General features: G+C 46.8%; 3 protein-coding genes across 6 annotated transcripts; 1 reads left to right on the forward strand and 2 right to left on the reverse strand.

Annotated features, from left to right (window-relative positions):
* Positions 1-454: 454 nt before the first annotated feature.
* On the reverse strand, positions 455-11,754 carry MYMK (myomaker, myoblast fusion factor). Its single transcript, XM_061603986.1, has 5 exons — positions 11,481-11,754; positions 7,715-7,829; positions 5,300-5,448; positions 4,708-4,824; positions 455-2,318 (listed from the first exon to the last, which is right to left on the reverse strand). The coding sequence occupies exons 1-5, from the start codon at positions 11,613-11,615 to the stop codon at positions 2,172-2,174; spliced, it is 663 nt and encodes a 220-aa protein (XP_061459970.1). The 5' UTR covers positions 11,616-11,754; the 3' UTR covers positions 455-2,171.
* A 14,008-nt stretch (positions 11,755-25,762) lies between these two features.
* Positions 25,763-67,275, forward strand: ADAMTSL2 (ADAMTS like 2). 4 transcript variants are annotated; one of them, XM_061604105.1, is made up of 21 exons: positions 25,763-25,978; positions 26,494-26,559; positions 31,312-31,404; positions 32,595-32,706; positions 34,528-34,670; positions 36,079-36,154; positions 38,061-38,163; positions 39,298-39,443; positions 40,318-40,441; positions 41,585-41,665; positions 42,530-42,705; positions 44,046-44,388; positions 45,650-46,031; positions 47,451-47,554; positions 48,320-48,446; positions 50,057-50,270; positions 55,112-55,267; positions 58,778-58,948; positions 59,336-59,512; positions 61,911-62,055; positions 64,266-67,275. In XM_061604105.1, the coding sequence occupies exons 2-21, from the start codon at positions 26,540-26,542 to the stop codon at positions 64,382-64,384; spliced, it is 3,012 nt and encodes a 1,003-aa protein (XP_061460089.1). In that variant the 5' UTR covers positions 25,763-25,978; positions 26,494-26,539; the 3' UTR covers positions 64,385-67,275. The 4 variants fall into 4 exon arrangements, with proteins under 4 accessions (XP_061460089.1, XP_061460090.1, XP_061460086.1 ...); XM_061604106.1 differs by lacking the exon at positions 31,312-31,404; XM_061604102.1 differs by lacking the exons at positions 25,763-25,978; positions 26,494-26,559 and having other exon boundaries at positions 29,925-31,404.
* Positions 67,276-68,793: 1,518 nt separating this feature from the next.
* Positions 68,794-102,722, reverse strand: FAM163B (family with sequence similarity 163 member B). Its single transcript, XM_061603988.1, has 3 exons — positions 102,225-102,722; positions 72,050-72,165; positions 68,794-71,045 (listed from the first exon to the last, which is right to left on the reverse strand). The coding sequence occupies exons 2-3, from the start codon at positions 72,140-72,142 to the stop codon at positions 70,641-70,643; spliced, it is 498 nt and encodes a 165-aa protein (XP_061459972.1). The 5' UTR covers positions 72,143-72,165; positions 102,225-102,722; the 3' UTR covers positions 68,794-70,640.
* Between the last annotated feature and the right edge of the window lie 4,482 nt (positions 102,723-107,204).

Consider the following 107,204-nt stretch of genomic DNA (forward strand, 5'->3'; position numbering starts at 1 on the left):
TCTTAATAAAGGGATGATTTAAATAAGTACCTGCTTTCTACTGAGTTAGACTACTGGTCCATCTAGCTCAGTATTGTCTACACTGACTGGCAGTGGATGTCCAGGGTTTCAGGCAGGGACTCTTTCACAGCTGTACCTGCTGGTGGTGATAGTGGGGAGTGAGGGGGACTTGTTTTTGCAATATCAAGTTGTTATCTGGAAAGGCCCAAATGGAAGCCTGTTGCCCCTTAAACCATTTTAAATGTGTTAAATACAGTTTCTGTTTTGGGAAGGTCGGTGGCAGGATACCTGCCTTGCATGCAGAAGGTCTGAGGTTCAATCCTTGGCATATGTTGATGTCGCATGAAAATGCTTGTTTGTTTGTTTATTTAAAATGTTAACGTTTTTAAATGTAAGTGGCTCAGAAACCTGTTGGGAAACAAGCAACCAAGACATCCAATAAATCATCGTCATCTCTAGTTAGGGCAGGAAAACTCCTAACTTAAAACCTTGGAGAGCTGCTGCCAGTCAGTGTTGTCAATACTGAACTAGATGCAGTGATGGTCTCACTCAGAATAAGGCAGCTTCCAGGTCCTGGCCATTTAAAAATAATAATAAAGGCCTTTTTCCCCATCAACATTTCCACCCTGCCCTTCATTCCGAAATCTGTCCTTTCCTCGACAGCTCTCTTATCTTGCGTTAGCTTTGCCTTATTTAGTCAGCAGAACTCTCTCTGTGCTTCCCTTTGCTGTATAAACACCTGAATGGTGATGTCACCAATGACTGCGGGACTCCGGGAACCAGGATGTGCATCGAACCGCATGCACCGAAGACGTTCACAGCAAAAATGTATGCATCAAATCAGCACATTTATTTGGGGCAAGGAGGCATAAATAGAGGAGGGAAGAAGCAAAAATCCAAAGTCGTCTCTCTCACACGCTCCCTCTCTGGCCCCATCTACACTATTAAGCAGCAGCATCATACCACTTTAAACAGCCATGGCTTCCCCTGACAAATCCTGGGAACTGTAGTTTGTTCAGGGTGCTGAGAGTTCTCCCTCACAGAGCTATAACTCCTAATGCGGTTTAACAGTCATGAGAAGAGCCTGCTGGATCAGGCCAAAGAGAGCCCGTCCAGTCCAGCCTCCTGTTCTAACAGTGGCCAACTAGATGCCTGTTTTGGGAAGGCCGCAAGCGGGACCTGAGCGCAACAGCAACTCTCCCCTCCTGCGGTTTCCAGCAACTGGCATTCAGAAGCATACTGCCTCTGACTATGGAGACAGAACACAGCCATAGAATAATAGAATAGTAGAGTTGGAAGGGGCCTAGGAGGCCATCAAGTCCAACCCAACCTAGCCATCATGGCAGCCCTTTTCTAAGGGAACTCTAGGAATTGTAGCTCTGGGAGAGGAACTTGGGGTCTCCTAACACCTCTCAGCACCCTGAACAAATGATGTCTCCCAGGATTCGTTGATTGAACCTGGGACGTATGCATACAAAGCAGGTGTTCTGCCACTGAGCTATGGCCCTTCTTCCAAAATAAAGTAAGATTCCGGTCCTCATGATTCTAAACAGATAAGCACCTGTCCTATACTAAATAAGCACCTGCCCTATACTGAGTGAGACCATTGGTCAATCTAGTTCACTATTGACTGCACTAGCTGGAAGTGGCTCTCCAGGGCTTCATTCAGGAGACATTCCCAGCCCTACCTGGCGATGCCATTGGGGATCGAACCTGGGACCTTCTGCATGCAAAGCAGATGCTCTACCATTGAGCTGTATAAGAATATAGCATGATTCTGGTTCTCAATGTTCTGAATAAAGGGATAAATTAAATAGGAACATTGTATCAAATCAGAGCATTGGTCCATCTAGTTCAGTATTGTCAACACTGACTGGTAGCGGCTCTCCAGGTTTTGAGGCACTGGTCATTCTTTAGGAGAAGCCACGACTGCTTGAAGTGGTATGCTGCAGACGGGGCCTTTCTCTTTTGCACTACCAACAGACAGGTTAAAAAAAAACTTTGCCCCTTTGGACCACCGGACGTGGCTGGCTGCAAAGAGCTGCATTCAGCTGGGCCAGCCACAAGCCGCGTGGGGCTGCATCAAGCCTGCAGCGGGGAGTGTTGACAGGCACTGGCGCAGACGCCTCTCCCGTTCCGTTGGCAGACACACAGGCTCCCCTCTCCTGTCCTCAAACACAGCAGCAGAGGGTCGAACAGTCCAGTTTAGCCGGTGCTCCACCGTTGCCGGCTTTCTTGTTCACCTTGGGGAGCAGGAGGACAAAGGACATGGCCAATGCACAGTGGTAGAAGCTGTGGACGTAGGTGTAGTCCCAATCCTGCAATGAGAGAGAGAGAGAGAGAGAGCAGCTGACATTCCTCATCCAAAGGTTTGGACAGTGCAGCTTTCTTTTTGTGCTCGTTACAGGAACGGAGACGAACCCAGCAGTGGCCCCTAGTGGAGAGGAGGGGGAACTCGTTTTCAGCCTGAGGGCCACATTCCCTCTGGGGGCCGCATCCCAGAGGCAAAGGTTGGCAGAGCAATGGGTGTGAATCTTACACACAAGTCAGAGGGTTTTACACATGCATGCACGCACGCACCCTCTCCATCTAGACAAGTGAGAGGCTATATCAGAATTCAAGGGCACATTCCAGTTTAAGCAAAAGCGCCAGAGGCTAGTGGCTCCGATGTCAGTGAGGGCAGTGAACCCGCTCTGGGTTTTAGTCCAAACTTTCAAGGAGCTGTCCAAGGTGCTGAAGCACCTTAAAACCATCTAGCCAGGTGACCAAAAGCTGGTCTCTCACAACTCATTTTCCCTCTGCGTATGCTCAGAAAACCCCAGGTTCTACCCAAACAGGCAAAACGTGACTAGCTAAGTTAGATTGGCTTTTTGACTTCAGTTGCAAGTTTCTCTGTGTCTGATTTGCGCTGCTTTCCCTTCTGCCTCCCCACCTCTCACCCCAAATAATTTCTCCTTGGGTTTAAAAGGAAACTCTTGCAAAAATCTTCCCCAGGTGCTAGGCGCAGCGTGGTTGTTTGCCGACGCCTCTGTGTCCTAAGGCCACAAAGTTCTGTCTCATTTGGTGTCTTTTGGGTTTTCAGAATGCAATTCCAGAGCTCCTCGTTGTTCAATATTTCTGGAGTTGAAGGGGAGGGATCCTTAGACAGGCCTAGAGGTTTTTATCAAGGCCGTTGGTCAAGCAGAGAGGAATATGTCCTCCCGCCAGGCCCCACCCCAAGGTCTGTGTCTTTGCCATATGTTCATGGAACAAACTTGGCTAGTTTGTTGACACCCAGAGAAACGGCACTTAGGGAATAAATGTGGGGAGGTGTGGCTCTCCGAGCTGCGGGCCATGCCTGGAAGCCCACATCTGAGTGATAAACAGGCTCTCCCTTGGACCTTTCGTGAGTCAGTCACAAAGCACTCTTGAGGCAGGCATCCACGCCACAAAATGCAGGACCTCTTCCCTAAAATGGTATCGTTGCTTCCAAGGCTGCTGTGCGTGGCAGAGGGCTCATCCAGGAATTTGAAGATTGCCAGGGATGTGGGACAGAATTTGACTTTGATTAATCTCCTGCCAGTGATGTGAGTCCATTTTTTTCCACACAGGGGTTGGCCTGAGTAACCCTCTTATTCACGGCGCTGGTTCTGATCACCATGACCATTCCCTGCCCCGCCCCTGGCACGTGCACTGGAAAAGTTGGCTTGCTGCTCATGCACTCACTTATTTTTAGAATAGGGTGGTTGTTGCCTTTTCGTCTGCAAAACACCTCTTGCTACCAAAGCGAGTGTCTTTTCCCTCGTGGGAGAAAGACCTTTTTTTGGACAGATGGCAACCCAACAGCAAAAGGCCTCATTTGAGTCAAGGATGTGGCGCAGGGGAAAGGGGTGCTTAATTGTGCCATAGGGGCCGTAGCTCAGAGCACCTGCTTTGCATGCAGAAGGTCCCAGGTTCAATCGTCAGCATCTCTGGGAAGGGCTGGGAATGTCCCATCTGAAACTCTGTAGAGACACTGCCAGCCAGTGTGGACAATACTAAGTTAGATGGACCAATCGTCTGTCTCCTTATAAGGCACCTTCCTATGTTGCCATTTAATTCAGAACTAGAAACTGAGGACTAGAATCTTACTTTATTTTGGTGGGAAGGGCCAAAGTTCCGCGGTAGAGCACCTGCTTTGCATGTAAAGGGCCCCCCTGAATTAAATCCCTGGCATTTCTAGGTAGGGCTGGGAATGTCCCCTGCCTTAAACCGTGGAGAGCCACTGCCAGTCAGTGTCAGCTATATTAAGCTAACCTGTGCCAACCAGAGCCTAAGATCTTCATTTCAGGCTGTCCTCAGAGGGGCATCTGAGGAGATGCAATGCAAATGGGGGGTGGGATGGACACCTAATCCATTACGTAACATTTGTGGACTCAAAGCAACAACAGCGAATGCGGGTCATATTGGCTGGACTAATTTCTGTTCTAGACGTGGGATGAAGAAGCGAACATTGGCAATTTCTGTTTCCATTTTCACTGGAATTCCCCAACAGCCCTAGCTGGGACCGACAGGAACTCACCTCCACTGAGCGATGATGGGTTGGGCTGTGGCCTTGACGCCCTCCTTGCGGGGCTTCCCAGAGGCATCTGGCTGGCCACTTGCCAGGACACTGGACCCAGGCACGCATCTGCTCTCTGATCAGGCAGAGCGGTTCTAACGTTTGATGTTTTTGACGGACAAGCTTACCTCGAAAAAGAACCTCAGCATCAAGGCGAGGGCCCCGAAGCAGAAGCCAGGACCAATCTGCTGGGTGTAGACGCTTTTGTCTGGATAGAGTCCTTTTTTCTCTTTCATCTTTTGCAGCTGGGAAGAAAGGAGGCAACAGAGTGGCAGACGCCCAGCGGGCTTCCATTTGCCACGACCCAGCATTAAACCTAACTTGCAGGGAGAGGGGAACTCTTCCACCGTTGTGACCCTTGCATCTGACACAGAGTCGGAGGCTACAAGGACACCAGAGAGGCAGCCCAGGGAGGGCTCGGAGCTGACTGCTGAAGGTAGGGAGACCATTTCCACTTGCGGGTGTTGGACAGGAACCCTCAGAGGAAACTCCACAACCACCGGAGCCTGTACAACCCCCCATTTTGGCTGCTGGTGGTTTTGCCATGGTGTCTCAGTGCCCAGTGGGTGCCCTGCACCATAGACACCATCCCACCATGAATTTGTGGAATGGGAGAGGTCATTTCCTCTTTGACCATACAATACTCCTTAGATTTCACTGGGGGTCTCCTGGTTGTGGCTAGCAATACTTGTTCAACGTGACTCACAAGTGGGGTCTTACCCATTTTACGGTGATCATGAGAACAGCTGTCCCGATGGGCCCGGAGTAGACGCCGTATCCCCATCGATCGTGGTAGATCCTGACAGCTATGGTGAGCACTCCAAACATCACAAAGGTGGATCGTTTTGGTTCATCAAACTCTGCCAGCGCTGAGCAACGAAAACCGCAAGGGTGAAATATGACATGTTAGGAGTCGGGATGGACGTATCTATCCATTTTCTTCCTCTTTGTTTCTTGTTTTTTTCCACTGTTAAGTTCAGTTTCCCACATTTCTGCAGTAACTTGCTGTTATCATCATCATCATCATCATCATCATCATTATTATGCCCATTTCCCCTTAATAGAATGCATTTGTGCACACTTTTGGTTGGAGAACTCCATTGCACAGCTGTCTCTCAAAATTCAGACTTTCATCTGTCCGGAATCTTACAACATTCTACTTCACTGGATGTCCCTGAGCTCTCATTATGAGGGAGAAAAACCTTTCTCTATCCACTTTCTCTGCCATGTCCCCCTTTGTGTGCCTCGTCTCTAAACGAAACTAAAATGTTACAACCTTTCCTCACAGGTAAGTTGCTCTAACCCCTTGATCATTTTCACGGCCCTTTTCTCAAACTTTTCCACCTCTACAATATCCTTTCTGAGGTGGGGTGACCAGAACTCTACACAGTATTCCAAATGCGGATGGGGTCACACCATAGATTTGTGTAATGGCATTATGAAATTTATGAGAATGGCATTAATGAGTTTTATTTTCAATTCTTCCCCTACAGTACAGTAAGAGGGGTTCACAATGGCAATGTTTGGGAATCTCTAGTTTAGTTGCAAAGGGAAATGTTGATTAAATGTTGAGTGGAATACATTTTGGGGAGAATGTCTCCTCTCATTCCTTCTGTCTTGAATTCTTTTAGTCAGCCTGGGATGTTTTCAGACTGGGCCAAGTTTTGCTCTTCAGAATCACGCACCTGCCTGCCGTCTGCAAGCTCACACTTCGTCAATGCGGCTGTGAATTATCGAAGGCTGTCATTGCGTGGGGAACGTGGTAATCTCTCGTAAAAGTTATGTCTCCCGGCGGACTGCCTGCATTTCCAACTTGCGCAGCTGTGGGGTGGCTGTTTCGGATTTGCAGTCCCGGGAAATGTGCCTGCTGTGAGCTGCATGGACGTTCATGTGTGCGGTCAACTCTTTGCAAGCAACAGGGGCAGAGAGTTTCTTCACATCCCAGACAACATACGTTCATGTGTCCTTGGGTTACATTTTTTTTATTTGAGCTTGTGGTGTTTTCTTTTTTTGGTAAATTTTGGCTAAGGAATAACATCCAGTTTTTAATCTGTACTGCATGCCTGCTGAGTTGAATTTATTTACATATTTATAAGCCTCACTTTCATAAAAGTCCATCAAAGCAGCTTACGGCATACAAAAACATTATAAAATTAAAAACCAATAAAAACGTAGTTAAAAACCATAATGAAAGCATCAACATTGGTTTAAAGTTTTTTTTTAATAAAAAAAATCATGTTAAAAGGCCTGTCTAAAAAGTTCAGTTTTCAAGAGATGCCTGAAAGAAGGGAGAGTTGGTTCTTGCCAAACCTCCATTGGCAGAGAGTTCCACAGGGCAGGGCCTGCCACGCTAAAGGCTCGGTCCCTGATGGAGGACAACCCAACCTCAAGGGATGTGGGGAACCACCAAAAGTGCCCTATCAGAAGATCTCAGGGATTGAACTGGAACATAGGGAGTCAGAAGGTCCTTAAGGTACTTTGGGGCGAAGTTGTTTAGGGCTTTGTGAACTAACACAAGTACCTTGGACCTGACCCAGTAGCAAACTGGCAACCAATGCAGCTCTTCCAGCAGCAGGGTAACATGTTGCCAGTGATATGCTCCTGTAATGATGCTGATGCTGATATAATTTGAGTGCCTGGTGGTTCCTTTGCTGCAGCAAGGAACTGCCCATCAGGTGATAGGTGTAGGAGCCTGCCTTGGTCACAGCTCTGCTCTTTGGAGCTGCCCCACACAACTCCTTTCCACCTCCAACTTTGTGGATGGAAAGGAGAAGGGTGAAGAGATTCACAAAGAGTAAGGGATTCTGACAGGTGGCCAGGACAACCCCCCTGCCAGTCATGTGATGCCATAATGGTGTCATGTGATTGACAGGTGCGTTGCCTCCACCCACCTGTCAAAGTTGGCCCGCGGGGTGGGCCCTGAAGCCAAAAAGTTTCCCCACTCCTGAAGTCACATGCTCAAGGAAGATGTCTCCCTGGCTGGAGAAGTCTGTCAATATTCTTCTGAAACGTTAAAAATAAAATAAAATTCTGCAGTTAGATTTTTGCTAGCTTTCCTCTCCTTCAAACATCTTCCTTAACTCCCCCAAAGTATCTTGGCATTAGGAACCCTCTCAAAGAAAGGCTCATTCTTACCCATCAGGGACACCCACATGGATAAAGCTGTCCCAAAGATGCTGAAGTATTCTAAGATATCGTACTGCATGAAACAGAGGATGGATAAACCCGGGCCGTCACAGGCGTGGTAAATCTGTTGGGGAAACATTTGCATGGTTTAATTTCGATTTTTGCCCACGATCTCTACTCTCCTGCTGTCCTACACAAATATATTCAAGGGCGCAAGGTAATATGCAGGACCTGGGAAGTTCATTTTGAAAAGGCGCACGCTGTGGTTCAAGTCCATGACCTCCAAAAAGGAACTCATCCCAGTTCACGTCTGTCCCATTCAAAAACAAACTAGATCTGTTCATGTTCAGTTCATAGGTCAACTCACGCTCATCCAAATGATCCTCAGAGTTTTATTTCATTCTTTTAACCTTCAGAATGTTGCAAGCGGCTGTGCTGAAGCATAAAAAATGCTTAAGAAGACCAAGAAAATCATCAAAACAACACGCAGTGGAATGTGCGTGGTTTCATTTGTTTTTGCCAACAATAATGATCTTTAACGCTTAAAGGCCCAACATGTCTAAAAAGTAACAATCCCAAGATGAACTAGAAACAATTCAAAGTTCTGCCCTGACACAAATTTAATTCACGGTCAGTTCACGAAGTAATTATGGGAACTAATTTCAGGGGTACTTCAGAGATTTTTGAACCAATTCAGTGAACTTGATTGTTGTTGTTATGTGCCTTCGATTACGACTTCTGGCGACCCCATGGATCAGCGACCTCCAAGAGCATCTGTCATGAACCACCCTGTTCAGATCTTGTAAGTTCAGGTCTGTGGCTTCCTTGATGGAATCAATCCATCTCTTGTTTGGCCTTCCTCTTTTTCTACTCCCTTCTGATTTTCCCAGCATTATTGTCTCATTTCAAGCCCTGGTAATATATCAACTACTGTACTAACACAGCTTTTACTACTCCTGCTATTTGCTCAGTGGAGGCTGGTGCTCATCAGGACTGGAAGGGCGGAAGGCAGGAAGGCCAACGGCAGGCAGAGCCAAGTCATTTGCTTTGGTCCCCAATCTCTCCCAAAGATTTTCTGCAAAGGTAACATGGAGAGTGAGGAGGAGGGGGAGACTGTCAGCCAGTGCCACCCCCTGGACTTGTTGGACTACTGGGCTAAGATCAAGGTTCTGGTTTTTGGTGTTCAAAGCCTTATGCAGCTTGGGACCAGGGTGCCCGAAAGACCGTCTTACCGCTTATAGACTCAGCAGATACCATCTCATCAGGAGGTCTGTTCCGCACAATGCAGGAACGGGACCTTTAGCGTGGTGGCACCGACCCATTGGAATTCCCTCCCCTTCAATATTAGATAGACGCCATCTCTGTTGTCTTACTGAAGACCTTCCTTTCCCAGGCAGAGACCTTATCCCAGTCTGCATCTGTATTGGAATGGTTTTTAAGACGTTTTCATTGTTATAATTCTTTGTTGTGTTTGCTGTTCCAGACTCCTTTGGGAGGAAGGGTGGGATATGCATTAAATAAGTAAGTCAGTAAGTAAAAGTCAGGAGTGAGGCAGGTGGGGGCTGGCTGAGGGCAAACAGAACTTGGGAGCAGCACCCCACTCCCCCTGATGTGCAAGCCTCCACTTGCGGTTTATCACCAGCAAACCTTCGTTCGATGTTGCACCCCTCTGGCAACAAACACCGTTGTGTGAACCTGAGCCCCAGAAGGGATTTGCTCTCTCCCACAGCCCCCGGTGGCAGGTAATTTGCCCGTGTTGTGTTGCCTTTGCCATATAGCCCTGAGTTGTACAGAGTGGGCCATCAGGCGATCTGGGAATGCAAAGACGAGGGTGTGCAGATGTTTCTGGCTGTTGCAGGAGCCCTTGTCTGGGGTGGCCAGATGTGTTTGCTGGTCTGAAGAATTTCCTGTTGGGGAGACGGAGAAGGAGGAGGAGGAGGGCGCTCAATTGCCAAGGCAGCGATGGCGGCGTTTCCCCCAGGCAGCTGCCGAAGGTCTTGGCTGAAGCTCTCGCAGCAGCTGCGTGTCTGTCTCTTCCTCCCCATCCTCCAATTCCGTTCTTAAATCCACTCAAGGCCCCGCTCAAAATTGATAAGCAGATTCCCTAGCGGACCCACACAGGGTGGAATATTTTGTTTTGTGCCTTATGGCCTTTGCGTCCCACCTCTCCTCCAGGGCACTCAAGGCAGTGTGGAAGGGTCTTCCCCTCCCCGTTTCCTCCTCACAACAAACCTGTGATGTAGGTTAGGTGAGAGAGAGTGACCGGCCCAAGGTCACCCAGTGAGCTTCGGGTCTGAGTCTGGGAGAGGGCATTCTCCGTGGCACCCCTACGCGGTGGGGCTCCCTCCCTTGTACACTGAAGGTGCACCTCTTTACCCTGGCCCAGTCACTGTCAGGGAGTCACTGTCGCCTCTCTTTTTCTGCCCACAGCAACCGGTTTGTGCTGGCACCCACAAGACTTTTATTAAGTTATGAGTACTAGTGGCAACCACCCTATTACTCTGATTGCTCTCTCAGTGGCCAACCAGAGGCCCCAATGAAAGGCCCACAGGCAAGACCTGTGACACTCTCTCCACTTGTGGTCCCCAGCAGCTGGATTTGGAGATAGCCTGTCTCTGGATATGGAGGGTCCATCTCTTTCTTGTGGCTGATCACTACTACCCACAGACCTACCTATGAACATAAGAAGAGCCCTGCTGGGCTGGCTCAGGCCAACAATTCATCTAGTCCAGCATCCTGTTCTCACAGTGGCCAACCAGATGCCCCAATGGGAAGTCCCCAAGCAGGACGTGAACACAACAGGAACTTCCCCCTGTTGCAGTTTCCAGGAATTGGTATTCAGAGGCATACTGCACCTGACAGTAAAGATAGAACATAGCCATCATGGCTAGTAGCCACGGATAGCCTTATCCTCCACAAATTCATTGAATCCTATTCCCCGCCCTTCATACTAAGGTCCCAGGGCAGATTACAACAGTTTAATATGCAACATTAAAAACAGTTAAAACCAACTTACAATCACAACATCACAAAAAAATAAGGTGGATCCCAATATCTTGTGGAACGCCTCTCCCGCTATGAACCTACCCGGTCACTTCGCTCAGCATCTAAGGCCCTCCTCCGGGTACCAACCCATCGAGAAGCCCGGAGGACAGTTACTCGATCTAGGGCCTTTTCTGTAGTGGCCACCAAACTGTGGAACAGCCTCCCCGAAGAAGTACGCCTGGCGCCTACGCTTCTATCTTTTCGGTGCCAGGTTAAGACCTGGCTATGCTCCCAGGCATTTTAAGCGTTTAATGTTATAACTTTAATTTTTTTCTTTTTTCTTTTTTTCTTTTGTTGCTGCTTGTGTTTATTGTTTGTTGTCTGATTTTATTGTTGATATTTTGTATTTTAACCTTTTTGTACACCGCCCAGAGAGCCACTCGCTATGGGCGGTCTATAAATGAAACAAATAAATAAATAAATAAAATAAAGGCCAGGGTAAAGAGGTGCACCGTCTTCAGCATTTGCCAAAAACTGTACAGTGAAATTGCCAGACTCACCCCTCTTTGGGGAGGGAGTTCCACAGCTATGTGGAATTCCAGTCTAAGCACAGCCACCTTCTTTCCTTCTTCCTTCTCTCTCTAAGTAAAGTAAGTTTCTAGTCCTTGTCGTTCTGAAAAGAGGGCTGGATTAAATAGGGACCTAGGAAGGTGCCTAACCCCCACTGTCCCCACCACCGCTCTCTCTCACGCACGCAGACAGTGAAGGGAAATGGAAACGAGTATCTTACCGACATGAAGAACATGGTGAAGAAGTAGACCATGGCCTCCATGTGGAATTGCCTCTTGGCAGCGATGCTGATGGTTGGGAGGAAGGCAAGACTGCTGAGAGTTGGCAGGAGGAGCTTGGCAACCAAGGAGCCCATTGGAAAAAGGAAATATTGCCGGTGTGTGAGAGGAAAAGCAGAGTGGTTGGAAGGAGACAAGACCCGACCAAATTTCAGAGCTGGTTGGCGAAGACTGAGAAGCAGAGCCGCCAAGCTGAGCTGTCCTTGTGCCCCCCCTCCGATCTTAGCTTTGGAAGAGACAGCTGAGCCAAATGGCCCAGCATGCCCCCCCCAATTGCTGGCTTCACTCTTGATTGTGTTGTCAGCTGACGACAGGTGCCGGGGTGTGGGGTGCACAGCCGGCATCTGCCGCTCAACACAGGCTGTGCTTGTGCTGCGTCGAGCCGAGAGCCCTCTGCAAGGCCTGCCCAACAGATGGGCCAGCAAAGCTCCCCAGTGTTGTCAATAGATCGGCACAGGTGGGCTCGAGTTTCGTTTTGGCCACGGGGATGGGGAGGTGAGAGAGGGCAATGCCTTCTTGCTTATTCCTCTCTCCATCTTCCCCCTCTAGCAAAATAATGGGGATTATGGCAGGCGACAGGTGTGTGGAGGAAGGGTGTGGGTTTTTTTGCATCTTTCACAAGGAGGTGCCTTCTGCTGATTGAGACCGTAGGTCCATCTAGCTTAGTGTTGTCGACACAGACGGGCAGCGGCTCTTCAGACTTTTGGGTCCCATCTGCACATTTGAAGCAGTGTCATACCGCTTTAAACAGACCATATTACTGTTACGTAGTTTTGTTATTTATTCAGTTGATATCCTCCTCTTCCTCCCGTAGGAGCCCAGGGCAGCAAATAGGTCTGCAACAAAACATGTTGACAATGGCAAAAAGCATTCTTAGAAAAACCATTTAAAACATTCTAATAACAGTTGCAGATTTATTTTTTTTAAAAAGCACAAAAATGGGAATCCTGAGAACTGTAGTTTGTTAAAGGTGCTGAGAGCGTGTATGCCACCTTGAGCTCCTGGGGGGAAAGGTGGGATATCAATGTAATAAATAAATCCCAGGTTTAAGAGAACCCAAGAAGCACCTGCTGGATCAGGCCAAAGGGGGGCCATCTAGTCCAGCCTCCTGTTCTCAGAGTAGCCAACCAGATGCCCATTATGGGAATCCCAGAAGCAGGACTTGAGTGCAAGAGCACTCTCCCCTCCTGCGGCTTCCAGCAGCTGGTATTCAGAGGAATACTACCTCTGACTTATGCTGGCAGAGCATACCCATCATGGCTATAGTAGCCTTATTCTCCATGAATTTGTCTAATCCCCCTTTAAAGCCCTCCAAGTTGGTGGCTGTCACTGCCTCTTCCTGTGTGAGCCAATTCCAAGGTTTAGCTATGCTCTGCATGAAGAAATCCTTCGTTTTGTCTGTCCTGAATCTTCCAACGTTCAGATTTGGGAGGTGCCCTCTAAGTTCTGCCCTGCAGCACAGAGTCCCCCTGTTCTTTAACCCAGCACCATGTACAGAGATGTTGTGGGGTCAGGACAGAAACCATAGCCCATTGCACAGTGGGTGGATGGCAAGTCTATCGGCCAGCTTGCCCCTTAATTTTATTACGATTGTTAAAAAAGAAAGAGAAATGACCTTATTGCAAGCCTCCTGTTTTTATCCTTCCTAGGGAATAATATCTTTTCCTTGGAACCGCCTGCAAATTCTTCGCATCCTTCTCAAAGCAGCTGTTCAGATGAACGAGGGAACAGGAATGCATGACAACTGTCCCTGTGGTTTTGAGCTCGCAGCCAGGTCAAAAAGACATGAGCTACTGTCTGCGTCAGCCTGGATTGACAGGCAAGTCCCACCCTCTCCCTTGAATAGATCCAGAATCTAGGGCTTCTCTCCATCCACGTTAGGCCATCTAAGGCTGCAGTCCTAACCATGCCAGTTCAGCAGTGAGTCCCAGTGAATTCAGTGAAGCTTATCCCTAGGTAGCGATGGGCGAATCTATCCATTTCGTTGTTCCTCAGTTTCCCAATTTTACCATCTGAAGTTTGGTTCTCCATATATGTTTGCTTTTTAAAAAAATAAATAAATTGAAAAGTCCTCATGAAAATTCATCAGCATGTTAGTGAGAATTTGTCCTAATTTTTTGTTGTTGCAATTTTTCCAAATAGACACATTGTTTGCCAAACATTTTTCGCAAGAACATAAGGAGAGTCTGCTGGATCAGGCCAAGGGGGTCCATCTAGTCCAGCATCCTGTTCTCAGAGGGGCCAACCAGATGCCCCACTGGGAAGCCCGCATGCAGGACCGGAGTGCAAACAGCGCTGTCTCCTCCTGCGTTTCCAGTGACTGGTATTTGGAAGCAAAATGCCTCCTCTTATGGAGGCAGAGCGTAGCCATCATAGCTAGTAGCTGTTGATAGCCTTATCATCCATGTATTTGGGTAATTGTCTTTTAAAGCCATGCAACTTGGTGGCTGTTGCTGCCTCCTGTGGGAGTGAGTTCCATAGTTCAACTCTGTGTGAAGAAGTCCTTCCCTTTGTCTGTCCTGAATCTTCCAACATTCAGCTTCATGGGATGTCCACGAGTTCTAGCGTTATGACAGAGGGAGGAAAACTTCTCTCTATCCGCTCTTTCCATGCCATGGATAATTTTATACATCTCTATCTTATCTCCTCTGACTTGCCTTTTCTCTAAACTAAAAATCCCTGAAAGCTGCAACCTCTCCTCATAAGGGAGTCAGTTGAACATCCTGGTTGCCCTTTTCTAAACCTTTTCCAACTCTATAATATCGTTTTTGAGATGAGGCGACCAGAACTGTACACAGTATTTCAAATGCAGCCACACCATAGATTTATACAATGGCATTATGATATCGGCAGTTTTATTTTCAGTACCTTTCCTAATGATCCCTAGCATGGGATTTGCCTTTTTCACAGCTGCCGGACACTGGCTCAATGCATAATATTTCCCTAATATAATGTGTTTTTATATGTTATTTCCACTAATATATGCATTTTTATGCACGCTTTACCTTTGTATTTGCATTTTGGCGCACAGTAATGGGCTGGAGAACTGCACTGAAAAATTCGGAGGAATGCAAATTTTGAAGGATGGGTGTGTTGAGGTTTATGCATTGTTTCAGAAAACGCAGATTCAGTAAGTTTGCCTTTAAATGAATCAGTGCCTTTCTCCCTCCACCACTGACTGCCAGGTATGTCGAGTTAGGATTACAGGCTATGGTCTTCAGAGCAACAGATCTGGACTGACAAAGCTAGTTTGCTCTTACTGTTGAGATATCAAGAGCATATCAAGATCCCTTGATAATAAATTCACAGCTGAGGGGAGGGCTGAATTAGGAGGCTTCCTCTTTGACAGTTTTTGTTGTCTGTAGCATGGACGCATCCACACTGAACATTTAACAGCACAATGACAAGCACTTTCAATGGTCATGGCTTCCCCCCAAAGAATCCTGGGAGCTATAGTTTGTTAAGTGTGCTGAAAGTTGTTAGGAGAGCCCCTGTTCCTCTCCCAAAGCTACAACTCCCAGAGTTCCTTGGGAAGAGGGATTGATTGTTAAACCACTCTAGAAATTGTAGCTCTGTGAGGGGAACTGGTATCTCCACAGCTCTCAGCATCCGTAACAAACTACATTTCCCAGGAATCTTTAGGGGAAACCATGACTATTTAAAGTGGTATGATACTGCTTTAAATGGTGCAGATGTGGCCATTAATTCAATAATATAGATGCATTGTGCAATTCTTTCTCATTTTATAGCGATGGCCAAGTTGACTTTTTTTTTTAAGACACTAAGAAGGGAGACAAAGACAAGACAACTTTTTGGTAAAGTGGCAGAATTGTATTGATTATACTAAAAGATATGGTTTAGTCACCAAATATGAGTTATGAGTTTACAATGTTTTAATGAACAATATCTGGAACTGTTTTCTTTGAAAGTGTGTTGTTTATGTTGTGGTTATTATGGGATGGGGTTGATTTAAGAATTCCCTGACCTTCTTTCTCTGAGGCCAGCCTTTCCCAACTAGTGGGCCACCAGTTGTTGTTGGACCACAATCCCCATCTTTCCTGACCATTGGCAATGCTGGCTGAGGCTGATGGGAGTTGTGGTCCAGCAACATCTGGTGGCCCACTAGTTGGGAAAGGCTGGCCTAGGCTGAGAGGTCAGAGGCTTAGGGCATCATCGCTTTCTCTTGTTACAATCAGCAGTTTTCTTTGCATTTGAATTTTGCAGGTTATGACAATAAATAATATTTTTTTTAAACCAACCAACCAACAACTCATTCTCTACCAATAAAAACATTTCTATGCTATCCTTCAGCATGTTAAGATTTCACTATTAACCCCCCCCCCCGACAAAGATAAGAAAACAGCAGATGCAACTTGGAAATGCTTAACGATAGCAGTATCATCAGGAATGATCAAATTTTCACCTCTACACAACCATTACTCTGTGATATATTGAACAGGATCTTATCCTCTAAAAGCTGGTCCAGAGAGACTGTGTGTGGTCTGAGACTGGACACTGCCCCCTGCTGTTGTTTGCAAAGGTGCTTCGGTGTGTTGCAGCTCCGGGAGCAGAACTGGTCATGCGTGCAAAGGGGGGCTTGTTTTGAAATGAGCCTCCCTTTGTGGAGGGTTCTTTGTTCTGCCGCTGTTGCCTTGACCTGGCCTCATCATCACAGAGGTGTTAAAGGTGGCTCTGGCTTGTGGACCACTGCTGGGGGGGGGGACTCATGCTGAAAGCTCCTCCAAGAAGAAAATAAAGAGACCCTTCCCATGGGATTGTGTTTTTCCCCCTAGTATGTATCTTTTTAAGAACATCAGAAGAGCCTGGCTGCTGGATCAGGACAGTAACCGCTCTAGTCCAGCCTCCTGTCCTCAAAGTGGCCAACCAAATGCCCCAAAGGGAAGCCCGCAAGCAGGACCTGGGCGCAAGGAGCACTCTCCCTTCCTGCAGTTTCCAGCATATTCAGAGACATACTGCCACCGGCAGTGGAGTTGAAACATAAGAAGTGCCCTGCAGCTGGATCCAGTCAAAGGGGGCCCATCTAGTCCAGCCTCCTGTTCCAACAGTGGCCAATCAAATGCCCCTATAGGAGCAGAGTACGACAGCAGTGCTGTACCTGCTTGTGATACCTGGCACCTTGTATTCAGAGGCACACTGACTCCGACAGTGGAGGGAGAAGACCGTAAGAGCCTGGCTGCTGAATCAGTGAGATGCAACCCAGCCATCATGGCTAGTAGTCATTATTTATTTATTTGGAAAGACATTTATAGGCTGCTCAATCGTACATCTCTCTAAAGCGGTATGCATCATGAAATTATTGAACAGAACACAGCTCACATCCACAAAGGTTTTTTGTTTTTTAAAACCCAAGTCTGTCTAAGATAATTATCAATAAATCACTGTTTAAAAACAGTAAGACTTTTAAAAGCAAACACAGATTGCTAAATGGCATGTCTGGGTAGGCTTTCTGTTTTTTTTTTTAAAAAAACTAATGCTGTTATTGCTTTAATTTTTATTTATTTATTTATTGCTTTGGGTCGCTTTTCTTTCTAAAAAGGTACGCCCAAGTGAATCAATCAGTCAGTCAATAACAGGAGTATAGAAGCTTCCTATACGTTTGTATTTACTATTACATTACTATACATTCATATCTAGAACTTATAGCATGCCCAGTAAAGCGTGTGGTTGTGCAGTGTCTTGTACACCAGTATGTGACAAATGGCCTCCATCTATCAATGTTTTTATCAACAATGAACAGATGGAAACAAATGGTGTTGTGCAACGTGTCAGTCGGCTTTCAAAGCGTCAGCAAAGGAGCGCCTGAAGGCAGTCACATCTGCACAGAAAGGAAAGTGGAATGCTGGCATGATTCAAAGTTTGGGGCAAAGAACATAGAAATGGTGACGAGGAAGGAACATTAATGAGAGACTCACTCGAGACAAGGCGGGGGGCGGCGGAACAGGTGTTTCACTAAAGCCTCACTCAGGGTGGCCAGGCCACACGTTGGAAAGCAGGTATTTATTCTGCTAATGAACGAGCAAGAAGGATGCAGGTGCAGGCAGGACGCAAACAGATGTGGGCGAGGCAGAAGCTAAAGCCAAGCCTGGAAACAGACGTCATAGTTACTGCATATGTGTATATGTGTGTATATATTGGGGTGTGGGACCTCAGGTGTGGGGCCATCTAGCTCAGTGTTGTCTATCCTGACAGGGAGTCTCTCCCAGCCCTATCTGGAGATGTAGAAGACTGAACCTGGGACCTTGTGATACAAAAAAAGGGTCCTTGTTGCATGCATTTTCATGCAGACATACAGTTTACTGGGGGCCCAGTCATCAAGGCTCCTGTTCCAGCCTTGCTATCAGGGATCACTGGAATTATTATTATTGTCGTTGTTGTTGTTATTTCATTTGTTGGTCACCTCATATCCAGCGGTCTCTAGGCGACTTACAACAACGGATATTAAAACATGCAATATAAAACAGATTTTAAAATATCCAATAAAAAACCTTAGAACCCAAACGAAAGAAACTAAGTAAAGGTGGAAAGTCCCTTGCACATGCAAGATGCAGAACATGTGTTATGTCTCTGCCTCCCCTTCAAATTCGGGGCTATCATTGTGCATGGTCTGGAGACTCCTGCTGGTACAACATGCTGTGGCCAGATTATTAAAATCTTGCACTGGCTGCACATATGACACCAGGCCAGGTACAAAGCCCTTAACAACCTGGGTCCAGGATACTTTAAAGACCAGCTGATCCCTTATACCTGGGCCCAACCTTGAAGATCTCAGGGAGAATCTCTATTGGTGGTGCCCCACTGTTCGGATGCACGGCTTGGAAAGACTAGAATCTATACATTCAATGTTCTGGATCCCAATATTATGGATCTCTCTCCTGGCTGAGATTAGAGACACCCCCCCTTTGCTCAATTTCAAGCACTTGACAAAAGACAGCAGGTATTTGAAGGTAGCGTTCGGTTTAATGACTTTTTAAATTGTTCTTATTCTTTGTTTCTTTTGGGTCATATCCAATCCTGATCCTACTCAGAGGAGACCCATGGAAATGAATAAACATGACTAACTTAGGTGACTAACATAGGTCCAATAATTTCAGTGGCTCTACCCTGAGTAAAACTCAGTTGGCTCCAGTTCTTTGTTTCATTTGTTTTGTTTGCAAATTTATGCACACTGCTTAGAATAAATGCCTCAAATCAGGCATGGGGAACCTTTGGCCCTCCAAATGTTGCTGAACGACAACTCCCATCAGCCCAGTCAGCAAGCATGCCAAATGGTCAGAGATGATGGAAGTTGTCATTCAGCAATGTCGGGAGGGCCAAAGGCTCCACGAAGTTGCCTTAATATGAAGACAATAAATAAAAAAGACAAAGATTTCAGGGCCTGTGAGTCTCCGAAGCCCTGGAACTTCATAGGGACAGAGATTGGGAAGTGGGGTTAAGTGAGTGTGTCCTCCACAGAACACCTTCAGTTCACTCTTAAAAGTGGTACCCAATCCTGCCCAAAGGCTTTTATTTATTTTATTTTATTTTTATTTATTTATTTATTATTTGATTTATATCCCGCCCTTCCTCCCAGCGGGAGCTTTGCAAGCCCAGATCTTATATCCAAGCCACCTGCCTTCCCCAGAGCTAGCAACTTTGCAAGCCACCCGTTTGCAGTCATTGTGAGAATGCGCGCACAAACCTGGTCAGCTTTCTCTCTCCACCCACCTCCTATCTCTTCACTCCTTTCCTTCATGCCTCGCCGGCTCTGGTCCAACCCTAACCCTCTGTCCAGGTCCGCAGCTGTGAATTTTATTTTTTTTAAAAAAGCACCCTTTGGAATGTTGCCTAGTTTCTGAGAACTGCAGCATTTTTTATTGCTCTGGAGGAGAAAGCAGGGGAAGATCTCCAGAAGGACCTGGCTCTTAATAACACCCATTGACTGATGGGGTTCCTTTGCCAACAAGATTGTTGGAGGTGCAGGTTGACCAATCTGTCCATTTTACTCTCTGTCCCACATTATTTCCCCCAGATTGCCCTCCGTGTGCATCAGTTTACTGTTGTTTTTAAAGCCTTGCATGAAAACTGGTACGCATTTTCGTTCTGATTTCTCAGAATATACCCAGTTTTGAATGTAATTTTTACATAATATATGCATTTTACAAGCAATGTTCCCCAAATGAATTGCATCTTTGTATGTTATGTTCACTAATATATGAATTTTAGGGGCACATTCCCCCCCCCCGTATGCTTTCAAAAAAATCTGTTGGAGAATGATACCTCAAAATTTGGGGAAGTGCAAATTGCAAATAGCGTTTCACCCGGTTCAGGAAGTGGGAATTCAGTAGGCTGACATTCAAACGCAAACTGTGCCAAATTTCTCTCTGTATGCACCTTACTGTGCAAAGATCTGTTGCTCCGCCCACCTTTGGCCACACCCACGTTTGCCCCTGGCCTTGCCCCTGGCCTTGCCCACCATTGCTGCCACCTAAGGCCCCTACAAGTGTTGCCCATGTGAGAATGTGGCCCTTGGATGAAAAAACTGTTCTTGGCTAAATAGCCACTTGGCCTGACCCTGTAAGGATGTGTGTGTGTGTGTGAGAGAGAGAGAGTGAGTGTGTGTGTGTGTGAGAGAGAGAGGTTCTAACTGTTAGAGCCATACGACAATGGCACCAATGACCTAGGGAGGTAGTGTGCTCTCCGACACTGGAGGCATTCAAGAGGCAGCTGGACAGTCATCTGTCAGGAATGCTTTGATTTGGATTCCTGCATTGAGCAGGGGGTTGGACTGGATGGCCTTATAGGCCCCTTCCAACTCTACTATTCTATGGGAAGAGCCTTTTTTCTCTGTGTGTTTCTTCTTCCTTATCTGATGTGAGATAGCAGGCCCAGGAGGTGCCTGCATTCCTGATGTTTGACTGACATCGCTCGAGGCTCCCTCTTACATTTGGAGTTGGAAATATATATCTATATATATATTCATGGCCCACAGAGACAAACATCACCCCAGGGCTACAATTTCCTGTCTGCTTATTTTTTAGCTCCTTTGAGTTAATTTCAAGGCTGTAATTACCGTTTTGGGCTCTCTCTGGTGCCGAACTCACAGACTCTGGGACGTTGGCAAGGCTGATCCCTCCCTTTAGTCGGGCTATCTAAGGATAATTTTCTCATCACAGCCTCTCCTTTGCTTATCTGTTCCCGGAGCCCTTGTCTCTTTTCAGCTCTTGGCTCAGCCTTCCAGACCATTGTGTTGTTTTGTGAAATAAAAAAAGAAGTGATTGTTGACCTAGCAAAGAAAGGGTTGCCTCTTCAGCATTCTGCTTGTGAGTTAGTTAAATAGTTTGCAAAGCTCTGTCAGATGCCAGGTGTTTTCTCTGTTTGTTCAGCAGGGTTTCCTGTCAGGTATTGCACTGAATAAGGCCAGAATCCTATAAAACATAAAAAACATAAAATCCTATAAAACACAAAAAGAGCCCTGTTGGATCAGGCCAAAGGGGGCCCATCTAGTCTAGCATCCTGATCTCACAGTGGCCAAACAGACGACCTAACGGGAAGCTTGCAAGCAGGACCTTTCAGCTTCAGCAACTTTCATCATCACGATCATTTTATTTGTATGATGCCTTTACACACACACACACACACACACGCAAATTGTGCTCAAAGCGGCTTTCAGAACAGAAATGCATCTCCACGTCAACAATTGCAAAAAACAATTTCATAACAAAAACAATAAAACAGTAACATAGCAATTATAACAGCAAACAAAAAGAGCTTTTCAATACTATGATCATAGCTCTGTCTATTTCCCATTTTCCCAAATCAGTTCCCCACATTACTGCAGCAATCTGCGATTTTAAAAATTTTTAAATTTAATTTTGTAAAAAAAATTCTTCTCCTGCTGGGAGGAAGGACGGGATATAAATCAAATAATAAATAAATAATAAAATGAATTTTAAAATCCTGATGAAAATTCTCCAGCATTTTGCTGCAAAGTTCTCCTAATAAGCATGTTTTTGTAGGCAGTTTTGAGTAACATACACATTTTTCCAAGCCGCTCCTCATCAGAGAATGCATTTTTTCTATGCTGTTTTCACTCATGTATTCATTGTTATGCGCAGGTCCCCTAATGTATGCATTGTTTGTAAACATTGGTTGGCAAATTGCATTGCAAAATTCAGATAAGTGCGCATTTTGAAGGATGGCCGGGTTTCAGTTCTCCTGTTGTTTTGGAAATGGCAAATCTGACAGATTTGGCTTGAAATGTGAAATGCAGTTTCACTTTGTTCCCAAAAACACCCCTCCTCTGATGTTATTCAGTCCTGCAGGAGTTTCTTCTAAGGCTTCCAAAGGCTGGGGCCACTTGTGATTCCCAGCAACTGGTGTTCAGTACCATGCTGCCTCCATCAGTGGACACCATCATGTCTGGTGCCCAATGATAGTCATATCCACCATGAATTTGCCTAATCCTCTTTTAAAGCCATCCAAGCTGTTGGCCACCACAACTTGTGGAGCGAGTTCTATAGCCAAGCTACGTGCTCTCCCACTGAACTCGAGGGGACCATGAAAACTCTTCAGTATTTCAGTGCCGATTTCTGCAGTTTTGACTAAGGTACATATTTGTTCCAGCAGTTTCTCCAAACACAAAGCATTTTTAATGTTATTCTCACCAATATGTTCATTTTTGTGGACACTTTCTCCTAACAGATGCAATTTTGTAAACTTTGTTTGCTTGGAGAACTGCGTAGCAAAATTTGGACAAGTGCAAATTTCAAAGGATGGCTGTGTTTTGGTTCTCATGTACTTTTGGAAAGTGTGAATTGGGTAGGTTCAGCTTTAAATGTGAACCAAATTAGATTTCTCCCACAGTTGCAAAATATTAAATATTTTAAATATATTAAATATTGAATATATATATTCAAAAGATCTTGGCTCCTCCCACTGGTCCTCCTCTGGCCCCACCCCTTACCCAGAGATGTTTGATGGTGCAAGTTGGCATCTCTGTTGTTAAGCTACGTCAAAGCTTAAGCTGATGTATGTGCTGCTTTGTGGCCCGGCCTGCACTCTTTTTGTCGTCAGAAATGTGTAGGAGTAGCCCTTGGTTTACACAATGAATTCTGCCAACTGTCCCAGCTGAGAGTTATCAGACTGAAACCTGGCAAAGTATGCAGGACATAATTCTATGTTTCGAGTTACATGTTACCCGGTTTCATTTCTAATTCTTTTCGTTCAGATGCCGCTTTCCCGCAAAATGCCATGCTCAAAGTGACTCACAGAATGCACACTGAAATGAGCAATACAGGCATCAGAAGACACTGACTGGCAGCAGCACTAGGGTGTCAGGGAGGGGCTTTCCTAGCACTACCTGGAGATGCTGGAGATTAAACCTGGGACCTTCAACATGCAAAGCAGGTACTTGATCACTGGGTTATGATCTCCAGCAGCAGTCCAGAGCACGGCAAAGAGGGAGTGGGCCTTTTCAATAGTGCCCTGGTCTATGGAATTCCCTCCCCAGGAAGGCACACCCAGTGCCATCCACATTGGCCCAGAGGTCCAAGAGTCTACGTGTAGGCTGCCTGGCAAATCATGACCATTTTCTAACCAGCTTCACCCAGCACTCAGGATGGAAAAAACTGTCAGTTTCCGTTCTCTCGATTTCTCATTTTTCCAGTCTTAAATTCGGTTCTCCACATTTCTGCAGCAATTTGCGAGTCTATTTTTAAATCCTCATAAAAATTCATCAGCATTTTTGTGCAAGTTTCTCCTAATAAATACATTTTTGCAGGCAGTTCTGACTCACGTCAGCATTTTTGCAAGCCCTTTCTCCTAACATAGATGCACTGTTGCATATTAGTTTCGTCTATGCATTTTGTGCACATTTCCCCCTAATGTGTGCAGTTTTGACCAAAACTGCTTGGGTAGAGAACTACATTGCAAAATTTGGATAAGGGCAAATTCCAAAGGATGGCTGGGCTTCAGCTCCCATATTGTTTTGGAAAGTGCTGATAATTTGAATTGGAGAGATTCGGCTTGAAATGCGAAATGCCATTTCACTTTGCTCCTAAAAACACCTCTCCCATGATGTTATTCGGAGTCCCAGCCTTGCAGGATGGCTGAGTTTTAGTCTGAATTTTGAAGCGTGGCTGTGTTTGAGTTCTCATATTGTTTTAGGAAAGCGCGGATTTGATAAACTGGCCTTTAAATGCAAACTGAACTGACTTTCTCCCCCACTCTCATCCAGCACACGTGCAGCATAAACCAGCCTCCAAAGTGAGCTGGCACAGCACATTCACTTTAACGCTGCTGAACCTCTCAAGCGCAAAATATATATAAGTAAATGGCAAGGTTGGCTTCGCATGTTCCACACAGGTGTATCCTATCTGTGCTCGATGCTGTTTTTTGCTCCACGCTGCAAAAGCACCCGGGTAGTAAATAACATCTGCTTGTAATTTCTTGCTCCAAAAAAGGAGAGCAGCTCCCCCCCCCCAGTTGCGTGCGATTCTCTGCCTGTGATTAATGACACACCTGTCCAAAGGCCCAGCCGGCTCAGCACATCCATCCCGGGCAGGTAGGTCATTAATCACTTCATGTGGATTGGGCTGGGTTGATTTACTGGAAGCAAAGAAATTGGCAGCCCGTCTGTGTTCTTTTTGCCTTGGCTCGTAGAATGTGCCTCTGTAACAATGTGGAATCTGGAACCACTTTTTGTAGGGGTTAGGGATGGAATGATCTGTCAGTTTCACTTCTCTCCCTTGCCAGTTTTTCTCATCTTAAAGTCGGTTTTCCACATTTCTGTAGCAATCTGCAATTTTTTTACTTAAAAAAAATCCTCATGGAAGTTCTTCAGCATTTTTGTGAGAATTTCTCTAAACAAATACATTTTTGTATGCGGTTTTGATGAATGCACACATTTTTTGCAAGCAACTTATTCTAATATAATGTATTTTTGTATGTTAGTTTCCTCAGTATATTCATCTTGTGCACACTTTCCCTTAATAGATTCATTTTTGGAACCACTGCTTGGTTAGAGAACTGCATTGCAAAATTTGGATAAGTGTGCATTTCAAGGGATGACTGCGTTTCTGTTCCCATATTGTTTCGGAAAGTCCAGATGTGATAAATTCAGCTTGAAATGCAGACTGAATCAAATTTCTCCCACATCCCTATTAGGGATGCTCTGAGTAAGTTCCATGGTTTTCTGCTTCCAGACAAACATCTATTTGTCGTGGATATGTGTCCCAAACAGGCTGTGGGTTTAAGAATATCACTGTGTTATTCAATCTATGAAATAACGATAATGACAATGCAACTGGGTGGCCAGGCTGATGTGCATTTAAGCCAAGTGGTGACAACATTGCTGTTGGCACACAGCAAAGATCCTGATCTTCATAGAACTGCTTAGAGCAGGATCCAACCCTTAATTCCACCCCCCATGGGCCAAATTTGATAGGTGGGTGTGGCCTAGGGTCCAAATGACTTTTGGTCATAATGGCACATCAGATTGAAGGGGGTCACTAGTACACTTCAGACTCGGTGGTTTATCAGATTCATTATAGCCTGTGTTTGATCACACTTCTATGTGCAAAGGCTGCATTTTGGTTCCCGAGCATGGTTCTGCAGCAATGTGGATCCCCCCCTCCCACATCTCTCCCTGGAATTCCACTTTGGCAGGCCTTTTTCCCTTTAATTATCCATTTGCTAAGTAAACAGAGTCAACCTGGCAGCCTTGGAGGGCATCCTTGGCATGGCATTTGATTGATTCCTGCCCGTGACGCAAAGGTGATATCAATTTGGCAGAATGTTTATTTATTTATTTATTATTTGATTTATATCCCGCCCTTCCTCCCAGCAGGAGCTGGTGAAGGTAATGTTGCTGGCAGGCTTCACATTACTTTGGTATTTTTTTTCTGTTTTTTGCATCACAGACACATCTTCAGGCCGAAATCTTGATAACCCTCTGCACCCCCAGCTCTTCCAAGCCTTTTTTTAAAAAATAACTCATCCACCAAATCTGTCTGCAGAAAACTGACTAGCTGTGTGTGTGTGTGTGTGGGAAAGCACAATGCCTGAAATCCGTGGTGGTGGTTGAAGGGTGGGGGCATGCTGAACTTTGGAGAGACATCTCTGGAAGGCTGGAGTGTTCCTCACCGCCAGTCTGCCTGACAGCTATAAAACTGACTCAAGTTGACTCAGGATAACCACTAAACACCTCCTCCTTGTTGGAAGCTGAGGTCCCTTGGCTGCCCTTTGAAGTCTGAGGAGAGAGGAGAGAGGGAGGGAGGGAGTGTGCCTGCAACTCCCGCACCACCACCTCCTGCTCAACTGCCTCTCATTTTCTCCCCAGCCGTCCACCGAGGAGCCTGTTGCACCTGGACCCCTGAGCCATCTTTTCCCAGCCATTTGAAGCAAACATCTGGCTGGAAGGGTGTGCCTCACGTTCTCCAAGGTAGGACTTTTCATCTTCACATCATCGATTTTTCTTTTTGCTGATGCAAAGAGAACACAATGTCTCTCTCTGTGTGTATGTATGGATCTATGGAGGGGGAGGGTGGTTTAAAGGTTTAATTGCACGCTGGCTTCAATGACTCCAAACATACACACAGAGAGACATCCCCTAAATTGCTTAGTGGGGAAGCGACAATGCGTTTGGTTCTTCAGAGACAGAACAATTCTCAGAAGCTAGGTGCTGTTGTGAGGCTGCAGACGGTTATATAATACGAGTCTAGTGAGAGCAAATGGGCAGCAGTTTCAACTTTTTCCTCTGCATACTACTTAAGTGCATTTTCTTGGAATGTTTTACCTGCCCCCAAATAACCAAAACCAGAGAGGCATTTTGAAACCATTGTTGGACTGATGGAGATTTTCTTCTTCAGTATATATAATAGTACTCTCTCTCTCTCTCTCTCTCTCTCTCTCTCTCTCTCTCCAACCCCCATTCCCTGTCGTTTGGACTGAATGAAGAATAATTATTTTACTGGCTGTGGACCAGAGGTGGCTTGAAGCTCTAATGAAAACCAACTGTTTTGGGTGAGTTTCAACCACCTGTCTCCAAGACAAGCAGCCAAGAACTCTAGGGCTTTAAATTAATCAGTATAGATTCTGAGCATTGGGAATCCAACTCGAGGAAGACCAGAGACAACAGTGACATGGCGAAGTGGGAGGGAGTGGGTGAAAAGATGAGACTCTTTTCTTGGGACCCCATTGGCAAACCCTTAGCAAGGCTCCGCAGCCAAAAATTGAGGCAGGCTTTGTGGACTACTGCAGAGGGGCCCTCCAGAGGTCATTGCACTGCGGCTCCCGTTGTTCCTGACCATTGACCAGGCTGGCCGGGGGCGGGGGCGCTGATGGGAGTCCCACAGCCTCTGGAGAGCACCGCATTAGCAACCCCTGGGGTTTCAATGACAGGATGCTTCCTTATGGGGTAAGATTTTGGGGTTGAATCCTGGCCATGTTCTTCACTGGATATTTTTTGGGGGGAAGGGGGGAGATCTATAGGGGAGACTGGCCCATGAGGGTGAATGGGGCACTGTCCCATCCAGCTGTGCCAGCCGGGACCTGCCTGCCTTCTTCAGAACATAAGAAGAGCTCTTCACCAGCTGGATCAGGCCAAAGGGGCCCCATCTACTCCGGCCTCCTGGCCTCACAGTGGCCAACCAGATGCCCATTTTGGGAAGCTCCCAAGCAGGCCCTGAGCACAACAGCAACTCTCTCCACTTGCAATTCCAGCCACTGGTCTCTAGAGGCATCCTGCCTCCCACAGCGAAGGTAGAACATGTTGATTCTTACTTACGACCAGTCCATGGGCAGCCCAGCTTCCCCCCACTTAATCTCAGTGTTGACCTTGCAGAACAGGCATGGGGAACCGTTGACCCTCCAGATATTCCTGAGCTTCAACTCGCATCAGTCCTACCAAGCATGGCCGATGGCCAGGGTTGACGGGAGTTTTTTTTGTTTTTATTTATTATTTGATTTATATCCCGCCCTTCCTCCCAGCAGGAGCCCAGGGTGGCAATAGTTCAGCAACATCTGGAGGGCCAAAGGTTCCCCACACCTGCTGTAGAATTCAGCAGGGAAGAGTAGCATGAGGAGAAAGCTAGAATTAGTTGTCTCTGCCTCTCATTGCCTCTGGCTGCACCTGTTGTGGGCTCCCTGACCTTCTGCCCCACCAGCCCCAAAGGACACCAGCTGCCACTCCCTCTAACTTAATTTTGACCTAAATGATGTGATCCAGGAGTTCAGGCCTGGCGCTACTGATAGGATAGTGCAGGGCAGATTCTGGGGTCAGAACCCGGGGTCCTCTTAGCCAAGGAATTGTGGGAGTCTCTACTGCAGAATGTTTCTGTGGCCCAGTGGGAGGAACAGCCATGCTTTGCATGCACAAAGTCATAGGTTCAACTGCCGGCATCGCCAGGTAAAACGATTTGTTCTTTGCTTAGGGACTATTGTAATGAAGCGGTATATAAATTTCTGAAATAATAATAAATAATAAATTACACCACTGGCCCGTCTGGTCCAGGGGTAGCCAAGACGGTGCCCTCCAGATGTTGGTGGACTACAGCTCCCATCAGCTTTGACTATTGGCCATGCTGGCTGCAGGGGCTGATGGGAGATGCAGTCCCAATAACACCTGGAGGTCCTTCCAGGGGCTGATGGAGCCCCAACTGGAGATGAGCCCTTCACCTGATCCAGGAGGTGTCTGCCAACTGTTGTTGGACTACAGCTCTCATCATCCTAGGCAGCTTCAAAAAGGACAGAGCAAATCCATGAAGGGAAGGCCTGTTGTTGGCTTTTGACAGACATGCCCAAAGTGGAGCCTCCATGGTGAGGGGCATCTGTAGAGAAGCTGGCGAGGCAAAGCTGTCACCTTTGTGCCCTGTGACTTCCCTCCATTGAGACCCCGAAGGAAGTGCTATGGCAGACGTCAACAAGGGCACAGGGGAGGGCTGTAGCTCAGCACTGGATGGGAAAGGGGGTGAAGCTCAGTGAGCTTCACCCCCAGGTTTGATCCCCAGTGGCTCCTGAAGGTAGGGCTGGGAGAGTTTCCTCTCTGTGTAATGGGCAATCGAGCTGCAATTGCCACACGTTCTGAGGTCTTTCAGGGTGAGGGGGCACAGGGAGACGCTCCAGGGTGGCATCCTACTCAAAGTAGACCCCTTGAAAGGAATGGACTCAAGTCAGCCACTACTCATTCTTTTCAGTGGGTCTCCTCTGCATAGGGCTTAGGATGGAGACTGCCCCTTTCAATGCACGGCAACTTGCCTGGTGGGGCCTGGCTCTGCAGCCAGCCGGCCCTGCTTGCGAATATAAGGGCTCAGCCGAGTTCTGTGCTTTGGATATAGGAAGAGCCCAAGGGGAGCCCATCTAATCGAGCATCTTGTTCTCACAGTGAATAACCAGATGCCTCTTCTGGGAAACCAGCAAGAAGGATCTCAGGCAACAGCAACTCCTCACCACACTTGTGATCCCCAGCAGCTGGTATTCTGACAGTGAAGGTTGAGCCTAGCCATCAGGGTTTGTAGCCACTGAGAACCTTTTCCTCCTCCACAAATTGGTTTAATCATTAGGGATGGAAGGATCTGTCAATTTCACATCTCTCAGAAGCAATTTGCGATTTATAAAAAAAAAATCCCCTTGAGAATTCTTCAGCATTTTAAGTGCAAATTTCTCCTAATAAACACATTTTCGTCTGCAGTCATGACTACTGTACACATTTCTGCAAGCAACTTCTCCAAATATAATGCATTTTGATATGTGATTTTCACTCATATGTTCATTTTGGTGGGCATTTTCCCCCAACATATGGATTTTTGTAAACACTGTTGGATTGGAGAACTAGATCGCAATATTCAGATACGTCCGATTTTTTTTTTGAAGGATGGCTGTGTTCCTGTTCTCATATTGTTTCAGAAAGTGCGGATTTGATTGATTCGGTTTAAAATGCAAACTGATTCAAATGTTTCACCGATCTCCAGGCTACAGTTGCCTTCTTTGAAGGCTCACTGAACCAGAAGAGTCTGTGTAGCTGCCAATAATTCTCCCCCCGTTACTAGTCCTTGGGCTACTTCTCCCCACAATCTTGTTTCGGTCCTCCAAAAGCTCTCTGCCTCACTGGAATGGGACACTGAGTGGCTCAGACACAGTTTGAACATCCGTGCAGCCTTAATATAATGATCCACTTCAGCTTGGAAAATCCAGCCTCTCCACTCCTGGCAGGCGAAGAGGCAGAGATGAGCAGGAAATTCTTGCTTTTCAGGCAGCCAAGAAAGCAGACAGCAGAGGAAAGAAGCCCAACCCTATTCATAAGAGGCTGGAGTTTCTTAGAAAAGGGAATCCTTGGGGCTGCTCTGCAAAGTGGAGGAGGTTGGGCTGAAAGTAGTGATGGGCTCCGTTTCTGCAGTAATCGGATTTGCCATTGGTTTAATTATTTCTGATATTCTCTATCTTTGTGGAGAGAAGTGGCAACTCTCCGCACCTGTTATCAGATTCAGTCTTCCTCTTTCTCTCCAATTTGTTTTTTCAAAATTCACTTTGAAATCATCGATAGTGTGAGTGATACTTGGATCTATTTTCTATGTGAGCTCTTCAAATGTGAATTCCCCTTCACTGATGTCAACGATGTGTTGATTGCAACTGACAGACAGAAAGCAGCAGGGGGAAAGAAACTGACTTGATTATCTGTCTTAATCTGCTCTGCAGTGCACTTGAAAAAGAATGTAAACAGGCAATCATTACAGAGTTCAGAATAAAGATCGACACCAGTGGAGATTCATGAATAAATAGCAATTACAATATTGACAATTCTCTGCAAAGCAAATATCTATATCAATATCAGAGGAGATTGGTAAGAAAAGATATTGAAAGGGAAAAGAATCAGATAGTTAATGACTACCAGATGACTACCAGAGGGCCACACTTAAAAACAAAATGTAAAAAAGGAGAGTATTCCATCCCTAGCTGAAAGATAGAATGGTGATCCCACTGAAACCCCATGCATGCACACAGGGGATGGTAGTGGTCTTGGTGGGCTGTCCCCTGGAATGTGGGAGAACGGAGAGGAGTTATGAGGGGGCAGCTCACAAAGGAGTCAGCCACGCCACTCCTTGGTGTCACATGCAACTTGGAGGAGTGGGGGGAGGTTGAAAAGGCAGAAGAATATGCCCAAGAAATTACATTTCTTAAAGGGCTGTTTTAACCATTCAAGCACACTAGACAGCCATCGTGGCTAGGAGTCATTGAAGTGCCCATAGTGGCTATGTTCTCCTTCCACTGTTGGAGGCAGTCTGTCTCTGAATACCAGTTGCTAGGAATCACAAGTGGGGAGAGTGCTGCTGTTGTGTTCAGGTTCTGCTTGTGGGCTCCCCATTGGCGTATCTGTTTGGCCACTGTGAGATCAGGATGTTGGACTGGGTGCGCTTTGGCCTGATCCAGCAGCCAGGCTCTCTTAGCCATGGTAGCTGAGAATTGGACATCCATTCTCCATCTGTTAATAAGACAAGAAACAGCACTTGGAAACTTCAATTTCGATATTCCAAATCTTCCATTTGGAAATTGTTAAAGGTGAGAGAAAATGTTGCTGACATTCTCACGGGTGGGGTGCAGGGTTTTTGTCGTGCTTTGCTTACTTTCAAGGTCAACAAGGGGCATTTGTGTGTGCTCTTTCATGCTAGAAATCATCTCACCAGCGGTCGACACTCTGCAGACTCCCCCATCTTTCCGCACTTCAATCCAAGCCCAGGGGAAGGCATCACTGAGGTCATTCCTCCCATTGGCCTTTTTCAGACCAGGAAGTGCGGACAGCTGGGGAGGCTGCAGGGTGCTAGAGACTGGAAAGAAAAACACACGCACCTCCCTTGGCCACGTCACAGCTATAAGGTAAGCTCAAACCCCCATTCCCACCAAAATGCCAAAGAAATCCTCAAAGGCCCTGAGAATGAAGCAGAAGGATGGGTCGAAGGCTGTTTGGCATAAGAAGAAAGCTTTCTGAGGAATCAGATACATTTTTGGGAAAACAACCTTGTTTGAGAGAGCACACCTGAGGCTGGCCCGTTTGGCTCTGCCCCACCGAGCTCAGTCTGCCCTCAACCAGCCGCCACCAGCTTTCCTCCTTACTTACAACCAGTCCAGGTTAGGAGGTCACTGCATGCCAGACCCCTTCTCCTTACACTCAGTGTTGCCATTGTAGAACTCAGCAGGGAGGAGAATGGAAACAAAACTAGAATTTGGCCCCGTCTTCAAGCCATCCCCTGCCACTTAAAAAAGCCAAAGAATCCTGGGAACTGTAGTTTATGAAAGGTTGTTAGGAGACCCCTTTTTCCCTCCCAGAGCTACAGTTACCCTCTTCCCAGGGAACTCTGGGGATTGTAGCTCTGTTCTCCAAACAACTCTTGGCCACTGGGCCACTGGGTTGGGCTGATGGGAGTTGTAGTTCAAACAAGTAACTTTTCCAAGCTCTGCTCTTGGCATCTGTAACAAACTATAGCTCTTTGGGGAAAGCCAGGACTATTTAAAGTGGTATGATACTGCTTTAAATGCATAGTACAGATGGGGCCTTAGTTGGCTTTGCCTCTCATTGCCTCCGGCTCCCCCAGCTCTTGGTGTCCTTGTCTTCGGCCAAGTATTTAGTCGTTTTCATTTATTTAAGATATTTCTACGCTGCTTAACTACGTGCACCTTTCAGCGGTGTACATAAGAACGCTCCGTACATAAAGCCAAACAATCATAAAGTGAAGCACTACCTTAAAATGCCTGCTGGAACAAGAAAGTCTTGGTCATATGCCTGAAGGTCAGCATGGAAGGTGCCTGTCTAATCTCAACTGGGAGGGAGTTCCACAGGCATGGCCCTACCACGCTAAAAGCACGGCTTCTAGTTGTTGCAAGCCGTGCATCTGAGCCACGTGGGACCAGCAGCAGAGACTCTCCCAAAGATCTCCGTGATGGGGCTGCGATCCAAGGGATCAATCCCTTGGGCTGGAGTTGTTAAAGGCTTTGAACTTGGCCTGGTCACATGCGGGTAGTTACACAGTTGTTCTAAGACCTTCAGCCTTTGCCTCTCAATTTCGTAGGATGAAGAAAATGAAGGGGACCGACCAGCTCTTGATCAGCAACTGTGCTCACCTGAAAGGGGCTCTCAAGCTTGCACTCTTAGTGGGGAACATTGCTCTGGCAATATCGCAGGTGACTCACTTCTTTATTCGCTTGCTTGTTCCAACATTCATATACAGCCTGGTATGCAAGCATCTCCAGGTGGTATATAGGGGCAACCTCTGAAAGGCAGCACAAGTGCATATTATATACAATGTGCTCCAATTCATCAAAATGTACTTGAAAATCTACAACAGCAGGCAGGAAGACCTTTAGCAGAAGCTTAGGGGAACAAAATGTTTCATCAGCAAGTAACAGAGTGAGAGGAAGGGCCATAGCTCAGCTGGTAGATCACCTGCTTTGCATGCAGAAGATCCCTGGCCTCTCCAGGTAGGGCTGGGAAAGATTCTTTGGACAGATGCTGCCAGTCACTGTAGACGATATTGATCTAGATTCTAGATGGACCAATGGTCTGACTCAGTATAAGGCAGCTTCAAATGTTCCTATTTAATTTAGCCCTTTATTCAGAACTTTGAGGACTAGAATCTTTGTCATCAAAAAGCAAAAACAAAGCTCGGCGGCAGAGCACCTGCTTTGCATGCAGAAGGCCCCAGGTTCAATCCCTGGGAGCACCTCTGAGGAGAGCTGGGAAAGACTTCTTGCCTGAAACCATGGAGGGCTGCTGCCGGTTAGTGTAGACAATCCTCAAGGAGCTGGACCAGTTTTTTGAATTGGTGTAAGTTTCCTATGTTCTGTAGCAATGTTGGTCCGTGCCTTATGTTGGGGATGTGTGCATGTGGCATCCCAGAGCATGGACACTGCTGCAGAAAAGGCCCTCTTCTTAGCTGTTGATTTGACAGGTATATTCTTCAATGGAGTGCTTCTTTCACACTAAATTGGTTCATTTTGGCTCCTGTCTCTGTCAGCTGCACCGCTTTCCCCAACCTTAACAAAGTGAGCGTGAAGGGGAACTGGAGGAGGGATCTTGGGTTGAGCAGGTCCAGCAGTGCCCAGGGACCGTGGGAAGCACAGGAAATGTAGTTCCCATGAGCCTTCCTGTGCCTTCATGCATCTGCGGTGCTCTCAGCAACGACTCATTTCACCTAGGCAAAAGGGCTTGAGAAAGGCACAGAGCAGGGCCTCCTGTGGGGCTAGTCCATTAGGACAAACGGGACATTGCCCTGCCAGCCTCAGTCTGCCCACAGCCAGCCCCCCCTCCTGCCTGCCAACCAGCCAAAAGGATGCCCTGGCTGTCAAATTCTTCCCACTTAGCCTCAGGGTTGCCCTTGTTAAACTCAGCAGGGAGGAGGATCAGGACAAAACGCCAATTGGTTGCTTCCACCTGTTATTGGCTCTGGCTCCACCTATTGTTTGGACTCCCTGTCTTCCGCCCTACCAGTCCCAATGGGCACCAGCCACCAGTGAGTGAGGGGTGTGGCCTGGGGAGAGAGGTCTGATGGCTGGCCAGAGAGGCTGGGAGGGGCGCATTTGGCCCGGGGGCCTGAGGTTCCCCACTCTGCTCTGCACACTTCTGTGCTCCTTGTGAATGAGTAATGTGTGAATGAGATCTCTTGGCTTCAGGGCTCTGGCCTCTTCAATGGGTAGGCTGGCACCAAACCCCGAACCTGAACCAGAACTGAACTCAGAAGCTAAGAAGACCCCTGCAGGCCAAAGGGGGCTCATCTAGTCCAGCCTCCTGTTCTCACAGTGGCCAACCAGATGCCCCAATGGGAAGCCCCCAAGCAGGACCTGAGTTCAACTATGGAACAACAGCTGAACCATAGCCTGAAATGTCACAGTTTGACTCCCTGCAGGGTTGTTTCTCCTGTGTTTGTCAGATTATACCATCAATTGATCGATCCATCCCTCTCATTTTTCTTTCCTTTTTTTTCCTGCTCCCCAAATGACCCACAGGAGAACCTCCCAGCTTCCAACAGCCTTGAGGAAGGGAGCGATGTCACCGCTCACTGGTGGGGGGAGTGGACCCAGTGGACAGCTTGCACCCGGACTTGTGGGGGAGGAGTCAAGTCCCAAGAAAGGCATTGCCTGCGGCAGAGGTAACCCCTCCAGTCTGATTCGTTGACCTCAGCGATGGGCAAGGAAGCTTTGCATTTCTGGCCAAAGCTACCCAATTCTTTCTGAAGCAGCAGGAGAAGCTGAATCGCAGCTCATCCTTTGAAATTTGCACTTAACTGAATTTTGCGGCGCAGTCCGCCAACCGAGCAATGTTTGCAAAAATGCACATGCTAGGGGGAAAGTGTGCAAAAAATGAATACATGAGTGAACATCACATGCACAAATGCATTCTATGGTGAGAAATGGCTTGCAAAGATTTGTACATGAGTTGAAACTGCCTACAAAATTGTGTTTATTAGGAGAAATTCACACTGGAGAATTTTCATGAGTTGTTTTTTTTTAATTGCAAATTGCTGCAGAAATGTAGTGAACTGAATGTAAGATTGGAGAAATGAAAGAACCGAACTTGACAGATCTTTCCATCCCAGGTTGACGCCCCTTAAGCAAAGGGAAATGTGCTCATTGGTTCAGAGCTGAGCATCTTGAGCTACCTCCCCCAATCACGTGCCTTCTAGATGTTTTGGACTGCAACTCCCACCAGCCTCAGCTGGCACGCTCCATTATCTGGGGTTGTTGGGAGCTGTAGTCCTTATCCCTCTGGAGGGCGTTGCATTGATTACCCCTGGTGGTTTCTTACTGCAAGGGTGTGGGAGTTTTCTTCAGCCCAAGGTTACATTTCCTTCAAGGGAAAATGTCCCGAGGGCCGTGTGCAAATGGTGGACAGAGGGTATTATTTAACAAAATTTATATGCAGCTTGCTTGTAAACAAAACAAACAAATCGCTACGTGGTTTACAAAAAACATCACAGTGGTCAATGAAACATTTAAAAACAAGTAATTAAAAACATTTTGAAAACAATTAAAACAGCAACAGTTTTAAAAGATTAAGACATCATCAGGACCTATGTGTCTGGATAGGCATGCCTCCTCAAAAAAAGTTTTAAGCAGGTGCTGAAAGGAATATAGCGAAGGCACCTGCCTGCTGTCAAGAGGCAGGGAGTTCCAAAGTTGTAAGTGCTGCCACACTAAAAGAAGCATTTCTTAAAAGTGCAGAACAGGTGTTATGTGGCATCTGTAATAGAGTCAGTTCTGTGCTCAAGTGGACACATATGGGGTATGCTGGTCGCACAAGTAAACTGGTTCCAGGATATTAAGGGCTTTATATACCAGTCGTAACTAATCAGCAACCAGTACAGATCTCTGAGCAGAGGTGCTATATGCTGACAGGGTCTCACTCCCTGTTCTGGGAGCCTTTTTTTGGTGGCAGCGGCAGCGGCAGCGGCGGCTGCTGCTGCTGCTGCTGCTGCTGCTAATTAATAATAATAATAATAATAATAATAATAATAATAATGCATTTCTCCCTTTTCCCTTTCCTCTTTCTGCTTTTAGACGGAAGTCTGTGATGGGGCTTGCTAATAAAACATGTACCGGAACATCCAAAAGATACCAGCTGTGCAAAGTTCAAGTAAGAGAACATTTTCGTGTTTTTATTGAGAGGCGAGGGGAACCATGATGCAATTTTACTGGGAGGAGCTCAGTAGGAATCCTTAAGGTGGTCCAGCAGTTGCTTCAGTCAAACAAGGAGTCTGAGGGTTCCTTTCAACACCCAAGAAGATGAATTAGCTAGCCATGGGCTTTTTCAACTTAGTTCATCTTTTTAATAAAACAAAAACAAAACACAGTCACTAGAAATGGGAAGCATCCATGCTCTTTCATATTATTAGGAACATTCAATTGCAACAATTGCTGCAATTGTTTTATCTGTTTTTTTATGTGCAGTTGTTACACACGTGTTTTTCTTGTACTGTGAAATTGCTTTGATACGCTTCCAATGAAGTTCAGAAAAAAGGGCAGGCGAAATGATCAGGGGGATGGAGCAACTCCTATATGAGGAAAGGGTGCAGCATCTGAGGCTTTTTCGTTTAGAGAAAAGGCGAGTCAGAAGGGACACGATAGAAGATAAAATCATGCATGGCAAGGAAAAGTGGATAGAGAAAAGTTTCTCCCGCTCTCATAACACTAGGACTTGTGGACATGCAATGAAGCTCAATGTTGGAAGATTGAGGACAGACAAAAGAAAGGACTGCTTCATGCACCGCAGAGTCAAACTGTGGAATTCGCTCCCACAAGAGGCAGTGATGGTCACAAGCTTGGATGGCTTTAGAAGGAGATTAGACAAATTCATGGAGGAAAAGGCTATCAATGGCTACCGGCCACGATGGCTGTGCTCTGCCACCATAGTCAGATGCTTCTGAAAACCAGTTGCTGGAAGCCGCAGGAGGGGAGAGTGCTCTTGCACTCAGGTCCTGCTTGCGGGCTTCCCATTAGATGGACCACTGGTCTGATCCAGCAAGCTCTTCTTACGTTCTTATGTTTTTGTTAGGAGACCCCCTAAGGTTCAGAATAGACAAAAGAAAGGATTTCCTCACACAGCAGAAACTGTGGAATTTGACCCCCAAGAAGCAGTGATGGCCACCAACTTGGGGGGCTTTAAAAGAGGATTAGACACGTTCATGGAGGATCAACCTGTCAATGGCCATTAGCCATGATGGCTATGCTCTGCCATCATAGTCAGAGGCAGTATGCTTCTGGAAACCACAGAAGGCGAGAGTGCTGTTGCTTCCCATTGGAGCATCTGGTTGTCTACTGTAGGATGCTGGGCTAGATGGTCCATTGGCCTGACCCAATAGGGCTCTTTTTATGGTCCTATGTGTAAAAATAAATTAGGGATGGGTGGAGAAATTCAATTTAGTTTGCATTTAAAGCCAAATCTATCAAATTAGCTTTCCAAAACCATGTGATGACCAAAACACAGCTGTCCTTCAAAACGTTCAGGGAATGTTACAGTGCAAGTTCTTCACGCAAGCAATGTTTTCCAAAATGCATATATTGGGGGAAAGTATGCATAAAAATGAATGTATTTGTACAAATAACATGCAGAAAAGGCATTATGCTTGGAGAAGTTGCTTGCGAAAGTATGTACCTTAGCCAAAACTGCAGGCGACAAAAATGTATTTATTGGAAGAAATGCATGCTAAGATGCTGAAGAGTTTTCCTGAGGACTTTTTTTTAAAGTGGGGAACTGAATTTAAGAAGGGGGAGATGAGAAACCGGGAGAACCAAAATGGAGAGATCCTTCCATCCCTACTCGAGATCTGCCTCATTGGCTGGTTCGGAGCCTCAGGATGATATTGTGCGTCATCCTTGCGGTCTGAGACCTTCTGGTAGCCCTGCTTGGTTGGGGTTTGAAAGCCAGCCCTCGCCAGAGCCACATGGCTGGTCCTGATAGCAAGGAAAGTCTCTGGAATGTGGCAGCAGATTTTCTCCCTCCTCCTTCTCCTCATCTGGATCCTCGTCTCTTCCTTTTCCAGCAGTGCCCGCCGAATGGCCGGAGTTTCCGAGAGGAGCAATGCACATCCTTCAATTCCCATGTGTATAGCGGTCGGACGTATCAATGGAAACCTTTGTATCCTGGTAAACAAGAAGATCTTTGTTTGGGTAGTTTTGATAAAGCAAAGTCAATCCCCCCTCCAAAATAAAAAATAAAAAAGGAGGGGGCAGGATTTGAAATGGCTAGAGCTCTCTTCTGGGAAGGAAGTTCTGAGGAGGTTTTATCTGAGGCATAAAGGTGCTCACTCACTTCTTCCTTTGGCTCAAAGCAAAGTCCTTCTGCAGTTACAACAGCGGCTTTTCAAAAGAGAAAGAGAGAGAAAACATTATGATGAACTAGGGACTGTGTGAAATTTCTATTAGTTTCCACTTTCACGTCGAAACTAGTGATAGAGGAAGAATTAGTCTGGTCTGATTTTTGCAGTGGACAAATCCAATTTGACAGTCGGTGAACTTCCTTCGGATCAGAACGCAACTCCAGATCAGATTCTTCGCGTCTCTGGATGTTGCGTTGCCATCTTGGGGTGCAAAAAAGCTCAGATGAAAATTCATATTTTTACAATTAAACTGTGTGTGAAATGTGCATTTTAGAGGAAAGCACACTGAAGAATACCTATTTGGGGGGATTGTGTACAAAATTGTGTTCAGTAAGGCATATAATAAAAATTTGAGCTGTGCACTGGGTCTGGCAAAGCCTGGATCCCAAACCGAATCAACTCAATTTGTGCTTTCGTTGGCTCAGGTTGAGACAGCCCTGGATTGCTCTAGGTTGGGTTGGCCCACCTTGAGCAGAGCGATCCAGGGCTGTCTAAAGGCTGAACATTCAGGTGGGGGGTGGAAAAAGAGAGGCAGGCAGACTCTACAGGGCATGTGCTGGTGAAGGACTGAAACCTCTGCTCACCAGCTGATGAGTGGAAGGTTCAATCCTGATATCTTCAGGGGTCGGCTTTGCCAGTGCATTCCCTGCAGGATTGAACACGGTCTCTACTTCCTCTGCCTAAAATCCTGGTTTAGCCAGGACTGGTTAAAATTCTAATTAAACATTAGGGCTGCCCCCTAAATTGATTGAGAGTCTGGTTGCGGGTTGGATTAGGCCAGCTCCAGATTGTCCCAACTCATATTGGGGCCAATCCAAAGTGCTGGATCAGGCCCTGAATCAGATTGGGGGTGACTGTGTGTGTGTCATGGGCTCAACGTTGCCCGCTCATCTCCCTCCAGATGACTACGTCCACATCTCCAGCAAGCCCTGCGATCTCCACTGCACAACCACCGATGGTCAACGGCAGTTGATGGTCCTGGCCCGGGACGGGACGTCTTGCAAATACTCTGATTTCCGAGGGGTTTGCGTTTCTGGAAAATGTGAGGTTGTTAAACATTATAGCAACCCTATTGTTGGCAGGGGATGGGGGACAAAAGGCTGGGGATGCAAGTGACCCTGTTGGGGGGGAGCCTGGAAGCCGGAAAGGGGGTGGTGATCACCTGTGTGGTTGGAGAGGGGGCGTTGCACTAGAGGCTGCTGGGTTTTGTAGTTTTGGAGAGTATTCCTCCCCTGTTACCGCATCCATAAGGATCACAGAGGGAAAGAACTCCCAAGGAGGGCTTCCCCCAATAGCACCAGTAACGAAACAGTGGCTGGCCAAGGACTCTGCGAAATAACAGCCAGCAATCCCTCCGTCTCACTTCCACCCCCTCGGCCAGCATTGGGGGACAGAAAGAGTAACTGGGGTCAAGTGTATGGGAACCCTCGAAGCCAGGAGGAAAGCAAGCACAGCAAGTGGTGCTGTTGTTGTCTGGCTGGCGAGGGGCGACTGGGCCCATGCGAGAGAGAATGCGTGCAAGAGTGCAAGCAGGTGTGAGAGTGTGCTTTAGGGATGGGCAAGAAATTCGATTCCATTTGCAATTAAAGCTGAATCTATCCAATTCATACTTTCCGAAGCAATTTGAGAATCAAACCACAGCCAATGAGGGGTTGTTGTTTTTTTAAAGCATTAATTAAAAGAACCTATTTGCTGCCCGTCAGGGAGGGGACTAATCTCACCTTCGATGGGGGCTGTCACAGTAAAGGTCCTGTCTCGTCTTCCTACCACACCGGCTCGGGGTAGAAGGTCCAGTCCACAAACAGTGTACTGGGCCCAGAAAATCCTGTCAATACCTCCCCAACCCATGTCAGCATTCTTGAAATTGCAGTGATCGCTCCCTTTGCCTGGCCCTCAACAATCTGTCTTGCGTATTTTCCAGCCCATTGGATGTGACGGGGTTCTGTTCTCAACCCACACGTTGGATAAATGTGGCGTTTGTCAAGGAAACGGAAGCAGCTGTACCCACGTCTCTGGGAGTTACAGAAAGGGACATTCACATCTCGGTAAGACTGGGGGAGGCATTTGTGCTTACAAAATTGGGTTTTGTTTGCGTTTTCATGAAAAAACTACCTGATTTGCACCTCTCAAATCGACTGAAACACAGTTGTCCTTCAAAATGCGCCTTTCGAATTTTATGATGGAGTTTTCCATCCAAACAAGGTGCACAAAATTAGGGGGAAACATACATGCATAAAAATGCATGTATTGTTTACGAAATATAACATACCAAAATGTGTTGCATTAGGGGAAATTGATTGGAAAAATGTGTGTATTGGGGAAAACTGCATCCCCAAAAGATGTGTGTGTCAGGAGAAATTGGGTGGTATTCAGTGATGGTCCTACTCAGAGCAGACTCATTGAAGTTAATGGCCATGACAATTAACTTAGTCAGGCCCATTGGTCTGTCTGATTCAATATTGCCTACACAGACTGGCAGCAGCTCTCTCGGGTTTCAGGCAGGAGTCTCCCAGCCCTGCCTGGAGATGCCATTGGGGACTGAACCTGGGAACTTCTGCATGCAAAGCAGGTGCTCTACTGCTGAGCTGCGGCCCTTCCATTAAAAATAAAGTAAGGTTCTAGTTCTCATCGTTCCAAATAATGGGCTAAATTAAGCCGCAACATAAGAAACTGGCTTATACTGAGTCAGACCATTGGTCTCAAGGGTTTCAGACTGGAGTCTCTCCTCATCCTAGCTGGTGATGCCAGGGACTGAACCTTCCACATGCATGGCAGATGCTGCACCAGTGAGCTACTATGGCCCTTCTCTTTGAATCCCAGATGACAGGCAATCAGTGGTGGCAAAGGCCAACCCTCTGGGTGGCGGCTGCAGCCTGCTTCCCCTCCCCCCGAGAACAAAAGGGCTCCTTTCTGAAGATGCACACAAATTCATGTACACGCAACCTAGATCTGGATGCTTGAAGCTCCTTGGCTGGGAAGAAGAGAAGTGCCTTACATCTGGACTGCCACAGATCTGACACACCCAAATCTCTCCCTCCTTCAAAGGACAGATGTGGAATCAATTTTTTTAAAAATCAATCAGTTGCCAGCTTTGGGGGGCTGAGCCTATGATTCGAAGAGGGATGCCCCATCCACATTTGTTTCTGTCGCAAAGTTTGCTTTTCATTCATGAATGCAGTTTTCTGCAGGCTATTCTCTGGTGACACACGTTCCTGCCGGGGCAAGGGACATCCAAATAGTCGAAAGGAAGAAATCTGCTGACGTTCTGGGTGTGTATGGTGCCTGAGACAGGGGCTGAGTAGAATGCTTTTAATTTCATTTTTCTATGGGAAAAAAGTGTTTGCTGAGTAGCTTATTAGCATAAATCAGTATGTGAAATTCAGTCTCACTCTCACACTTTTGGTTCCAAGCACTCCCCCCCCCCAACACACTCTTTATTGCCTGGTTCACTATCCTCAAACCTCCCAAACATCGCCTGCACACTTTTTTTCCTGCCAACAATTTAATACCCCTCTTCTTCCTAGGCCCAATGTATGACAATTTCCTTCCTCAGCTCTTCCCTCGCAGAACTTGTGCTGTTTGCTGGCTCTCTGGTATTCACATTGAGCAGTTGGAATGTTGATGAACATCCCGTGAACATCACACTTATGTTTACTGCATTAAAAACACACACACACACCCCTGCTCTTCAGCCAGAAAAGTCTCCCAGGGTGGCTTGCAAACGTTAATGATAAGAAAGTTCCCTACCCTTGGGCTTACCATCTAAAAGACATGACATAAAAGGAAGAGGGATTTGGGAAGGAGGAGGGAAAAAAGCAAACTCATGCACTGTTTATTGGTTGCAGAGTTCTTGTAACGGCCAGCTGGAATGGAAAGAGTTCAGGGTGAGGATGAGCCAACGGTTCAGGTCTCTCCGCTGGAGGACCCTGACGTCCTATCTCTCTCCGTCTCCTGCAGCCTGATGGAATGTCTATTGTAAATGATTGTTCAGGGAGTGGGTCTTTCAGCAGAGCCAATAGAGAGGCTTGCAGTGGCAGTCTAGGGCAGGGCTCATGCAATATTTAGCATTTGGCAGTGACTGATGTGTCTCTTGGGTGGAGAGAGCCATTCTTTGTCTTTGCTTCCTTTTGTAGCGGTTACAGATGAAGCCGGCTACTACTTCTTCAACGGGAACTACAGAGTCGATAGCCCCAAAAACTTCAACATTGCAGGGACTGTCTTCAAATACAGGAGGCCAATGGACATTTATGAAACCGGCATTGAATACATTGTGGCACAAGGGCCAACCAACCAAGATCTGAACATCATGGTAGGTGTGGATTTTGGGGGGGGGGCTAGAGATCAGTGGCCAACGCAGGAACGAGTAAACGCCTTAGCACAAGTGAACATGAGGTGTCTTGCAAGTAGGGCTGGAAGAATATCAGGGTTACAACCTAGGGAAGGGCCATAGTTCCATACAGAGCATCTGCCTTGCATTCAGAAGGTCCCAGGTTCAATCCCCAATGGCATCTCCAGGTAGTTCTGGGAGGGACCTTCGACTGAAACCTTGGAGAGCTGCTGCCAGTCATTGTAGACAATATTGAGCTAGATGGACCAAGGGTCTGTCTCAGTATAAGGGAGCTTCCCACTAAGAACAGAACCCATTGAAATTAATAGACATGTAAAACAAAAGGGTTTGCTACTTTGAATAGAACTTAATTGGATGCATCTCTAGGTTCCTCACTTTTCCAGTCTTAAGTGCAGGTCATCTCATTTCTGCATTGGTTTGCGAGTCTGTACAAAAAAATCACATACATTTCTGTGCACATTTTATGCACATTTTGCGTGATATTTTCCAACACACAATTTCCTCTACCATGATGCATTTTTGTTTCCTATTCTTTTTACTACCGTGTGCATTTTTTTTGGTTCATACATTCCCATAAAATATGCATTTTTTGTATGCATTTGTGGGTTGGCAAGCTATACTGCAAAATTCAGAGACTTGCGACTTTTGGAGGATAGCTGTGTTTCAGTTCACGGATCCATTTGGGAAGTACAAAATTTGGTAGGTTCACATTAAACCATAAACTGAACAAATCCTCTCCCTGCTCCGCTCCTATCCCTATTTCCCCATGTGGTTTGCGACCATGGGGGATGCCTCATTTAAATAATAAGAGGAAAATAATTCACATGTAACTGTTAGGTTGTGACATCCTGCACCCTCTACGCTGTAAGAATTGCTGAATCCATCTCTTTCCAGTCTGTATAAATTTTTAATATGTTTACCTCTAAGTTTCAGGACAGACAAAAGGAAAAAACTTCTTCACAGAGTGAGGCGAACTATGGAATTTGCTCCCACCGGAGGCGGTGACGGCCACCAACTTGGATGGCTTTAAAAGAGGATTAGATAAATCCATGGGGGATATTGAGGCTACCAATGGCAACTAGCCACAAGGGCTATGTACCGCCTGCAGTGTCCGAGGCAGTGTGCAGCTGAATACCACTTGCCGGGCATCACAAGTGGTTGCGCTCAGGTCCACTGGGGCATCTGGTTGGCCACTGTGAGAGCCGGAGGCTGGATTAGAAGGGGCCCCGCTTGGCCTGATCCAAGATTACAGGGCTCTCCTGAGGTTCGTTTATTTGACATTTCCTGCCTCCCACTTCCAGGTTTGGAATCAAAATGGAAAGAACCCTTCCATCACATACGAATACACCCTTCTAAGGAGGCCACATTCAAAAAACCTCCAGCCCATTTATTATACATTCTCTGAGTCAGACAGCGGAGAAAGTAGAGACCTTGATGGCGAAGAGCCTTTGGGGTTTGTTCAGCACAATGCAAGCATCTTTGGGACATTCTCCAAAGAGAAGATCCACCTGGGGAATCGGGTGTTTGGAAGGCAAGACGTAGCCGAAGACCTAGACTTGAGCAAAATCCAGGAGACGAATGAAGTCTACGAAAGGACGGAAACCAATGACTGCGATCCAACCCTGAAGGACAAGCAGTCCAAAGGTGAGGCTGCCTGGGGCTTAAAGCTGGTCGTGGTTTCCTTGTTGCTAAGGTGATGACAGTTGGTAATGCAAACTCTTGGACTACTGATCAAATCTTTTAGCTGGACTTTGAAACAGCATTTTTTTTCATCTCAGCGAGTGTTGCGTGTTAGTGACATTTAGCTGTCTGTAGCTAAGGCCTACTCAGAATAGTCCCATTGAAATTAATGAAGCAAAGTTCATTCATTCATACATTAGATTTATACCCTCCCTTCCCAGTAAGAGTCCAGGGTGGCAAGTGGAAGCCATTAATGGAGTCCATTAATTTCAGTGGGTCAGCTCTGAGTAAAACTAACATGGGATACAACTCAGGGTTTACATTTTGATGCCAATGACTTTTTTACATTTTTGGAGTGCAATTTCTTGAACATCACTTTCTAATTCTATTATTTCAAACATGGGAAAGTGCATTGCAGTTTGAAGATCTGCTGATCTGCTTGGCGATCTTGAGTTTTGGTTGGGGTTGAGGCCTGGCCCAAGACATTTTAGTGCTTCTGGAGGGCACCATGATGGCTACCTTGCATTAGGAAGTCATTGGTTTCAGTCTTGCCTCCGTCATGAGCTGGCTAGGTAGTAACCTCAACAAACTATTGTTTCTCAGCTTTGGCCTTCCTTCTGCAGCATGGGGGCAATAATTCTGACCTACCTTGCAGGGTTGTAAAACTATATCAATGTATTATCTATCTGTGAAGCATATTGAACACTCTAGTGAGCGATATAATTTCTACCACAACCACAGTCATATCAGAGAATATTGATCAGATCTCTTCCGACAGTTGACCTTTGTTTTTATTGTATTTTAAATGTTTTCATTCCATGACTGCCAGGTTTTTTTTAACGTGTTGTAAACCACGTTGATGTTTTTAACAAAATAGTAGTATGCAAATATTTTTATAAATAAATATAAAGAAACTAAGTTCTACTCGGAGCAGACACATGGAAATTGATGCACCCAAGTTAAAGCACATCTGCACTATACATTTAAAGCAGGATTATACCACTTTCATAGCCATGGCTTTCCCCAAAAGAATCCTGGGAGCTGTTGTTTATTGAGAGTGCTGAGACTATTCAGGAGACCCGCTATTCCCACACAGAGCGACAATTCCCAGAATGGTTTAACAATCTTCCCAGGGAACTTTGCATACTAAATTTGGCCATATTTCAGAAAAATGCAATTTTTCATTGACCCTTATTTCCTGTCCCCTCCCCCCTCTCCATTCCAGATTCAAATGCAACCAAATCCAATCACATGGCAGAAGCTAATGGAAGGGAATTTGACTCCTGGCTTGCTTCCAAAGAATTCCTTTCAGAAAATGCCATCACCCATAATCTTTTGGACAAGTCGTCAGACTCAAAAGAGTTGGTCCAGAACAAGACCGCAAACAGCATCTTTTCTCCAAGGCACCCCGTCAACTCTGTGGGGTCTCATGTGGACAAACTTTATGTTGATTACGATGAAAATGACGAGCTGATTGCTTATGCTGTCAACGGCAGCTTCCTGGAGCTGAGCAGCGACAAAACCATCAATGGTTCTTCAGAGACTCAGTTTCCAAATGCCACCATTTGGTCTGCTAGTCCTCAGGGAAACAGAACCCACAAAACAAGGTAAGAGGCTTGGGGGTGTGCCTTTGCAGCTGAGATCTCACCTTGGTTTGTTGAGGACACCGCCTGGTGAGCTCATGATGGTGGCGGTGGGGTGGGGATGGACAGACAGATAACTTGTGCTTTTTATGATGCTTTAGAGTGTTTTTAGTGTTTCTGTTTGCCGCCCTAGGCTCCTGCTGGAAGGAAGGGCGGGGTATAAATAAAATAATAAATAAATAAATAAATAAATGATGTTGCAGACAAATTCAGGAATATCTCAGGGTTAACAAAGGCCTATAAACAGATGGGGGAGAAATTCAATTCAGTTTGCATTAAAGGCAGACTTACTGAATTCACACTTTTCAAAACTGTTTCGAAAGGGTCAGAATACACGAACCAAAAACGCAGCCATCCTTCAAAATTCACGCTTCTCCGAATTCTGTAATTCTACTCTGCAGCCCACGTTGCACACAAATGCATAGACTAAAGTATGAATGCATGTATTTGTGAAAGTAACATACAAAAACTCATTGCATGTGGGAAAATCACTTTGCAAAAAGTGTCTCTTTGGAAAACTGCATACACAAATGTGTCCATTAGGAGAAATTTGTGCTAAAATGCTGAGGAATTCTCATGGGGACTTTGGTAAAACAAAACTGCAAACTGGTCTGGAAATGCAGAGAACCAAACTTAAGATTAGGAAAAGGAGACACCAAAATTGGCATCCCTACTCCCAAAAGCCCTGTGGCATGAACACCCAGCGCATAGATGATTCTAACAATCATTCAAAGTGTCGAACCAGTGAGGTGGTCAGAGGGAGAGAGAGATGCTGTTGAGGAATAACTACGTATGGTCTCAAACAAAGAGGAAGGGTTGATGAAATCTGGCTCCTAGGCCCTCCCAAAATGCTTGCCCCGGGTGCCAAGACTTCCTCGTTCTCTTATAGTCCAGCATACCCTGTTCTGTCCCATTCCAAGGAGTTCCTGCACCTTTGAGACCCTCTGTTTCTCACGATCAGGGGCATTTGATTGAGTGCAAACGATATATTCATTTCTATTCTATATTTGTCTTTTAAAAACTGAACTGTTATCTCTTTGTGGGTATTTTTATCCCAATTCTCTCTATTTCTAGACAGTTGAAGTTCTGCCTCTAACCAGGCTGGGGAATTCTGCTTGGGGATCAGGACAGGTATGTTGAACTATAACCAAACAATCCCAAACCTTAAATTTAAAGAATTGCAACCCCCTCCGCCCCCCAAAAAACCATTTCCCCTTGTTTTGGTAAAGCACAAGAAGCAACATAAAGCAACCTCGCCATTCCCAGTCAGATCGAAGCTACTAATTCCCCCGCACTCCCTGTCGATAACTTTAATGCGATGGTGTATTGGGGGGGAAACCCAACAGCCAGTCTTTGTTGAATTTGTCCTCTCCTGTTCTATAGGAACTGGCTGAAGCTGTTTCGAAAGGGTCAGAACATGAGTCCGGCTGACATGTACAGGTGGAAACTGTCCTCACATGAACCCTGCAGTTCTACCTGTACCTCAGGTAAGCTGTTGGGAGCTCAGCAAAATCCCCCTTTCTCCAGGGTGGAAAGCAAATTGCTATGACTCTTGCATGCAAAATGGAACACAGGTGCCCTGTGAGATTCCCCAAATTTTGTGACGCAGTTCTCTGACCAAAGAGGGCCCATAAAAATGCATGCGCTTAAAATTCCAAATTGCTGCTGAAATGATGAGAACTGAATTTAAGATTGGAAAAGTGACAGAGAGAACCAAAATAGACACCACACTAAAGGTCCCATATTGTGCTGAACAGACTTCCTGGTGAGATAGTATCTGCAGGAGGCCTTCATCACCTGCCGAGCACAGTGATCGACTGAGTATATAAGTAATAAGATGGTCTTTCAGGTATCCTGGTCCCAAGCTGTATGGGGCTTTATATTCCCAAACCAGCACCTTGAACTTAGCCCTTAACAACGGATCGTTGATGTTATTAAGAAATTTGAACACTGTAGGTCTTGGCAAGGTCTTGTGATGGTTTCATTTTTGTGTGTGAAAACCAATGGTAAAGATAATAAATGATCAATCAGTGTATATCTATATCAGGGGGGAGGAACATCCCTATCAGCACCAGCAGCCAGAGTGGCCAGTGGTCAGGGATGATGGGAGATGGAGTTCAGCAACATCTGGAGGACCAGAGATCATGGAATCGTAGAGTTGGAAGGGGCCTATAAGGCCGTTGAGTCCAACCGCCTGCTCAGTGCAGGAGATGTTCCCCAACCCTGATCTATATGTAATTCTCTCAACGCAGGTGTGATGTCAACTTACGCCATGTGCATCCGCTATGATGGGATCGAAGTGGACGACATGTACTGTGATGCTATGACCCGCCCTGAGCCGGTCCACGAATTCTGCGCAGGAAGAGAATGCCAACCAAGGTATGATCTCGGGGGGGGCACCTTTGTGTTTTGAGGGGGCTGGAAGAAAGAAACTGTTTGGCAGATCACCCCCCCCTGCAATTTCTGAAGCTGGAGGTGTCCATGGCTAGCACCTAATAAGGGTTAGCGATGCTCTGGACCAGCACCTGAACAAGTGAGCTTGACATTCCAGGAGCTGTTAATCCAACAAGGGTCCACAGAGGTTGATATCATCGCTGCCAGTGCCTTGTTCTGGTACTTAGGAACCTAGCAAGCTGCCTTATACTGAGTCAGACCATTGGTCCATCTAGCTCAGTACTGTTTACACTGACTGGCAGCAGCTGCCCATGGTTTCAGGCTGGGTTCTCTCCCAGCCTTACCTGGAGATGCCGGGTGTTGAATCTGGGACCTTCTACATGCAAGGCAGATGTTCTAATGCTGAGCCACACCCCTTTCCTGGTTATCTGCTGGGCAATTGTTTGCAGTTGGACCTTCTTGGTCCTGAGGGGGTGGGAAGAGCATTGGTCTTCAGCTGGTGGGTTGGGACCCACAGGCTGATCTAAGATGGGTCTCAACTGCAGTACAACCACCATGCAAATATATGCTAAAAAATTCAACCTTTAAGACTTGTGTTTTGAGTTAAAAGTGGGGTCCCACCTGGAGAACACTGTCCCAGTTGACAGCCCTGGCCTCCTCACTCTGTTGCTAAAATCACGTGTTGGAGAATTTTGTACTTCTCCTGTGGGTTCTTTGCTGGGGGTCCCTTAAATAATAATCCTGAGACAGGCTTAAAGCAAAAAGGTAGGCCTTTACTAAAAACAAGCAACTGCTTGGAGGAGTTACACAGAGAACAAGTCTCTGTGCAAGGCCCCTTACATGATCCACACATATTTCTTATATACTCTTTTCAAGGTAACATTGATTACACAATTGTCACATGATTATACATAAGCATATGCCAATCAATACAATAACCTACATCAATATACTTTATTTGGCATAAGCATAAGCATTATTATATCTTCAAAAATATGCAGGTCAAGATAACTTTTCCCTTCCTTTTCCATGAAACAACTACTCCAACCCCTTCCCTACATTTTCTTCATATCTCCTTTGCTAAGTATTTGACCTCTAAAGCAAGCATATATTTATAACCTTTACTCTACTTCTTCCCCTAGCTTTATAAGTGCAATTTCAGCAGTTCCACTAATACATTTTACTAATACATTTTGGGCCTAGCCACTCTGGAGAGCTCACGCAAACCTGAACCAAAAGAATTCCGCAACACACGCAGGGGCTGACCTTGCTTGTTGCCTTGACATTTGCCCAATGGGTCCCCCTTTGAGTAAACGCCCTTGCTAGTTGAGCCTTAAATGTTTAGCCCTGACTAGCTTTTCCTACCTTCTGCTCCAGCCAATTAGATCAGGAGGGTCTCATTTTTAATCAATCAATCAATCAATCAATCAATCAATCAATCAATCCAGGGGGTGTCACTCAGCTACCAGGAGGCACCAAAACCCAATGAGTCGAAACAGAAAAGGGGGAACAAGGCCAGTTTAGCCAGGAGGCCATTAGTTTGCGCCCCTCACATCGCCTCTTTCCTTCCTGATATGCCCGATTCCCTCCAACAGGTGGGAGACCAGCAGCTGGAGTGGGTGCTCCCGAACGTGCGGCGAAGGGTACCAGTTCCGTATCGTCCGCTGCTGGAAGATGATCTCCCCGGGCTTCGACAGCTCCGTCTACAGTGACCTGTGCGAGTCAGCCGATATCACCCGTCCAGAAGAGAGGAAGGTCTGCAAAAATCCGGCCTGCGGACCACAGTGGGAAATGTCAGAGTGGTCCGAGGTAAATCCCCAATAGGTGTCCATTTTTGACCCGGGAGCCTCCGGGGATAGGATCAGGGATTGGAGTCTATTGACTCTACGGATGGATGAATCTGTCCAGTTCAGTCTCTTATTCCCACCTCCCCACCCCAGTCTTAAGTTTATTTATTTATTTTTTATTTGTTTCATTTATAAACCGCCCATAGCGAGTGGCTCTCTGGGCGGTGTACAAAAAGGTTAAAATACAGAATATCACAATAAAATCAACTACCAACAGTAAACATAAGCAGCAAACAAAAAAATAAAAGATTTAAAGTTATAACATTAAATGCTTAAAATGCCTGGGAGCATAGCCAGGTTTTAACCTGGCGCCGAAAAGATAGAAGCGTCGGCGCCAGGCGTACTTCTTCGGGGAGGCTGTTCCACAGTTCGGGGGCCACTACAGAAAAGGCCCTAGATCGAGTAACTGTCCTCCGGGCTTCCCGATGGGTTGGTACCCGGAGGAGGGCCTTAGATGCTGAGCGAAGTGACCGGGTCGGTTCATAGCGGGAGAGGCGTTCCACAAGATATTGCGGTCCCACGCCGTGTAAGGCTTTATAGGTCAAAACCAGCACCTTGACTCTGGCTCGGAAACAAATGGGTAGCCAGTGCAAACGGGCCAGAACAGGTGTTATATGCGCTCACCGGCTGGTCCTCGTCAGCAGTCTGGCTGCTGCGTTTTGCACTAGCTGAAGCTTCCGAACTGTCTTCAAGGGCAGCCCTACGTAGAGCGCATTACAGTAATCCAACCTAGAAGTTACCAGAGCATGAACAACTGAGGCGAGTTTGTCCCCTTCCTGCACCACTTTTCCATTTCTTTTAATATCTTCCAATTTTGTGGGAGCAAAACCTATCCTGGTATACTTTTGATTATGTAATTTACACATAAGTAGACCAACAGGGTACTCTTTCTGGGACCTTGCCATAAATTGTCACATGCACGATGTCTCCAAATTTCAGCCAGCTACCATTTACTGTTTTCCTTCTGGAAACAAAAAACCACTTTGGAGCATAAAATGTCCCAGAAATGCATTGAGGTATATTGACTACCCCAGCCAATGCTAGAAGATTGAGGTAGCAACAACAGGCCATCGTTTTTTTCACAGAAAAATGGTCAGGGGCAGATTGACAAAGAGCACTGGCGTCAAAGGCACAAAAACACAGGCATTCTCCAACGTTGGCACTTATCCGAATTTTGAGATGCAGTTCTCCAAGCAACGAGTGTTTACAAAAATGAATCTGTTAGGGGAAAGTGTGCACAAAATGAATATATTGGTAAAAAATAGCACACAAAAATGCATTGCATGAGTATCCCTTGCCAAAATGTGCACATTCGCCAAAACTGCATGCAACAGTGTATTTGTTAGGAGAAATTTGCGCTAAAATGCTGAAGATGTTTTCATGAGGATTTTGTTTTTAAATGCAAATTGTGGCAGAAATGTGGAGCACTGAATTTCAAACGGAAAAAATGAAAAACGGAGGGAAGCTAAATGGACAGATCTCTCCATCCCTATTTTTAGGACAGATGAAAGGATGTACTACTTTACACATTCCACAGTTAAACTATGGGATTCACTTCCTGCAGAGGCAGTGATTAGGCAAATCCATGAAGGGGATAAGACTATTCAGGGCCCCTAGCCATGTTCTCCCTCCACCGTCAGAGGCAGCATGCTTCTGAATACCAGCTGCTGGAGGAGTTGCTGTTGCCCTCAGATCCTGCGTGTGGGCTTCTTCCCATAATGGGCATGTGGTTGGCTGGACTAGATGGGTCCTCTTTGGCCTGATCCAGCAGCTGGGCTCTTTGGATGTTCTTAAGCCCATGCTAGGAGAGGTTTCAGTTGTTTAATGTGTGCGTCTCAGGCTGCACAGGAACAGAGCCTGTAAAAACAGCAGCAACAACAAAAATGTGGCAACTGTAGTTGTAGGTTGGAAAGGGTGCTTAGATGGGTGCACAGCATGTAGACAGAAAAATTCTCCAAAAAAGACTAGCTGCCAGGGTCTTCTGATGTTCTTAGCTCTGGCTGAATGCCTCAGAAGTCTACCAGATGAGACGTCGGCCTCATTCACACCATACATTTATTCCATTTAAAACAGGCATGGCTGCTTCCCTCAAAGTATCTGGGAAGTGTAGTTTGTGAAGGGAGTTGTTAGGAGTCCCCCTATCCCCCTCGCAGAGCTCCGGTTCTCAGGGTGTTTTAACAGTCAGCCCTTCTTCCCAGAAAACTCTGAGAACTGTAGCTCTGTGAGGGGAACAGGGTGTCTCCTAACAACTCCCAGCACCCTTCACAAACTACACTTCCCAGGATTATTATTATTATTATTATTATTATTATTATTATTATTATTATTATTTATTAAACTTTTATACCACCCGACTAGCAGAAGCTCTCTGGGTGGTGAACAACAAAAATACTGATACACAATATAATACAATAAAAACATATAACAATAAAACAGTCTAAAATCAATTACAACAAATGAAAAATCAATAGCTTAAGTTAAAATGTATTGGGAAAGAGTAAGGTTTTAACTTGGCGCCAAAAGGATAGCAGTGTCGGCGCCAAGCGTACCTCCTCAGGGAGACTGTTCCACAGTTCGGGGGCCACCACTGAGAAGGCCCTAGATCTTGTCACCACCCTCCGGGCCTCTCTATGAGTCGGAACCCAGAGGAGGGCCTTTGAAGCAGAACGCAGCGAGCGGGCGGGTTCATATCGGGAGAGGCGTTCCAACAGATATCGTGGTCCCATGCCGTATAAGGCTTTATAGGTTAATACCAACACTTTGAATCTGGCCCGGAAGCATATTGGCAGCCAGTGCAAGCGTGCCAGAACAGGTGTTATGTGATCGGACCGCTTGGTCCTTGTCAACAATCTGGCAGCTGCATTTTGTACTAGCTGCAGCTTCCGAACTGTCTTCAAGGGCAGCCCAACATAGAGCGCATTGCAGTAGTCCAAACGCGAGGTTACCAGAGCATGTACCACCGATGTAAGGTCCTCCTTACTCAGATAGGGACGTAGCTGGGCTACCAACCAAAGTTGGTAGAACGCATTCTGTGCCACCGAGGCTACTTGAGCCTCAAGTGAAAGGGAAGAGTCTAGAACAACTCCCAAGCTCTGAACCCGGTCCTTTAGGGGGAGTGTAACCCCATCCAGGATAGGGTATGTATGCACCATCCGATCAGAGAAACCGTCCACCAGCAGCATCTCAGTGTTGTCAGGATTGAGCCTCAGTTTGTTAGCTCTCATCCAGTCCATTGTCGCGGCCAGGCAACGGTTCAGCACATCGACAGCCTCACCTGAGGAGGATGAAAAGGAGAAGTAGAGCTGCGTGTCATCAGCGTACTGATGACAACGCACTCCAAAACTCCTGATGACAGCACCCAATGGCTTCATGTAGATGTTAAAAAGCATGGGAGACAGAACCGACCCCTGCGGAACCCCACATTCGAGAGCCCACGGAGTCGAGCAATGTTCCCCAAGCACTACCTTCTGGAGACGACCCGCCAAGTAGGAGCGGAACCACAGCCAAGCAGTACCTCCAACTCCCAACTCCGCGAGCCTCCCCAGGAGGATACCATGGTCGATGGAATCAAAAGCCGATGAGAGATCAAGGAGAATCAACAGAGGATGCCTTGGGGGAAGAAGCCATGACTGTTTCAAGGAGAATAATAGTGGGATAAATAAATGGTGTGAACGCGGCCTTCCTTGCCCTCTCCTCGGGACACTTTCGAAGGCAGATTCGTAGCATCTGGAGCCAAATGCTCTGCGAGGCACAAAGTGATGGGGCATGCCAAAAATTGCCCAGCCCTCATTCTTCCCTGAGGGAGAGAGGGAGGTTGGAAACGGGTCTGGTTCATACTTGGAATTCCTCTTCCATGCTGAGTGCCAGTGGCAATGCTTGGCCATTTCCCCTTCCCACTGAAATCCTGGTGTGTTATTTGCTTTTATGGGATGTTTTTTATTCCTTCTTCCTTCTCCCAAAAGAAAATCCACCCACCCACACTTTGGTATAAAAGACAGATTGCCTAGAATTTAGTAGGTGTCGGGGACAAATTGCCAAAGTGCAGGGGGCCTCCTTCTGGCCCCCAAAACCAAAACCTAATCTAATTTGGATCCAGTGAGCAAAGGTCAATGCCAAGTTGGCTTCGAGTCCTGGCTTCCCTTTCCTCGTCCAAAAAGAGAGTGGCATTCTTAACCTTCCACACACACACACCCCGTCCTCCCTGTCCCAGAAAGATCAGCAGATTACTCTATCTGAATAGGTGAGCACTAAGTAACCACCAGGCTGCTGACGCATTGTTGCAGTCGTTGCCTCTGTTCCACTATAAATATCTGTCAGACAGAGCACTATTCACCCACCCTAAGGAGGGACCCTTCAAGGGCCCTCGGCCAGGGCCCGACCTGGCCACCCTCTGGCGCCAGCCCTGGTTGGAAGATTCAGGACAGATGAAAGAAAGGACTTCTTCACACAGCGCATAGTTAAACTATGGGATTAGCTCCCACAGGAGGCAGTGATGTCTGCCATCTTGGAGGGCTTTAAAAGAGGATTCGACATATTGCAGAAGGAAAAGGCTATCAATGACTACTAGCCATGATGGCTATGCTCTACCTCCACTTTTGGAGGCAATATGGCTGGAAAAGGCAGGCGCAGAGAGTGCTCTTGCGCTCAGGTCCTGCTTATGTGCTTCCCATCATGGGCATCTGGTTGGCCACTGTGAGGACAGGAGGCTGGACTGGATGGGCCTCCTTTGGCCTGATCCCGCAGCAGGGCTCTTGTTACGTTCTTCTGCAGCCCCATTCTCCCACCCGCCTTTTCTCTCTGCAGTGTACAGCCAAGTGCGGAGAGAGGAGCGTTGTGAGCAGAGACATCCGGTGCTCCGAGGAGGAGAGGCTGTGCGACGTCGGCACCAGGCCCCCGGCTGAGAAGAACTGCACTGGAGCCCCCTGCGACCGGCAATGGACTGTCTCCGACTGGGGACCGGTGAGTCCCCCCCCGAGTCTGTGGGGAGGAAACTTTCCAAGCAGAGAAGGGAGAATGGGGGCAGGAGATATTTGTGAACAACGTGGAAAGGATGTGTTGTGTATGTTTGCGGCTGGCTGGTCATCTCTAGCCAAGCATTCTGTTTCCACTGGTATCTCCAGGAAGCTCATAAGTAGGGCAGCTGCCCTCCCCAGCCATTTAATCCCAACACCTGCTATCTACAGATAGACTGCATTTGTATATGGCAGTTCTGCTCATTTAGCATGCTTAATAGGCACTGATCTGCTGGTCTTCTATGAGTTTATCTCATCTATTTTCAAGGTGATCTCATCTCATAGCCATCACTACACACACACACACACACACAGAGTGTCAAGCAAGATGTAATAATGGCTAACGAGATCATTTTGAAAGTAGAGGGGAGTTTTAATAAAATAGGTGAGAAACAGATGAATGTATTCCTCTTTCCTAAAGCAGAAGGAGAAGAAATGTGATTCGGTTTGCATGTGGCATAGTAGTTAGAGTGCTGGGCTATGACGTGGGAGACCCAAGTTCGAATCCCCACTCAGCCAAGAAGCTCACTGGGTGACCTTGGGCCTGTCTCTGCCTCTCAGCCTAACCTACCTCACAGGGTTGTTGTGAGGATAAAATAGGGAGGAGGGGAGAGCCCTGTTTGTGTGTGACCTTCAGCTCCTTGGAGGAAACGTGGCATAGAAATTCAATAATAATAATTAACGACAGGCTAGGGTTGCCCTTTCAGTCATGTCCCTCAGTTTCAATGGGTCTACTCTCTGAGTAAGACTAAGATTAGATATAACTCAATATTGGACATTGCCTGGTAGCGAATTTATGAGAGCATGTCGCAAACTGCCCAGGAAACAGCACCAACCAACCAACATTTGAATGCCCATGCCAATTTTCAATTCCAAAACACAAGATCGGATTCCAAAAACCAGTTTCCAAGTTGCTGGATTTCAGTGCCAAAAACCCAAGTTGCCAAATTTGAAAAGGCCACCAAATTTGAATTTGTCTAAATTTCAGTCCAGCTCTTGCCTGAATTTGAGAAGTGGGGGGGGGGGGGGGGAGAGAGAGAGAAGGAGAGAGAGAGAGGAGAATCAGCTCTTGCTATTTACATTTGCTGGGAGGCAGGTGGCTATTCAAAGCACCCTGCAGAGGAATCGTTGCAGATCTGGGTGGCAGGGAGCTCTGTGCAATTACGGAACAGGGCAGACATGAGCCAGAGGAAGCCTTTGGGAGGGGTGGGGGTTAGCGTTGGAATTACCCATGTCTGTATTTGCCATCTGAAAGCTCTCGGTTAAGCCAAGCTGGCACAGTTTCTCACAGCGTGGGGATTAAATTGCATTTGTTAGCGAGAGCCCTGGGCTTGGCAGATGCTCGTTGGCTTCCAGTAAGAACCCCCTTCTCCAACTATCAGCAGGGGTCCAGCTGCAGACGGCCCCTTGCCCTGCCTCCCGCGCAGCAACCTTTGCCAACCTGGCGCCCTCCAGATATTTTGGACCGCATCCCCTGCCAGCACGGCTGTAAAATGCTGCAGCTGATGAGAGCACAGCGGCACTGGCTGGGGCTGATGCAAGATGCAGTCCAAACATCTGGAGGGCACCAGGTCGGGGGAGGCTGTCCTACTTCCTCAAGGGAGCAGAAAACTAGGCAGAGAAGGCAGAGGGGGAAATAGTTCACAATTATTGTTATGGGATTGTGTGTGGGGTGTGTGTGTGTTGCTTTTGAAGACAAGACTGCGGGTGGGTGAGGGAAATATTGTGTAAACGTTTGGCTGACAATCACATTTTTGCAAGGAATTTTCCACAACATAATGCATCTTTGCATGCTGTTTTCATTAACAATACGCATTTCAATGCACTTTCTTCCAATATACACATTTTTTGCAAGGAAGGTTCTGCAATATCATATGCATCTTTGTATGCTCTTTTCACTACAATATGCATTTTGACACACACTTTTCCCTAGAAGACACACTCCTTTGCCAGGCCTCTCCCCTAATATCATACATTTTTGTTATATACTTTCACGAATAGAGGCATTTGTGTGCACTCTTTTCCCTAATATACACATTTTTGCCCAAACGTATCGGTAGAGAGACCTGCACTGCAAAATTCAGAGAAGCGCATAGTTTAGCTGTTTCCGTTTGCGCTGAGGAGGTCTGCATTTAGTAGGTTCTCACTGAAATGCAAATGGAACCAAAGATCCCCAGAATCCATGCTGTGAAGTGATTCTGAATCTCTGTTCTGAGATGTTCTGAGGTTCTGGCCAAGTCCTTTCCGATCCCCCTGCAGCCAGTCCAGCTGGCCCTCGGTGGTCTTCCAGAAACAGGCTTCTCACGGTAGAAGCTTGCTGAACTGAATTTAGTGCCCAGAACAAGTAAACCTATTGCACCACCTGCATTTGGAAACCAGGCAGGATTGTGACCTTAAGGAAGCATCCAGTCCTTCTCTCAAAGATGAGAAGCGTTTTAAAAATCCAAGCTGGTCTAGAAGGCCATTAACTTGGAGCTATTTTTTTTAAAAAAAGTGAAATGTTCTATGTTTGTGTGCATGCCATGTGGACCGCCTTCTAGGGTTATGTCCCCCCCCCGATTTTCAATTTGGTGGCATTAGCTAAAAATAAGCAGTCTCCATGGCAACGGCTTGCAACTGTGAAGAGCTTGCCTCCCAAAAGGAGACCCGCAAAGGAACTCTGGGGTTTGAAAATACCAGCTGAGACAATGCCCCTCTCCCCTCCCTCTTCCTTTCCAGTGAGCACAGGGAATAGGGTTGCAGCCACTGGCATTTGAGATAGGGCTGGGAAGACCTTTCGGCCCCAGGCCCCAGACTGGCTTGAACTAAGAGACGGGCCCAATGAATGAAAAAGGTCAGAATCCAGCAGGATTGCTCTCCCAAAACGGAGGGGGCAGAGGAGGGGTCGTAGCTCAGTGGCAGAGCACCTGCCTGATGGCATCTCCAGGGAGGGTTGGGAATGTCCCCTGCCACTGCCAGTCAGTGTAGACAGTATATGGAGTTATATGGACCTGTAGTCTGACTCTGCTGAAGGCCGATTTGTATGCTCTCATTTAGTTCAGACCTGGCTGTTCCATAATATCATTGTTCATTCTCATTTTTATAAGTGTTTTGGAGTACAGTGCAAGGATATTTTCATATTTGTGGGGCTTTTTGCTGGCTGTGATACCTTATTGCATACAGTACTGAACCCTTTTTTAATTCAGCCCTTTATAAACTATTCTGAGGACTAGAATCTTACTTTATTTTTAGGGGTGGGCGTCGTAGCTCAGTGGTAGAGCATGGCCTGTGGCCAGGGATGTTGGGAGTTGTAGTTCTGCAACATCTGGAGGGCCAAAGTTTCCCCACACTTAACGGAGACCCATGAGTGAAGCCTTGCAGGCGTCACACCCTGTTCAAGTGGGATGCGGACAGTGCAGTCACCTTTATTTTGTAAATACTTTCCCCCCTCCATGTGTCTTCCTTGTCTGTCTTTCAGTGTAGTGGAGGCTGCGGACAGGGCCGAACGATCAGGCACGTGTATTGCAAAACCAGCAATGGCCGCGTGGTCCCGGAATCCCAGTGCAACCTGGAAACCAAGCCGCTTGCAATCCACCCCTGCGGAGACAAGAATTGCCCTGCCCACTGGCTGGCCCAAGACTGGGAAAGGGTAAGGGACGGTTGCTTGTAGAGTGCCGAGGACCCCTCCTGCCTCTAGGCCAGGGGAGGGACCCTTGTTTCTACCCAAGGGCCAGATTCCCTTCTGATAGGCATGACCAGAGGCAAAAGCAGGCAGTGCAATGAGTGCAAATTTCACCTTTGTACACTGGGCTAGTTTCTGCCCACTCTCTGTCCTCCGTCAAGGCAAGCATTGGAATTCAAGGACACGTTCCAGCTGCTCAAAGAACATGTGAAGCAGGGAAGAGGATGTGACCTGGGCAGAATCCCGAGGGCCAAACAGAGAGGCTTGGAGGGCTGCATTCAGCTCCTAGACCTGAGGTCCCCTCCCCCAACACTTTATTTTGTCCCTTTTCTGACTGGCCCTTACTCTTGGCAGTGCAACACCACGTGTGGCCGGGGGGTCAAGAAGCGGATCGTCCTTTGCCTGGAGATTGTCAATGGGAAGCTCAAAACTCGCAGCCCGACGGAGTGTGATGCCTCTAAGAAGCCAACTGAGGACACGACCTGCTTTGAGCGGCCTTGCTTCAAGTGGTACACGACCCCTTGGTCAGAGGTGAGAGCCAGGAGGAGGACAGGCGGGCAGCACTGGGAAAACGAAACGGTCCTAAAATGGAACGGGGTGCGGTGGGACTGAGTGTCTTCCAGATCGGCGCAGGGAGTAGCTTTGGAGAATGTCTGTTTTCCCACTGTAAGAAATGGGAAATAGACTGCCCCACCTCACAGGATTGTTGCACCTGCAAAAAAAATATGAAAAGTACTTTACCCTTTCTGACGAGCACAATATGAACATTCTGGTCTGAGGCCCAATCCCACAGAGACACTGGCAAGGCTGGTCAAAGGCTGCTCGACCACATACAGCTACGAGGGAGCAACTTGCTCCAACAAAAGGTTGGGATCAGACGGAGGCCTTTTCAGCCTCCCTCCTCTAGGCTCTACCTCCTTGTGGAGAACTCCAGAGAGTAAAAGAGCCACCCCTCTGGCCTGACAGCAGGCACTCCCTCTCCGTTCCATAGCTTCTCTCCAGGGGCACTCCCTGTGCCACCGGACTGGCAATGTGCAATGCCATCTGTTTCTTCAGGGGAAGGTGCCTGGGAGGGTCTGGGCTCTGGCCTTACAGGCCCTGCTGCACTGGGAGGTTCCTGGGGGCTCCTGGAACAATGGTCTCCCTCCCTTCAGCAGTCAGCTCTGAGCCCTGATCCTCACCCAGCTCCACATCTGGCACCCCTGCAGCCTCCATCTCCGTGTCCAGATCACGGCTAGATTTAGAGGTAGTGACAATAGATGTGAGATTTCATACCGGTTGATAGGCCTGGCAATTCAAGGGCCATCAGTAAGAATCACCTGCCTATGAGGTTTACGGCTAAAGAGTGAGGTGCTCTAACATCAGCCGCCCCCATGAATTACCCCGCTTGCATTCTGAGGTCCAGACATGGCGCTCTGTAATTTCCGCCATCCTTCCCAGGCTCGGCAACGGAAAAGGAAGTCTCCCGTTCCCTTGCACTCTGCTTTTCCTTCCCGCTCTCCAAAAAAACACAGCCAGTTCTGATTACATCTTGGCAGGCTGCACTCCGCCCGAAGCCGCCACAACAGTGAAAGGTTCACCTTGGCCACGTTGGTGGGCAGCAGCCAAGGTATAATCAGGCCCTGGCAATCACTCCCGGTGAAGTCTCGGCTGCAGGCCTGCGCAGGGCGAGAGCCAGAGGGGAAGAATTCATTTTGCACTCCACTCCTTGGAGGTGAATTTGGGTTCCTGCAGAGCTATTGGGCATTCTTGGATGTGTTCAGGGATCTGCAGGACAATGTCTGGCATGCAGAAGACCTTTTGGATTCCTGCAGGTGAAGCTAATTTGGCTCCCCAAATCTTCACACCCTCTCTGACACACACACACTGAATATAGGTTGTATCCAGCTATGTTTTAGGCCACATCTGCACCATACATTTAAAACAACATTACACCATTTTGACAGTGCTGGCTTCCCCCAAAGAGCCCCGGGAAGTGTAGTTTGTTAAGAGTGCTGAGAGTTAGGCGACCCCTTTCCCTATCACAGAGCTACAAGTTCCAGAGTGGTTTAACAAACCGTTCTTCCCAGGGAACTCTGGGAACTGTAGCTCCATGAGGGAAATAGAGGGGGCTTAGAATCATAGAATAGTAGAGTTGGAAGGGGCCTACAAGGCCATCCAGTCCAACCCCCTGCTCAATGCAGGAATCCAAATCAAAACATTCCAGACAGATGGCTGTCCAGCTTCTAACAACTCTCAGCACCCTTCACAAACTACAGTTCCCAGGATCCTTTAGGGGATGCCATGACTACTTAAAGTTGTATCGTAGTGCTTTAAATGTATGCTGCGGATGGGACTTTAGTCACATTAAAATTAACGGATCGATATTGGTCATGTCCATAAATTTCAATGGGTCTACTATGAGTAGAAGCAGTGTTGGGTCCAGCCCCATGCATTGTATGCAATGTTATGGCAGATCTACATGATGCATTTAAAGCATATGACTTCCCCAAAGAATCCTGGGAACTATCGTTTCCCCCTCACAGAGCTACAATCCCCAGCACCCTTAGCAGGATTTTTTTGGGGGGAAGCCATGATGTAGGCCCATTCAGTTCAATGGGTCTACTCTGAGCAACGCTGAGTTGGCTACAACCCTATGTGTGGCATTCAGTGCTAACTCTACTTGAAGAAGACCCATTGAAGTGAAAGGACACAACTAGTTTAGGTTTCATTAATTTCAGTGGGTCTCCCCTGAGCAGGACTTGGCTGAATATAACCCATCATCTCGATGTGTGCAGCTATGTCAATTTTGCATTCAAAACTTGCAGTTCCACCTGTGGGATCTGGGGCAGTTGTGAATGTTGTGCAACTCTTTCATTCCCCCGCCTGCCCTTCAACTGTTTCTTGCGACCCACGAGCCAATAAACCTCCCCTCTTTGTTGTGTCATAGTGTACAAAGACGTGTGGCACTGGTGTGAGGATGCGCGACGTCAAGTGTTACCAGGGGAAGGATCTCGTCCGGGGCTGCGACCCTCTTGTGAAACCTGTCGGGAAACAGACATGCGACCTTCAGCCCTGTCCGACTGAACCACCAGGTGTGGGGGGAGATGGGGGGGTATTTTCAGGTTGGGAACAATCCCTGCTCTAGTTTTCACAAAGCACATCAAAAGAGCAACAGCCATGATAACCGTGGAAGTTGGCGGGGCAGGCACACCCACCCACCCCTGAGACATTTCATCTGCCTCGCTGTAAACTTTTAAAAAGTTTAAAGGCTGATGCCCACACCATTTGGTGCTGCTCTCTTCTTCTGCTCTTCTTGATGTTGCAACCCTTTGGGGTTTTGCCAAGGCAACCATCTTGTGACTGGTGCCCACGGCACTTTCTCAAAATTCAAAATGAGCCCCCTTCCCCCCTCCCCCCAAAAACCTGCTGATCCCTGGTCTACATCGACTGGCAGCTCCAGAGTTTCAAACAAGAGCTTTCCCCAGACCTATGTGGAGATGGCAGGAATTGAATCTGGAACCTTGTACAGGCAAAGCAGGAGCTCTGTCACTGAGCTTTGGCCCTTCCTCCTTGAAATTCCACAGAGGGTCCTCCCAGGCGGGTGCCTCCAAATCCATGTCACAAATTGCCTCTCTCAACAAAATTGAGAGCGGCTCTGGGAAAACTGGTGGGGCGGAAGACAGGGAGGCCAACAGTAGAGGGAGCCAGAGAGCCAACGACAGGTGGAGCCAACTAAGTCTAGCCTTGCCTCCACCCTCCTCCTCCCTGCTGAGTTCTGCAAGGAGCAGCACTGAGACTGAGAAGGAGAAGGGGGCTTGCAGGGAGGGCCACCCCCTGGACTGGTTGTAAGCAAGAAAGCAGAGGACTGTATTGTATTGTGACTGTTTTTAATTTTTCTAAGATAATTTTTTGTCACTGTTGTTTGCCACCCTTTGGGAGGAAGGGCAGGCTAGAAATTTGACAGATTGATTGATCGATCGATTGATCGATAGATCTTGGGGGGTTTAAATTCAAATTTAGGCTGGCAGATTGCAGATCTTGGGGGGCTTAAATGTTTAAGCTTTTAATTTTTAATCTCTAATTTTTAGGATTTTGATTATGTCTATATGGAATGTACTTGTGTTTGGTTGTAAGTCGCCCAGAGTGACAGATTAACCTCTGCCAGATGGGCGTCTAACAAATCTCATAGACAGATAGATAGATAGATAGATAGATAGATGGATGGATGGATGGATGGATGGATGGATGGATGGATGGATGGATGGATGGATGGATGGATGGATGGATGGATGGATGGATGGATGGATGGATGGATGGATGGATGGATGGATGGATGGATGGATGGATGGATGGATAGATAAGAGCATAAGAACATCAGAAGAAATCAGCATCCTCTGCTCACAGAAGCTTATAGGAACCTCGCCAGGCAGGACTAGAGCGCAAAGAGGTTGGTGCCGCAATGCCCCTGTGCCCTAATCGGCTGCGCTTTGCTGTCCTGAGGACTACATCTAACTCTCAGGCTCAAGCTTCCTCATCTCTGGATGGGTTTTACTTTGGAAGGTCTGTTGGGGGAGTTAGTCCACGAGCCCCGTCACCAAAAATGGTGAATAGGTACCAAGTGTGCCAAACAAGGTTGACTTGGGTGTTTTGCAAGATCTGCACCTCAGTAGTTGGAAAATAGGTGGTGACCTTGCAGTTATCACTGTCTTCAACTGTGGCCAGTGGCTCCATATCAGCAGGGCAGTGAAATCCGCTCTCGGTTTTAGCCTGAACATCCAAGGAGCTGTCCAAAGTGCTGGAAAATAGGTTCAGCACCTTAGACAGCCACCAGCTGCCACTGACAGTCTTACAGGGGGTTTTCCCCCCTGCCTTGTGCTGAATTTGGGGCCCAGATCCTTGTTCCCTTTCAACAAGTTGGTGCATGAACCACCTATACGGTTTATTTGACCCAACACCGCATGGTCCAAAGTGGGGGCTGCTTGACAGCTACTAGCCATGATGGCTGTGCTCTGCCACCCTAGTCCGAGGCAGCATGCTTCTGAAAACCAGTTGCCGGAAGCCTCAGGAGGGGAGAGTGTTCTTGCACTCGGGTCCTGCTTGCGGGCTTCCCCCAGGCACCTGTTGGCCACTGTGAGAACAGGATGCTGGGCTAGATGGGCCACTGGCCTGATCCAGCAGGCTCTTCTTACGTTCTTATGTTCTTAAGTCGCCCAGGGCTCTCTGTGCATGTGAGAGCGGTCCCTCTGGCATTCCTCCATCCTGCACCTGGCCTTGCTCACCTGTGCTCACCCTTTCCCCACAGATGACAGCTGCCAAGACCAGGCTGGGACAAACTGTGCGCTGGCCATCAAGGTGAACCTCTGCAGCCACTGGTATTATAGCAAGGCCTGCTGCCGGTCCTGCAGGGGCCCCCATTCCTAAGAGAGGACCGCAGGAGCGAGGGATCCGGCGGTTCTCGAGAGCAGCCTTCGGGATGCAGGAGCAGCAGCCTTGCAGGTGCACCCTGTTCCTGCCCGCCCGCGCGTTATGCCACGATGCGGAGAGTGAGGGCCGGAGGTCCTGTAAATGGAGACTCCTCCTGTGCCTCGTTCCTCCCTCCCGGGCTCCAGAAATGGAGGGACGCTTCATTGTATTTGCTACTACTGTCCATCAGACCCCCACCCCCCCCACACACACATTACTCACAGACAAAAAGTCACATCCTGGATATGTTCCCCCCCCCCTTAAATCTCATTTCCCTAAAGTTGTGTTGGCTTTTAATGTTCTCCTCCCCACCTTAGTTTACTTTGCAAGATTTCAACAGGAAGGCTCCATTCAGGTACGACCCCCCACACCCCCCACACCCCTGTCCCTTGGAGCAGTCCTTCCACTTCCATATTTTGCCCATTTGGGCACCAAGGGCCTGCCAAGCTTTCGCATCTGTTGTTGGCTCTCCGTGTGAAGTTGCTAAGGAAGAAATGTTCAACCGTTCACTGGCGAAAAATGTTGCGACATGCATTCTCTGGCTGGCCTTCTCCACGACAGGCGTGCATCCCATCAAGCAAAGCACCAGGGTGTGCCATCCATCCCCCTTGTCCCTCCCCTCCGGTAAATGACCCACCTTTTGGAAGAATCATCGCTTGAAAGCATTGCATATCTGTTTATCTCTGGGGCAGGGGAAGCTTTTTTCCCCTCCTCACCACTGGGCCGCTGTGGGCAGGATCAGAGGCAAAAGTGGGCAGTGCCAAAGTTGCAACTTACCTTTGCAAAACATATAATCAGAGCCTCCTGGATGTGGCCAGTGGCCCATCTAGTCCAGCATCTTTTTCTCACCGTGGCCAATCAGATGCTTCTTCTGGGAAGCCCCCAAACAGGACCTGAGCGCAACACCAATGCTCTCCCCACCTGCGGTTCCCAGCAACTGCTTATACAGAGGCATACTCCCCTGCTGGGTCAGGCCAGTGGCCCATCTAGTCCAGCCTCCTGTTCTCGCAGTGGCCAACCAATGCCCCAAGGGGAGCAGCACAGGAGTGCTCTTCTGTACTGGTGTTTCCTAGCAACTGGCATTCTGAGGTATACTGCCTCTGAAAGTGGAGGGAGAGCATAGTTATTGTGGCTAGTAGCCATTGGTAGCCTCACCCTCCCCGAATTTGTCCAATTCTCTTTTAGAGCCACCCAAGGGGGTGGCCATCAGTGCCTGTGGCAGGATGCACTCCAGCCACACAAAAGGCAGTGTTTTCGACCCCCCCCCATCATGGCTGGCCCAAGGCATCTTGCTGCCTGAATGATGAGATCCCCTCAGCCTGGTTCCATGCATCAAGGCGGAACAGGACTAATCTCCAAATCTTTCTTCAGCGTGGGCGATGGGGTAGTGTCATTCACCACACGTCGAGGCCACAGACTATATTAATGGGCGCAAGGCAGGCCACGCTCAGCAGAGACACGCAGCTCTGTTCTCCGGTACTGTGCCGTCTCTGCCTAATGGTAAGGACTGCCTCGCAACATCATCCATCTCTCTACCCCCCCTTCTAAGCAAGCAAGAGATATTATTACCATTCAAGGAGACAATCCCAGCTGGCCAAAAGCAATCAAAGGGGTCCTTGGCCTCAGGAAAGGCATATGTGATCCCCAGGGAGGACTGTAGCTTAGAGATAGTCCAGAGGGCCACATAAAGAGGTCTGGAGGTCCGCATTTGGGTTCTGGGCCAGGGGGGTCCCCTCCCAACTATACCCCTTCATGCATTCATCTAACACTTCATGAAAACAAGCAAAACAAGACCCCTTCTAAAGGTCACTTGCCAAAGTGCTCTGGGGGGAGGCGACACTAGCCACTCTGTCGTTGCTCACAACTGGGTTTTTTCCTTGCTAGCTTGCAGATCTAGTTAGTTTCAGAGCTCTACCGCAGAGTGAGAAAAAGCTACGTTTGGTCAAAATTAGGGATGGAGGAGCAATTCGATGTGCATTGCAAGTCGCGTCGATCAAATCCGCACTTTCCAAAACAATCTGAGACCCGAAACGCAGCCACCCTTTGAAAGATGCACTTATCTGAATTTTGCGATGCCGTTCTCTAGCCAAGTAATGTTTACAAAAATGCATCTATTAGGGGGAAAGTGTGCACAAAACAAATATGTTAGTGGAAATAACAAACAAAAACGTATTATATTAGGATAAACTGCTTGCAGCAATGTGTGCGTTAGTCAAAATGTATTTATAAGGAGATGTTTCGCACTAAAATGCTCAAGAATTTTCATGGTTTTTTTTTTTAAAAAAATGGCAAATTGTTTCAAAATAGAAAAATGAGAAACTGAGAGAACCAAAATTAACAGATGATTCCATCCCTAGTCAGAATGCAATGCTTGCAGCCTCATTGCAACCGAAATGCAATGACTCTGCCTCCCTCTTTCTCTTGCTCTACCTGTTGAATTTCATCCTCCTGATAGCTGTTCCTTTCCTCATCCTCAGTTTCCCCCCTTTTTTCCTCCATCACAGTGGAAATTAATGTTGCCCAGGCGACAAAGCCAAAAGCCCATCGGATGTAATTAGACATAGGTGTGTACTTTTTCAGAGATTTTTTTTTAATCATGTAATCAAATTCCAGGGCTTATACTCCTTTAATTAAAACAAACAAGCAAAAAAAGACAAAAAGACATAATACCTACATAGAGTGTAGAATAACAAAGACATAACAGCAGCACTTTATATCAAAAAAAGAGAGTCATGCACTTTCTTTTTTAAAAATAAAATAAATATATTTGTTTACAAACGGTGAACTTTATCCCTGTAACCACAGAAACTGTACACGTTAAGTATATTTTAAATAAAAGTTGTCGTATTTATGGTGCCAGACTGTTGTCCGCTTGGTATTCTGCCTGTTTGTTTGGCACATGGTGATTAAAAAGGATGAAGAGAAAAGCGCTGGAATGGACTGTTTTCTCCCCCCAATGCTGGAACCTGCAGTCGGTTGCCGGAGACCAAACTATATGTGTCATTTTGCCATGTAGGTAGGCTGGGCATGAAAGAACCAAATTAGGAATGGGTGTTAACCAGATTTCAACCAATTATTTATTTATTTATTTATTAAATTTATTAGTCACCCATCTGGCTGGTTGTCCAGCCACTCTGGGCGACGTACATAATAAAAACATATAATTACATTAGAACATTAAAATCAAAAGTAGAACCTACCCCACCCCAAAAGCCTGCCTGAAGAGCCAGGTCTTCAAAGCCTGACAGAAGCTCATCAAAGAGGGGGCATGGCGGAGATCATTTGGGAGGGAATTCCACAAGGTGGGTGCCACAATTGAGAATAGTCCTCACCAGTCTAGCTGTTTTAACTGATGGGATGGAGAGACGTTCGTTTGAGGCTGATCTTGTTGAGCGGCATCACTGATGATGCTGGAGGCGCTCTTTCAGATAGACCATGGCGCCAGCAGGGTGAAGAGGGGCTTTAACCCTAATTCTTTTAGGGCATGTACTCACTGTTTGGTAATGTGCATTCAGTGCTTGATGCAAGGGCCTTTTGTGGGAGCTATACACACAACATCATCCCTATGTCATCCCTGTCCCACACTGTTTGTCAATCTAAAGTGCATTCAGCTGGGATGGTTATAATCAGTGGGGGCTGGTGGCTCTGTGTCAGTGGGGCAGTGGAATCCACTTCGGGTTTTAGTCTGAACTTTTAAAAGCTGTCCAAGGTGCAGGACTTATTTTGGGGAATAGGTCTCAGCACCTTGGACAGCTCCTTGAAAGTTTAGACTAAAACCTGGAGTGGATTCCACTGCGCCACTGACATGGAGCAACCAGCCGCCACTGGTTACAATTAGCTTTGTGCCAAGAATGCACTTCTCAAGTGCTTGCTGCATGCATGCGTTGACAGAGAGCGTGTTCTCATGTCACCTCCAATTGGGGCAGACCTACTGGTGTTGCAGGGATGCCCCATTCCCCTTCACCGTGTTTAACTTGTCTAAGAACGAAACAGACAAAGCAGGAAGCAGGAGAATCACTTAGCCTCCTCTGTAGGTGGATATATCTCCCTGTATACAGTGTAACACCAGTTTTGAGCCTTTTTAATTAAAAAAAAAGATTTGTGGAAACACTACTTGAGGTGAAGGGAGTTTGAAAACACACCCACCTGTGTGTACAGACAACACGGACAGGAGCTGCCGCTTTCGATGACGTTATTGCGCAAAGGTGTGTGCAAGCTGCAAACTGCTGTGTGCAATGCGCATTGTGAAATAAATGACCCCTGTGCATTTCAAAAGCTATGTGTGGATGCCGCCTGGGTGTCACGAAACAGAGCACACCTCTCTCTTGGGAACAAAGTCAAAGATAAGTTTATTTTTTCCCAAAGTTTTTCTGTTTTGATTTTAAGAGTCCAGAAGACCTGTACAAGTTTAAGCACAAGGCAAAGTGAATGGAAACCCATGACATGGTTCAATTAATTTTCAAGATATACAGCGGGGGAGGGGGTAAGTGGATGAAAAAGAAAGATAAGCACAGAAGAAAAAAATACAAAGATAAACACAGTCACAATTTAAATGCAACAAATCCCCCCCCTTTTAAAGAAAAATGTCATCAAAACAAACGCAACTTTTAAGAAGAGTTGTACAAAATTCACCCAGAGTTCTGCAGAAACAGCTGCAACTACGTCAGATCACTTAAAAAGACTGAGCACAGCGACATGGATTCTCTTCATAGGACACGTCCCAGTCAGGATATTGAAACTAGTTACAAACTGGATGCTCGGGGTGGTGGTGGTAGTGGGGGACTCTGAGCCATAACAGAAGTGTCTCACCTATTAAAATAATGCCCATTGGCTTAAAAGAGTAACCGAAGGGTATTTTGCATCTTGGATGACTATTCCCAGTGGAGGCAGAGCCAACTTGTTCTAGTTTTGTCCCCACCCTCCTCTTCCTCCTTGCTGAGTTCTACTAGGGCAACACTGAGAGCAGGAGAGGCGAGGGCTGGCTGAGATCATCAGAAGAGCCTTGCTGGAGATAACCTAGGCCAGCATCCTCTTTTGACAGTGGCCAACCAGTACGGGAAGCCGGCAAGCAAGGACCTGAGTGCAACCGCATGAATCTGCCCCAGACTGAGGTTGGTAGGCCAGCCCCCCATTTGTCCAAAACAGATCAGCCTCCCCTGTCTAGAGGACTGCTACCTCTGACCCACCTCGAACGCAGAGCAATGGTTCCAAACCCAACAAAAGGACCAATTACGTGGGATGTTTAAAAAGAGAGAGAGAGAGAGAGAGAGAGAGAGAGAGAGAGAGAGAGGAGCATGCCAAAACAGAAAAGTGCTAAATCGGTTAAAGGAAATGTGGGGCACCTTTTGGCTCTCTTGGTGTTTTGCTGAACTACAACTCCCGACAGCCCCAGAAAGCATGGCCAGCGGCCAGAGATTATGGGAGTTCGAGTTCCGTAACATCTGAAGAGCCAAAGGTTTCCCCACACCTGGCTTAAAAGGTAGGAAGAAGACCTAAACTATTAATCCTGCCCAGAGACTTCCTCTGCCTCCTGTCACTATGGATAGCAATGCCCAGAGGCCCTTCCTCTAAGAGTCCCCATTCTTTCCCCAGAAGGCGTTCTGGGTCCTGGTGAGATAAGATCATGTGCAGGGATTGGGTAGGTGGCTTGTGGCTTTGATGGTTAGTTGATTGTCGCCCCTTGGGAGATGAAAAAGAGAGTGGGGTTGGCACAGAGGGGAGATTTGGGTTGCCCTAGCCCTGCCCCCTTCCACCACAGCTACGCTGCAGGGACCCCCAGACTTTAATGGCGGCAAATCAAAAGGGATGCAGTCAAAAGCTTACAAAAGGATGCCCTGTATCAAAATCTTCTCTTTGTTAATATATATATATATATATAGATATAAAAGAAATTATTGTCAACACTGAACTTTAGAAAATCTAGATTCACCCATCAAACCTTTGCCCTCATCCGCCCCCCTTTATACAATGCATTGTTAATAGGTATATAGATAATTATCCCGAATTAACATATAAATACATTCATCATTTTAAAAGACTCTCCATGGATTTTTCTTCATGTAAAAGAGCGACGGCGTTGTTGTTTTTTACAGCCACAAGGTATACGTAAGGGACGAGGTGGAAGGAACCACACCCTTCTTAGAGGGATAGGTACGCCATCCCCAGTGCCCGTGGGGGCCAGCAGCCATGGCTCTGTAGCCAACCCCGGCGCCCATCAGACGTCGGTGCTGATGCTGCGGCTGCGAGAGAAAGCCTCGCGCATGGCCGACAGGCGGTTGGGGTTGAGGGCCTGCAGGCCGCTCAGGTTGACCGGCAGCTCCAGGTCTTCCTGGCTGATGGCCTTGTAGTTGATGAGGTCACCTCCGTTCCGGATTCCCTCCTCCTCCTCCGGCTCTTGGAGGAAGAACGTGGGGGGCTCGTAGTGGGAGCAGTTGGGGCAGACCGTCTGGCACTGGGAGTGCTTCTTGTAGGGGGAGGAGGGGGAGGAAGAGTGGAACAAGGAGGGGCCATTTGTCAGAGCCACGTTGCGGTTGCAGTGGAGTGGGGGAATGTGGGAATCCATGTCGAAGTCGGGCTCGTCGCCATCATCTTCTGACTCTTCTTTCTTGCAGCAATAATACTGGGGGGGGGGGAGAAAGAACGGCAACTTGACCACATCTGCAACCAACAACCACATCTGACCACATCTGATCCGTGCGGTCTGGGCAATTCCCCTCCCCCAAGCAACCCCAGGACAGGCAGGCAGATACGTTGGTTGTACCCACTGGGAGCCTTGCTCAGAGTGAAAATAATGGACAGGACAAACACAGGCCTATTCATTTCAATGGGTCTACTCTCAGTAGAACTTAGCTGGGTATCAACCCTCTGTGCTGAGGTGGAATCATGTTCTTTTTCATTGAGGTTACTATCAAAAGGCTATGGAAGCTCTAATGTACCCTGATGTGGCAGATTCAGAAGTGCACAGTCCCTTCACGTTAGTCACAGCCATGCCCCCCTTTTTGGCTGCTGGGTTGAGAATGAGATCCTTGTTAATGCCTTCTCCCACAACAACAGATGCCCCTAGGAGCCAATCGGCATGAAACGGGAGCCTGTTAGCTACTGAGAAGAGTATTCTCAGTTGCTGACTCACCTCCTTTCACTCCTGTGATTGGGTCCAATCAGCCGGAAAGGACAAGGAAGCATCTTTGAAGGCTCTTCCCAGTGGCTAATTCCCCTTTCATGATGATTGGCTCATAGGACTCTGGAGACATAAGGACCCTACATCTACCACCACCCCCTATCATGAAATGTTTTCCAGACTAATCCTTGGAATCTCTTCTGGTTATTCTGCTTGAGGGTTCAAATAGGTCAATTTACTGAGCAAGTTACAAAGTTTTTGCAAGTTTATATATATATGGGGGAGAGTGTTAGCTACTGAGAAGAGTCTTCCCAGTGGTTTTATATATATATATATATATATACTTTTTTTTGCATTTGAAGCCAGCTGACTGCAAATGCATTAAAGTAAACAGAATCTTTGACACATTTCCAGAGATTGAGGAATAAGCAGATTCCAGGTGGGACCTGAGCAGTTGGTGGCCACTCCCTCCTTCCCTCCTCCCTCCCACTTCTAAATCCAAATACCTGGAGCCTACAGTAGCAGAGAACTGCTATGATGCACAGTAAGATGACAGTTGCTAATATTCCGCCTGTGATGACCACAGTCCCGGCTGTCATTCGACCTCCTCTCCATTAACACCCTGGAAGACACAAGAGGCAGAATGTGTTAGGACAGCCTGGCATTTGGGTGAGGGGTGAGCCTGGGACCCCTCAGAGGACCCTCAGAGCAGTGACCTTTCCTGTACCAAAGCCACCTCTTCACTCCTCGGGAAAGCCCCCCAAAGGAACTGCTGCACAACTTTTGAAGTCTTCTCTGCTAAAGGGAATCACACAGCCACAGTCGCAGTTTGCTGCCTGCGGAATGACAGAAGGGCCACAATTTAGTTGAGGGTTTGGCCTGACCCTCTCCTACAGTTTTCTCAGAAACCTGCATATCATCAGTTCCACCCACTCCTGTCCACGTTGTTCCCCATAACCACCACCACCACCGTTCAGCTGTAAAGGTATCAGGTTTTAAAAGAAATGCCCCACTCCCCAGGGACACCAATTTTGCCCAAGCCATGCTTAGTTGCCCTACATGCCTGATGTCAGGTACCATGCTTGTAAAGGCTGGCTTAACCAAAAGTGGGCTTGCAGGCACCGCCCATCAGATGGTGCATGCAAAGCCCGATGCTCTGGCCTTCTCGAGACCTGACCATCTCCTGATGAGGGTCTTGAAGGATGCTCTCCACGGGCACTTTGGACGTGCATTTCAAACTGCGTGAGCAAAAATGAGTTACCTGAAGTCGTGACATCATGTGGTTGACAGGTGGGTAATGATCTGGCCAATTCCCCGCCCCCAATGATGATGATGATCATCATCTATTAATTTATGTGCTATTTCTTGTTCATCGTCACCTATTAAATTATATACTGCTTACAAGTCACAATGGCTTCTAAGCAGCTGACAATTGACAAGTAATTCTAAACCCCACACATAATTAAAATGCACAAAACAATTCCATCAAAGCATCCAATATGTCCATAATTTGAAAAAACAAATGCAATGAAACAAGCCAGTTAAAAAATTGCAACAATTAAAACATTTTTTTAAAACAACAACAACAACAATTAGATCACAAGTTCAAGCTCAGGGGAACGCTTGCTTAAACAGGGATGCCTTCAAGAGCCGGTGGGATGCCGTTACTGATGGAGGCCTCTCGTATATCCGCAGGGAGGGCGGTCCACGTGGCAAAAGCCTGCCTCCGTTACTGCCTTGATAATCATCAGTCCGTGGCACAACTAACCAGGTACATTTGCTGACGTTAATTAAATAAGAAGAACAACAATAGTACTAGTAATAATAATTTGATCGAGGAGGGGACGGTTCTCATAAGAACAAAAAAGGGGGTCGGGGATCTGGGAATCTCGTTGGTCCTTTTTCATATTCCACCTCAGAAGAGAGAAGAAGGCCTCGTTCTTTCCCCACAGACATACTGTAACCTTTCTAAATCTGGGCAGACAGTGGCGAAGTTCTGGAGAAACGCCTACAGAGCGCCTCCAACCCTCTCATAGGTGCCAGCTGGCAGGAATCTGTGGCAGCTAACGGAGATGTTCAAAGGGCACTGCGGAGCCTGGAGGCCTCCCGCAAGAGGCTCTTTTGCAAGCAGGTGTGCAGAAGAGGAGGTGGCCGTCTGCGGAGGGAGGGAGCCCCAGCCAGACGGCTTCCATGTGCCCCTTGGCTTCCTTTGGGATTTTCTTTGGGGCTGCAAGAGTCCCTTTCTGCTCCTCCTCTCAGACCTGAATGTCAGGCAGTTCTTGCGTGTAAGAACAGCAGATGGAAGAGAGAACAAGCTTCCTTTTGAACTGAGAAGCGCCGCCGGTGCTTTCAGACACAATGCTGCAGAGAAAGCTGCCTCTCATCGAGTCAGACCACAGGCCCATCTTAGCTCAGTGCTGTCAACACTGACTGGCAGAAACTCTTCTAGGTTTCGAACAGAGATCTGGCCCGGTCCTTTCTGTAGACACCGGGGACTGACCCTGGGACCTTCGGTATGCAAAGCAGGTGCTCCAGCCACTAATGCATAATTGGGCTACAGGATGAGAAATGTGCGAAGCTGCATTATAACCAAGTCAGAATACCTGTCCATCTAGCTCAGTACTGTCTGCACTGACTGGCAGCAGCTCTCCAGGGCTTCAGACAGGGGATATTCCCAGCCCTCCCTGGAGATGCCTGAGAGTGAATTTGCCCTAGGTATGTGTGCACACATGCATGTGAGGGTGTACGACAGTGTATGGGGTGGCCACCCCCACCATACTAGCACACGGCCCCCAGCAGGTTGTCCAGGAGTGAAAACGGCCCTCAGACCAAAGAAATGCTCGCCATCTCTAAAATGCAGGGTGCCTTCAGAGACAGGACTCCGCAAAGAAGAACACCTGGCCAGCCTCACTTATACAGTCTGATTTGAGGGTGGGGTCTCCCCTGTCTCAAATCAAGTACAAAGATTATGTGGGGGGGGCAGGGGGGTGAGAAAGGCTGAGAACTTTCTAAGCAGTATACTTTTGTGAGGGATTTTTCATGGCCTGCTCTGCTGCATGTTCGACGTTGCAGGATCAACATAAAAAGCAGAAAGCAGGAAACTGAGCCTGAACCAAAGCGCTTGCTTTGGACGGAAAAGGAGGCCACTATTTGTCAAGTGTTTTAAGATGCCCTCCAAAGAAAATAAATCTCTTTTCTACTTGCAGCTCCTTAAAGTCCTGTTGAAAGTCAGAAATGGATAAAGCAGCACTCTTCTTCAAAAACAAAAACTCGTCTCCTGTTTGCACTGCTGCCCTCGGAGACGTAGTCTGCAGCTGGGTGGAGGGGATCGCAATTGATCCGTTCCTCTGAGCACCGATTTGTTCAAACCCCAATGGCATCTCCAGCAGGGCTGGGAATGCCCCCTGCCTGAATCCCTGGAGAGCTGCTGCCAGTCAGTGTAGGCAGCACTGTGCTAGATGGACCAATGGTCTGACTCTGTGTAAGGCAGCTTCCTGGGCTCCTGTTTAATTCAGGCCTTTATTCAGAACCTTGAGGACTAGAATCTTTATTTTCAGGGGGAGGGCCGTAGCTCAGTGGTAGAGCACCACTGCATGCAAAAGATCCCAGTTTCCATCCCTGGCATCCCCAGGTAGGACTGGGAAGCCTCCTGCCTGAAACCTTGGAGAATCATAGCTTAAACAATCACGGCTTCCCCTGTTCCCCTCACAGTACTACAATTCCCAGAGTGGCTTAACAAGCAATCCCTTTCCCCAGGGAAGACTTTGGCCTCATAGTAAGGCCAGCCCTGGCCCCGGATATTAATTTCCTCCGAAGAGTCTGACCTACCAACGATGTTCTTCTGGACCAACTTTACAGAGTGGTGCATTAATGGAAAACCAAGACAAAGAAATGGATTTTTTTTGTGTGGCAACCTGAATGACAAATATTAATCAACCTAGGTTTAGGCCCTTTTCTGATTAATCCTCTTACCTCGGGCAATTAAGCATCTGTCATTGTTCCCCTCTCAAGATATGCGAAGAAAGCAGCTAGGCATGTCTGACTCCTACAGAGTTTTATGTGTGTGGAATGAGAGACGGCGGGAGGGAAGGGTTTTAGTCACATATTTATTGCATTAAATATATATACCTAGAAGCTTGAAACTCTCCGGGGCATTAGGGGAAAAAATTAAGAACACAAGCTGTTGGAAGCCCAAACGCCCAGAAGCAGAACAGTTCCTGTCTAGACTTTGCTTTTTACATTTGCTCCTAATTTCATGCTCCGCAGGCTTTGAGAACCACCACGCCGGTTGCCAGGTCTCGGGGCGATAACCAATTAAGTCATTGCTCAGAGTAGACCCACTGAAATGAACACGTCCAAGTTACTTACGTGCTTCGTTTTTTGAATGGGCCTACTCCGAGCATGGCTGGCATCAAACATCCTCCGTTGGGCGACAGCCTGAATCGTTCAGGTGAAGAGCTGAGGTCACATCCACACCATCCGTTTAATGCGCACGGCTTGCCTCAAAAGAATCCTGGGAACAGTAGTTGGTGAAGGGTGCTGGCAACTGTAGTGCTGTGAGGGGGTAAATGTCTGTTCCCAGGATTCTTTAGAGGAAGCCACATGCTCTAAATGTATGTGTGATGTATGCATAATAGGGATGTGAGCTAAATCCTCAGTATCAAGCCAGAAGGCTGCGTCTTGCATGTCTGGTAAATCTGCTAGTTTATTCACTCCCTCCCCTGCATGCACACACATTTGCCTGACAGGGATGTAGCCTTCCAGAGTCTCGGGGGGGGGGGGTCCTAGATCCCTTACTTATTTGGGAGCCAAGTCTCAGTACGGTCCCTATGTCTCCAGCATCCTGTGAGCCAATCAGCATGAAAGGGGAGTGTGTTAGCCACTGCAAAGAGTCTTCAAAACCAGTATTCAAGCCTGGCCAGATTATTCTCTAATTTGAGAAGGGGGTGTGGCTGTCACTATCATGAAGGGACCCTGCACTTCTTAATTTGCCATTACACTACTGCTTCTCAGAGTCCTATCCTCATGAGAAGTAGCAACATTTTATATAGAGTAAATGGAGTGGAGAATCCTTTTCTTTTCTTTTTCAGCCAGAGGGCCACATTCTCTGCTCGGCAAAGGTTCTGAGGGCCACGTGCCAGTGTTGGGGAGGGCCACAGACAAAAGCGGGCAGAGCAAGAAGCGTAAATTTCCTCTGCGTGCAAACTAAACATTTTTGCACACACACCCTCTGAGGCATGATGAGAGTTTTCACTTTACAGCCATTTGGGGTGAGAAGTAGGGCAAGCGGGGGGGGCTGGTCACAGCTCCGAGGGCCAGGTGGAGTGGCCTGGAGCGCCACCTTTGGCACCTGGGCCTGATCAAGGGGAAGGCGTTTTTGCAGCTTCTTGGAGACAGAATTCCAGCCTGACGGTCCTGTCGCATTTGTCGCCTTTTCTTCAAGCAATCTTTTAAATGTGTGTTTTTGTTCCTCTTCTTCTGGACTGGAGCTCGCTTGCGATTATTTATATGCAGCAGTTGTGCAGAATTGGTTTAATCATGACTGTGAGAGCTGCTGCTGTGGGGAGATAAGAGACTGCGCTGCAAATGGACGCATGCAACCTCAACCCCCCGCAGGGTGGACCTCATCAGATCGCCTTCTCCCTCCCACCCTTTATTCCCAATTGCAAAAGGAAGGGGGATGCTAGAGGAAGGGGTCACAGGTCAGCAGCAGAGCACCAGCTTGCCATGCAGACATCCCAGGTTCAATCCCCAATGGCATCTCCAAGTAAGGCTGGGAAAGACCTCGCCTGAAATTCTGGAGAGTTATATGGAAGCATGAGGACCAGAACCTTATTTTATTTGTAAGGAAAAAGCAACCATCACTCAGTGGTACAGCATGTCCTTTGAATGCAGAAGAATTGCACTGCCTGCCCATTAGCTACTGGGCCAAGTTCAAGGTTCTGGTTTTGGTGTACAAAGCCCTATAGAGCTTGGTACCAGGATACCTGAAAGACTGTCTTACCCCTTATATACCCAGTTGATCACTGTGCTCTGCAGGTGAGGGCCTCCTGCAGATACCATTTTATCTGGAGGTCCATTCCGCACAACACAGGAAACAGACCTTTAGTGTGGCGGCACCAACCCTGTGGAACTCCCTCCCTTAAATATTAGAAAGGAGTCATCTCTGTTATCTTTTCAGCACCTATTGAAGACCTTCCTCTTTCAACAAGCCTTTTAAGTAGAGACCTTATCCCATTCTGCACCTGTGTTAGAACTGCTTGTTAAGATGTTTTTTAAAAGATGTTTTGTTTTAATATGTTGTAAAGCTTTTTATTTTTAAGATGTTTAAGTGTGCTTTTAGAGTCTTTGTTTGCTGCCCTGGGCTCCTTCTGGAAGGAAGGGGGGAATATAAATTTAATAACATAACATACATACATAAATAAGGTCCCCAGTTCAGTCCCCGACAGCATCTCCAGGGAGGCCTGGGAATGTCCCCTGCCTGAAACCCTGCAGAGCCTCTGCCAGTCAGTGTAGACAATATGTTGAATTATACGGACCAGCAGTCTGACTGTGCAGAAGGCAGCTTTTGTATATTCTTATTTAATTCAGACTTGGCTGTTCCATAGCATTATTGCTCGTTCTTTTTATATGTGTTTTGGGGGTACATTGCAAGTATATTTTAATATTTGTGGGTCTTTTTGCTGATTGCGTTTGATACTTTGGGACCTTTATTGCATACAGTACTGAATCCTTATTTAATTCAGCCCTTGATAAAGTACTCTGAGGACTAGAATCTTACTTTTTTTTAGGGGAAGGCGTCATAGCTCAATTGTAGAGCATCCACTTTTCACACAGAAGAACCCTGGTTCAGTCCCCTGCATCGCCAGGTAGGGATGCAGATTCCCGTTGTCCAAACCCCTGGAGAGGTGCTGCTAGTCTGTGTAGACAGTACTGACTTATATGGACCAATGGTCTGAGGCTGGACAGCCACCTGTCGGGAATGCTTTGATTTGCATTCCTGCATTGAGCAGGGGGTTGGACTTGATGGCCTTATAGGCCCCTTCCAACTCTACTATTCTATGAGTCTATGAGTCGGTATAAGGCAGCTTTCCATATTCCTGAGAAGACATTCCTCAGCAAGGTTACCGAGATAACATTATGCAAAACAGAAAAAGTCATACAGAAATGTCAGTTTAAAAGCAACTCAAAGTGAAGGGGGGGAGCTTGCATGTAAGAAGCACTCACCCCTCTTTTCCATTCTGATTCTCTCATGCCAATGCCCCTCCTGTCCACAGTATTGACCAGAGAGAATCCTGGCTCTGTCGCCCAGTGTGTGATCCTCTTCTGACCTGATATATCGCCTTGCCCCTTATATGTACCCCCAGTCAATCACTGTGTTCTGCAGGCGAGAGCCTCCTGTAGACACCATCTTATCAGGAGGTCTGTTCTGCACAAAATAGAAATCAGGCCTTTGGTGTTATGGCCCCTACCCTTTGGAATTCCCTCCCCTTAAATATTAGACAGACGCCTGCCTCTATTTTCTTTTTGGTGCCTACTAAAGACCTTCCTCGTTCAACAAGCCTTTTAAGTAGGGACCTTTCCCTACCTCTGCATCTGCATTAGAGTTTTTTAAAGATAGGTTCATAGGAAGCTGCCTTGTACCAAGTCAACCCATTGGCCCATCTAGCTAAGTATTGTCTATACTGACTGGTAGCATCTGTCCAGAGTAGAGATGGAATCCTCCTCTTTTACATTTTGTTTTTAAATGTGGCTCCCTACTGGTTCTTAACAATCTGATTCCTCGTTCCTCTGATATCTTTTCATTTTATAATCACTATTTATTCACGAGTCTCCACTGGTATTGATCTTTCTTCTGAACTCTGTAATGATTGCCTGTTTACATTCCTTTTCAAGTGCACTGTATAGCAGATTAAGGCAGATAATCAAATCAGTGTATTTCCCCCTGCTACTTTCTGTCTGTCAGTTACAATCAACACCCCATTGACATCAATAAAAGGGAATTAACATTGGAAGAGCTCACCTAGAAAGTAGATCGCTAAAAGTATCACTCACACTATGGATGATTTCAAAGCGAATATAAAAAAAACAAATTGGAAAAAAAGAGGAAGAATGAGTCAGAAACCAGGTGCAGAGAGTTGCTACTTCAACATTCTCCCTGCAAAGATAGAGAATATCAGAAATAATCTTTAATCCAATGGCAAATCCGATTACTGCAGAAACGGAGCCCATCGCTAGTCCAGAGTTTCACAGAGGGGACATTCTCAGGCCTACCCGGAAAAGCCGGAGATTTAACCAGGGACCTTCTGCATGCAAGGCGGATCCTTTGCCATTACCTAAGGCACTTCAATGTTTTAAATAGTTTTCTCACTTGTGTGTTTGCCTGCTGCCCTGGACTCTTGTGGGAGGAAGGGCAGGATATTGTTGTTGCTTCTGGATCTTAACTGTGGAGATCTCCCACTGTGATATGGATTCTAGTTTTTTTGCAAAATTTGTGAACTCTCAGCATTTGCCTCTCAGCAAGGCACAAAGGAAGGATACACAAACAGCAGATCTATTCCTGCCGGTGACCTTCAGAGCCCATCAGAGCTTGCAGAAACTGAGGATGGGTAGGAGAATCAAAAGACTGGGGTGGGGTGGGGGAAGAGAGCTTCTGGTAGCACAGAAGCCAATGCAGTGGCAGGGAAAGCAGCCTCCCATCCAACAAAACTCTGGGGCAGCTATCCAAGAAGTAACAGAAAACAGATTTGGGGGGGATTGTGTGGGTTCCCTCCGCCCTCCATTCTCTCTCTCTCTCCACAATTACAAAAGTTAGGAAGGATTGTTGATTTCAACCCAAAGGAACCGAAATAAACTGCAGTAGGCGCAGCAACAAAATTTCCAAAGGGTTGCTGCCCAGGTCTGGGTTTCTTGGCAAAGAACTCCTTAGACATTAAGAACTAGACTGGGGAGTTAGGAAGTGCCAGGCATTTGGGCCAGACCAAAATCTGTCTAGTTTCCCAAATGGGCCAGAGAGATGTCTCTGAGAAGCTCACAGGCAGAGCAGGAATGCCAAGCCTCCTCCTTGTTCTTAGTCCTCAGCCTCTGCCAATCCAAGATAGACTGCCCCTTTACATGGAGTCTTCATTTTCAGTATTGCACCCCTCTGAACTACTGGAAGTCCTCCTTGGCCTTAACTTTTAAAAACTTTTTAAAAAAAATACATAATGTTTGTTTTTACATTTATATACCACCTTTCTTCCAAGAAGCTCAAGTTGGTATACATGAGACTCTCCTCCTCCCTATTTTATCCTCACAACAAGCCTGTGAGGTAGGCTAGGCTGAGAGAGAGAGAGAGTGATGGGGCCTAAGGTCACCCAGTGAGCTTTCATGGCTGAGTTGGGATTTGAACCCTGGTTGTCTCCCAGGCCCTAGTCTGAACCCTCTAACTGCTACAGATCAGCATGCAGAGGAACCACTCTGCCACTCGTGCAGTAGAGCTGCTAATCTGCTCGCATTTGCCCGTCAGCCCATATCCTGCCGACAATCCACAGCCATCCCCCTGCAGCCCAGCGCCTTGCTGCTTCCCAATGGCCCGCCACTCCAGGCAGCGTTGCTGTCGAGCGAACCCACCGACAAATGTTTTATAAGCGCCTTCAGCTATCTCCGCCAATCCCTTCAGTCCCACCTTTGGTGGTGGGTGAAGGTTGGCCCCTCTCTTGTCCAGATGTCACCTTCCGTTCAACCGATCCACCAATTAATGGAATGCCAATACCGCTTGTGTGAGGTCTGATATAAATTGTATTTCTCAGGACCACATTTGCCACCAGACCGTTCTTTATCGGTTACACTGACACCCTGCCTCCAGTTCTCCATTAACTGGGCCAGCCGGGCATTGTTTTTCATTGAAAGGGTTTAGGGGAAGGGCCAGAGCTCAGTGTGAAGCATCCGCCTTGCAACGCAGGAGGCCCCAGGTTCAACCCCCAGGATCTCCAGGCATGGTTGGGAGTAAGGATGGACAGATCTGTCAATCTGGGGTTCCCTCCGATTCTCATTTTTCTGATCTTAAATTCATTTCCCCACATTTCTTCAGCAATTTCTGATTTTATTTTTAAATCCTCATGAACAATTTTCGGCATTCTGGTGCAAATTTCTCCTACTCAACACAGGATGGCTATCTTTTCGTTCTCATGTTGTCTCAGAAAGTCTGGATCTGGCTTGGAATGAGAACTGAATCAAAATTCTCACCCATCCCTAGTTATGATATCTTAAAAGGTGTCTAAATGCATAGTGAACAAACAACTTTCACAGATATATATGTGTGTGTGTATATATCACATATAATATACATGATATTATTGCAACCTCATTTTTTTAAAAAGGAATATATATAAATAAGTGAAATAATACTTTAAAAAATTACAGGAGGACCAAATAACACACAGTTGGACTTCATTTGACTCAATCAGGGATGGACAATTAAACGCTCAGACAATGGCAAGGGATACAAAAGGAAAAAGGTGTTTAATGCTTCCCTGTTTCCTCAATCTAAATCCCACCCTGACCCCAGAGAGCTGCTGGAGGAAATGTGCCCATATGACTTTAGAGCCAAAAAGGGAAGAGGTGACTTTGACTGGAGATCAGCAGAGCCACTGAACGAAGGCAACATCTGCAGCTTCACAAAGCCTCCTGGATGCTTTGACTATGGGCTCATGATGCTAGGAAAGGGCGCCCCCTGGAGCAAGCAGAGAGAAAAAGCAAGTCCACAGCAGCCTTTCTCCCTCTCTCGCAAGACTAGGACTTGCAGATCTCCAATGAAGGTGAAGATTGGAAGATTCAGGCCAGTCTCAACAAAGCACCTCTTTGCCCAGCGCATGGAAGTGGGAGGCAGTGGTGGCCACCAACCTGGAGGGCTTTAAAAGAGGATGAGGCAATTTCATGGAGGAGAAGGAGGCCATCAATGGCTACTAACCATGAGAAAAATGAAAAACGGAAAGAACCCAGTATTTGAATGAAACGCAGCCATCCTTAAAATTTCACACTTATTCGAATTCTGCGACATAGTTCATCAACCAAACAATGTTTACAAAGATGCATACCATAAGGGAACATGTGCATTAAAAAAAGAATATACGTTTGCATATAACATGCAAAAACGCATTATATGATAAAAAAAATTGCTTGCAAAAATGTGTACCTTAGTCAAAACTGCCTACAAAAATGTGTTTATTAGGAGAAAGTGCTAGAGAATTTTCCTGAGGATTTATGCCAAAATGTGAACTGAATTTAAGATTGGAAAAATGAGAAGCTGAGAGAATTGAAGTGGTCAGAGCTTTCTATCCCTACCTTCAACTCAATCTCTTCCTCTCTTTTTTTAAAAAAAAACCTACAAAATTAGACCCAAAGCAGACCGAAAATACATATTTAATGAGATTTAATGGTAACTGGCAATTCTTCCTGTTTTTGCATGGAGGAAACCTAGGGAGAGAGCATTTCAGCTGTCTGCTGGGACTCGCGCACAATGTAATCTGCAGGAGAGCAGGCGGAGAGGACATAAAGCCTTAATTATTCCAACTGCACTGGAAGATACTAAGAAAAGGAAGTGGAAGACGGGAGGGGTGCAGATTTGCAAAAGAGTAAGGCGGGGGGGGAGAGAGAGAGACCCGTATTTTGAAAGGCTGCAAAAAAATCACGTGGGTGCAACAGGCACATTGATTTCATTCTTGTTATCATTTTGTTATTGTTATTATTAGGCTCTTACTGGAAGGAAGGGCGGGATATAAATCAATAATAAATAAATCAAATTATTATTATTATTATTATTATTATTATTATTATTGCATTTATATCCCACGTTCCCAAGAAGGAGCTCAAGGTGGTGTGTACGTTTCTCCTCTCTCCCTATTTTTACCTCACAACAACCCTGTAAGGTAGGTTAAGCTGAGAGAGACTGCAACTGGCCCAGAGTCACCCAGTGAGCTGAGTTGGGATTCAAAGCCTGGTCTCCCAAGTCCTATGCCAATACTGGCTTTCCATGTGTGTGTGTGTGTGTGTGCGTATGTGTGTGTACGCGCATGCCACTGTACAATAAAAAAAATGAAATGGACTGCCTTCAAGTTGATTCCGACTTATGGGCGACCCTTGGGATAGGGTTTTCATGGTAAGCGGTATTCAATAAACATAGACAAATCAAACCATAAGTCAAAGGTGAGGAACCTTTTTCAGAGTGGGGGGCCGTATTCACTGGGCAGCTTTCCAAGGGCCCCATGGCATTGGTGGGTGGGGACAGAGGCACTCTGGCATTGATGTCAGGGGAGCAGTGAATCCGCTCCGGGTTTTACTTGAAGCTTTGAGGAGCTGTCCAAGGTGCTGAAATCTATTCGGAAAATAGGTCCAGAACCTTGGACAGCTCCTTGAAAGTCCGACGTAAGTGGGCATTGTGATAATGTCGATTGCACCTTTGTACAGTAGGCTGGTTCCGACACACATTCATCCCCCCCTCCTGCATCTAAGAGGCATGATATGAGTTCAAGGGTGCATTCCAGCCAGGCAAAAACATGCAGGGAGGGGGCAAAACAGAGTCAGGGAGTGGTGTGATGAGGCCCAAGGGCCGGATAGAGAGGGTTGCAGGGCCACATTTGGCACTTGTAAGGTATATTTAACAAAAAATAGGATAACACATGGGCTTGTATCCAGTGCTAGTCTCACTCAGAACAGACCCACTGAAGTTAATGGGCATGACTAACGTAGGTTCATTAAGTGTAATGGTTTGCATCCAGCTAAACTAGTCACACCAATTAATTTCAATGAGTCTGACTTCATTGTCTGCAACCTATAATATCTAAACCCAAATGAAATCTCAAGTAGGATAAAGGCGCTCTGAACCACCAAGGATATTGTGCCTCTTGGGCCAGAATGGGGAACATCTGTTGCCCTCCAGATGTTGTTGGACAACAATTCCCAGCAGCCAGCATGGCCAATGGTCAGGGATGAGGTGAGTTGCAGTCTAACAACATCCAGAGGGCCACAGGCAGTGGTGACTGTTGGCTTTGAAGTCAGTGGGGCAGTGAATCCACTCCGGGATTTAGTCCAAACTTTCAAGGAGCTGTCCAAGGTGCTTCAGCAGAATTTGATCAAAAGGAGATATAAAGCTTGGTGTTACCTGGGTGGTTATTGGCGATGCCTCAGTCCACGTCTCTGGATGACCACACCCAGCGGTTTCATGTAGGCATTAAAAAGAGTTGCTGAACTACAACTCCCATCAGCCCCTACAGCAAGCATGGCCGATGGCCAGGGGTGATCAGAAGTGTAGCTCAGCAACATCTGAGGGCCCAGATTTCCCCACACCTATCTTAACAGATTCCTTCTATTGCCATCCTGTATTGCGTTGGCTTCACTGGCCTTGTTCCAGCTACATTTGGGATTTGCTCTATTAAAGGGTCAGTGAGGGAAGGAGAAGCCGTTTATTGAGGGCCTGATGAACTTTGTAAGCATATTTTGAAGGGATCTATTTTCTAAGAGTTGGGCTTTTTGTGTTTTATCGTGGCTAGAATTTCCTTATTTGTGGGAAGCATCACATAAATAAAAATGAACAATTGTTAATTTTTGTTTTAAACTTTTGTATTTAGATGGGGATTTTTTTACCATTCTGTGTTGCTCCAAGACATTTCATGCAGTTAAGTGACAAAATTAATGCAATTAATTGTTACATTTATCCTTGGCTTACTACATAAAATGGCTCAAATTCACTTACCATTGTAAAAAAAAAAACATATGCAAGGTCCATACAATTTACCGGTGTATACATACACTCACACGCACAGTGAGGATAGCAACAAGAGAACAGGCCTGGTCTGGAGTGTTTTTACTTTTCATCTATGGAATGCTCTCCCTAGAAAGACTTACCATACAAATGAAAAATAAAACAAACATTAAAAAACTAATAATAATAATAATAATAATAAATAATGCAGGAACACCAACAATAATAAAGCATTATTTACAGGGCAATTGCAAGTATTTTACTGAGAAGCATTTTGATCAACGAGTCCTTCAAAAAAACCAAGGATCAGAGGGACTCATACAGTGGAGGTCAGAGGAAGCTGCTCCCCTGTTGTACCCGGTGCCTGAAAATATATCCTGGCGAGCTCAGGATTAGACTCAGCCAGGCCAGCCAGATGGATGCAAAACTGCACCATCAGCACAAACATCTTCAGGCAGCAGCTCTCTGACGCAAAAGCATCTTGACGTTAGCCTTTTATATACAGCCAGGTGAGAGAGGCAGCTACCTGGGGAAAGCCTAAATCAGGGGCCTAGATTCAGCCTGAGGGCCACATTCCATCATGGGGAACTTTCTGTGGGCCACATGCCAGTGGTGGGCGGGGCTGGCTTATACCAAGTCACAGCCCTTCCCCTAAAAATATAGTAAGGTTCTAGTCCTCAGTGTTCTGAATAAAGGGCTGAATTAAATAGGAACATAGCTCCATGTAGCTCAGTATTGTGAACACTATCTGGAAAGAACTCTCCAGGCTTTTGTTGACACTGACTGACAGATTCTTCAGGGTTTCAGTCCCGCCTGGAGAGGCTGTTGGGGATTGCACCTGGACCTTTGGTGTGCAACGCAGATGCTCTACCACTGAGTTACAGCCTGTCCCTAGACTCTCTCACAGCTGTTTCTCACTAATACCTGAGCAACCAGTGGCTTTTTTCTTCTTTAAAAAATTAATAATCTAAAGAAAAGGCCTCGCTCCCTACCTCCCCCCACTTGTCAGTTATAAAACATCTAACCCATTCCATGGTATATTACTCTCCATCCTAGAGAACAGATCCCCACCAGCAATAAAGTCCCCGCAGATAAAAATTGTATGCTCTCTTGTTGAAATGAAACGCCCCCACGAAAGCAGTCATTACAGCCTTTGCTGGATCTTTTGTCTTGATCTGAATGGAGACACCTAAAAGTGACTTTAATAGTGCTCAGCATGGAGTTCTATTTTTCTTCTCTGGCTCACCTAATGGTAAAGTCTGCAGATTTCCTTTGTGGCTATTTTAAACTTCGGGGGCAATGTTAACAGCTTTTTAAAAAATTCAATGCCAAATTATTCCCTTGCTAAGGTTTCGCTCCTGACTTAAGAGAGTTTTTAAAAAGCAATGAATGCATAGAAACTCAAGAGGAGCCTGGTTGGTGGATCAGGCCAAGGGGGACCCATCTAGTCCAGCCTCCTGATCTCCCAGTGGCCAACCAGACGCCCCAATGGGGAGCCGGGGAGCTGGAGCTGAGTGCTACAGCAGCACTCTCTCCACTAGGGATGGAACAATCTGTCAGTTTCAGTTCTCTCAATTGCTCATTTTTCTAATCTTAAATTCAGTTCTCCACATTTCTGCAGCAATTTCCATTTTAAAAAAAACCTCATGAAAATTCTTCAGCATTTTACTACTAATTTCTTGGAATAAATTTGTGTATGCAGTTTTGACTCGTACTACATTTGCTGCACACAATCTATCCTCATGTACAGCATTTTGATGGTTATTTTCACCAATATATTCATTTATGTGCACACTTTCCCCTAATATATGCATTTCTGAAAACACTGCTTGGTTGGAGACCTGCATCCAAAATTCGGATAAGCGCAGATTTCGAAGGATGGCTGTGTTTTGGTTCCCATGTTGTTTCCGAAAGTACAAATTTGATAAAATTGGCTTTAAATGTGAAATGAACCTTATGGCCCTCCCATCCCTTCTCCCTGCTTGTGATTCCCAGCAACTGACATTCAGACGCATACTGCCTCTGACAGAGGAGGTAGCATATAGGATGCAAGAACATCAGATGCCTGAATGGGAAGCTTGCAAGCAGGACCTGAGTGCAGCAGCCATCTCCAGTTATTGTTCCCTATCATCTGGTGTTCAGAGGTAGACTGTGCCTGGGCATGGAGGCTCTACTATCACAACAGATCTCCATAAGAAAATCCACCGCTAGACCAGGCCAAAGGCCCATCTAGGCCAGCGTCCTGTTCTCACGTGACCAACCAGATGCCCCAATGGGAAGAAGCAGGACCTGAGCGTAAGAGCAGCTGTCCCCACATGCAAATTCCCAGAACTGGTATTCAGAGGCATCCTTCCTTCAGCACTGGAAGTAGTAGCCACTGACAGCCTTAATCATTGCCACTGAGCTGTCAGGGCGCGACTGCAATGTCAGCTCTTGAAACGGGAGGGGGGAAATGGTGCTTGCTTATCAAAGTCTACGAGAAGGAGATTTTAAGTATAATTCCCTTATCTTTGCCTTGCACAAGCCCTCCTTGTTGGATGTGGCTACATGGCTTCTGAAAAGGGTTGGATACATAGCATAAGATCAACTCCTTATTAGAGATGGAGGACTGAATTTGATTCAGTCTGTATTTAAAGGCGAAGTCACCTAATTGACACTTCCCGAAACAATCCCATGAACCAAAACAAAGCCAGCCTTCGAAATCCTCACTTCTCTGAATTTTGCAATGCAATTCTTCAGCCCTGTAATGTGCACAGCAGTGCATATAACTTGGGTGCGGTAAAATGCAGACAAGAGTGAAAATAGCATTCCAAAATGCATCGTATTAGGGAAGAGCGCTTTGCAAAAATGTGCATATTAGGGAAAAATGCATACAAAGATGTGTCTATGAGAAGAAATTTTCCTGAGGACTTTTTTTGTTTTTTTAGAAAATTGCAAACCGATGTAGAAAGGTGGGGAACGGAATTTAAGACTAGGGGGGAAATGAGAAACTGTGAGGAACCAAAACTGACAGATTTGTCCATTCCCACTTCTAACAGAGCTATTAGCCAAGATGGCTTCATAAACGTCCATGGACAACCTTTCCATTGCAGAGAGTTAGAGAACAAACAGTGTCCATCACTTCCCCAACCCTCAACCCCAAAATAGGAAAGAAAAATGGGGGGGGGGAGTTCCTGTTCCTCCCAACTGGGCTATTTAGTGCAAAACAATTCCCCTTGCCAAAACTGCAGGTGGTTGCCTTGGATACAGCTTCATGCTGCTTTGGGAGAGAGATCTCTGTTCAGCCTGTGCAATGGCAAGTGAGATGGGTTTTTGGGATGATGATAATGGTAATGATTCCTTCTCCCTGGCTGAGCTAATTTGAGTGAAGTATTGTGCTCAAAACAAAAGGGAACCAGGGAGCCCTTTGTTTGGAAACATGTGCGCATACCTAGAAGCAACAGCAGCTGATGGCTCTGATGTCAGTGGGGCAGTGAATCTGCTCCGGGGTTTAGTCCAGGTGCTCATCTGAAAGCACCTTGGACAGCTCCTTGAAAGTTCAGACTAAAACCCATAGAGGATTCCACTGACCCCTGACATGGGGCAACCAGCCACCATTGCCCAGTAGCTATCACAGTTATCTGACCAATTTTTTTGAAGGGGTGGGGAGTTAAGAGAGAAAGAAGAGGCAGGAATTGGCCAAGAGATCATGATTTAACTTGCCTGTCTGACATTTTTGACTGTTTGCCAACACTATAACTCCTTTGAACCACAGACACTGGAATGAAATTTGGCTGATAAAACAGTGTTCTGGGTGTATGGTTCAAGTTCAAATGTCTTTGTTAATTCACAAGGCCCTAAACAAGTTGAGTCCAAAGTACCTTAAGTACCACCTGATCCCTTATGCTCCCCCTCGATCACCGAGATCCTCGGATAGGGCATTTCTTGTGGTTCCTCACATACCTGATGTTCAGTCGGCCTTTACTAGGGACCAAGCCTTTAGTGTGGCAGGCTCTATCCTGTGGAACTCCCTGCTAGTAGAGGTTCAGCAGCAATCATTCCTGCTTTCTTTTAGCCAGCTCTTTAAAAACTATGTTATGTCAGTTTTGATTGATCTTATTGTAATTTTGTGTGTTGCACACCACCTTGCTGTATTTTTTAATGAAAGAATACTCTAGAAATATTTAAATACATGAACAAATAAATGTTGCATTGAAATATCAAGCTAAAAGACTTAAGATGTTGGGGTAAAAGTTGGTACACACGTTCAGGACAATATTCTGAGTTTCATGTTCAAAACCCCACCTTGTTGACCCACAGCCCTTTTCAAGGGGGAGAGGGCTATAGGTCAATGCTATATCTGACTTGGGGAGATCATGGCATGGGGAAGATGGCCTGCAGGTTTATGAGACAATTCAGTTAGCAAAGCAGCCTTGTAGCAGAGCTTGCCTGAAGGAGCACAACCCTTTCCCCAGATATAATCCCAGCAAGACTCTTGTTGTTGTTGTTATGTGCCTTCAAGTCGACTACGACTTATGGCGACCCTATGGATCAGCGACCTCCAACAGCATTACTGGTTTCTGCTTGTAGTATGGTATCATCTGCATATCTTAAATTACTGATATTTCTCCCTTCAGTTTTCATACCTCCTTCATCTTGGTCCAATCCCACTTTCTATATACGTTCTGGATATTGTTGTTGTTATGTGCCTTCAAGTCAATTACAACTTATGGCGACCCTATGGATCAGCGACCTCCAAGAGCATCTGTCATGAACCACCCTGTTCAGATCTTGTAAGTTCAGGTCTGTGGCTTCCTTGATGGAGTCAATCCATCTCTTGTTTGGCCTTCCTCTTTTTCTACTCCCTTCTGTTTTTCCCAGCATTATTGTCTTTTCTAGTGAATCATGTCTTCTCATTATGTGTCCAAAGTATGATAACCTCAGTTTTATCATTTTTGCTTCTAGTGATAGTTCTGGTTTAGTTTGTTCTAACACCCAATAATTTGTCCTTTTCACTGTCCATGGTATGCACAAAGCTCTCCTCCAACACCACATTTCAAAGGAGTTGATTTTTCTCTTTTTTCACTGTCCAACTTTCCCATCCATACATAGAGACTGGGAATACCCTGGTCTGAATGATCCTGACTTTAGTGTTCAGTGATACATCTTTGCATCTGAGGATCTTTTCTAGTTCTCTCATAGCTGCCGTCCCCAGTCCTAGCCCTCTTCTGATTTCTTGACTATTGCCTCCATTTTGGTTAATGACTCTGCAAGACTCTAGGTTTAGGAAAAGAAGAGAGCTTAGTTTATTTCTGGAAGTGCATACCTGATTTCCTAGTTCTATCTAACTAAGCTGGAGATGAAAGGAGTCATGCTTCCTCTTCCATCCCTGCAGGAGAAAGAGAAAGGAAAGATGTCTCCTCTCTCCCAAGGTGAGATAAAGAAGTTGAGGGGAATCAGGGAAGGAGGACAGCAACCCCTAAGTTTACACCTGAAAGAAGGTTTGCAAAGGCTAGGTCAGAAGGACAGTCTAGGAAACATGGAGGATCCCCTCTCTCCACCTACTTTAACCCATGCAAACCCCAAACAAGTCGAGCTGCATCCCAACATTCCTGAGAAATTCAACATTTCCAGTTTAGGCACAGGCCCAACCTTTGCACCCATCTTCAGAAGACTAGCAGCAAGGTAAGCCTCTCAAAAACATGATCTTCTCCTCTAGCTTGCAGGGAAATAAGGCCCACGGTGCTTTCAAAGATTGGAAGCCATGATGCCCAGAGACAGTTAAAAGCCACAGAGGATCTGCTGCAGAGAGCATAGATGCACATGACTCACAAAGATTGTTTCATGGTTTTATTTACAGCAATCAGACCTGGCCTGGGTCTGGTTATGTCAGGGATGAGCTGCAGGCCGCAGTCTGAGATGAGTCAAAAGCAGAGGACCTGAGGCAGGCCAGGTGTCAGGACGGATGAGAAGGGCACGGCTATAGGACCAAGAAGGACACAGGACCAAACAGCAATTTGGAAGTCAGGACTACAGAGGAAAGGTGGAGAACCTCAGGCCTGGAAGAGGAATGCGCCCCCCGGCATCTCTCTCTGGCCCTCAAAACTCTCTCCAGCCCCCCTCCCACCAGCCCCACTTCACACCTTCCTTTTGGGTGGAACGAGAACCCGAGAGAACCTTGAAATCTGTGGACCTAAATTTAACTGCTACCACAAGAAAAACAAGCGCATAGCACAAGCAAGAGGCTTTGCTTCCATCTGGGAAGGGAGGACTGGTTGCCAGCTCAGACTCAAGGAGCCAGAAATAGACCGCGGCGGCCCCAAAATTCAAAGAAGCAGGTGGCGGAACGGGGAAGTTTACACGTTTTTAGGAAATGGCAAGTATTCGGGGCCAAATTCCAAAACTTGAGCGATCCCCAGCAGCTTGTCAAATATGATCGGGACATTTCTTTATTTCATTTCTATAGCACCTTTCCCTCCAAGGAGCTCAAGGTGGCATGCTTGCTTCTCTCCTCCCTATTTATCCTCACAACAACCCTGTGAGGTGGGTTAGACTGAGAGATAGGGACTGGCCCAAGGTCTCACCCAGTGAGCTTCATGGCTGAGTGGGGACTCAAACCCCGGGCTCCCAGGTCCTAGTCCGACACACTAACCATTACACCATGCTGCCCCTGTTCCAACCACAATTTCATTTGGGTTTAAGAGAGCCATGATCACAGCATAGCCCTGGTCTTACCTCCCTGACAGGAGAGCAAAGATGCCCGAGGAATTCAATCTTTACCACTTTCAAGACGAAGTGACCTTCCGCACCAAGGCGTGGTGGGGCTTAAGAGAGTGGCTTGTAGGGGGGCACCACTGCCCTCCTGCTCATGCCAGCTGGGGCAGAAGGTGGTGGAGGGGGAGGCAAGCATTTGTGTAGAGCAGGGGGCAGGGAACCTTTTTTTGGTCCAAGGGCCGCATTCCCTACTGGGCAACCTTCAGGGGGCCACATGCCAGTGGTGGGCGAAGGAAGAGGCAAAAGTAGGCAGAGCAAGAAATGTAGATGCTACCTTTGCACAGCAGTCGAGTTTCTGCACACACTTGCACACCCCTCTATCCTCTATCCAGGCAAGCGAGGGGCATTAGCAGACTTCAGGGACGCTTTCCAAACAGACAAAAACTCATGGAGGGTATGAAGCAAGGCCAGTGGGGGTTTGTGGCCTTGGGAGAGTCTCAAGGGCTGGACAAAGAGGGTTGGGGGAGCGCATTTGTTCCCAGGGCCAGAGCTTCTCCATCCCTGCTTTACAGCAACATCTCACTCAAGAGTTCTAAATGAAAATGTACTGCCTTCAAGTCGATTCTGACTTATGGCGACCCTATGAATAGGGTTTTCATGAGGCTGAGAGGCAATGGCTAGCCCAAGGTCACCCAGTGAGCTTCATGGCTGTGTGGAGATTCGAGCCCTGGTCTCCCAGGTCGTAGTCCAGCACCTTAACCACTACGCCACACTGGCTCTCACTCAAGAGTTCTACAGTAGTCCAAATAATCCCTTCAAGGTCCCGTTTGCAAGAGGCCAAATGCCAGCCAACAGAGAGCTGTGGGACGGGTGCAGTGGCTGTCGGACACCCCCCTTCTTACTTTGCATCTGCCCTGTGAGGTGGGTTAGACTGAGAGATAGGGACTGGCCCAAGGTCTCACCCAGTGAGCTTCATGGCTGAGTGGGGACTCAAACCCCGGGCTCCCAGGTCCTAGTCCGACACACTAACCATTACACCATGCTGCCCCTGTTCCAACCACAATTTCATTTGGGTTTAAGAGAGCCATGATCACAGCATAGCCCTGGTCTTACCTCCCTGACAGGAGAGCAAAGATGCCCGAGGAATTCAATCTTTACCACTTTCAAGACGAAGTGACCTTCCGCACCAAGGCGTGGTGGGGCTTAAGAGAGTGGCTTGTAGGGGGGCACCACTGCCCTCCTGCTCATGCCAGCTGGGGCAGAAGGTGGTGGAGGGGGAGGCAAGCATTTGTGTAGAGCAGGGGGCAGGGAACCTTTTTTTGGTCCAAGGGCCGCATTCCCTACTGGGCAACCTTCAGGGGGCCACATGCCAGTGGTGGGCGAAGGAAGAGGCAAAAGTAGGCAGAGCAAGAAATGTAGATGCTACCTTTGCACAGCAGTCGAGTTTCTGCACACACTTGCACACCCCTCTATCCTCTATCCAGGCAAGCGAGGGGCATTAGCAGACTTCAGGGACGCTTTCCAAACAGACAAAAACTCATGGAGGGTATGAAGCAAGGCCAGTGGGGGTTTGTGGCCTTGGGAGAGTCTCAAGGGCTGGACAAAGAGGGTTGGGGGAGCGCATTTGTTCCCAGGGCCAGAGCTTCTCCATCCCTGCTTTACAGCAACATCTCACTCAAGAGTTCTAAATGAAAATGTACTGCCTTCAAGTCGATTCTGACTTATGGCGACCCTATGAATAGGGTTTTCATGAGGCTGAGAGGCAATGGCTAGCCCAAGGTCACCCAGTGAGCTTCATGGCTGTGTGGAGATTCGAGCCCTGGTCTCCCAGGTCGTAGTCCAGCACCTTAACCACTACGCCACACTGGCTCTCACTCAAGAGTTCTACAGTAGTCCAAATAATCCCTTCAAGGTCCCGTTTGCAAGAGGCCAAATGCCAGCCAACAGAGAGCTGTGGGACGGGTGCAGTGGCTGTCGGACACCCCCCTTCTTACTTTGCATCTGCCCCACTAGGCCATGCACTGGCTTGCTTTGAGTAGGGATGAGAGGAAGAGCTCTAGTGCCAGCCAAAACCTAACCACATCTCAGCAATCCTTACACAAAAAGGATTGTGTTTTTAGGATGTTTTTAACCGGAACTGTGTTTTAGAATGTCTTTAACTGTTTTCAGAATCCTTTTGTTGTTATTGCTGTTGCTGTTAAATTGTTTTGTTGATGTGTTTGCCGCCCTGGGCTCCTTCTGGAAGAAGGGTGGGACATAAATTCAATTAACAACAACACTATAATAGAATCTTAAGGAATACCTCAGAAAAGCCATGCAGGAACAAAGAAACTGCATCCTATGCAAGACCTTTGATTCTCTTCATTTTGGTCTTAATAGAGACAATGGCTTCTTGTCTCACTACAGGTATTAATTTACTTAGAAATGGTTGAGATGCAACTGTAATCACCCATCACTGGTTCTGTGAAGAGTCATTTTGCATATGCTTAAAGTTTAACTGTATGGCCACAGTCAAGAGTGCATCTCTGTTGCCATTTTAACTCTCAGTTCTTTATTTTTCTTAAACTCAGTTCCTTATAGTATATGATATATGGTAAGCATTACTTGATTGGAAAACTGCATTGCAAAACTCGGATACGTGTGAATTTCAAAGGACGTGTGTGATTGGTTCCCATATTGTTTCGGAAAGTGCCAATTTGATAGATTCAGTTTTAATGTGAACTGAATTGAATTTCTTCCCCATCCTTGCTGACAACTGAAGATCTCACTCTGAGCATCTAATGAAGTATGCATTAATCATTCTCAAAAGCTCAAGCCAGAATACAATACCACACATTATGGTACCAACCGGTGTTACTGAAATTGCCGTCAGATATTTCACCAAATGTAAAACATTTGAGGGATTTCAAGGAGCTTTAAGAAGATTTGCAAACTTTTCTCAAGGGGCTCATTCATCCCCCAGAGCAACACTGATACATCACACTGGCGTAACTGGCTTCCTGCACACAACATTATCACAGGACCAGTTGATCAGATCTCTGGGCAAAAATTGCTTCATGACAGCACCAAAAAGAATAGGTTCCTGATGCAGAAATTTCTGGTCATCTAACAGCAGCATCAGAATTCGGTCTGTGGTGTTCATTTTGTGTGGAGCTGGATAAAGAATTTGAACTGCGCAGGCAGAGAAAAAGAAACAGATCTCCATTGCTCCTGAGGAAGGATTACTCCGAAACGCGTTGAGCCTTAATAAATCTACCAAGCACCAGAGCCTGCCTCTCTTTTCTGTCCATTGCGTGGTGCTTTTCTCTTTTGTTTCTGCCAATTGCTGGTTTAAAAAGACTAGGTTCCTGATGCAAAAATTGCAGGTAATTGCTGGTCAAAAAGACCACGTTCCCAATGCAAAAATCTCAGGTCAATTGCTGCTCAGAAAGACCAGGTTCCAAATGCAAAAGTTGCTGGTCAATTGCTGGTCAAAAAGATGAGGTTTCTGATGCAAAAATTGCTTCCCAACAGCACCAAAAACACTAAGGTCCATCTTCTTCCCTCAAATATTCCTTTTAAAGCTTGCATCCAGACTCCACAATCTGAATCGAAGCTAGAGGCCGGGAAGAGCAATCTATTTCTGGGAAGGCATCAAGGCACAGTGCTTGGGGAAACAATGTCAAGAGAACATCCAGAGGGAGGTGCCATCTCTTCGAGGAAAGCCATGGGAAACAAGGAAGAGAGAGAGACTGTGGCTCAACTGCAGGAGGAGAAGTGGCTCTTTGCTGTTCAGTATGAATGGAACAGAGCCAACAACATTATTATTGTGCATTTGCTAGCTAAATGTGCCTCACTTCAATGGGCAGGGTGATAGACCCCAGAGAAGAAAAACAGGAGCCCTCAAAGCATGGGAAGCCTCAACTGTCCATGCTCCAGCGACCTCCCGCTTAGATCACTGAAATGTGCATTGCATGGGGCTGCCCTTGAAGACTTTCTACAGGCTGCAGCTGGAGCAGAATGCGGCTGGTGAGTGAGGCAGCCTGATAGGACCGTATGTCACCGGTCCTGAAAGCACTGGACTGGTTGCCAGTGAGCTACCAGGCCCAGCCGAAGGTGTTCTTACTAGCACATAAAGCCCTAAACGGCTTGGGACCCAAGTGTTTAAAGGAACGCTTCCCCCAATATCAACCATCTTGCTCAGGCCCTGTTCATGGTGGTTGCTCTGGCTGCTGCCTGGTTGGCTTTGAGCCACAACAGGGCCTGCTCCTGGTTGTTCCCCATTTGTGGAATGCCCCCTTGGTGAGGTGTGCCTGTCTTCCTCATTACTGACTTTCAAGAAGAATTTAAAAACATTCCTGTCGACCGAGACATTTGATGGCTAACAGCCACCGTGAAAGTAATAACTAGCAGGGTATGTCACTGCTTTTAAATGTTTTCAGATGGTTTTAAATGCGGTTTTATTTTATTTTGCACTGGTACTGTTTTATAAATTTGATGTTTGCTGCCCTGGGCTCCTGTGGGAGGAAGGGCAGGATACAAATCTCATACTAGTAAGAGTAAGAGGATTGCTGACTGCCCAATGCGTTTCTAATGTTGTAATAACTACAGATAGGGGAGAGTTTGATAATTTGCACTTCCTAAAGCTGGGGCTGATGGGAGTTATAGTCCAAAACACCTAGTAGGCACCAGGTTGGGGACAGCTGCCCTATAAATGTGCTCAGGACTGCAACCTCAGTTTCTCCTTTAAAAAGACAGAGCGCAATCCTATGAACTACAAAAGCTGCCGGCGTCTTCGACTTCTGCTCTCCACTTGGGGCTGAAGCCTTGGGTGTCATACAGAAGGCAGAAGGGTCGAGAAAGATGTTCACTTATTGATTTGGGGCATTTTATATGCTGCTTTTATAGGCACTGAAAGCCACTTACAAAAAATGTAAAGAAAAATTCCTAACAATAAAAATCAATGTGTCTCTGTGAGCCCATGTGTGTCAAGGAAATGCTAAATAGCAGCTGGACTGGCATTTATTTATTTTTTTTAAAAAATGGTCCTGCTGTTCTTTAACCACAGCACTGAAAACTTCCTTTCCTTCTGGGTTGCAGTTAAGTTTTTCCTCTTACCTAGGAGTAAATTCCATTAAGCTCTATGGGTTGTAGCCAGTGTTAGTCCTACTCAGAGTAGAACCCACTGAAATGAATGAGCATGACTATGGGGCCTCATCTGCACGATACATTTAAAGCACTATCATACCCCTTTAAACAGTCATGGCTTCGTCCCCAAAAGAATCCTGGGAACTGTAGTTTGTGAAGGGCGCCGAGAGTGGTTAGGAGACACCTTATTCCTCTCACAGAGCTACAATTCCCAGAGTGATTTAACAAACAATCCCTGTTCCCAGGGAACTCTACTCCTGTTTGACTCAAGACAAGCAGTTTGCATTTCTCATTCATGCCCAGGGGTGTAGTCACCCAGGGTCCCAGGGAGTCTTAGACCTGCAGGGTCCCTATGTCTCCAGCATCCTACGAGGCAATCAGCACGAAAGGGGAGTGCATTAGCCAGTAAGAAGACTCTTTTCAGTAGCTAACATTTTCCCCTTTTAAGTTGATTGACTCCTACGGATGTCTCAAAGGATCTCATTCTCAACCCAGCAGCAAAAAAGGGTGTGTGTGTGGCTGTGACTCTAATGAAGGGACTCTGCATTTCTGAATTTGCAACCACACTACTATTCATGCCCCTTTTCTAGAGAGCCTTTGGCCAGATCAGAGACCGAGGTTCAATTTGGTGGTCATCCTATTTACAGAGGGTTAGATTTCTTTGTAGAAAACAGTCACAGCCTTCTAATTAGTGGGTGTGGCCAGAGAGAAAGCTGGGTGGAGCAACAGATGCGACTCTTGTAAAGGTCCAAAGCGAGGTTAGCGAGGGGTGTGGCTTGGAGAAAGGGGCGTGGCCTGGGATGACTTCAAGGGCCAGACAGTGACTCTTGAAGGGCTGAATTTGAAATTCCAATTATTTTGAAAAAAGGAGAGCTGTGCCTTCACAGGTAAACAAGCAGCTAACCCCAGAGCCTGAGTCTTTCTCCCACCCTCTCCCATTTGTCACATCTGTTCTCGAGCCTGACAGCGATTTGCACTGCCTCAAGAGAAATGTGCAGCTTGTGGAACACCCAGGCAGCTCTCTGAAAAGTCTCAGCAGGATGGTCTTGTGGACCAAAAGCAGAGAACAGGTTGCTGTGGGGAATGGACAGCCTCCCACCCCACCCCCCATCTGGCGCAGGGGCTGAGCTGGCATGGTCAGCTCCGCTCAGCTTGGCCCAGCGACAACAGACCCTGCGTTGTGTTACCTGCCTTGGAAAATCATTTCCCCCCATTTCATCCCCGGCTTTGCCTTTTTGGGCGATGCTTTTAAAGTCAAGCTGTGTGAAAAATGCCCGTCACCATTTGCGCCCTGTCAAAACGGGGAGCGCTTTTCATAAGATTCATGAATGGGTAAAATTCTAATACTTTGTGCAAGGAGTGTGTGTGTGCATGCCACATAACAACATCAGAAGAGCCTGGCTGCTGGAACAGACCCCAAAGGGGGCCCACCTAGTCCAGCATCCTGTCCTCACAGTGGCTAACCGGATGTCCCAATGGGGAGCCCACAAGCAGGACCTGAGTGTGACAGCAACTCTCCCTCCTTGTGCATCCTAGCAAGTGGTATTGTTGAGGAGGTTGAGAGTTGTTAGGAGAACCCTATTTCTCTCCCCCCCCAGAGCTACAATTCTCAGAGGGGTTAACAATCAATTCCTCTTCCCAGGGAACTCTGGGGACTGCAGAATTGTGAGGTGGTGGTAGAACATTGCCTCATCTTCCATGAATTTATCTAATCTTCTTTTAAAGCCATCCACATTGGTGGCCATCACTATCTCTTGTGGGAGTGAATTCCATAGTTGTTCTGTGCACTCTGCAAAGAAGTACTTTCTTTTGCCTGTCCCGGAGCATGGTTTTATTTTATTTTATTTGTAAAATGTTCTGAAGTTCAGTTTTCCAGATGGCTCAGGATCAAACATTTGAAGAGTAGCCCACTAACACTCAAACACCACACTTTGACAAATAAATCCAACAATGAAAGGCTCCCAGGGGCCCAAATGGTCCACCCACAGAGCATCTCTATTTTTTTTTAATTTGGCATTCTTGTATACCGCTTTTCCCTAGGCATGACCCTAAAGCAGCTTGCATAAAACAAAAAGCAACAAACCTTTATAAAATCCATTAAAATACCATTAAAACCAGCAATAAAATGATGACAATCAATATATAAGGAACTAGAGGCTGAATTAATCTAAGCACAGCCTCTGGAAGTTTGGGCAAACAAGCAAGATGTCACCACAAGCTGTTAGCGTTGCAGCCTTCCGCACCGCCATCTCTCTCTTCTGCTCTGGTCTGGCATCTTCTCAATTAGCCTTCCTACCAGGAGAGCATCATTTGCCAGCTCCTGATCAGAAAGAAGCTCTTGCCCCCAGAGGAGGGTGACCACTGTATCTCTGCCTGAGTATCCATCCCACTAACACCTCCTTCCGACCAGGTTCCACCTGGTTAATTTTGCCAGGTCACTGCATTGTATATGATTGGATCAATTAATTACTTCTGGTGCAGAGACCTAAGAGTACTATCTACCCACAGAGGGGGGCTGCCTGCCACATCCCTAAATGAGTCACTGCCCTGGACTAACCTCTGTCCAATCAGGAAGCAGAAGAGTGACTCGTGCAGAAATATCCATGGGGATGGGCTTCTGTGAGGTCAGGCAGTGCTCAAGCTTCTACACTGTAAAAGTAAACCTTTCCTAGAATGAAGGTGAGATGTCCTTTTTAAAAAAAGAGTACTCGCTATATGCAATGGCGGCTGTTGGCTCCGTGTCAGTGGAATCTGCCCCGGGTTTTAGTCTGAACTTTCAAGGAGCTGTCCAAGTTGCTGCTTGGACAGCTCCTTGAAAGTTCAGACCAAAACCTGGAGCAGATTCTACTGCCCCACTGTCATGGTGCCAACTCCTGCCACTGCCCACAAAACAGAAGGGCCAACCTATTCACAAGCTTCAGTTCGACAACAGAAGCCCTGTTCAACAAGCAGTGCAGCAGTTGGAATTTCAGATTCTATTTCATCCTTGGGCAGCTAGCATTTATTCCAACACATTGCATATATTTGTAATCTGTACTCAAATGGGGAGGGCGATAAATGCAACACTGGTCTTTCACCTCTTTCCTTATGCATCCAATTAATCACTTCTCTTGAATCAGAAACAACCAGCGGCGAAGCAATAGATCTGTGTTCAGAAATCCCATAATTGTTTCCCCTCCCCACCCGCTCCCTCTTCATGGATCAGACCAATCTGTTTCCAGTTTCTTAATTACAAATCTACATCAGAAGCCCAGGATGTGGGAATGCTATAGCTTTCATTACAATGGCTTGGCCTTAATTGGTTTCAACAATCAACATCCCAGACCCGGCTCACTCTCGGCTCGGTTTGAGAGAGTCCATGACAAGCGCAGAAGCTGTTCATTTCAGACCGGTTGTGGTTGGCGACGGGGCCACACAGACTCCATCCAAACACACCCCTCTTTCCAAAGCATGCACCGTCAGCGCTTTACTAGAGTCCAAAGAGAAATGCAGTCCTCTGCTGGAATATCCCAAAAAGCATACACAGGTGTAAGGCACATGCATGTTGACCACCACCCTGCCTCAAGGACTGTTCTTTAGTGCAAGTGATAAGAAGGGCCGGCTGCTGGATCAGGCCAATGGCCCCTTCTAGTCCAGCATCCTGCTTTCACAGCAGTCAATCTGTTACAGGAAGCCCTCAAGCTGTTATCATAAACTACTTGTATGTTTCTTTCCCATAGAGACTCTCTCAGCCCTACCTGGAGATGCTGGGGACTGAACCTGGGACCTTTTGCACGGTTCCTTCTGCTTTACCACTGAGCTCCAGCCCTTCCCACAGAGTTCTGAAGAACCTTCTCCCTATCTGCTGTTGCTTTCTTAGCCTTCATTTTGGAAGCCTATCCAAGACCATTGCACTTTCTGTCCCATAAAGATTTGGCACTTTGAAACATGAGCAATTCCCCATGTTATACAAAACCATGAGGCTGCATTCTGTGAAAATCCACCACAGAGAGAAAGTTATCTGTTTTGGAGAGTGGCCCCAGAAAGCAGCAGCGTTTGGTGCTGAAGGTTCTAGATGACTTCTTTGGGGGCATGCAGACCTCTGAGGAGTTCTAGAAAACAGTAGGAAGGGTATTATAATTATATCTTGAGGCTGTCTTCAGTGGGAGCCTTGCATAACTTCATGAGATCTCTCCTGCTGAGCTGGAAAAGGGGGGGAGTCTGTGCTCTTCAGGATTGTATGGAGCTGATGGAAGTTCTAGCAAGCATCTTGAATATGGTCTTGGGTAAACCCTTTATGTTTTCAATGGGATTCATGCCCTGAATCACGACTGGGGAAGCTATGGCCCTCCAGATGTTGTTGGACTCTAATTCCCATCAGCCCCAGACAGCCCAACCAATGATCATGGATGATGGAATCCAGCAACATCTGGAGGGCCACGGATGTTCCCCACGCCATCTCTAAATAAAGAGATAGCATGTTGCACAACAAATACAACTTTGTGTCATGGTCACATCATCTAAATGGAACTTCCTAAAGCAGAGGGAGTAAACCTTATGGTACCACATGCTGGGGACAAGCAAAAAGTGCTGTCACCTTCACACCTTACTCATGAGCATTGAGGTAGCATGTTGCTGAATCTTGGTGAGATGCAACAAGGCAGCCCTTATTTTCTTCAGAGAGATTTTCTGGGAGGGAAAGGGACACAGGATTCCTTTCCAATGATAATGGACATCATTTCATCTACTCCTCAAATTTACACTAGAGCACCAACTTCTCCAACCCGCTGCCACACATCCAAAAGCCTTCCCTTTAGATCTTGTAGGTTTGGGTGTTGTAATTTTTAAAAAACAATACCTGAGCAGAGGCCACCCCCACTTACAGATCACATCCACTTTCCACTTGTCTTTCTGCTCCTTCGCAAGCAAGGCAGGGCAAGCCACGCTTCAGAGAAAGCAACTGCACCTGGAACCTGTTTTGCCAATACAAAACATCCCCAGATCCCATCCACCAGCAGGGATGCTGAAGCAAAAGGGGATTCTGAAACTGGGGAAATGGCCATTGGAAAACAAACAAACAGAAATGGAGAAGAATATCCCCAGTCCCTTCCTTCCTCTCCGCCTCCTGCAAACCACCTTACCTTTAAACACTGGAATTGTATTTAGATCCCGTTGCATTTATTTGTTCCCTTTTTCTTTCCTGCCTCCAGGTAAGGGCCGTATCTTCCCAAGCCTTCTACATGGGAGGGGGGCATCAGCGCCAGGAAAGCCAGGGGGTGGGGAAAAGGTAGAGACAGAATGTAGAAAGATACGCAGTCCTTCCACGACAAGGCAGTTGCGAGTTTCCTTTTTTAAAACAAGAAGAATAACAATTGACGCTTTGTAAGCAGCCGACCTCCGCTGCCCTGCCAGGAGCTCAGCTAGCCGGCCTCGGCTCCATCACTCCTGAGCCATGATGGCTGGCGGCCCCGCGCTCTCTTGCGCTCTCCGCAGCGAGCTCTCCAAAGTTCGGGGCGGGCGGAGGGAGGCAGGGAGGGAGAGTCACCACCGTGCAAAGGCAGGACGGGCTCCGCGGGGGCGGACCGCAGGCGCAGCCGCTGCGGGAGGAGGCGGCAGAAGCAGTCGCCTGCGCGCTGGCTCGACGCAGCTGTCGCAGGGACGCGCCGTAGCGGCTGGGGCTGTGTGGCGAGCGAGAGCGCGCAGGCAGGCGGGCGCGCGCTGCTCGGCTCAGTCCCGGGGACTGGAGGGAGCGCTCTCGAGAGAGAGGCAAGCAGGGAGGGTAGACCTTGCCGCTGCCGCTGCGAAAGAAGGGGGCTTGTCTCTCAACCCTTTGGATGGCTGTGATGTAGGCTGCATTTCAGCAGGTGCAGCTTAAGGACATTAGAAGAGCCTGGCTGCTGGATCAGGCCAAACGGGGCTCCTCTAGTCCGGCGTCCTATTCCTCGCTGTGGACAGCCAATGGGAAGCCTGCAAGCAAGGCCTGGGCGCAACAGCAGCACTCTCCCCACTTGTGAATCCCAGCAACTGGTATTCAGAGGTAGACTGCCCTGGGCATGGAGGTTCTGCTGCGTCCACAAGCAGAGCCCTGCTGGATCAAGCCAGTGGCCCATCTAGTTCAGCATCCTGTACTCACAGTGCCTATCATGAGAAGCCCCCAGGCAGGACCAGAGTGCAACAGCAACTCTCCCTGATGCGGGTGCTTGTTTGCAAAAACTTCTCTCTTTGCTCTCCTGCACAACCATTCAGAGGCAAAAGGGGCAAACTGCCCCCCTCCACATCCCCAAATCCTTTGTGCTTGTGGGAAAGAGAGGGTTGGGCAGTCCACTTCCTGACAATCTCAGGTTTCATTAAAAGAAACCCACATAGGTTTCTAGTCCTTGTGAAGCTTGTGCAACCTATTAGATTTCAACAGCTTGGACAAGCTCCTTGAAAGTTCGGACTAAAAGTCCAGAGCAGATTTGCTGCCCCCCCCTGACATTGGAGCTGCCAGTCTCCACTGTCTGAAACCCTGGAGAGCTGCTGCCGGTCAGTGTAGACATTGCTGAGATAGATGGACCAACAGTCTGACTCAGTCTAAGGCAGCTTCCTGTTTTCATATAGATAATGTGTGTGAATTGGTTTTATTTCCAAGCAAAGTAGGATGTGAGGCCCTTCTCCTCTTGGTCCTTTCCCAAACACTCAATACTCAGAGGCGATATACTTCTTCAGCCCACAGAGGCACTGTTTGGAAGAGATTTGCCTTGGTCTTGCAAAAGGCCGCTGACTTTTTTCTTCTTCTGGCAAGACATCTCTGCCTTTGAGAGCAGGATGGCACTCACCTGGGGGAAGGTTCCTCCCAGCTCCTCATGAAGCCCGGAAGAGCACTGCCGGCCTGTCAGGCGGGCTGTCAAAATCCAGAGCGCTTTCAAAGGAGGGAGCAAGCCAAGCCAGACCCGGTTGTGTGAAGCCTTTGGCTTGCTCTGAAATGAAATGACAGGTCAGAAACTGTCCTATGCTGAGCCAGAACACGGGTTCACCTAGCTCTGGATTGCTTACACTGACTGGCAGTGGCTCTGGAGGGAGGGAGTCTTATCCCAGCCCTACCTGGAGATGCCACTGAGCCACTGAGCTACAGCCTTTTCCCTGTAAATATGTACCTGCAGCTGAATTTGCTCGTATCTGTCCCTTGTCCGCTTTTCTTTCTCGTCTCCCTCAGTTTATTCCCTCCCACACTTCCAAGAGAAAAACTGGGACACTCTTCTGACCTTGGAACATCCTTCACTTGCCCTTCCCCATTGCACAATGCTGAAGATATCCTATGAAAAGACAGTGATCCTATGAATCAAGGGGTGGCTAACCCTGATGACCTCCAGGTGTTGCTAGACTCCAGGCTGATGGTCAGGGCTGATGGGAGCTTCAGTCCGGCAGCATCTGGCTACGAGCTATGAATGGGCGAGCAATTTGATTCAGTTAGCATTTCAAGCTGAATCTGTCAAATTGCATTCTCTGAAACCAAAACACAGCCATCCTTCAAAGATTTCACTCACTCAAATTTTCCAATGCAGTTTGCCAACCAAACAGCGTTTACAAAAATGCGTATGTTAGGGGACAGTGTGCATCAAAATGAAAACATGGGCACTTCGTGATGAGAAATGCCTTACAAGAATGTGTAGATGAGTCAAAACTGCCTAGAAAAAATGTGTTTATTAGGAGAAACTTACAGTAACGTGCCGGAGACTTTTCATGCCACTCATCCAGGCATCTTTACAGATCTACCCAGTTTCAACAACAGAATCTGATAGGCCTTCAGTACATCCCCCACCAATCTGGAGTGCTGCACACAGTTATTCCTAATATCTACATATTTTCCCTAGCTGCCATCTTAAGCATTATGACTTGACACAAATGAGCACTATTTTCTCTGTGTCCTCCTTTTAAGATGGCACCTTTTGGGGCAGAGAGCTTTCAAAAGGGTATAACTTTCCCACACACTTGCAACTTTAATCGGCGAAAGATGGGAACAGTCACCTTTAATTAATTAATCCCTAAGTAAACCAATTACCGCCTCCACCACTAATTTTGCAAGTTTTGCAAAGAAAAGGGGGAGATGCCAGGGTTGAGACAGGAAGCTGTGGCTTGATCAGCTGCTGGGAAAAGGGGGGCATGAAACAGCCATTTCCAATGGGAAGAGGCCATTTGATTCACTTCTTCTGGTTTCATCTGTTAGGGTCAAAGTTCACAATTATTTTTCAGGTTAGTTTCAATCCAGCAAAGTATCAAATCTATTTATCTACCGCTTGCTGGGCATGTTGTTTTTATGACCTCAGAACAGGATTGCCAACATTTTTGTTGGCCCAGGTTCTTGTGCTCAAAACCACAGTGTTGGCTGCTGGACTGGTGATGCTTCTCTGTTCCAGGAAGACGTTTCACCTACTGATTTGTGCAGTGTACATTGCTAGGGAAAGTACAGGAGTGATCCAGGTAGTTTTTCTAGGTCATTTGGCAACTTTGGAGTAGAGATACCCATGACTGGCAAGTTGTTGTGATGGGTGTGAAGATGCTTGGTCCAGCTGCAACTGGGAATGGATAGGGCTGTGTATATGCTACAATTCTTTGGGAGCGAAGTGAAGATTCAGCTACCTGAGAATAAAGGATGCTGTCTTCAGAAAGGCATTCGTCAGGTGGAAAACCTGCCCCCTGCTGGATTGTAGTTTGATCACTTTCCATGCCCCACTGCCTGCTCTACACTAGGAATCAGTGAGAAATTCAATTCCGTTTGCATTTCAAGCTGAATTTATCACATTTGCCCTTTCCAATACAACATGAGAACCATAACACAGCCATCCTTTAGAATCCACACTTATCTGAATTTTGCGATGTAAGTTCTCCAACTAAACAATCTTTACAAAAATGCGTATGTTAAAGAGAAGTGTGTATAAAAATAGATATATTAGTCAAGATAACATACAAGAATGCATTATATGAGGAGAACCTGCTTGCAAAAAGGTGTGCATTAGTCAAAACCACAAACTAAAATATGTTTCTTAGAAGAAATCGTACTAAAACGCTGAAGAATTTTCATGAGGATTTTGTAGCCCAGACCAACTGCAAGGCACCTTCAAACCAGAGCCAGTCTGGATGGGGCCCACACAACCAACCTGTGAAGGCTAGGGATGGATCCTCAACCTGTCAATTTCGGACCCCATTTTTCATTTTTCCAAATCTTGTTGGTCACATTTCTGGGTCAGTTTGCAATTAAAAACAAATGAACATCCACATGGAAATGCATCTATATTTTTGCATGGCATTTTGCTCAATATACACACTTTTGCATGCAATTATCCCTAACATCATTTATTTTATACCGCTTAATGAAACAACAGTAATAAAAGAAGCAATTTACATCAAACAATATAGAATACGCTTTACAATAAGAAGAATAAAAACAGGCTTTAAAAACAGTCATCAGAATAAAATTAAAAATTTATAGCTACAATAAAAAATATACAGGGTTGTAGCCAATGAGGTTTTACACAGAAATTGAATTGAATTGACCAATTGAAATTAATGGACAGGTTCCTCCATTTCAGTGGGTCTACTCCCTCTGCGTTGGAGACAACCCATAGATAATATAATGCATTTGGTGTACATTATTTGCACCAATATATGCCTCTTTATGCTTTCCCCTGATATATGCTGCTTCGATCTCTCTGTCTCTCTCTTTGGAAAGCAAAATTCAGAGAAATGTTCTTTTCAAAGGATAGCTGCTTTTCGCTTCACATATTCATTTGGAAAGTGCAAATCAGGAAGGCTTGTGTTAAAATGGGAACTGAACAAATTTCCCCGCCCCCTAGTGAAGAAGACCAACAGGGTGACTCACCTTCACAGCCGTCTGTGCTAGACTTCAGGAAATGCAGAGGCTCAAAGCAAGGAGAAGGCACGCCAGCTCCTCTCTGCAGGAGGGGATTCCACAGGCTGCCTGTCAGGGAAAATTGATACAACCCAAGGAGAATATTAACACTTATTGATTGCTTTCAGCTTTGAAAGTGTCTTCAGAAGATGGCAGGGAGCAAAGTGGGAGTTTTCTCTCTGTGATTAAAGATCAGTGGCTACTAACTCTGACAGCTATGTTCTACCGCCGC

The sequence above is a fragment of the Rhineura floridana genome, chromosome 20 (genome assembly GCF_030035675.1).
Source record: "Rhineura floridana isolate rRhiFlo1 chromosome 20, rRhiFlo1.hap2, whole genome shotgun sequence".
Lineage (NCBI taxonomy): Eukaryota > Metazoa > Chordata > Lepidosauria > Squamata > Rhineuridae > Rhineura > Rhineura floridana.

Excerpts from the sequence above, each read along its gene's own strand:
- ADAMTSL2 (XM_061604102.1), top strand. The coding sequence starts at position 31,100 with ATGTTGCTGACATTCTCACGGGTGGGGTGCAGGGTTTTTGTCGTGCTT. Across the intron at positions 42,706-44,045 it reads ACCAAGATCTGAACATCATG|GTTTGGAATCAAAATGGAAA; the intron begins GTAGGTGTGGAT and ends TCCCACTTCCAG. Across the intron at positions 62,056-64,265 it reads CTGTCCGACTGAACCACCAG|ATGACAGCTGCCAAGACCAG; the intron begins GTGTGGGGGGAG and ends CTTTCCCCACAG.
- MYMK (XM_061603986.1), bottom strand. The coding sequence starts at position 11,615 with ATGGGCTCCTTGGTTGCCAAGCTCCTCCTGCCAACTCTCAGCAGTCTT. Across the intron at positions 5,449-7,714 it reads CATGTGGGTGTCCCTGATGG|CGCTGGCAGAGTTTGATGAA; the intron begins GTAAGAATGAGC and ends TTCGTTGCTCAG. Across the intron at positions 4,825-5,299 it reads TCATGATCACCGTAAAATGG|CTGCAAAAGATGAAAGAGAA; the intron begins GTAAGACCCCAC and ends CTTTCTTCCCAG.
- FAM163B (XM_061603988.1), bottom strand. The coding sequence starts at position 72,142 with ATGACAGCCGGGACTGTGGTCATCACAGGCGGAATATTAGCAACTGTC. Across the intron at positions 71,046-72,049 it reads TCTGCTACTGTAGGCTCCAG|TATTATTGCTGCAAGAAAGA; the intron begins GTATTTGGATTT and ends CCCCCCCCCCAG.